We start from the raw sequence: 144,179 nt of genomic DNA, 5'->3' as shown, positions 1-144,179 counted from the left end.
CTACATGGGCTTTTGGGAGTCAGAGGTGAAGACCATATAGGGGTATTTTGACTATGAATGCTATTATACATGCTAGTCATAGGAAAATATTGGATCAAGAGTGGGGTAGTGCTTGGTTTCAGTATTGAATTAATAGGAAGTTTAGTGAGCCTGTTAGGTTTTGGATAGAGATTAGTGCAACTAAGAGTGGGAGGGAACCTATTAGTGTGTAGAATAGGAAGTAGAGGCCTGCGTTCAGGCGTTCTGTTTGGTTGCCTCAGCGGGTGATGATAATTAGTGTTGGAACTAATGTGGCTTCAAATAGGATGTAGAAGGAGATTAGTTCTGTGGCGGTAAAAGTCATGATTAGGAAAGTTTGAAGTATGGTTAGCCTTCCAGCGGGAAAGCAAAGCAACTCGAAATGTAGGTATTGTTGTGTTTTGAACTCCTTCCAATCTCAAAAATGTATTCACCTTTTCCCACCTACACCGTCTGGTTCCAAGGAACCAGGAACTGTCCCAGGGGGACATGAAAAAAAGAGTTGACAAAATGCAGAAACATTTCTTGCCCTCATAGAGCTGATGACTTGATGGGAGAGACCAACAATAATGTCACATGGTGACGCGTGCTACAAAAAAGTGAAATACAGCAGGGCTGGCCCAGGGGCATAGTGGTTAAGTTCAGCACACTCTGCTTTGGCGGCCTAGGCTTGGTTCCCAGGCACAGACCTACACCACTTATCAGCTCCCACAGAGAATGAGAACGGCCTGTGCTTGTCCTCCCCAACTCCAAAGGTGGTTGTCGAGATCCAATGAGCCGCTAAGTGCACAACCACTTTCTAAAGCATAAGCACCAAGCAGTGCGAGGCAGTCACGCTTGTTAGCAGTTGACTGCATACAAAGTACTTCGACATTCACGATCAGTCGAACGCCCCACATCCCTGTGCTGCAGGGTCCTTTGCGCTTGCTGCTGCGCATGTTCCTAAGACAAGGAAACAGCCGAGAGAAGCGGGGCGCCCACCAGCGGGAGGCGGCGAGCATCAACTACGCGTGAGGCTCCGCGTGAGCCAGGTAAAATAAGGGATGTGGTGTCTTCCTGAACACCTGCGCGTGGCCCTCGTCTTCCTGGAGCATCCACCTCCATCTCATCTGATGCATTTCTTCCAGCCTGGGAGGGTTCGACCGCAAAGAGGAAGCTTTCTATGTGCGTCTCCAGATGTCCCTCCACTCAGCGGTGGCCGCGGGGATTATACTTGAGATGAGCTGAGAAGCACACGGAAGTCACGTGATCCTGCCCTCTGACTAATTTGGGCCCCTGAGAGAGGCTGATGGTAGGCTGCCCTCCCCCAGGCGAGGGGAAGCCGAAGAAAGATAGCCAGGTGTAGTCAAGGGGACGAAGGCTCCCAGGAATGGTTTTACCAGGCTGCCCTGAGTTTCTGAAGTGGCCTTGGAAGGACCCATAAGCAGCTTGAGTCACCCGTAGTTCCTGCCAGAGGAGAGTCTGCACCCGGGGGCGAGGCAGCCTGTGTTAGGTGTGGGGAGTGGCTGCCCTCTGGACCAGCTGGGAGTCTCGCCAGGCCTTGAGGGGTCTCGCGCACTGGGATGTGGGCTGAGGCCTGGCAGGCTGAGGCAGCGGGTGACAGACCTCATTCCAAAGACCTCATGGCCAGATGCCCCCAGGGCAAGAGGAGAGAGGCAGTGGAGGGGACAGCCACCTAAGAGGCCAGCATTTTTATCTCAGAGAGGCTGAACGCTGCCCCCACACGGCCTGTCGCAGAGCCTGTCAAAGGTTAAGGTGCATGGAGGTCACCTCGGGATGTTATAAAATGGGGATTCTGATTCAATAGGCCCAGGTAGGGCCTGAGACTTGAAGGCGCTCCCAGTTGAGGCCAGCGTCACTGGGCTCAGACCACACTCTGGGGAGCACAGCTCTACGTCAATGGATCAGATTACCCTTTTCTTTTTTTTAATTATTTTATTAAGGTCATATTGGCTCATAAAACTATGTAAATTTCAGGTGTACGTCATTATATTTCAGTTTCTGTATAGACTGCGTGTTCGCCACCCACAGGCTAGTTTCCATCAGTCGCCGTACACATGTGCCCCTTTACCCGTTTTGCCCTCCACACACCGTCTTCCCCTGTGGTAACCACCAATCTGTTCTGTTTGTCCGTGTGTTTGTTTATCTTCCACATAGGAATGAAGTCATATGGTGTTTGTGCTTCTCAGTCTGGCTTATTTCACTGAGCATAATACCCTCAAGGTCCATCCATGTTGATGCAAATGGGATGGTTTAATCTTTGTTATGGCTGAGTAGTATTCCGTCGTGTATATACCACATCTTCTTTAGCCGCTCGTCAGTCTATGGGCAGTTACCCTGGAACTGAGCTGCAGTCTTAGCTGTTTCTTCTTCTTCTGAATAAGGACTAAAGGGGATTCAGGAGGAGAGCGAGAGCGTCGCAGAACACGCTAACATTTTCTCCAGCGTGTCTGAGCGGCAGAAGGCCCATCTTCACACTGAAAGCCACAGGGGCCCACACATCGCCCCTGCCTCCAGCTGCCTCTACATCACACACCTCAGAGCCCAGCGCAGCCCTCAACTCCGGGTCCTCTCACGGCCAAGTTCATGTGCCTCTCACTCCCCAAGGGTCCCCAGGGGCCCAGATTCCAAAGCCTGGAGGAGTACCCCACTCCAGTCCTTCCAGAAGGACGCGGCCGGAGGGAAGGACCCAGGGAGAAGTTAGACAGGGGGGCGGTGATGGAGGCAGGATTTGACAGCTGGGACCTGCTTCCTCGTGATGATGAAGACCTCAATTCAAAAAGCTTTCCCCAGCCCCTTTCGGGGCAGGCAAAGTCCCTTCAGTGTCATTGACGCCATCGGGAACACAAGGACGACAAAACAGAGTCCCGCCCCAGGGCTTCCTATCTAGCTGGGAGGATGGGCGCACGAGTATTCACGCTAGCAAGGTTCTTCTTTTTTTATTTAATTTAATTAAATTTTACTTTATGTAAAACTTTGGGATAGGAAGGGTCGTGGTTTAGGTAGCATCTAATCAGACGACGTAAGATCGACTGCCTTAGTAGTCACTGCATTTCAACATTTCAGGAAACGTCCCTGCAGCGTCGGTTCGGTCCCGATTGCACTGCTCCTGCCCCATCTAGTGGCCGTTTCCCTGAATTGCAAGGTCAGCGCCTCGCGCCTCTTTGAAATTGAATCTGCAAATCTACGCGACATGAAACGTTGCTCGTTCCTTCGTGTCTCAGAGAATTCTCTGTTCGCTGTTGAACGGAAAACCTTTCCCGCTGTGGAACCCTGGAAACTCGTCACTGGCATCGTGCGCCCAGCTGTTATTGCATTTGTGAAAAATATGGCCTTTTGGCTCCAGAGGTTTTAGTGAGCTGATTTCTAAAGAGCAGAGGAGAATCTTTCAAAAATGTTTTTCAATCTTGTTTTGATGCACGGAAATAGCCAGAGAGAGGGAGACCTAATGAAATGTGAACAATGAAAGAATTATTTCTGAAAGTGCTAAGTCTTAAATAGCACCGAAGTGAAATATATTGCTCATAAGCATGAAAATGTATATGAGACCTCATTTTTTAACCACCATATATTACTATACATTTTCATAATCAAGATAGATTTATTAGGTGCCTTTTGTTTCTGGCGCTAGGCACTGTAAAGTGAGCTAAGCCGATTGTCGTAACACCGAAGGTTCCAAGTAGCCATACTATTATTAAAAGTTACTGCTATTCCAGAAGGGGGAGAGGACACAGAAAAAATCAGGAGTTTGTTTTTCGGCATAAGTAGAGACAACAAAAGTTCAGATGCGGTTGGTGCCAAGAGGCGGGGAAAGGGACCCATGGCCTTCCGTGTCATAATCTTCACCAGCCCATTTCTCCATTATATGATGTGGACATTTGACGTTTTCTGCACAAAAGCAGCTTCCAACCAGATTGCTATTTCTCTGCTATATAGAATTCTATACAGAATAAGCTTCTTCCACATAGAATAACCCCCTAACTCTCTTCCATATAGAATTTGGGGCCACTACCTCTGAACAGCCAGCCTACCGCTTCCACAGGTCAGCCGAAGGTCTCCTGCATCTGGGTTCATTGATGTCATTCTGGTCTCTGCAGAGTGCCGAGGTTTATGGGTCAGTCATCCGGGTGGGGGACTGCAGAACTTTCCAGCAGGTGGCTGTGGGCACCACTCGACAAGGTGCACATCAGCTGGGCGAGTGAACTGGCTAATGCCACCAGTGTGACTCAAGGGCCTGCGGGTCAGGAAACAAAGCAAGCCACTCAACGTGTTTAACCACGTGAGCTGCCAGACTCAACCCCAGGTTAGTTTCCTGCGGCTGAAAATTGCTTGCAATTCAGACGTCTCATTCCCATGACCCTTAAGACTGCAGGCTAAAGCGAGGTCAAAAAGTATTCCAGATTTCAGGTGGGAATGCCCAATTTTCACTTAGAGTGAGACTCAACAAAAAGAAAAGAAGGAAATTATTCAAATGAGGTGGGCTGACTGTAACACCCACAAATGAATTCAGTGGGAAATTCACAATTTAGCAAGAGGCCCCTGAGTACAAGCCCTCAAGACTGGCGAAGATGGGAGGGTTAGAGAAACATGATCCAGAAGGTCACTTCACCACTTAACAGAAAATATGTGTCTCATTGATAGACAATAGATATAAAAGCTAATTCATATGGGCTCGCAGAGAGCTGAGGAGAAAGGAGGCAATGTAGCTCATTCATTCATTCTTTCAGCATTTATTTATTGAGTTTATTTATTGACTTCCTTCTCCGATTTATTTACTTATTCATTCAGTTCAGCTTTTATTTGAGTGCCAGATTCTATGCTCCGGGAGAGTCATCAAGCCAGATAGTCTCTGTGTCTACGGAGCTTACAGCCTAGAGGGGGAGGTAGGCGCATGACTATTAAGTTTCAAGTGGGACAATGGCTACCAGGAGGGGTATACTGTGCCATGAAATATTTTAAAAAGGAACAAACTGGCTCAGAAAGGCTCGTGAGGAGGGACACTTGAGCTGAAAAGGGTTAATTACTAGAGAAGAGGGTAACAGTCTTCCAGGTAGAGTAAACAGCATGTGCAAAGGCCCTGTGGTATGAGGAGCCCAATGAGTACAAAGGACTGTGGAGAGACCAGTGTGGCTGCAGTGCAGGGAGGAGGCAGGTGGTGCAGGCCAGCAGAGGTGGGTAAGAGCTGAGGAATGCAAGGCTCTGGAGGCGATGTTGGGGAGTGGATGGGTAATATGCTATGCTCCCCTGCCCACTTTCAGATGCCTAGAAGACCTCGTGCTCATCCCTCAGGAGAGGAATGTGACAAGGCAGAAAGCAGAAAATAACTGGCAAGACTCTTCCTGCCTTTGGTTTCCATAAAAATGTTGGGGGAATGCAAAGGACTCTGAACTCAGGCAAAATGTTTAGAGAAATATGAGATGAAGAAAATCGCCTTCCCTCAAACTATAAAAAAATTCCCTGGGGCCAAGGAAGGAAGAGAGATGAAGGAAGGCGGCAGGATGATGGGTGCTGAGGATTCTGCCTCGAGGGACTCAGTTTCCCTGCAGAACCCAGGGGTGGGAGCAAGCGAACACCCATGGGATGGGCGGGCAGGTGGGGCCTCGGACCGTCTCGAAGCATGGCCGGGGAGCAGTGGAAAGAGGATGCTGGGCCGGGCAGGCCAGGTGATCCTGCATGGGCAAGATGAGGGACGGCTCAGCCTGGGAGCACCAGTGGCGGGATCGGTGGCCTAGCATCTGTCAGGACCTGTCCTGCACGCACTGTGGGAGTCCCGTGGACTCTAGACCCAGTTCCAGGGAAGGCAGAGTGGGGTGTGGGAAATCTGCAGATTAACTGGCATTCGGTTGCTGCAGATACAAAATAAGATGGAGAGGACAGGAGCGGGGGCGAGGAGAGCTCTACAGTCATGCTTAGGGAATCATAGAAGCCTCTGGAACACCAGGCGAAACTGGTTGGCTGTGGTTGTCTTTGGGGAGAGGACATTCTTCACTTTGTCCTGTTGAATTTTGTGTCATGTGCATCTCTTACCTATTTTAAAACACGTGAATATGTAAAACCCCAGCTCTAGATGGAAATCAATTTGTATATTTTTGTGGGCTACTCTATTTGCTTCACCAGATAAGAAAACTTACAGCCCAGTCTTTTTACCAAAGGGCACCAAGTGGCCTTATTCTGGGGTCTGCTAGTGCAGATTACTTTAGGTCCAATCTGCCCTTTTCTCTCCTTTTGTTTAGTATCTTCTTGTATCTTTGTACTTACGTTGATCCGTAAATTGTCTCACATTCCTTTAGTAGAACATGTAGTACAAAACTGCTATCAAATAAATAATATTATATAAACTTTTTATTTAAAAAGTTCCTTAAGAGTTCTTGAGCCATTCCAGGTAAGTGAAGACATTTATATTCCTGGTAATGATGGGGATATCAGAGGACTTTTTTGGCTCTCGTATAATTCCTACTCCAATTATGGTGGTATTTTCTCATTCTATGCCAGAGTTTGCCTCAAATCCTTGGAAAGTGGTGGAGGATTGTCATTTATATTCATCGTTCTCATTTCTAAATTGAAACCTCCATATCTATGGCATATGCTTTTAAAAAAATATGTATTTATTTACTTTATTTTTATTGTCATTGAAGTATACGGTTTCCAAATTTTCCAGTTAAATTAGAATACACGAAAGCAAATATTGATGGAAAATGCTAGCAAACATCTGTGACATAAGGAGGAGAATTTTGTAGCATTGACCTTTAAAGAAGGTTCTGGAACTTTGGCTGCTTATTCTGGGAGGGACACTTTACCTGCTCTGGAATTAGCAACAGTGATGTTGGAGTGGCTCAATAGATAGTTACTGACTGACTGATGGATGGTGTCTTAGGATGAGATTAGTAGGACTGACTGCCCTTGGGTGGGTCTCAGATGATTTTTTTAGTTGATAGAATGGACCTTTATCTCAGAAGTGACCTCCAGAGTTTAAGTCATTTGCAAGTGACCTGAAAAGCCCGTGATATGTAGCAACATTTAAACCGGCTGAGGCTAGGAATTGGTGTGCTTTACAGCTGGTGGGCAGGAGCAAATCTCTGAGCTAGTGAGCGAGCCTAGTCAACTGCCGGCACCTCCATCTCCTAGGGACCAAACCATTCTCTCTATGTTGCCTCATTTGCCTATTATGGCAAGCCTTGTGCTAGATGATCCCCACTCTCTGCCTTTTTAAAGTATTGGAATAAAAGATAACACACACAATAATACTTCCTTATTATTTTGGAACATGTTTTGAAAATGGAAACTGCTATTGGAACTATTTTACAGAGAGGAAACTGAAATCCAGGGAAGATAATATGTTACAGTAACTGTCCTTTCTCTTCCGTTTTCGGCGAAGATGCAAGCCTGGCTAGAAGGATAAGCTGCAGAAACAATGAAGCAGGAGACCCCGTGAGTGTCCCCCCTCTTTTCTCTTGTATCCTTTGGCAGGTGCTGGCTGACCGGCAGAGGCCATGGAGCTTGAAGGAAGTGGTAAAAGGGAAGTGGCGCCATGTTTCTTTTTAGGAGATTTGACAACAAATCTAATGGAACCAATTCTGATGTGTCTACTGTCCCAGCAGCCTGACAGTCCTAACCCATGTCAAACTCTGCTCATTAAGATATTTAAAGAAAAAGAAAAAAGGCCCCAAGGTGGTTGTGTATTTTTATTAGCATCTTCCTGACGGAGCTCCGGAGCCCTGGAGCCTACCATCCCATCATTCATCAGGAACAGAGGGAAGTCCCGCCCACAGAGGGCAAGTCCTAATAATACCTTCCCTTTGTCAATGTGTCTGCCCATCAGGATCACTTTCTTTACAGATCTCTCTTGAGCTTCACGACCATCCTGAGGCAGGAAGAGAGAAAAGATGTTGTTGTCCTCATTTTACAGATAAGGAAAACAAGAATGGAGAGTTTCAGTGACCTGCCCAAGGTCAAACAGCCTGTAAGTGGTTGAGCAGGAACTGAATCCCAGGTCTTCTGATTCCCAGGCTGAATGGGGAGAACATTCCAGAAAGCTAGTTAATGTTTTAGATCTACAGGTAACTAGTGGTGCAACCCTTGTAAGCCACTTGTCAACTGGAGAGGGAGAGGTTGGGTTACCTGCCGGTTGCCTAAGGTTTGCCATTCTTCATGCTGGTGGGAAGTGGGGCCGTCCACTTTTCTTTTCCACTGATCCCCAATAAATAATTCTCAGGTATGGAAATTAGGAATACAGGATAATACTTTTCAGTGAGATTTCATGTCTTTCCTACAAGTACAGATATGCTGAAAAATTAGTGGGAATTCAGCAAAATCCCTAAGTATCCCCAAACGTCCTTAAGTAATTTGTGCTGCCTTAATCAACAGTTAAGCTCTGGCTTTGTCGTGAGCTGCTGGCAGGCTGCCTGTGTATTTGCAACACGGCAGGAAACTCTGATATGTCTTGCAGAACGACAATTAACTTGACCTGTAATTTTGTCTTAGGATAGCTGTCATTTTACGGTGAGAGCAATGAGAAGGGTTTCAGAGCTTGAATTCTGGATGTTGTGGTTCCTTTGGACTTTGTGTCACAATTCCTTCCATAACCTTCCTGCTGGTGTTTCTGACCCTAAAAACCAATCTTTTTCCTGTCGGTAATGAGATTCAGCTTTCTGAGTATTGTCTTGATTTCTATGCTAACCTCCCCCCTCTCCCAGAAGGGAGACACACAGAAGTATGTTCGCATCCTGTAAGCTCCATCTCAAACACATGTGAGCAAATGGATTTTTTGGGGGGAGGCAGCCCCCACCATCACTCCTGGGATGCCTGGGTCTGCACTTGTGCTCAGCAACACTCCTCTCCTCTCCAGGGGCGATCCTGCTTTTAGCATCTCTCTGTTCTTCCTCGTTTTACCAAGGAGCAGACGTAATTGATGTTGGTGCTCTAGTAAACAGATGAAGCGATGAGCCAGAGCATCTTAGTTAAAAGACCATTCAATTCTATCAGGCTTGTTGAAACACTTTATCCTCTGATTTAATTTTATTCTACTGGGATCCGGGTGGCGGCTCCCGCTTCTCACTCTGTTGTCATTCACACAGGCACACTCTCTAGAAAATAGGCAAGATCGCTCCCTTGCCCTTCTTCCTACTCAGATGAAGGATGTGAGGTGGAGACACAAACAGCATCCATTGAGGGGCCTTGTCTTGTGAGTTCTCTGCTGCCCACAGGCAGATGGGGTGAGCAGCCTTGCTGGCAGGCTACAAGAGAGAAAAGAAATCATTACTGCCTAGTGAAGCTTGAAATGGTGTTGGAAGCTCGGTCTGAGGCTGTGAATGCAAACTTGAGCTTTCTGGGGTTTTCTCTGAAATGCGATCTGAGCCTTTAACCTCTTCCTTTCTGGTCAGACACCTGAATGTAGAATGATAGACACTTATCATATACCAAATACAGTATCCAGACTAAAAAGAAGACGAAGATTACGGTTGGAACAAGTTTTTTTAGAATAGTTTCTTTTAAGTAACACTCAAGGGGAGCGTGTCTCACACCATGGGCCTGGGCCCTCAGGACGCCCTACGTAGACTGTGGCTCTTCAGAGGTCTAGTCGTTTCTGGAAGGCATTGGTTGCTGGCATGGAAGGAGCTGCCTGGTTTGTCCATTTCCTAGGGCTGCCTTAACAAAGTACCACAAACTGGGTGTCTTCAAACAACAGAAATTTGTTGTCTCACCTTTCTGGTGACCAGAAGTCTGAAATCAAGGTGTCGGCAGGGCCGTGCTCCCCTGAGGCTTGTAGCCGAGGACCTTTCCCTGCCTCATCCAGCTTCTGGTGCTTGCTGGCGATCCACGGCAGTCCTTGGCTGGCAGACACATCACTCTAATCTCTCCCTCCATCTTCACAGGCGTGTCACCCTGTGTGTCTATGTCTCTGTGTCTCTCCTCGTATAAGGACACTGGTCATACTGGATTTCGGGTCCACCCTACCCCAGCATCACCTCATCTTAATTTAATTAATTATATCTACGATGACCCTATTTCAAAATAAGGTCACATCCTGAGGTCCTGGAGTTAGACTTCAGCATATCTTTGGGGGGTGGTCGTGCACAATGTAACCCATAACATTAGAGGGTGCAGAATCCAGGGTTTCCCCGACTTAAACACCCAGAGAACTTTTTGATTGAATGGAATACTGCGGAACTCATGACCTGGGGGGCATGTTTGTAAAATGATGCCCTGAGCCCTGCAGGATGCCTGCTCATGGAGGTCTCCAGTTTACCCTGAATGTTACCGTCAATGTCACTTCCATGTCCTTCAGGCTCCGACACCACACTTCTTCCATTTCAGTTTCCCGGAGAAACATGAAACTTGCCGCCACGAGAGGAACAGCTCCTGCATTGGCGTGAGCCTGCACAGCGGGTCTGGCCCTGCCAAGTTCATGTATGGCTCTCCCAAACTGATACTGGACCCTCTCCAAGGGCACGCCTGCCATCTTGTGGTTGGGTCTGCCTCCCCTGGCAGACTTTTATTAAATACGACGAGCGTTTCGCCTCTGTGGAGATTGATCTGCTTCAAAACCCAAACCATCTGAAGCAGCCACTCACTCCAGCTGCTCTCTGCCCTCCTGGGCCAACCCTGGCAGGCTCTGCTCTTGACGCTGGTCTTCGTAAGACTAGACCATGTGGTCTTTTGCCTCTTCTGTCCGTACTGTTTCTCACAGGTGTCTCTGACCCCACTGACGTCTATAGGGCATCACAGCCCCTTGTCCCTTCTGCCCTACTCTTAGTTCCTCCTTAAGTCATCTTTTCTGGTCTTGGGTAGTTCACCCAATTTGTAAATATCAACCCACGAGATCAGTGGCTTTAGAACTTCTTTGACCAAGATCCACAGTAAGAAGTTTGCTTTTAATCTTGAACCAATGCACACATACAAAACCATGTTTAGCTCCATTAAGTATCGTGAAACAGTATTTACTCTTACAGAAAGCCACACACTCAGTTTTCTGTTCCATTTTATTCCATTCAAGCCTAGCTTAGCCTATTTCATTTTAAAATGTGGTTCACAACTATTGAATTGGTTTCACTAGTCACGAATTGGCTCCAACTTGGGTTTTGAGAGGCAGTGACCTACGTTAGGCAAACATCTCTTGAATATTCTCGCTGCTTCTGCAGTCGTGTTCCTCATGACAACGCTGCAGTTGATGAAGGACCGCACGTATGACAGTGGTCCCCTAAGATCAGTACCACAGAGCCTAGGTGTGTGGTAGGCTCTGCCATCTAGCTCTGTGGAAGTACACTCTGTGACGTTCGCACAACGACGAAATCGCCTAACGACGCATTTCTCAGAACATGTCTCCATCATGAAGTGATGCGTGACTGCAGTCTTACTTCTCTCTAATCTACTTGCCACCCAGCAGCAAGAATAATCTTTCACAAACCTAACTTAGACCAGGTCTCTCTAGTACTTAAAACCCTCCAGGGTCTTTTCATTCACTTGGGATAAAACTCAAACTTCTTGTCACCTAAGTTCCAGTGTGGAAAGGCCCATCTCAACTTCATCTCCTCCCACACTCAACCGGGATCAGCCACTCCAGCTGCGTGGGCTTCTTTCTGTTTTGCAAACACCCACTAATCCTGGCCTTTGACTTCTTGGATGTTTTTTGTCTCAGTCCCAGCGTTATCTCCTCGGAGGCCTTTTGTGACCACCTGCCCCTGTCCTGTCACTACATATCAATTTTCTCTCTTTTATGTTCCTCCTAGTACTATCATCTTCTGAAGGTACTGACTGGTTTGCTTGCTGGTCTGCTTTCTGGCTGTCCCACTAGGATATGAGCTCTCGGGAGCGGCACTGTCGTGATTCTGAGGCGGAGGTTACCAAACAGGCCTTTACCAGGGAGCCCTTGGCGTCAACGCTGCGGAAGGGGAGGAGACACGCAGGACTGGGCAGAGGGAGACCTTGGACCTCATGCAATCACGACAGGCAGCTCCGCACACCCGACAGGAAGTTCTGAAGATGGGTGACCCTTCAGAACTAACCAGATTTGGACTGGAGGCCCAGGCCTTTGGATCTCTGGGCTATTGATAATTGGATGTGCGCTGTCCCAGGAAGGAGGCGTGATGTTGGGCAAGACCCACTCAGAGTGACGGCTGGACTGAGTGCTGGCAGCACCCCAGACTCCCAAAGGGGAGCTCGGTACATCGTCCGTGATGGGTGCCATCAGCCTTTTCACTCACGGCCACAGCCCAGCACAGGGGACAGTACGGTGCTTAGTCGTCTGTGTTTGGGTGGCTCTTGTTCTCTGATCCCACTCCTACTAGGTTCCCATTACCAGCCTTAAAGTCACTTTGCTCTGATTACGTGATTGTCTCCTTGAATGTGATCTTCCCTTGAATGTGATCCTGCTCCAGAACTTGTGGGATCAGGAGCAGACCTCCCTCCGCCTTCTTTGGACACATCTCAGCATTCCCTGCCTGGCAGCCCACGTAGAACAACCCTTCTCCACTCGCGACAGTGAGGAGAGGCCGTCGACACCCAGATCCTTGTGTTGCCAGAAGATGTCGTCCTCGATCTAAGGGCAAAATGAATCAGAGCATTTCGATAAAAAGCAAAGTGGCTGATTTGGGATCTGCTCTCATTAACACCTCCTCGCCCGTGGTGTTGAATGATAATACTGTGTCGTGATAATATGATGATGATGATCACAGAATGTTCACAGACTGACTGATATGTTCACAGGCTGGGCAGTCACTTGTGACATTTGCAATACTCAAGGAAAAGCAGCGAGAGGAAGCCTTCCTTTATGGGAACGTCACTATTGAGGTTTTTTGGGGGTGGAGGATATTAAAGATGTCAAAGAACTAGAGAAACAGGCCTTGCTTTCAAGGAGTGTGCAATCTAATCAAGGAGACCTCTTTCTTCTTTTTCTATGTAATAATAGCTATTTTTCATAGGGCCTGCTCTGTGCACTTTACATATATTAATTCAGGTAATCCTCACAACAACCCCAGGTTTGGGGACCATTATTGCCCCCGTTTTGCAGAGGAGGAGACTGAGGCACAAAGAGGTTAAGTGACTTGCTCAAGGTCACACTTCCGGTATATGGCAAATCCAGGACTGGAATCCTGGCAGTCTGACCCGGAGTATGTGTACTGGCCACTAGCTGACACTACTTCTCTTTTAAATCATTCTAGACTCTAGAACATCACTAAAGGAATTCTTACGGATTCAAGAGTGTCTTTTTAACCTTTAAAATTTATAGCAAGGGGCCAGCCCGGTGGTGGCGTAGTGGTTCAGTTCATGTGCTCTGCTTCAGAGGCCCTGGGTTCACGGACCGAGCACTGCTGGTCAAGCCATGCTGTGGCTGCATCCCACATAAGATAGAGAAACACTCGCACAGACGTTAGCTCAGGGCCAATCTTCCTCAAGCAAAAAGAGGAAGATTGGCAACAGATGTTAGCTCAGGGCCAATCTTCTGCACGCGCGCGCGCACACACACACACACACAAATTTATAGCAATATTACACGCTGGTTCTTGAAAATATGGAAAATGTTGAAAATATAAATAAGAACATTAAAAACCAAGTACCAGAGATCATCAGTTTTACTATTCTGATGCATGTCCTAAATTTTTTCTATGCATATTTCTACTATTAACATGCAGTGTACTTTAAAATTTGATATTATGCTATAGCTTCTATTTAAAGTTTTGTAATATAATTTTTTCACTTAATGTTATTTTCAATTTAATGTTATTTTATTTATATATTTTTAATTCATTTCCCCATATTATTAAATATTCTTAAAACATAATTTTAATTTGTTTTTTAATAGTCTATCACAATTTGTTTAATCACTTGTATATCTTTGCTGTTTATTGTTTTCAATTTTCTCTTATAAATAGTAGTGAAATGAACCTTTTTGTACAATTACTTTTGTATTTCAGATTCTTTGGGGTTGATTCTTAAAAGAGAAATTCCTGGTTAGAATCATTCTTCAAAAGATATTTAACGAATATTGGAAATTTTCTTTTTATATGCCTATTTTGCCATTAGATTATATGAATCTTCATGATTTTCTTGTATCAATTTGTACACACTTTTAATATGTAAAGACTATTTTCTCTTGGTCGTATTTATTATAACTGTGTTCGGATTTGATTGTCTTTTAATTTGCTATTTTGATATATAGATGTTTTAAATTTCCATATAATGCATTTTATCAAACTTTCTTCTCTTGATTTCTTCTGTTACTCTTATAAGTAAAAAGAGCTTCTTGGTCCTGGTGCTCCGAGGAGAGGCGTGCCCACAGCGTGATCATGAAGTGGAACACAGCTCCGACTTCCCCCCTCCAGCCCCCTTCAGGCCTGCCCTCAGTGGTACCCTCAGCAGCCTGTGACTGCTGGGGTTCACCCCTGACAGGACAGCTTGTTGATCAGGAGTGAGATAGTGCCAGTCCAGCTACCTTCTGAGGTTTCTACTTGACTCAGAGGAAACCCACTCACCCCGGCAAGTGTAGGCTGCTCCGTGGGTGTCCCCTAGGAGGACAATGTGGCAGGCTGATGAAGATGTGGATCAAAGGAATCTCTTACCAACAAAGACTCTCTTTTTTTGTTTGTTGTGGGGTTGGTTTTTTTTTTTTTTGGTGAGGAAGATTGGCCCTGAGCTAACATCTGTTGCCAATCTTCCTCTTTTTCTTTTCTCCTGAAATCGCCAGTATAGCCTAGTTGTAAGTCATTCTAGTTCTTCTATGTGGGATGCCACCACAGCATGGCTTGACAAGTGGTGCATAGGTCTGTGCCCAGGATCCAGACTAGCAAATCCTGGGCTGCCAAAGTGGAGCATGCGAACTTAACCACTCAGCCATGGGGTTGGCCCCCAAAGACTCTTCTTGCCCATCCTTGAGTCAGGCTCCTCTGAGCCCTCTCTAGACTAGGTCCAGACCTTGAGTTGTGTCCTTAGCCCTCTTAGTCCAGTAAGAATCTTGATGAGTCAGTTTAGCGAAAATCCCCCACCCTTGCTATCTTCTCCAATTCCTGATCAAATTATTTTAGTCCTCAGTAAGTTTCCCTCCGTTGACCTCACCCTTCTCTTTGTTATCAATCCACACTTGTCCCTGTATTCAGAGTTGAGCTTGATCTCTATCCTTTAGTGCAAAACTCCCGTTGCAATGGTCTCTTGAATAAAGTCTTCTTTACCATCTTTAACAAGTGTCAGAATAAGTTTTTCTTTAGCATTGTACTCTACTAATAAGACTCTAGACTGACAAATGCTCTGGAAGCCTGTCTGGCTTTATTTTGTAAAGCTGGGTGTTTGCCTACCCCATGGCCCAGCAATTCCTTTCCTAGGATACTCTTTCTAAGAGGCACCAGGACCGTTGCAGCCACAGTGTGGAACAGGAGGTTGTGCACTGTGCAATTTCAGGAAGGCGCTGTTCACATCACATGTGCCCAGCAGGTACGAACACGGGGACCTGTCTTGGAGACATAGCCATGCGTGCTCTCTTATGTTGCCTAATCTCCCCAAGCCTCAATTTCTTCTATAAAATAAGGATAATAAAAACGTCTACTGTTGGGGTTTGAGTGTAATCACTTATGGCTTCTCTCTGCTGCTTGGAGTTCAGAGATAGATCCAGGAGTTCGATAGACGGGAACAAAAATGTTCGTTTATTACTGGTAAAACTCAGCTGGAGAATGTAGCACCCATGTTCTGATGACCTAGTGGGTATGTTAAGATGTCTCATTCTTAATATCTTGACCAGAGTTTCCAGAGCAAGAATACTAAAGAGTAAGCTCTCTTTGTCCCCCTCCCTTTCTCCCTCTGTCCTTCCTTCCTTCCGTCTTTAGTATGTTGATTTCTAGTTTTAATGAAATCGCCTCTAGTGTTTATCATTAAAAATGTTGTTGATCCAGTTTAAGATAGATTTTTTTGACCATGTTAAAGAAATGTTCTCAAATTGCTGGCTTCTAAAAAAGTTCCTAAAAATTAGGTTGGGTATTAAATAATGTCAGATACTTTTGGGAAATCTTTAAAGATTATGATATAATTTAAAAATTTGACCAAGTATTGTAATATAATGTATTTATAGATTTTTCTCATATTTAATTATCCTTCATCCCTTGGATAAATCTTATTTGAATATAAAAGCTACATTTAAAATATGTTGATAAATTTATTTATTTTTTAATTGCAGTAACATTGGTTTATAACATTATATAAATTTCAGGTGTACATCATTATATTTCAATTCCTGTGTAGATTGCATCATGTTCACCACCCAAAGACTAATTACAAATGTTGATATTACAAATGTTGATAAATTTAAATTGCTAACTCTTTCTGTAAAATTTACAGGTCAGATTTATAAGTGAGATTGATTTTTTTTCTCTGCTATCTTTGTTGAACTTTGTTGATAACATTATACTACTTTTGCTCAATAAGTTGGGCAGTTTTTCATGCTTACGTATATTTTGAAACTTTTTATTTGGCCTAGGTAATATTGTTCTTTGGATGTTTGAAAAGTTCACCATCTGAGCTAGGATAAATTTTTCTTTAAACATAAAATTCTTTGATAATATTTTAGCTTTTTATCAGTCACTGATTGTCACTTTTGGAATCTTGCTTGTTTTTCCCCCAGAAAATTGCCACTGAACTGTGCCTTTAAAGATGGTTAAAATGGTGAATTTCCCATTATGTATATTTTATCACAATAAAGAAAAAAAGAATAGTATGCAATCAGATTTAGGCTTAGTTTAGACTAATTATTTGTTAAAAAAAGTGTATCACAACTCACTTAATATATTAAGGGGTGGATGCTGGGTATTTATCCAAAGAACTTGAAAACATGAATGCGTAAAGATACCTGCACCCCTATGTTCATCGCAGCATTATTCACAATAGCCAAGACTTGGAAGCAACCTAGGTGCCCATCAAGGGATGAATGGATAATGAAGATGTGGTATATATACACAATGGAATACTACTCAGCCATAAGAAATGATGAAATCCGGCCATTTGTGACAACATGGATGGACCTTGAGGGTGTTATGCTAAGTGAAATAAGTCAGAGGGAGAAAGTCAAATACGATCAAATATGATCTCACTCATAGGTAGAAGATAAAAACAACGACAAACAAACACATAGCAACAGAGATTGGATTGGTGGTTACCAGAGGGGAAGGAGGGAGGGAGGAGGGAAAAAGGGGTGATTAGGTACATATGTGTAGTGATGGACTGTAATTAGTCTTTGGGTGTTGAACATGGTGTAATCTACACAGAATTAAAAATGTATTATGAAGTACACCTGAAAGTTAGATAATGTTATAATCCAATGTTACTGCAATAAAAAAAATAGTAATAATAATAAAATTAAAAAGAAAAAAATTTAGAAAATATGTATATATATATTAAGGAGTGGAGTAACAGCCCACGCTGATGCTTAACATGAAGTGTTAGAAAGATTTTAAAGGCCGTCATTTTCTAAACAAACACTGGCTAGCTTCCTTTGTCTACAGAAATACTCTTAATATGTTACTATTTCCAAGGAAATATTTAAAATGGGGAGATTATCCCAGATTATCTGGGTGGGCCCAGTGTAATCAGAGGAGCCTGCTTCCCCTCTCCCAGTGGGTCTCCCAGTGGGTCTCCCAGTGGAAGAGGGAGGCGGAGGTGGAGGTCAGAGTCATGTGATACGAGGAGGACTTGACCAGCTGTTGCTTGTGACCGTAGTCACATCACCAAACTAATCACATTTTAAAATATAAGAAATATTAGAATATATAACCTTTGGACCTCTGGCCTTTCCAGAGTCCAAGGTTGGATCTAGACATACAAAAACTGGGGTCTGGTCTTCTCACATTTGTACTGAGCAATCTAAGTCCCAGCTGGGCAGGCTAGTCATCGACGAGCCTTCATCCCCAGCAGGGAACTGATTCCAAACAAGTCAGCTGAGTGAACACTTTTGTCCTCAAGGAGAGAGAAATGAGTGCAATTTCTTCTGCTCCCCTCGCTTTGCAGTCAGAAAGACTAAAATCCTGGAGACTCTCTATGATTTGATTAATGTCACACGATTAACTTATCCCCATAGGAAATAGGCTGAAGTATCTTTACTTCCGTTTGACCAGGTGTTATGGGTTGAAATGTGTCCCCAGAGAGATGTGTTCATGTCCAACTGGAACCCATGAATGTGACCTTATTTGGAGATAGGGTCTTTACAGATGTAATCATGTTAAGATGAGGTCAAAGTGTCAACGGAAATAACCCATAACCAATCTATAAATGAAAATTGGGGTGAGTTTGTTTTGAGCCAGATCAGAGGACTAGCTTAGCCCAAGGCCTTCCTTCCCCAAGGAAGGAAGGGCACCAAAGAAGTGGGGTGCACAGAGCGGTTATATACCCTCAAAGAGCACGTATCACATATGCTTGGAATGTTCTTTTATGATAGTCACAAGATTGCCCTGTCGGACAGCGATCATTGGACACAGCAGGGTGGCAGGTCTGTTGTCTCCAGCTGGGTCGTCACAGCGTGGGTGCAGCAATCACTTCCTAGCCTAGGGAGAGATGCTTATCCTTAAGGAAATGCCAATGTTGGGGAAGTTACACCTTTATCTTACGGGCCTTTGTTCTCATCTTTGGGACATAGCAAATGCTGAAAGTAGATAGATAATGCATGCTCCACGGCCATGGCAGACCCTTTTGGAAAAACAAGGTCAGGCTAAATTAGGTTTACACTAAATGGCTTCCTCATATACTCCAGTATATCCTATTGCTTGCCATTTGTTTGTCATTAGGATGGGCCCTAATCCAAAATAACCAGTGTCCTCATCAGAAGAGGAGAGAACACAGAGACTGAGACCCACAGAGGGAGGTAAAGTGAAGGGAGAACACGCTGCGCCTGGAGGCAGAGGCTGGAGTGCTGTGTCTACAAGCCAAGGAGCATCCAGGACTGGTGGCATCCACCTGGAGCCAAGAAAAGGGCCTGGAGCAGATGCTCCCTACAGCTGTCAGGGGGAGCATGGCCCTCACAGCACCTTGATTTAGGACCTCCAGCCTCCAGACCTGTAAGACGATACATTTCTCTTGTTTGAAGCCACCCAGTTTGTGGCACTTTCTCACAGCAGCCGCAGGAAACTAGCACCAGGCATCACCTTAAAGGCCAAGCAACCATTGCCTTTCTCAAGAGCGTTCTGTCAAAATTGTGCCTCGTCATTTATTCTTAGAGGAGAAATAAGATTGAGAAACAATCACTAGTTTCGATGATTTTTTTTTATTTTGCAGAAAAGCAATAATGAATCTCTATACGAAGCAAATATAGTATTGGTAAATGCTACATAATATTGCTCTGGAAAATGTCATTTTTCTGTTAAAAATATTTTTGATAATATCACCATAGAGTTTTCATCCTCTTGTCTAGAATGCATGTCATTCTGTTTGTGGCTAAGCTCCTACATATAAAGGCATGGTTTACAAAAGATAACATGATGCAAGGGTTGGAGAATTCTTGTCATTTTTCTCCTGTGGGCCCCAATCCCTGACCTGGCTGTGCCACTTGGATATTGCTTGGGTGAGGAAAATAAACGTTTGGGAAACCGTCAATCTTAGAAGTCCTGTTTTGATAGAGGCAGAGACCGAGACCGTCTCACTTGGCAAATCACATTCCAGAACAATCCCCAGCTTGGTGAGACCCATATTTTCTTTCCAGCTTTTTTCTGGGAGCTCTTTCTAGCCAAGAGCCCTCCAGGGAACCCATCGATGGCCCCACTCAAATGCTCATTGAGTTACATAACACATGAAGCGAAGCCGTGAAATCCCAAACTCTTTCCCCAGGGCAAGCAGGGAGTGAGACAAAATACAGACTGGAGTACGTGATTGGCTTGGAGAAAGGATGTAATTTGCAATGCCCGCTCTACAACCCCCCATGTCTGACCTTCTCACTTCCACCACCTCCAAATTGTATGCAAACATTTCCTCTTCCCCATCCCACAATTTTCTCCCCAGATAAGACTCTGTTAACTCTCACCTGAACTGCCCGATGGTTCTTTGACTGACCTCCCCAGCCGCAGCCTTCATCATTGACACCTGACTCTCTGGCCAGAGGAATCTTCCTTAATATAGTTTTAAAAAGCATCACTTCCATTCTTAAAACTTGGAATTTATATTTACTGGGAGTTTATTACGTGTGAGTTACTGTGCTTTATTGAGACACCATGCAGGAAAGAGTTTCGATGAGCATTTGATACTTACAAGACTTTGCTCTTCTGGATGGAGTAGAGGGTTTCCGCTTGGATCTGAATTTGATTAAATTAGGGAATGTGAGGAGAGAGCCTTCTTCCAGCCCCCTGGTTCTCAAACCTTAGCAAGCACCAGAATCCCCTGGAGAGCTTGTTGAAACACACATTGTGAGGTCCACCCCCACTGTCTCTGATTCACTGGGTCTGGGGTAGGGCCTGAGAATTTCCATTTCTAACCAGTTCCCTGGGGATGCTGGTGGTGGGGATCCACGACCACACTTTGAGGACCCTGTTTTCACTCCTTCACTGTGCCTTAGCCATGGTGTATCAGCTCTTCATTTTCTTTCTTTTCAGGATGGTGGAGTTCGGGGTGTTTTTAATTTAAAAAATTATGGTAAAACACAACATAAAATTCGCTATCTAGCTATTTTTAGGTGTACGGTCCAATGGCATTAAATGCATCCACACTGTAGTGCAACCATCACCACCATCCATCTTCAGAACTCTTTCCATCTTGCAAAACTGAAACTCTGCACCCATTGGACAATAACTCTTCTTCTCCCCCTCCCCTAGCTCCAGTCAACAACCATTCTACTTTCTGTCTTTATGAATTTTGACTACATTAGGTAGCTCATATATGTGGAATTACGCAATGTTTTTCTTTTTGTGACTGGCTTATTTCACTTAGCATAATGTCTTCAAAATTCGTCTATACTGTACCATATGTCAGAATTTCCTTCCCTTTTAAGGCTGAATAATATTCCAGTGTTTGTATATACCACATTTTTTTGTTTATCTATTCATCGGTTCACAGACTTGGGTTGCTTCCATTTCTTGCCTATGATGAAAATGCTGCTATGAACATGGGTGTGCAAATATCTCTTTGAGACCCAGCTTTCAATTCTTTTGTGTACAAACCCAGGAGTGGAATTGATACCAACCCTGATATCAGTTTCCCTATATTAAACCCAGCATATATGGGGTTAAAACCAAAACACTCATTCCCTGCTTACTCCCTCACTTCCTGGCTCCAGAATCCACTGTCCTCTGTGGAAAGAGACACCACCAAGGACAAGCACCTGGATTCATTATCTCCTCCCCACAAAGAGATACAGGCTGGTGGGAAAGCTGCTGACCAGCAAGGTCACAGGCTTCCTCCTCTCTGCAAATAGTCTCAAGGCCAAAGACAGGCTGATAGGAAAGCTCCAACCAGCAAGGCCATATGCTCCCCCACCCCTCCCTAAAACCCCAAATAAAAACCCTTCCTTTTAGCTTTTCGGGGAGTTTGGGATTTCAGCGTGAGCTGCCCTCTCTCCTTCCTCAGCATTGCATAATAATAAAATTCCTGCTTTCTTCCACTACCCCTGGTGTCAAAGATTGGCTTGCTGCGCAACAGGTGAGCGAACTCACTTCAGGCTCGATATCAGAATTGCTGGAGCAGTCAAGTTTCTTATAAAGTGCCTCATCCTGTGGATTAAATGGGGTAACGTAGATAAAGGGTGACACAGTGCTAGCACAGAGTAACATAAATGTCTGCATCATACAGTCCTCTGAGCAACTAAGTATGTAGGTAATAAACACTCTCGGATGGTGTTGACATTGTTACGGAGCACGGACTATGTATAGGTGAGCCAATTAACTTTAAAAACATTTTTGAATCCTTCTTTTTTCCAACTTCCAACTTGAACCGAGCTAAGGTCATGGAGTACACACGGGCACATCCTATCTAAAGCCTTTCACTTGAACACTCGATGTAGCACTTGCTCAATGAGCACTTGATGGAAAGGCTTGATACTGTTTGCTTGTGTGAACCATTAGAACTGTTACCTCACTAGAGGCCCAAGAAGAATCTTTCCTGGAAAGTTCTTCACATCATTTGGCTTCCCTGCCAATACACTGGCGGGATGTTAGGAAATCAGGAAGGAGGTGGGGAGAGGGGTAATCAGATTTAACATCAGCATTGAAAGCTAAAGATCATACCTGTGACTGGGGAAAATGCATTTTCTGGAATAGTGTTGTTCACGGTGTGACCTGCAGACTGGCCAGTCCATCCCACTTGATTACCAGTCTCAAAATGACATATGGAGCATGCACTAGAATATAAATTCAGGTCAATCAACCATGTCACCACCCTAGGTCAGCTGACTATTTTTTGGTAACAAGGCTTTCTAGAGGAAGGGACCAGCACATTGATCCCACTCTGGCACAAGCCCCTTGGGTAGCATGTCACAGAGGATGTTTAGTTTGCAGTGACTCAGCAAAAGCTTTATGTCCTAGTGGAGTCTTGTCCTGTCTCAGACTTAATGGGGGACCCTATGTGCACATCTCATTGCTCTGTTTTGTAATGGTCTTTTAAAAACATCACAAAGTATCTATTTGGTATCTATTTTTTAGTTATAAAAACAGCACACTCTAAGCAGTAAAAAGAAATTCTGATACATGCTAAAACACAGATGAACCTTGAAGACATGATGCTGAGTGAAATTAGCCATCACAAAAGGCAAGCACAGCATGATACCACTTGTATGAGGCATCCAGCAGAGTCAGAACCATAGAGACAGGAAGCAGAATCGAGGTCACCAGGGCGGGGGAGGGGAAGAGGGCAGCTGTGTGTCACAGTTACAGAGTTCCAGCTGGGGAGGATGAAACCGCTGTGCAAATAGTGGTGATGGGTGTACAACATTGTGAATGGACTCGATGCCACTGAACTGTACACTTAAAAAGGGCTAAAATGGTAAATTCTATGTTATATTTTATCACAATGAAAAAATACAAAAAAAATAGTACATGCTCATTGAAAAATATTCAGATAATATAGACTTATATAGGGCAAAAAGTGAGGGACCTGAGATTGTCAATTCTCCCCCAGTCTCCAAATCCACAGGAGAATATCCCAACAGCTCCAAAGGGGCGTGGAGATTGGTTGAGAATGAGCCAATCAGGAGGCCCTGTGATCTCACTTGGGGGAGACAGAGAAGTGGGGAGACTGAGGATGTCTCATGGGAGGCAGCTGGCACGGTGCCTGTCGCCTAAGACTGTGCCCTGCATCAGAATCTAGCAAGAAAGGGGCCCACACCAAGGCCCAGACGCTTCTCCTGGGACATGCCAGGGGTACCGAGGGAAACGAACGGCAAGAGAGAGATTTCTAGTTGTCTCCACTGTAAAATCGAAGGGGTCGCATTGTCTTGGTAGCAAAATTAAGTTTTCTGCCATCAGTGGAAACGAAACGATTAAAATGAACAATGAATCTAAAGCAACACAAAGTTATAAAGATAAATGATGTAGGAGTATCTCCTACCATCCCTGACAGCATCTACCCTCAGCATGCATTTCTCTCTCCTAACTTGCTGAGGAAAGAGTGTTGGGACAACCATTACCCCAGGATGCTTCAGAACTACTCAGAGTAGAGAGGGGTATTTGGGCCCTTCAAAAATCAGCAATATGGCGTCTCTCTGTCCCCACACCACAAGCTCTGTCTTTAAAGTAAAACTGATGAGAAACCATGGCATGATCAGGAGCCTTTACTAGAACGTTTGGTGGCGACCATGAAGAAATTTGCCGTCTTGACTCTATCATGAGAGGGCGGCCTGGCCCTGGAGTTTGTGTTGTTTGGGAAAAACTGTGAAGACCCACTCGGTCAAGCTCAGATGAGTATAGCAGGAATTCACACGGAGTGAAAGGGGGTGGGCTCATGGAAATCTAATAACAAGAGCCCCAGGAAGGCTGCTCTGTGCTGAGACCAGCACCGCAAGGTGCTTTGGGATCGAAGGCCCTTGGGTCCCGAAGCTTGGGAACTGCATCTTCCTCCAGGCATCGCCGTTAACTGACTTGGTTCCTCCCCACTGTTTTCCCCTCTCACTATTGACCTGATAACAACCGCTAATTTCTTTTTCTCGGGGCTGAACAGGTTTTGAATCCTCTGGTCCACATCCCTCCTAAGCTGAGCATGAGCCATGGGAAGATATGTCTTAGCTCAGGCTGCTATAACAAAAACGCCAGGCTGGGTAGCTTAGAAAACAAAATTTGTTTTGTTTCACAGTTCTGGAGGCTGGGAAGTCCAAGATCAAAGTGCTGGTAGATTCAATGTCTGGTGAGAGCCCGACTCCTGGTTCATAGGTGGCCACCTTCACGCGGTGGAGAGAGAGCTAGCTAGCTCTCTGGCCTCTTCTTATAACGGCCCTAATCCCTTTCATGAGGGCTCCACTCTCGTGACCTAAGTACCCCCCAAAGCCCCACCCCCAAATACACATTGGAATCAGAGCTTCAACATATGAATTTGGAGGACACAAACATTCAGTGCATAGCATCCCACCTTCCACTCCCCGATCAAGCCAGTTTGGCTCCAGTGGGATTTGGGCTAATGGTTCCAGCTTGCTATGAAGAAGTAAACGACATGGGGCCACTTTAGGCTGACACTCAGGGGTTATTTCTGGCCTGTTCATATAACACTGACTTGGCATATTACTTAACCTCCATGTGCTTCATTTTCTTCATTTGTAAAATGAGGATAATTATGGATTATTGGGAGATATATACCAGTTAACATGTATCAAGTTCTAAGAAGAAAACCTGGCACCACATGGTAAGCACTCAATAAGTGTAGGCTATACTGACCTGTCATCTGCTCCCCACATTCCATTTAGGGTAAAGAAAACAATTTATTAATGTGACATACAAAGACTAGCTTCACTAGCATTTACTTATCTCTTGGCGTCAGCCAGCTCCCTGCATCCCCTGGATCTGTCCTCCTCCCAAAGCGCAGGCCTTGCCCACACCTTCCCCTCTGCCTCTAAGGGCTTTTCTCCTCTCCCTTCTTTTTTTTTTCTCTCTTCTTCTTCTCTCCAAAGGCCCCCAGTACATAATTGTATATTCTAGTTGTAGGTCCTTCTGGTTGTGCTATATCCTCTCTCTTCTTAACTGACTCCCACTCATAGTTCCAACCTCAGCTCAAGCATTTTTCCCCCTGGGAAACCTCCAATCTCACCGACTAGCTCAAATCATGCTCTATTCTCCCTAACTGTTCTTATGGACCTTGAAATGTGATATTAATTTGTGAGATTTGATCCTGTCTGTCTCCTCCTTTAGCCCAAGGCTCCAGGAGGTCATGTGCCATCTGTTCTGCCCACCATTTTATTTCTAGCACCTAATGCAATGCCTTCCACATTGATCCTCAAAAATATATGTTAAATGAATGAGTGAATGAATGAATGAATGAGGGAACAAATGATCACTTTACTTTTCTTCTCGGCCTTGAGCCAAGCAATTCAGGATAAGAGTCTTTTCTTTTCCCATTGCAAGTTGCCAAATATGATGAAAAGCATCCATCCAGCATGGTGGTCCTTATATTTCTTACCCTCTAGGGTTATTGGTGGTTTCAGAACTCCCCTAAAGACTCATTTTGCTGGACACACGGTCTGAAAACAGGAGATTCAAGCAACACCTTAATCAGCCAACCAACCACTGCACACCATAGGCTATTGGTATTCCATCCCGAGATGGAGGGGCTGCCCACACCCAGTGCCCACCAGTGCACTATAATCCGTTCCCATCCCCTCAGTTCCTCTGGGTTTAATCCCATTCGTGGCACTGACTTGAGTTGGGCTCTGTGTTTACAGGACGGAAGATCACTCTGATCCCTTGAGAATAAGGAGCCACGTGGTCTGACACAGAACCAGACCTGGGACCTCCAGGGACTGCAGCGTTCGCAGCCAATGGCCCCTCGCTCTCTCTTTCCTCATGGCTTTTAAGGTGCTTCCTCCCAGGTCTCGCCTCTCTTGCTACTGAGTGCCTTATTTATTCTGTACTTTGGTGCGATGAAACGATGAGCTGGACATAGCATGAGCTGCTGCCTGAAATATGGACTGCCTGTCTTGGGTCAGGTGTGGAGATGGGTCAAATGGGACCAGACATGGCCACCTCTGATGTCGTTTCAGGGGATGATGAGAGGACGCTTCCCTTAGCAGAACTGTGGGCACGGCAGGCAGTGCCACCACAATTACACTGTCTCCTCCGGACTCCAGTTTTTCCATAATAAACTTTGCCTATGATCTTATACAGTTCTCTGCAGTTAGAACCAGTACGACATACATTAAAACAAATAGTCATCTATCATAAAGAGAAATGTTAAAATATATAATAAAACAAAAACATAAAAAGGATTATTAAAATAAATAACATTTATTTAATTTTTTGAATAGGCAATATATTGGTAATAGTTAAAAATTAAAAAGTTATGGAATGGTATACAGTAAAATTCTTCCTCCCACCTTGTCCCCCGTGTATCCAGTTACCACATGCCCTCCAAATCAAGTAACCACAGTTGTTTTTTAACTTTTTATTTTGAAATAAATACAGACTCACAAGAAGTTGCAAAACTAGTACAGAGAAGTCTCAATATAACCACTGTTTTAAATTTATAGTATAATCTTTCAGGAAATGTTATGAATATAGAAGCACATGTAAATATATGGTCTTTTCCACTCTGTTTTACTCAAATGGTATCATATCATACATAATTTGGTAGCTGGCTGCTATGGACTGGACGTTTGTGTCCCCCCAAATTAAGATACTGATGCCCTAACCCCCAATGTGATGGTGTTAGAAGGTGGGGGCCTCTGGGAGGTGATTAGGTCATGAAGGTGGGGCCCTCATGCGTGAAATTAGGGACCTTGAGAGAGAAATACTCTTTCTCTTTCTCCGCCATGTGAGGACACAGCAATCCTCACCAGGAACGAAATCAGCCAGCACTTTGAACTTGGACTTCCCAGCCTCCAGAACTGTGAGAAATAAATTTCTACTATTTAAGCCACCTAGCCTATGACATTCCTCTTATAGCAGCCCAAACTAAGACATTTGGGGGTAAAAAAAAAAAGTCCTACTTAAGTTTTTATACAATTAATCAAACTGTCATTTTAAGGTATTTTGTATCACTTTTCCTAGATCAAAATTTTTCTCTAATGCAAAATATGATCATTTCTTAATGTGTTGGCTCAGCCTTCATTTTTTTAAAAAATCAAAACCTCAGGGTAGTGTTTCACAAACAAGCTGTTTGAAAATGCAGATTACAGACCTCTTTCCTGGAAATTCTCTTTCAGCAGATCCGAGTTGCTGTCTGGAAATCTGTTCTTTTAAAAACAAGTATTGTCGAAGAATATATTGACTTAGGACATAATTTAAAAAAGTGAATGCACCTGTGCATTACCAGACCCACAACACTCAGCGAACACACATGGCTTTGATCTTTGCTCCTTTGCAAAGTCCTCGCAGAGTGAGAGAGGTACTTTGCTCCCTCCTCCCTGCACACCTCTCTCTTCCTACCTCCCATCCCCCAGCATTCCCCACTCCTGTCTCTGTTTGTTTAAATATCGGGCTGGGAAGTGTGTGTACAGTTCAGGGCAGTCTCATGACCATGTTTCTCCTGACTCCAGTCTTGGCAGCAGTTGTCTGCATTTTGATTGTGTGGCTCTTTAAAAATGCTGGTAGAAGCATCGAGAGAAGAAAGGGGGAGCCTACAGGCAGGGCCGAGGCTCGTCCCTGGATGCATGAAGACTTCAAAGACAGCACTGACCTCTGCCAGGTGGAAGAAGGTAAAGGCACTAGGAATGCTGCATAGCTTCCACCTTTGCGTTTTTATGATGAGTGCAACTTATCGGCGGGGCTTATGGAGAGGAAGAAACATACACAGGTCAGTTTCATCATCAGCCTCTATGGTGCAAGCAAATTGGTGAGTGACAGAGACAGATCGTTTCTCTCCGGTGGTTAGTTTGTCACCCGCTGGCACCAACTTCCCTTTATTCCTGGATACTCTGTAAAAAGCTCTTGAGGGGCTAACGTTTTCTCTGGCTCCAATCCTGTTCTGGCTGCTAAAATCTTTCTGAAGGGGCGCATCACAGGCTGGTGGTGACTGTGGGGTAAGTGGTCAGGTTCTGATCAAGCACTTTGAAATTAAACACTGCCATCTTTCTGGGGACTTGCTGCCTTTCATTGTGCCAGGCCCTATGGGTTAGAGACAGGAGTGGCCACTGTCCTCAAAGCTGAGTGTCCAATTCAGTAGACAAGACAATAAACAGGCAGCCAAAAGAGAGAGCAACAAAGAGACGAACCAAGGGGAACTGATCATAAGGAGTTTTGAGAAGGCATCAGGGCATGGCAGGGCAATTAGGAAAGAACAGACCAGGCCTGGCAGATTAATAGGATAGGAACGGCAAGGGTAGGAGGCATCTCCGGTGAGAGGAGCTGGAAGGGTGTAAGTGCAGAGACAGAACCCGTTGGAAAGATGCTGAGAAGATGGGAGGACTGCACTGACCAGGGAAGGGGTGAAAGGAAATGGGGTACCAATGGTGGGCCAGGTCACAGTAGCCTGGGAAAGCAGAGGTGACAAAGGAGGCAGGCAGGAAGGGCAGGTTCTGGAGGAGCCTTGAGTAATCTGTGTTTGAGGTTTGTCTCAGGTGGGTTTGTGGGGTGGGTTTGATTTGCAAGGAGCTCAGTGATGCTCAGCTGGGCTCGTGACGGCCCACCCTCCAACAGAGGCCGCCTGGAAGTACGTGTGCATGCATGTGGGCATGTATGTGTACGTGTGCGCATATGCTTGTGTGTGCACACGTGTCTGCATGTGTGCATGTGTGTGTGTGTGTGTGTGTTCTGAGTTGTCCTAATCTCAAGACTGAGGGGTTAGATGCACAGCTGGCATTCAGTGCTGGGAGCCAGCAATGCCGAATGTACCACAGAGGAGTCCAGCCCAGGCGGCCTCTGAGCAGAGCTGCCTCTTACTCTCATACGTAGAAGGACATCCCCCCTGAGTGCCCATTATGCCCAGCTGAGAAGCACTTCCCTTGAACACAGAGATATCCATTATGAAGCGGGGTGATGACGTGTTCTGATAAGGGTGGCCTGGGTGGTGGTGGAAGGGGAATGCAGAGGAAGGAGTGAATCAGGGTGAAGTTAAAGATAGAGTAACAGGCTTGGTAATAAATTGGTTATTGGAAGAAGAAGGAGAGGGCAAGATCTGGGGGCTGGAAAAGGCAGAATGGCACTATCATAAATGGGTGAGGGAAGAGGAACCAGTCAAGGGAGAAGATGTTGAGTGTCATGAAGGACATGTTAGATTTGAGAGGATGGTCACACACCCAAGCAGAAAGGGAGAGAAGAGTCTAGGTGAGTGATCCCGGCCACAGAGACTGAGTGGAGAGTTACCAGCATAGGGGTGACACTTAGAACTTGGAAAACTAATGAAGTCACTAAGGGAGTATTACTAGAAAGGCGGCTCAGGAGAGAACTCGGGTGGCACCTCCAGGTCAGAGGAACTGTGGTGGGAGAAATGGACTACAGAAAAGAAGATGTGGGGAAAGGAGCTCCAGGATCATCATAGTAACAAGTCCTTATGTAGCACTTACTGTATGCAGTGTCATGTTTTACATATAGCGAGTCATTTAGTCTTCATAACAATACAGCGAGGTAGCCGCTATAATCATCCCCATGTTACAGATAAGGAAACCGAGGCTGGAATAGGCTAAGTCACCTGCCCTGGCAGGTCATGGTAGAGCCAGGACCCAGGCAGTCTGGCTCCAGAGTCCAGACAGATAGCCCGTTTACTAGGCTGCCTTTCCAGTAGGAGAATGACCTAGAACCGAGGAGGCAGGAGATGGCCAGCAGGATTAAAAATTCCCTGACAGATCAGAGGTAGTGCGCATTGAGGAAAGGCCGTGAATTTGAAGACCCAAGGGGTTGGGGGATATGAGAGGGATTGATGAGGCTGGTGGGGAATCAGAGACCTGGGGACAGGCCTGAAGGCTGGGGAGAGAGGACAAAGCTGTATGGCCCAGTTCTGGTTATCTGCCTGATGGTTCATTTTTCAAAATCCTGTGCGTTCCTCACACAGAGGAATGAATTGAACACACGGTGGCCTCCTCAGCACCCATGAGCACATCTTCCTGAATACAGAGTTCTCGGTCTCCTGTTGGAATTTTTGTGTCTACATAAGCGATACCTGCTGAGGTCACACAGGTGGTAGGTGAGAATCAACCTTTAAACTCAGGGTCCTCTGCCACCCAAGTCCCAGCTCCCAACCCTGGACGGGTGGACATGATCCAAGGCGGATCCGCTGCTGGTACTGCAGGTTCCAAAGGGGGTGTAATTGGAGAAGAAAAAGGATTCCGTTACCAAGGAAACGTGGAGATGGTTTTGATGACAGCAAGTGGATACTGGATTCAAACCGTTTTGCAAATTAACACTAAGAGACAAAACAGTAACATAAGCATTGTAGGCCATTCTAGCATGAGTTAAGGAAACTATGGGTTCCAATCCAGCCTCCTGCAGCTCTGATTCACAAAGAATTCCTACTGCACATTCACAGATCAGGGGATCAGCATGCGTGGGGTCGAGTCGGGGGATGGTGGGGAGCGCAGAGAGGCCATTCTTATCAGATGTCAGACACTGACTTCCTTCCGACCAAACGTGGTGTCCTATTAACATTTTCAGTTCCTTGTCTGCAGCAGAGGTCTAAGGAAGAGAAGTTGCTGGTGTTTACCCCAAAGTGGAAACCTCAGAGTGTCCCCCTAAATGAACCAAAAATCCTGCACAAACATTTTCTAGTCAGGTCCAGATTCACGGAAGCTCATGGAAATGGAAACAGGAGGCAAAGATATAAGGAACACATCTCATCAAGATGAGTCTGTTTCAACGTTGGCAGGAATTTTTCTTCACTTAGCTTCACTGGCCGTCCGACAGCTATTATTCTAACTGAAAGCTTGATTGTCCCGGGTTGTCCAATCCCTGCTAAGAAAGGCCTGTGTTAAAATTTTTATCTAATGTGGGTAATGCTTGAGAATAAAAATGTTCTCAAAAACTTGGGAAAGGACAGATTTTTATGTACCCGTGGTAACAAGCAGCTGTCAGAACTGGTTTCAAATCCATTGTCTAATGGATCAATGACAACTCACCTGAGTAAAAGCTCCTGAAAGCCAACCAATCAGTGGCAGGCTCTTGTTTCTGAAAACCAGCCAATCAGGGAGGGACTCACTCCTGTCCCCGCCCCTCTGAGTGCCAACCGATCAACAACAGTCTCAACCAAGTACCGCTGTGCCTGCAGATGACATCAATCTGCCTGCACCCCTGGAAGTACACCAATCCCTGAGCTCCATGCTTCCCAACCACGTGGTGTGCCAGGGCCAGCCTCTGGGGCCCGGAAGAGCCAACTGTTAAATATTCTGGCATTCCGTGGGCCTTTTTTTCAATCATCAGTAGCTTGAAGTCAGGCCATGATGGAAATTGGCAAGTGCTATTAGCCAGGGCTCTTTTCTTCTGCCTCAGAGAGCTAGTTAGCCAGCACATCATTGCCAAAAACACTACATAAGGTCTGCATTCTATTGTGTTCACAGAGACTGAGCTCAACCAGCACGTGGCTCTCCTTTGCTGTAGGAAGCAATAAATTCTGCTTTGTCTTTTCATTTCATCATCCTTTGACACACTCACCCATTAATTAATAGGTTTGCATGGCTAATTTTATTTGTTTTTAAGATTGCCACCTGAGCTAACATCTGTTGCCAATCTTTGTTTTTCTTCTTCTTCTCCCCAAAGCCCCCCAGTACATAGTTGTGTATTCTAGTTGTATGGCCTTCTGGTTGTGCTGTGTGGGATGCCACCTCAGTAAGGCTGGATGAGTAGGGCTAGGTCTGCGCCCAGAATCCAAACTGGCGAAACCCTGGGCCACCAAAGTGGAGCACACAAACTTAACCACTCAGCCACAGGGCCGACCCCTGCAAGGCTAATTTTAAAAGGTTGGCTTACCAAGACTCTCATAAGACCTTTAGGTTTTAGGTAAGGTCAGAGGAGAGAAGATTAGGAAAGGGAAAAGACGTGGATGGAGACACTGTCCTTGAGAGTGGGTCTGGGCGGATCCTACTAGGAGAGAGTGAAAATCAGCTTGGGGACACTGGGGATGTCACAAGAGATGAAGGGGCTCAGAAACAAGTTCTGTCAACTTCACTCAGGATAGCATTAGTCTATCCAAGTTCTCTGCATCTGGACACCCTCAGATTCTCCAGCCCCCACCCACCTCGGGAGCTGCTAGTGAAACAGTCAATCTATACCAGGGCTAGGAGTTCAATGACTGAGAGGCCCACAGAGAAGTAGAGCCATGGCCGAGGGAGTTGAGAAGGAGGCATTCTCTGGCGGGTGCTGGGCCCTGAAATTGCTCCCGTCCCCACCTTCAGACTCCGTCTACTGCAAGAGCTGCATCCCCCTCAGCCTTATTAATAGTGCTCCTCAAGCCTCTCCCAAAATTGCAGGGAGGGAACAAGGATGACATGACACAAATTGGCCTTTCAGTTTCATAGCTAGAAAATATTTGAAAAGATTTTGAAGTGGAACTGCAAAACACAGAAGCAGTTTATGTAGAGATGCAGCCAGAAAAATACCTTTGTGTTCAACATTAAAGCAAAGATGTGGCCTAGAATTACTTGGCTGTTAAACCTAATTATGGTGCAATTTAAGATTCCTTGGCATTAAAGCAAGGATAAAAGTCAAGTTGTTCTTGGTGTTAATAGCAAACCCCAAGTGTGGCAGCACAATTTTTTTATATATGTGTTACAAAGCAGACCATAGTAGCATGCATTTGTTTTGGAATACATGGGCTTTAGAGCTTGAATGAATTCCCCAAAGTGGCTGGGCTGGTCTAGGGTGGAGACAGGACAACTATGGAGTGCACAGAGGCTGTTCTCTTCCCTCTCGGTGTGGGCCGCATTCCTCCGGGCAGTCAGAAGCTCAAGGGCAAGGCAAGAAGTGGTGCCTTTTGAATTGGTTCACTGCCCTGTGCTTCCCTTGGTGTTTTCTCTCCAAGTCTGGCTCTGCCTACTCCTTTCCCCAAGTAGGATATACACCTTCTGCCCTGGGAAGACTCCAGGATCAGCAGCCCCCAGTGAGCACAGCTCGGAGAGCGCTCAGGACAATCCAGCCCAGCAGAGATTCGGACCATTTGTCTGCCCAGCTCAGAGATAATGGTTTCACTGATAAGGCTCAGGCAGCAGCCCCTCATTCTGCTGGATTAAGAGTGCTTATCCTGGCCTTTAGAAGCTGCAGAGATTGCCAGGTCATGCACCTACGCTGCCTTCGTTTAGGCAAATGCTGAGTGGATCTGAAGAGTTGGTAACTTCCTTTTCAAAAAGTCAAGGAGGCATTTGATGCATTGGCTCATTTACCACGTACTGACTACAGAAGGTGCCAGACTTCTTAACAAACGATGCAGAAAGTATCACTAGAGGTGAAAGTCTTTATTGACACGTTTGATAAAGTTCAGGGTTGATATTGATGACGTCTGGGGTTGGTTCAGAATTGATTGCTAGAAAGGTGAGAGTGTTTGTTGCCTCTCTTACCGAACCACGTTTGTTTTTGCTTGTCTCCCCGAGAGCCAAACACCCAGACGACGAGATTGCAGCAGAGAGGAGGTTTTATCACAAGGCAGCCAAGTGAGGAGACGAGAGAATGAGTCTCAAATCTGCCTCCCCAAAAGTGGGATCTCAGGGATATTTATGGGATGGGGGCAAGGTAGTCTGAAGTGTGGAAATAGATGATTGGAGGTGAGGAGAGGTGAGGTAATGATGATCTGTGCAAGCGTGGTCAGACGCCATGCCTCTTCATAGGACCCATGTTCACAAGATGGTGGCATGAGCATGATCTGAGGGGAGAGTTTTTAGTCTCTTGACATCAAAAGGTTGCTTCTCAGCCATCCACATGGGCCCAGTTGATGAATTGGTGGTTTCAACCAGACTGACCTGGACAAGGGATTCTAATTCCTGAAAAACAGCTCAAACACCCAATACCATGGTGACTCTTTTTTAAGATTTTCTTGTAAGTTTTTATCTTCTTCTTCACACCAAGTTGCCTGTGGAAATGATTCTTTTCTTTCGGTGATTTCCCTACTTCCCAACCAGTCACTCACCGCATTAGCATTGGGGGCAGCCCTTCCTTCCTTCCAAAGGTCGTTTGATTCTCTGTTGTGTAGGCCTGGCTCTGGGCTTTCCTCCCAAATTCTATTCCCCTCACTTCATCAACCAGGGTAACCTAGCTCCTCTTCCAAAGGTTCACTCCTATGCTCTGAAAAACAGGAGCCATCTACTCCAGGAATACGGCCACGCAGAAAAACCATTAAGGGGTTAAAAGTGTGCATCCTCTCTTCTTCCCTCCTCAGTCTTGTGAGGAAAAGTGAGCAATGTGGAGATTTATTTCCCACTGATTTGAATTACTCTACTTTTCTCAGAAGGCAAAAGTATCTATAGACAGTTATATTTTTGCTTTCAAGTTCTCATTCATTGTTTCAACTTGAAATCTTTCTTGAAGGCATTGATATTTTAAATATGAAACAGGAATATTTTAAAAATTGGTTCTGCTATTGTACTTTGAAAAATGGCTCACATGGGAAGAAATCCACTACTTGAAATTTTGCTGCACTGGGGAAGTTCAAGTGTCTTTCTTTTTCAGACATTCTTACCTAACAGCTCTAGTCAGTTGATCTGCTTTTGATTTCTTTGGTAATTAAATTCTATGGTCTTCTCTTTAAAAAAAAAATTGTGAAATGTAATATACTTACTGGAAAAGTGTATGATATACGCCTTCTCCATTAACAAGAGTTTCTTGTGGTTTAAAAGCATCCTTCTCTTCCTGGTGCAGAGAGGGACACTCACGAATGGAGATTTCCTTTATAAAAGTAAATGTCACTAACAAAAGGGTGACTTCTACTCAGGTTTTTAGAGCCTCTCCTGTGTCTGCTGTTTCTTAAAAATAGTGAACTCAAAGTAATCCTCATACTAAAGAGGCGTGTTTTGGGATGGCATATTCTGCTCCCCTTCATAACCAAGAGACATCATTTAATTTGCTGCCTTTCTTATTCTTATTTGGAGATGCTGACGAATCGCAAGAGTCAGAGGAAAACGTTGAACACATCGCGTTCTCTCACACCCGGTACCCTGAGAAGGAAATGGTTAAGAGATCCCAGGAATTTTATGAACTTCTCAACAAGAGACGGTCTATCAGATTCATAAGTAATGAGCAAATCCCGATGGAAGTGATTGATAATGTCATCAGAGCAGCAGGTCTGTAATTGCACACTGGGTCTTGGAGAATGTCAGCTGCAAGTGACGATATTGGAGCAACGTCAAAGTTCAAACACAGTGAATAAAGCCTGGAGTGATAGATTTATCTATAAAGTCTTACCCAGGTGTTCACTGACTGCCAGAAACATAATGATTTCCACTTTCTGCAAACTTCTGACTATTACAAACTTCTTGGGAGCAGATGTAACAACAGTTCAAACTTCTGACATTATTTAATATAATAAATTTTTATTGAAAATAAAAATTTCTGAACATAGTATTACACATTGCAAAAGAAACCTTCTCTTACTTTTGTCTCTCCTTAAAACACATGCATATGCACACATTCACTTACTCGTATTTCTCTTTTTGGAACCAAATTTCTTATACACACCATGGTGCTCTAGTACCATATTCTAATGCACCAGCTAAATTTACCCATATGAATTTGCAAAGTAAACCAAAGCAAGGCAAATCCATTTCAATGCAATGTAGTATCTCCACGGAGAGAAAAAATGAGAATGACAGAAAAACAGGGAGGAGACAGAAGAATGTCGATCAGAGAGTCTCCTCTGATGGGAGTCTTCTTTTTTTTTTAGGAGAATCCAATATCATGTTCTTTTTTTTTTTTTCCTAAAGATTGGCACCTGAGCTAACATCTGCTGCCAATCTTCGTTGGTTTTTTTTTGTTTGTTCTGCTTCCTCTTCTCCCCAAAGCCCCCCAGGACATAGTTGTATATTCTACTTGTAGGTACTTCTAGTTGTGCTGTGTGGGACGCCACCTCAGCATGGCTTGGTGAGCGGTGCCACATCCGCACCCAGGATCCCAACTGGCAAAACCCTGGGCCACTGAAGCAGAGCGCATGAACTTAACCACTTAGCCACGGGGCTGGCCCCTGGAGTCTTATTCCTATATAAGTCACATTTAAGTTCATTTGCAGAAATTATTGCATAACCATTGTGAATCCATTGCCCAAGTTAAAAGGAAGCAAGAATAAAACATTTCCTTTCAGTTAAGAATGCAAATGTAGGGGCCAGCCCAGTGGCATAGTGGTTAACTTCATGTGCTCTGCTTTGGCAGCCCAGGGTTCACGGGTTCAGATCCTGGGCACAAACCTACACACCATTCACCAAGCCATGCTGCGATGGCATCCCACATACAAAATAAAGGAAGATTGGCACAGGTGTTAGCTCAGGGCCAATCTTCCTCACCAAAAAAAAAAAAAAAAAAAGATTACAAATGTGCTAGATTGTCTTTTATCTAACTAATAGCAGTAACTTCTGTGTATATACAGTCATGTGCCCTCTAATGACATTTGGGTCAACAACAGACCGCACATACAGCAATGGTCCCATAAGACCAGCACCACATAGTCTAGGTGTGTAGTAGGCTATACCACCTAGGTTTGTGTAAGTACACTCTATGATGTTCGCACAAAAACAAAATCACCTGACGATGCATTTCTCAGAACATATCCCCATCGTTAAGCGACACGTGACTGTGTCTGTATCTACATGTGTGTGTGCGCATAGGACATTCAGATAAACTTTGCATAATTGAAAACATTAGGGAACAATTTATTTCTCATGTTTAGTGACACTCAAAGAGTCAGCAAACAGTGACATGAATTGGAATCACTCTGTTCAGAAATTTGGTCTATATGTTTAGCTTTTGACTTGAATTTCACAATCCAATTTTGCCTTCTCCACCGTGGGGCGTGGTGGGTGGAAACAAGAAGCCCATCAAGGCTGACAGGCCTGACCGCCGCCCCCCCACCCCCGCAGGTAGAATTCCTGCCATTAAATTACTAGGAGGAAAGCGATGGTTGCTTCTGAAATGTCCCACCAGTGGGTCACTGTGGCCCACTGCTAGGAACAGTGGGCCATCTCTAGGACAGAGGGGTGACACCTGATCAGAAGCTGGCCCAGGCCCTGGATGGAATCTTAAAGGCAATTCAAGATCCTTGGGCACTGTGATGCTCTGGGAAGCACTGTCCCCAGACACTGGGACCCATCCAGGTGTGGGCAGAGGGTTCCCAGAGTCCGCAAGACCGGAAAGACACGCTGTCATGTGGATTGAGCGCCCGGGGCCAAGAGTTCTTGTGCGTCCCCAAGACCACAGCCCCCACCGTGCCACACTCAGAGCTTTGACAGAGGTGCTAAACCATTTATAGTTTAGTTATCTTTTGAGGAGCATTTTAAAAACCATTTCACCATTTAAGTTTTACCATTTTCAATAAGCTTCATGACTTTATCCTTTTGCAAGAATATCAAAACAAAAGATGTTTTGGAGAATTTTGGCTGCCAGAATTTCCCCTCAGTTCTCTCACTGGTCGTGGTAGTTACTTAGGGAGCTTTTCTCCTCCATAATTAAAGAAGCACTGATAAATTCCCGCAGCCCTGGAACTACTGGCCTTGATATCAGTTAGCTGGTTTGGAGACCCCCAAAACTGATGCTGAGGGAAATGGAGTCGACAGCAGCAGGCTTGTCTCCTGCCAAGCCCCTGGTTTGCTGGACGATCTAACTTCATTTGAGCAAGTGCTAGTCATTACATTTATTCTTAATTAACATTCTCACTTTTCCCTGCAGTTTTAATTTCTGATCTTAATTTAATGGATGATAGGAACAGCCCCAAGTGGGGCCCACACAGAGCCCTGGACCTTTGTGGTCGTGAAGGACCCGGACACGAAGCATAAGATTCGGGAGATCATTGAGGGAGAAGAGGAAATAAACTACTTGAAAAGAATGGGCCACCGATGGGTTACAGACCTGAAGAAACTGAGGTACAAAGTTGGTGCAATTAGGGACGTTTGGTTTGGCCTCTTGAAATGAAGTAACTATGACTTCAGTTTCCTGGTTTTGTTTTGGGTGTTAAAAAGTTTGATTCTGCCTCTGGGAGGAATTCTGGAAGTCAAGTCCAGCTTCGCCACATCCGGTGGAGTGGTTGGGAATGCCAGCTAGAATCAGATCTGGCTTCAAACCTTACCTTTGGTTTTTCAATTGTAAGGCCTGAGGCATTTATTTACTCTCTCTAAGCATATTAGTCTGGATTCTCCATAGAAACAGAATCAGTGGAGAGGGAGAGAGAGAGAGAAAAGACATAAAGAGACAGAGAGAAACAGAGATGAGAGATTTTTTTTTTTTTTTTAAACCCCCCCCCTCCCCCCCCCCCCCCCCCCCCCCCCCCGTACACAGCTGTATATCTTAGTTGCAGGTCCTTCTAGTTGTGGGATGTGGGACGCCACCTCAACATGGCCTGACGAGCAGTGCCATGTCTGCGCCCAGGATCTGAACCCTGGGCCGCCACAGTGGGGTGTGCTAACACAATCACTCGGCCACGGAGCCGGCCCCGAGAGATTTATTATAAGTAATTGGTCCACATGATCATGGAGGCTGAGCAGTCCTAAGATCTGCAGTCGGCAAGCGGCAGACCCAGGAGGGTTGATGGTGCAGTTCTAGTCTGACTCTGAAGGCCTGTGAAGCGGGAGAGCCAATGGTGTAAATTCCACTCCCGGGCCAAGACGCAAGGCAGGAGAAGACGGATGTCCCAGCTCGAAGACAGTCAGGCAGAGAGAGAGCACTCCCCTTCCTCCACATTTTTATTCTATTCAGGGCTTCAGCAGACTGGATGAGGCCCGCCCACAGCGAGAAGGGCAACCTGCTTTCCTCAGTCTACCCATTCACACGTTAGTCTGGTCCAGAAGCACCCTCACGGACACACCCAGAATATTGTTTAACCAAATCTACGAGCACCCGGTGGCCCAGTCATGTTGACACATAAAATTAACCATCATGCTAAGCTCCTGTTTTCTACCCAAAATGATATTGTTAAAAGCTTGGTGTCAGGATTAAATAAGATCGAGACTAAGAGTAGGTCCTCCAAAGCTGGACGGCTGTGGCTCAAATGTGAGGTCTACCGCTTACCAGCCTCTCTGTACCTCAGTTTCCCCTTCTGTAAAATGAGAATAAGTCTAGCATCTACTTCATTATGAAAATTAAATGAGTTTTTAAGCGTGTAGAATGATAATGCCACATAGTGAGAACCATAAGGATCTTTGGTAAAGAAATAGACTCTGACCCACATAATTATTAGTAAATAAAACGTCAAGGACTTACTTCCCTTTTCTCCCATCTGGCACGTAAGATTGTGAAATATTTCTCAGGATCTTGAGTGAAGTATATTACAGCTTGCTACAGAGATCGCATCTTCCACGTGATGGCAGAGCAGGCTTTAATTTTAGTACATGTTTAGTAAAAGTACAAGTTTAGTACAAGTGTAAAATCCATTAGGTGTTAGTAACTTTGTGGGCTTCCTTATCTCAAGAAAGAAGTGGATTGGAATTCCGTGTGACTAGTTATACTGTGGTGCCCCAGTGTGTTAGGGGACGTAAATACATGGTTTCATTTTTTCCAGTGGCTACAGCTAGCTATGCCTTGCTGAACCCTCTTTCCCACTGAGAGGCAGTCGCCCTTCCTAACATCTCAGAGAGATTCCAGAACTTCTCAGTCACTTTTATAATCAAAACAGTCCCCTTCCACTTTCTAGACAGCCTTGTCATTTTAGAACTCTAGTCACAGGGTGCTCTTTACAAATACTCACTCCCCACAAAAGCCATTTCCTTTGCCTCCAATCTCTTCTCAAGCTGAGCATGAGGCGGGTTGGGGCAGAGATATTGGTCCTGACCTCTCAGAAGGGAGGCTATCTCGACTCGTTGGCACTTACAGTGCAGAAGGACTCACGCGTCTGGCTGTCAGCTGTGGGCCTTGAGTGGCCAGTTCTGACACAGGCCATCCAACACTCCACTGTGATGCAGGCTAAGAAAGGGCGACTGCGTGGCAATCTTGGAGGGTGGTGTGCGACTTCTCATCGAACAGTCAGGACTGGGGTGAGGAGAAGTCGGCCTCTTGGCCCTGCTGCTCTTTCGTTTATTTGGCCCCAGAGAATAATTTTTTCCTCAGATATTTAAACCCTATCGAAATTGATATCTATGGAGTTATCACAGTGCTCTGGAAGAAGCCCCGGACATTAATAACGAATATCTAAATCTTACTGCATATTCATGGGAAAAAAGTGGGATGAGTAAAAGCAGAATTGAGTTTCTAGCTTTAGAGAGATGTGCTCCGGGAGGCGGCAGTACCGACGAAACACTGCCAGCCTCGTCACTGTCCCCTCCGAAGACAGAATTAATTGCTCTCTCAGCTCTGTGCCCAAAGCACCTAACATACACCTCCCATGCATCAAAAATAGCCATTAGCACATAGTATTTTAATAATTGGTTTCCTTTCCTTTTCGTTTTATAGGCCGTATTCTAGAAACCTTTGTTGTACACCAAGATACTCTTGAGAATCCAATTAAAGCTACAGACTTTCTCTGCAGACAGTATGGACACACGCACATATATATAAACTCTAGGGGTCGAGGGAGCTTCAGTTTAAGAAAGTCTTATACCATCTAGCAGAGTGCTGATGCACTGTGGGTAAATGAATAAATGTTTGTTAAATTGAATTGCAAATGAGCATGTGTCCTGACATCCTGTTTGAGTCAACTCTGAAGCCCACAGCTGTCATTAAAGGCTCAATGATATGGAATCTGGGCCCAATCTACCTGCCAAACTGTGTCTCTTCCTGCTTGAGCCCTCCACCAGGCAGAAGGCGCTACTTGTCCTTGTTTAACAGGCCTTGTGCCACGTTGCTCTCTTTTAGTTAGCTCCACTGTGATGGCATACTAAATTCTTCTAAAACTGAACAAGCCCAAAATGTTAGATACCAGTGTACACCTAGGCAAAATAAATAAGTACAAAAAAATCTGTAAAAATTACTAACTTGCCTTTGAACGTAGGTAAATTAGTTATTCTTCATCTCGTATTTTAGACATATTTTTGTTATTCACTGTAAAATAATATTAGTAATAATCATAACACTAGCTGACACATACACAGCACTATGGACTAGGTACTTTAAGCACTTTTTATATTTGAGCTGATTACACCCTCACAATAATCATATGCGGTGAGTAATGTGGGGCTCCTAATGCACTTGGCTTCTATTTCTTTCATAGCACTTTCCAAGGTTTATTTTGCCAAATTTGGCTTATTGCCCTCTTGATTATAGGATCCATCTTTGCATCTTTCAGCATTTCATGTGCCTTGCCATACTAGGCCCTTATTAATGCATTTATTGAATTGAATGACCCTGGATAGAAAAAGATGAACAAGACACAAACAAACAAATATCCTGCTCCTTTTCAGTTTAAACGCAAGACAAGTAAATGGTTTTATTTTCAACGTAAATACGCTAAGGTAGTACAAAGATAAAAATCATTAAAAGCAAATATTCTCTGGAATATTTTTTTTCCCTTCAGAACCAATTGGATTAAAGAGTACCTGGACACAGCACCTGTTTTGATTCTCATTTTTAAACAAGTGCATGGTTTTGCTGCAAATGGCCAAAGAAAGGTCCATTACTACAGCGAGATCAGTGTTTCCATCGCTTGCGGCATCCTCCTGGCTGCCCTGCAGGTACGTTACCCTCCCACCCTGGCCAAGAGAGAGAAGTGATCCTTGGGGGCCAAATGGTGGCCTTATTCGCAAATCCCAGCTGAGTTTCTAGCTCAGGGACCTGTGGAAATTGTTTATCTAAAGTTAAATTCCTAAGTAAGGTAACTCAGTGAAAAATGACTCTGGAAGCCGGGATTGGTGAGTTTGATGGTTCAACAAGCTGGCACTCTTCCTGAAAATTCACTTACAACGTCATTTCAGGGTCAGAAAAATGGTTGTTGTGTTCTCCTTCACCTGTAACGACATGGAGCTTCAAGGGTTTGGGCCGACACGGGAAAGGGCATCAGAGCTCGAAGTTCCAGGGACTGGTTTCCTAGCTGTGTTTTCTGTTGTTGTCTGAGCCGATGGAATGATTAAAAAGCTCTAAGGAGGACTCTCCTTTCCTGAGAAGTTGAGTTTACATTGCACTAGAAAGATGTCCACGTGCTTAAAAAAATTCCAGCTACACAGTAGCTAGAGCAACGCGAAGCATGAAACGGAGCAGCACTGAGGGACGCCTCTCATGGGGTTCAATTCGTTCCCTCAACAAATATTTCCCCGGGAGGCACCAGGAACGGTGGCTTCATGAACTCGTGGGGACTGGAGTCCTGGGGTGGAGAGTGACAGTAAACAAGTAAAACAAAGATTATAAGAGTGAGTGATCCCACTTTCAAGGGACAATCGATTCCAAAAGCACATGTGCTTCTTCACTAAAAGAAAAATTTGGATGCTGAAAACATCGTACAAAATATAGTCATTGTTACACAAAAGAGGAATGCGTTTTTATAGATTGCTTGAAAAATTGTCTTAAAGGAGCTGGCATCTTATTACCTTCCTAATTCTGTAAGCGGATAAATAAAGGAATCACTGCGCAACATCGAACCACAGGGCGCCCCCATCCATCTTAGGGTCCCTGAGGAAGCTGTTTAGACCTTCAGAGAGCTCAATTCACAAGGTAGCTTCTGCACCTTCAAATCTGCAGCCTTTTTCACTTTAGTGTTGACTTTGCTGCCCTCTAGCTTTCCATAAGGCTGAGTGTAGCCCATTTGTGAGGGAGGAAAGAAATCTTCCTGAAGCCTCCATCGGAACAGACAGCGTGGTGACTGGACCAAATGAGCTTGTGCAAGACTCTCCAAGGCAGCTCCAGAATTTCATTCCAGCTCAGGCTTAGCAGTGACTGCTGATTGGGAAGGCTAGGGGATGGAGAGGGCCGGCTCCGGAAGTGTCTTGAAGCCTCACAAGATTTTCATTAGATGTTTATTAGCCAGAGGGGCTGGGGGAGAGGTTGATGAAGTATTTCCTCCCCCTCCAGCGTATCCCTTGGCACTGGGTTCTCTATCATGGAACGTAAGTATTTTCAGCTGGGAACGATGGTGTGCCACCATTGCTGGTTCTATAATCATAGGACCTCCCATTGTTTGCACCGTTCCCTTGGTGTAAGTAGATTCTCCAAGTTTCTTCCCATGAAATAACCATGTCCGTTTCTTGAGCATCAGTGAAAAACAAGACTAGCATTTTTCTTCTTCGAGAAGCTTCTCATTGGTTAAAAGAATGTGAGGACTGGGGAGGTTGAGGAGAGCAGGTAAGATTCAAGATACCCTAGCCCCAGCTGGCAGCCTCTTTGGTGCCCGACTTCATGGAAATAATGGGACGAGCAGGTCCAATAGGGAGGAGAATGTCCCCAGGCCAGAAGCAGAGCCGTGACTTTGCCTGCTGACTTCAAAACGTATTCTTTTCCTCTCCTGTTTTAGAATGCAGGACTGGTGACTGTCACTACCACTCCTCTCAACTGTGGCCCCCGTCTGAGGGTGCTCCTGGGCCGGCCCACGAATGAAAAGCTGTTGATGCTGCTCCCCGTGGGGTACCCCAGCCAAGAGGCCACGGTGCCCGACCTAAAACGCAAACGTCTGGATCAGATCATGGTGACTGTGTGACCAGCAGGGAGAGGCTAGAAGATGATGCCCCTACTCACTCTCCTGTTCCTCTCGGGTCTGCGGGATGCTCTTTCTCTGCGTGTTAGCTCTCCCTCGCATCCACCTCACAGGGGTGGCCACTGTGTCACGACACCTTTCCCCGTTCTCCATCACTTTGAGTCTGATAGACAGCGTGACGAGGCGAATACATAGAATAACAGGTCAGCAGATACATTCTCTTCGATTTCTCATCCACTTTGGAAATGCATTAAAATTTTTCTAAGAACGTGCCCTGGTTTTTGCGTTTTTAAAATTGTTCCAGAAAAACCACTGGGTGATTTTTTTCTTTGACTTTTTAAAAACTCACATGAAGGAAAATATCGTCAGAAAATTTAACATGGTCCCAAGAATTCAGCAATCTGATGATTCTTGAATTTAAATTTAGACTAATCCAACTGCCTTCTGCCCTCTGATTTCTCGTGGCTTTTAGGCAAAGGATGTGCTTTTGAGACATCCTCTTTTACGGAACTCCATGGATATTCTGCAGATTTTGAATAAGTAACCATCAAAGTAATTAAGACGTCACACTCACAGAATGGAAGAGCTACGCTTGTGTGGGTGGGTCTGACTGGCAGCCGTGTGGACATATAAATGGTTAGCCGCCCTGCCCAGTGGTGTGTTGGAGGTGGCTCTGACCAGCTCGTGGAAGCTGATTGTTAAATATTCAGGAATGTTGCGAGCCAGTTATTAAACCATTTGTAACTTGAAATTGCCAGTAGTGGGATTATTTACACCAGCGCAGTTGGCAGCCACTACAAATGGGGACTTGTTCTCTTTTTCTTAAAGGGAACTGTTCTCCACGCACAGCACTAACCGTGTCTCCCTTCTTTTCTACTCCCTTCTTTTCTACTTCCTCCCATGAAACACATTATCCTTTTTCTCCTGGTGGCAGTCAAGCTGTTTGGAACTGATGGTGTCACAAGGTGCCAGGTTGGGAATGGCAGACCTAGTCTTTCCCCGGGAACCTTCTGTCTTCCCGTCCAGGGGCGCTGGACACACAGCGCACTCATGGCTCACATCATTGGCCACCAGGCAACCCTACTCACCTCTTTATCCCTTCCACTGACTTTTCTCTGCTATTTTATTACTTAGTTCCCTCAAGAAAAATTTCTCTTGCTTCTTTTCATTCCATTTCTAAGTCATACAGCTCAAAAGAAGTCCTTAGTATCATGGATAAGAATCAGAGCTGGTGACGAATCTGCATCAGAGAAAAGGAAGATTTTTTTCCCTTTAAAATACAATTAGACCTTAGAAGAACCCACGCCCTCAACTTCCAAAGGCCTCTGAAGTACCTACAAGTCTTTTTTTAGAGACTCCAAAAATCTTCCATCTGTATTTTCTTATTTCCCTAAACATACTTTTCCCTGTCCACACTTTTTGATAAATACAAACTTTTACATTTTGTTTCTATTCCCTTTTAAAAAAAAAAAAAATCATGAGTATTAGGTCCTGCACTCTTTATTGGAAAAGAGCATTGTTTTAACTACATTGTGGCTTTCTTAGGCTTCTGTGGGCTGGAATGGGAACCCAACCTCTGTACTTCATATTGTTTTTAGTAAGAAAAAGATACCCTGAGTGCAATTGTCAGAATAACACACACACCTTGGCATCACAGTGCAAGGAAATTGGAATTATCTTCCTAAACTTCTCTTCTGTTTCTTATGTTTTGAAACTGTTTGAGCCCGGGGACTACTTTGCTGGTTTTAGTCCACCCTGCTGAGGAGGGCTGAGGTGTGAAGAGAAGCTTGCCTCCTGGGCGTGGGGAGGAGAGGCAATCCGGCCAGGCGGGGGAGGCGGGGGTCTGGGTACAGAGTACAGTCCTTCAGGTATGGAGCCACTTGAGAGCAAAGAGGAAATCCAGACCACTCATGAGTTAGGGGCCCTGGAGCAGGAGATTTCAAAGGCCTGGTCACCCCCCAGGTCACCACACCCAGAAACACAGCCCTGATTTTTCACAGATGCTGAATAAAGGTGCAAAGACATGGATTTGGGAAGTGCTCCAGCCAGCTCTCTCTTTGGGCGATGGAATTGTTAGTAATTCTTAGTCTCAACAGAACAGCATAGACAGGCCCGGATTCGAGTTTCTCTTCTGGTCTCACCAGCTGGGAGGCCGTGGAAAACAGACTGCAAGCCTCATTTTCTTCGTCTGTAGAATGAGGATACATGTAGCACTTCCCTCAGGGCTGTGATGGCGACTGAGTGTGATGGCTCCTGTACAGTTCCTCGCATACGGTGGGAGACAGGGTTAGCTTTCATTGTTGACTCTTAATGTTATTATTATTACCATTATTAATACTATGTGCTGTGCGCATTTGGCCAAAAAAATAAAATGACGCCCTTGAAGAGTCTTCTCCTTCATGGAGTAAAAATCGTGTTAAAATGTAGAAGAAACGCCATCTCACGTGAGCCAGAGCTGTTTTTTGGATTTAGGGATGACTTCAGCTGTGTCTGGTTGGGTTCTGGGAGCCTCTGGATGGGGCCTCTACAGCGATCTACTTAATGAGAAAGAAAAATGCTCCTTGGAAAACCTATTTTCAGGGCAGAGAGAGTGGGGACCTAAAGTCAGACCCATGACAACCGATCAACTTCAGAAAGAGGGGCAAATTGAAATGTGGCCCAGAGTCCGGCCCTCAGATGCCAACCCACAGACTCTCACTAAAGGCTCTGCTGGAGAAGCAGCTGGGAGCGAGCAACGTAGCTGCTCCGTGACGATCTCATGATGCGTACACAGCCCTGCCATTCAATCCAGTTACGTGCAGGACCGTGTTCAAAGAGAGAGCGGCTGGTTTTCCTTCTCCAGTAATCCTGGTAAGCAGTTGATATCTTTACTGCCTTCTTTTGAGAAAGTAGCAAAGGAAGATTACAAAACTTAAACCCTCTTTCTCATCTTATTCTCTTCCTAAATATATGTCTAACCAATGTATGACAGCTGCTCCCAAGGTATAGATTTGTCCTCATTTGTTAAATGTCCCCAAATTTTGTCACCAATTTGCCCTATGCAGGCTCTCTTGTGTCATTTGCTCCTTTCCGCTTTCTGTATTTATTTTTTCTCTCTCACTTTTTACCATTATGAATCCAGCTGGTCTTCCTGGCTTCTTTAGTCCTCACCACACACCCACTCCACCATGCATTATTCTGATCCTGGTAATAAAGGCCTAGGAGTGGCAGGTCAGGGTAGACCTCTCTTAGCAGGTCAGGGAGAGGAGAGGAGACAGTTAAGCCTCATATGGCAATGTCATCTTCAAGGTCATGTCCATGAGATAGTGGTGGTAGGGAAGTATAATGGTTAAACACATAAGCTAAGGAGTCACATAGACTGGGTTTAACTCCCTGCTCTGCCAGAGATCTAAAGGGGTAAATTCTTATTTCCTTGGTGACCTTGAGCTAGTTGCTAAACTGAAGCTCTTATCTGAGGTGTAAAAATGGGGCTAAATTCAAATTTCCACATATTTGTGAATTTTCCAGTTTTCCTCGTGTTACTGGTTTCTGGTTTTATACCATTGTGGTCAAGAAAAGTTGTGTGGCATAACTTCAATCTTCTTAAACTTGATAAGACTTTTTTGGTGACTTATCATGTGATCTACCCTGAAGAATGTGCCATGTGTCCTTGAGAAGAATATTTAATCTGCTGCTGTTGGATGGCGTGTTCTGTAAGCATCTGTTAAGTCCATCAGGTCTAACATGTAGTTTACGTCCAGTGTTTCCTCACTGACTTTCCGTCTATGCATTGTTGAAAGAGGAGTTTTGAAGTTTCCTGCTATTTATTGTGGTGTTGTCTGTTTCTCTCTTCAGATCTGTCAGCATTTACTCACTTTATTTGGGTGCTCCAGTGTTGGGTACATGCATATTTACAATTGTCCTATCCTCCTGATGAATTGACCCCTTTATCATATATAATGACCTTTGCTATGTCTCTTGTTCCAGCTTTTGAGTTAAAGCCTATTCATCTGGTACAAGGATAGCTAGCCCTGCTCTCTTTTGGTTTCCACTTGCATGGAATATCTTTTTTCCATTCTCTCACTTTCAGTCTTTGTCCTTAAAGCTAAAGTGAGTCTCTGGTAGGCAGCATATAGTTGGGCCTTTGCCTGGAGAATTTAATCCATTTACGTTGGGAGTAATTATTGATAGGTAAGGACTTACTAATACCATCGTATTAATTATCTTCCGGCTGTTTTGTAGTTCTCTCGTTCCTTTCTTCCCTTGTAAGTTACAAGCTTCTTTTCTCTTGCTAATTTTAACATTCTCTCTTCATCTTTGATTTTTGATAGTTTTATTATAATGCGTCTTGGAAAAGATCTGTTTAGGTTGAGTTTGTTCGGGGACCTACGAACTTCATGAACTTGGATGTCCAGATCTCTCCCCAGATTTGGGAAGCTCTCAGTCATTATTTCTTTAAATAAGATTTCTGACTCCTTCTCATTCTCTTCTCCTTCTGGGACTACAATAATTCACGGATTATTTCTTTTGATGGTATCCCATAGATCACGTAGGCTTTATTCACTCTTTTTTCTTCTCCTCTGACTGGATAACTTCAAAGGTCTTGTCTTTTTTTTTTTTAATGTATGCTTTTTTGGTGAGGAAGATTGGCCCTGAGCTAACATCTGTGTTGCCAATCTTCCTCTTTTTTTTCCTCCCCAAAGGCCCAGTACATAGTTGCATATCCTAGCTGTAAGTGATCCTAGTTCTTCTATGTGGGATGCTGCCACAGCATGGCTTGATGAGCAGTGCTAGGTCCGCGTCCAGGATCCCAACCAGTGAACCCTGGGCCGCTGAAGTGGAGCAAGTGATCTTAACCACTCAGCCATGGGGACAGCTCCTAAAGGTCTTGTCTTCTAATTCACAAATTCTTTCTCCTGTTTAATTTATTCTGATGTTGGTGTTCTCTATTGCACTTTCTGTTTCGTTCATTGTATTCTTCAGCTCCAGAATTTCTGTTTGAATCTTTTTTACAATTTCTATCTCTTTGTTAAACTTCTCACTTTGTGTATTTTTTTTTCTGATTTGACTGAAATTGTCTTTCTGCGTTTTCTTGTAGCTCATTGAACTTCCTCCAAACCACTATTTTGAATTCCTCACTGGGTAAATTGCAGAGCCCTGTATCTTTGGTGTCTGATACTAGAGAATTATGGTGATCCTTTGGTGGTGTCATGTTTCCTTGATTTTCACATTCTTTGAAGTTTTGCATTGCTGTCTTTGCATTTGAAGTAGCAGTCACCTCCTCCAATTTTTAGTAACTGACCCCTCTGATGCATCCTAACTCATATTTCTTTGCTTCAGTGTTGTGCTGGAACTTCTCTGCTGGACTGCCGAACTTCCACAGTGGTTCTCTCATCTGTGGGTGATTGTCTAAGACAATGTTTTCCAAGGGCTCCTGGACCACAGCTGAGAGGGCCTGGAGCTGGTTCATGGACCATTGAAGGTTCCATAGCTGGGACCAAGGCCTGTATGCTTATTACCTGATGTGTGAGTGGGTGCCTCATGTATGGTGCTGGATCCCACAAAGGCACTTTTGTCCATATATGGATGCAAAATTGTCATTGTTCAGGAGGGGTATGAATGAGAGACAGGTATTCAGCCATCTTGCTGATGTCACTTCCCTCATTGTACTTTTGTTTCAACTTTTCTGTGTGTTTTTCAAAGTAAAAAGCTGAAGGAACAAAAAAATCACTTAGAATCAAATCTGATATAAATAGGTATTTCCTGAAGCAATTTGTCTAAAAATGCTCCCTAAGTTCATCATTAGCCGGCCCTGGTGGTCTCGTGGCCACTCTCGCTGCTGTGGGCTGGGTTCATTTCCCAGTCAGGGAACCACGCCACCCACCTATCAGTTGTCATCCTGTGGCAACTGAGTGTAGCTGTGATGCTCAGAGCTCTGCCACTTGTATTTCAGACACCAGCAGGGTCACCCACAGTGGACAGGTTTCAGCAGAGCTTCCGTAATAAGACAGACTAGGAAAAAGGACCTGGCCACCCACTCCAAAAAAAACTGGCCATGAAAACCCTGTGAACGCAGTGGAGCTTTCTGATAGAGCACCGGAAGGCGAGAGGATGGTGCAAAAAGACTGGCAAGGGTTCCCTCTGCTGTCCACAGGGTTGCTAGGTGTCGGAGTTGACTCCATAGCACTAATGACGGTGTTAGTTCATCGTTAGGTTTAGAGATTTACTGGAGGCACCGGAGAGCTAGTTTATTTCACTGGGTTATCTTGGAATGTCCCCAAGTGGACACATTCAAGACGTGAGGATGGGAACCTCAGGCAAATAAGACCTGAGATTCAACTTACTTGCAGGAGCTTATTGCGTAGTGAAGGAAGGGAAGGGATCTGTGGGAAAGAAATGTGAGAAAACATTTCAGCCCGCCCGCGCCTCGCATGGGCGCCTTCCAGGGAAACCAGGAACATTCAACTCTCCCACTGCCCTGAGCAGACCTCACACTAATCTCTGATGCTGCGTCACGATCGGGGCAGATCAGCCCGGCCCCCACCAGAAGCTGTGCCTGGAAAGGGAAGGATAAGGATAAGTTTCTTTCTTCTCACTGCAGCTTCGAGTTCTTCTTAACTTCCTTTGATGTGTTCATAAAAGTCATGTACCAACTGCATTCAGAGTAGAAAGAGTGGTCCAGCAGGCTTATAGATCCTCTTGCAGTTTTGAGATCCCAAAACAAGGAGGTAATTGAATGACTTCATCACTGTGAGGAAGAATAATTAATTAAGAAACCTGAAAATGATTTTTGGCTCACAGATGGAGCTCCCTTGAAGACTCGTGCTTTGAGGAAAACTGTAATTGAGTGCTGTGTCATCCAGGATGGCTAGAGCAGTGGTCCTCAAATGTCAGTCTGCATCACAGCCACCAGGAGGGGTTGGTCAGGCACTGACTGCTGGATGTCATCTCCAGAGTGTCTGATTCAGCAGGCCTGGTTGGTGTCCAAGCCTCTGCATTTCTAACAGGTTTCCAGGAGAAGTTGATGCTGCCGCTTAGGTACCACACTTTGAGAACCATGAGGCTGGGGCAATCAACAACTCCAACACTTTAATGACTTAAAATTTAAACTTTTTATACTTAAAAATTTGCTAACAGGGTAAATCTTATGTCAAGGGTTCTTATCAATAATAATAACAAAAACCATAAACAAAGAGGGCAAGAGGAAACTTTTGGAGGTGTTAGATATGTCTATGGCATAGACTGTGGTGATGGTTTCATGGGTGTATGCTCATCTCCAAACTTATCAAGTTGTATACATTAAACATGCACATGCTTCTGTTTGTCAATCATACCTTGACAAAGTGGTTTTAAAACAGTAAAAAAAAAAGTGACCACGCTTCTGACAAAAATCACAATTCTAAATTCAGCACGAATGATAAATTTCTTTCAAAGCAAATCCACACAGATAAAGCACTGCCTGGAGGAGAGCCTTCATATAAATGCTTCGATTGGGTGCATTTTTTTCCCAATATATTCTACTTTTTAATAAAAATGTTGCCCTACAGGGGCCGGCCCCATGACTGAGTGGTTAAGTTTGCGCACTCTGCTTTGGCGGCCCAGGGTTTCATCAGTTCACATCCTGGGTGCGGACATGGCACCGCTCATCAAGCCACACTGAGGCGGATTCCACATAGCACAACCAGAAGGACCTACAACTAGAATATAGAACTATGTACTGGGGGGCTTTGGGGAGAAGAAGAAGAAAAAGAAAAGATTAGTAACAGATGTTAGCTCAGGTGCCAATCTTTACCAAAAAAATGTTGCCCTACAAAAACATGTTAATTTTTGATAAAAGTTTATTTCTTAGGCTGGCAAAGTCCCCTGCAGCCCCCAGCAACCTTGTAAGACTGTCGTTCTCCATGGGATGACTCAGCTAGCCTGTGGCTGCACCATCCAGAACACATCTCCTCCTCAGGGGAAGGAATCATTGGAGACACTCACTCCAGCAATGACGTCGCTTGGCCCAGGAGTGACATCCTCACTCTCACAACCCAGAACTGGTCACATGGCCTCACCAGGAGGATGGGGAAATGTCATCCTCCTGTACCTGGAAGGAGAGGAGACCCAGATGTGGGTAGGCATTAGAAGTCTCTTTCCCTAAAAGCAGTAACTTTGAACTTGGGAAATAAAACTGTATATAACAGAAAAAACAGGGAGAGGAAGGAAGGTTGAAGAAATTGGTGAAATTAGAATAGAACGGTGAAAGGCATAAAGATTCTCTTCTAAAAGGTTAACATTAAGATTCGTTGATATTTGTTTGATACCACTTTTAAATATAGCATCGATTTTGGCCAACAAAATCAACACAAATACACACACAAGGGAATTACAATTCCCTTCTTCCTAAACATTCATGCGTTTGCCCACAAAATAGAAATTGCTATCTTAGAAGGACTGAGGGAAAGTCCCTGTTTCCACTTCTTACTCGCTCGTTCTGATGAAAGGAAGAGAGACTTCTCTGGCTGGTGAAATGGAAAAAAAAAGGATTATTGCACCATGTTCAAACCCAACAAAAGGCACTCCATTTTAAGCCAAATGTACAAATTAGGGGTGATTATTCACCTCAGAAAGATGATCCACCAGTGGATTTTTGTATATTGGAGTTTTCAAAGACTATTTGAACTGATATGACACTAAAAAGAAAATGAGTAAACATTTTTTAGGACTATCTATAACCTGAAGAAAAATGTAGTTATCGACGAATATTCTGCCTGAGAGCCATGAGAAATATAACTGTCGCTTTGCCAGGTAGCAGCAGAGTGCTGATAATTTGGTGAAATGGGAACAATTGTAATGTTTCAATTCACAAGAATCTACAAATAACAAAAAGTCTGAAACAAATGTTGTTCTGCTCTGCTGCTGCGACGCCCTCACGCTCACCGGAGAAAGCAGGCCAGACACTCAAACAAGACGCACTTATCTGCCTTTTAGAGAGAGATGAACAAAGAGAACAGGAGGTGGGGATGGGAAGGAGATTCCTCACACTGGAGTGGAGAGATGGGCCAATGCATCTGAGGTTGAGACCAGACCAGCGCCCACTTTGTGCGGGCTCAGCTGATGTACAGGATGTCCAGGGGCTGGCTCGAGGGAGAATGGCGCTCAAAGCAGACATCCAGCTGAGTTAAATACAGTAGTTCTGATGACACGTGAGATGCTATAATCCCATTATGGGAATTTCTAAAAAGTCACAAGGAAGGGAAATGGTTTGTGTTACTATCATGACTTAAGAGTCATGGCGCAGAGCCAAACGTTCAGGATTCAGTTCAACAGCATTAAAATGTCCTTACAGCAACGTGGAAATATGTTAGCAACGCCTGCAGAGGGCCAAGTAAACATAGAAGGCAACGAATTAATAAGAGAAGTTAGCCAGCTTGGGTGGAGGTGGAGCGGCCGACTTCCTTCTACACTAATTATTAAAAATAAAGAATAAAAATAAAATAATTAAAAATAAAGAATTGTAACAAGAGGTAACTGAATGAAGGTTCTAAAATTAACATCCTCTGAAGGGTGTCCCCTGTTGTCATAGTAACTACGGAAAGGGTCAGGGTGCTCACTTCCCTTCTGACTGGCTCCTAAGCAACCTTGGCTTGTCTGCCATGTCCACCATATTGCTGTCATGAGTTCTTGACCCGGGAACTCTGACTCCCTTGAGATAGAAAATCTGTTCCCTTGTTGAGTAAGTGACTTTCCAAGTGTGGGAATGTTTAGAATTAAATATGGAGATGATGAAATAAATCAAACCCATAATACTGATACTTTCATGTTACGTTTAGGAATAATCTTGTCTGTGTTTCTTATTTAAGTGATTTAAATGTTTTCTAAAAACTTACAATTCCAATTTAGAATGTGAAATTGATTTTAGGCTTGTGATTTTTATGTTGAAAGGTGTAAGAAAACTTGACTTAGCTCATTAACACTATTAGAATAAATTCACTATATTTATAAGTTTAATTTATTAGGCTTAGAAGAGATGTTCAAATATATGAGATTTTGTCTTAATTGATTGTAAACCTGCCAGGTCAATTACTTGAAGTCCTAAAACAGAAAATCAACTATGATAAGCCTATATAAGGAGTTTCAAATGTTTAAGAGATTTTGATAAACGACGGGTACCACACTTTGAGGACCGTGGGTCTGTGACAGTCAACAACTCCAACACTTCAGTGGCTTGAAATTTAAATTTTTATACTTAAAAATTAGCTGTAAATGAGACCAATGGTCTAAGGGAATTTAGCTTATTCAACTTGAGTTAATTAAGCATTAATTAAAGCCCCTCTTCCCAAAAGTGATTCGTTTTATTTTATTTAAGTGTACTAGACTTATAAATATAGTCATAAAATGTGTGTATCAGGTTAGAATATTTTTGGCAAAAAGTAACAAATGAACAAAAAAAAATCCCAATTATTGTGGCTTAAATAAATAGGGTTATTTTTTCCTTATAACGACAAGTTGGGATGCAGGTCCATTGGTTCAATGACATCAGTGCCAAGATCTCAGTGGCCTTCTTGGCCTTTCTTCATGACCAGAGGATGCTGCTCTAACTTCACCCATCTCAACCAAGCACAGTGCTTGAAATGTGAGTTGACATTTAAATTCTTTAATGTTCATTCTTTCTCCTTTTGTAAATGTTTAAGAATTTCTCTAGGGTATGTACTCCGGAGTAGAGTGGCTGGGTCAAAGCGCATTCATATTTCCACTTTTCTAGATACTACCAAATTGTTTCCTAAGGTTTTTCTTCTCCCCTGATTTTGAGACTTATTTATTGAGTATCTCCCATGACCAGATTGTAAATTCTAAGAGATCTTATCAGTCATGCTCACTTTTAAATTCCCAATGCCTAGAAGAGTGGCTGCTGCATGAATATTTGTTGAGTGGCTAAAGAACTGGAGGTCCAGCGGGGTGCACTGACTTGTCCAGGGTTGCAAAATCATCTCTGTGACAAAGCTGAGATTTGAACCCAAGCTGCTGAGTCCCTAAAGCATGACTAAGTGGACGTGGTTATTGTGAGTACACTCCCCTGGGCTAAGAGTCCAAAGGTCCTGTCCCAGGAAGACAGTCTGGAATGAGTTGACACTGACTCTCCAGGGGACCTTCCCATGGTGTCTGAGCTGGTGTGGGCCAGACACACACTCCCAGTGGAGGTGGGAGTTGTATTTCCCAAAGATTCTTCAGAAGGTGAGGATCTGAACCCAAGAGTAGAGGAACAGAGCTACTGGGGCAACAGAGGCTGTAGTGGCCGGAGATCCTGGAAGAGGAAAGAGTGTGAGAAGACAGTCCATTGCGCTGGCAGAGGGAATGCTGACCCAGCAGAAGCTCATTGTGGAAGCCCTGAGATCACTTCAATCTTTAAGAGGCAAAGAAGGAATGCCAAGAGACCTTCTTCCCAACTCCCGGGATGTACTTGTGAGGACGACCCTGGAGACTGCTCTGGCCTGAGCTGGAGAGCCCCAGAAGGACAGCTCAGATGGATGCACAGCCTTGGCAGCTGTTAGTCTGACGTCTTTAAGTTTGTGTTTATTTTGGCCTTTCTTTCTAGCCAATTTGTGTTTGGTTTTCATCCCACACAGTCTTGGATCCAGTATGGAATATATGTATCACTCAGGAAGCAAGCTAACAGCAGGGCCACCAAAGGGATGGAAAATAAATCCCCCAAAGTGGGGTTGAGGAAGGGCAAATGGAGAAAGGGGAGGGGGAAGAATGGGCTGGAGCTGGAGAGGAGCTGGGGATATGAGTCACAGAGGCAGTAATAGTGTCTCCTAGTGAGGACCAGCCCGCTAGACTCAGATAGCTGGAGGGAGGGAGAGAAAGAGAGTGAGGGAGAGAGAGCAAGTGCTAGACTGCGCGTGTCTACAGAGTATGTGGAAGAAACCAAGCCCAAGAATCCAGCATCAGGGTGTCTGACCATCGCTCGGGTGGTCTGCTCCCCACCCCATAGGGTCCTGCTTAGTGAAATTGGACCATTTTCTGTGCCCTTCAATTCCCCATGGTTGCCCTCCCTGATCAGACCTAGAATATTTTTCCATGTGACTTCTCTCGGCTTTATCTTCCCATCCTTCAGCGCCCAACCTCCTGTCGCTTTGTTGAAGAAGTCTCCCCAGATTCTCCAATCAGACGTCCACAGGGAGAGACCAAGGCCGGGCTCATCTCTCTCCTGAGCATCCAGTGTCTTTTCCAAGCGCTCTTGCCATCCTCTTCCTTGGGTCAAGCCCCCTACTGGACTCTCAGCTCTCAGAGAGTGGGGACCAAGTCTAGCTCAGCTCGGCGTCTTCTTGGCACCTAGCCCATGGCCTGGCCCATTGCGGGCCCTTGGTAAGTACTGGCTGATAGAATTCACGTGGCAGAGAGTCCCTGCGAGGTGGATGTTATCACTGGATGGTCAGGAGATTTCACCAACACCTTTTCTGCCTTTTTGGTGGGAAACTCTTGGCAAAAAGAATAGCCTGAGTCTCTCAGATTTAGTGGCTAGATAAACCAGCTACAAGAGAGGCCACATCATCACGGGAGGAGTTGGGGGGTGTTTGGAGGGTGAGCTGGCAGGATGGGTTAAGCCAAGTGCGACTTCTGCAGTCTTTGGCACTCTGAGTTTATAACTTAATTTCTAGTCACAAACTGAGAGCGTTGGGCTGATTAAACACCATGTTTCTGCAAAGTTTTGGACTGAAAAAAGAATTGAAAGGCTGTTTCTGGGGCCGGCCCCGTGGCTGAGTGGTTAAGTTCACACGCTCCACTTCCATGGCCCAGAGTTTTGCCAGTTCGGATCCCGGGCACGGACATGGCACCGCTCATTAAGCCATGCCGAGGCAGTGTCCCACAGAGCACAGCCAGAGGCACTCACAACTGGGATATACAACTACGTACCAGGTGGCTTTGGGGATAAGAAGAAAAGAGAAGATTGGCTACAGATGTTAGCTCAGGTGCCAATAAAAAAAAAAGAAAGGCTGTTCCTAAGCCTGTTCTCTGCTCTTGGAAGGGATGGGTGCTGCCCGTCTTGCCACAATCTAAGAAAGGTATTACAGGGCGTATTAGACAGGTCTGGCTAGGTAAACAGATACCATTCTAGGTATTTCCATAAAGGGAATTTAGAAAAAGGAATAGGTTGCACAGGTGATGGGACCCCTGGAAAACCAAAGGAGACGTCAGGCAATGGATGATAAGCCATTCGCCTCCCAACTCCCAGTGCTGGAGAGGTAAGGGGTCGGGGTTGGGGGACCCCCTGGAGGGACCACATGGAGGAAGCTGGGGGCATGGATTACTGCCCAGGAGAAGCTCTTGCCACAGGGCAATGAGGCAACAGCCAGGGACATGGCGTGAGACAGAGATGAGGAGAAATACTCTGACTTTCTCCTTCCTCCCATCCTCCCAGCTCTCACCAGTACTTCCCATTGGCCGAGCCTTCCTTCCTTTCTCCCTCCCTCCTTCTCTTCTTCCTTCCCTATTTGTAAGATAATTTTTTTTCCTAAGAACAGGGAAAACATTTCCAGAGCTTACTGACATATCTAGAAAAGAAAAGAGCACATTTAAAATTAAAAAGTAAAACCCATAGTGCCCTCGGTAGCCCTGAGAACAGCAAGGAGCTGGCGCCCTTCCCTTCCCGACCTCAGTGCCCACATGAACTGCAGGTGGCCGTCCCTGTCTTACTAGGGCAGGCATGGGGCCCGGTGAGCAGGAGCGGGGGTCTGGAGCCAGGCAGCCTGCATCCGAGTTCCAGCTTCACTTCCTAACTGCGTGCTCCCGGGCAAGGGTCGAGCTCTCCATTGAGTGTTCTCATTTTGGAAAGGGGAAAATGATCAGAGCGGTCCCTACCTCGCAGGACCATTGTAAGGATTACGGAGTTGACACACTGAAGGGCCTTTGAACCGTGCCTGGCCAACAATACAGAAGATTCCTAAGTGGTCCCGTGGTCCTCGACTGTTCTCTGACAAAGCTCCAGAAAATAGAAAACCTCCTCCAGCAATCCTCCTTTGGAACTGTCTGGACTTGGAGATCAGACATCATGAATTTTCAGCCCTTAAGCAAACACACTATTTCCCCCCAGTGGGAGTCAAGAGCTGTCTTGGCATCCTGCCAGGTGTCATCTGGGTGGGACCCAATTAAACCAGCAGCAGGAAGGAGGAAAGACAAAATAAGCCCCTCTTTTGTCTCACAATGGCATTTTGAGCCTGCCAAGCTCAGCTGCTGCCCCCGCACAAATCTGGGTTAATGTGCTGCACCTGTGGAATTAGGGCCCTGCGCATCGGCTGGCTTGTGAGACGGCCACCCAGCCCAGGGCCAGAGGGCCTTTGAGTCCCGCCTGCAGGGGCACAACCGAGGGACATGTGGCTTCCTCACTGTTTGCTCAGCAGGTTGAACCTGTTCATCCAGCCTGTGCCTCTGCAAATCGGTTTCTCACATCAGCTGCCCCCTCTAGTTTCTGTACGGGCTTTCTTCTTTCCCTTCTATAGTGTTAATTTCAGAAAGAATCCAAATTGGGCTAGTGATCCCACAAGGCTATATGGCCTTGGACTCAACATTTTAACCACTGAAAACAAAAACGACCATGTCAAACCTATGAGACCCCCCCAAGCATCAATGATTCAGTTCCTAAAACTGAAACGGAGCCTTGCGAAATTTTTAGGACCAACTGTGCACCTAGAAGCTAGTGGACTTCTGATTTTCAATTAGGTGTTTAAATGTAATTAAATTAACACTTTTGCAATTCCCTTAATTGAGGTCTAAGGGAATGAAGTGATTTAACTTATGCCAGTCTGCATCCAGGCATGAATTTTTTCCACGTTGAAAGTAAAACTCAGAGTTTCCTAGCTTAGGGGCAGAAACTAAGCCAGAGCAGGCGTGAACTCGGGCAGTGACCTGCCTGAAAAGGGAAATTGTGGGGGAGAAGCTGGAGAGAAAATAAAGCTTAAAAGAGGCAGATGTCCACTAATTAAAACTCACACGGCGCATGAAAATCAAAGCTAGTAGACGGGAAATTTAATTCTTTAAAAAGACTTCAAATCCAAAACTAGTTTTTGTAGCCAAGTCCACACTTGATGCAATATGAGTGTTTGTTACATGCATGAATCTCTTTTACTTATTTTTTAAATATGTCTTCTTTGTTTTCTATGTGTCACTATTTTATTTCTTTTGTTTTTATTGGGGTAACACTGGTTTGTAACATTATGTAAATTTCAAGTGTACATCATTATATTCAATTTCGGTGTAGATTACATTGTGTTCATCACCCAAAGACTAATTACCATCCATCACCACGCACATGTGCCCAGTCACCCCTTTCGCCCTCCTCCCTCCCCCTTTCCCCTCTGGTAACCACCAATCTAATCTGTATCTATGTTGTTGTTTTGATCTTCTATTTATGAATGAGATCGCACGGTATTTGACTTTCTCTGTCTGACTTATTTCACTTAGCATAATACCCTGAAGGTCCATCCATGGTGTGACAAACGGCAAGATTTCATCTTCTTTATGGCTTCTTTATGGCTTCAAAGAAGATTTCATCTTCTTTATGAGTAGTATTCCATTGTGTACATACACCATATCTTCTTTATCCATTCGTCCCTTGATGGGCACCTAGGTTGCTTCCAAGTCTTGGCTATTGTGAATATTGCTGCAATGAACTCAGAGGTGCATATATCTTCACGCATTTGTGTTTTCATGTTCTTTGGATAAATACTCAGCAGTGGAATACCTGGATCGTATGGTAGCTCTATTCTTAATTTTTTGAGGAATCTCCATACTGTTTTCCATAGTGGCTGCACCTGTTTGCACTCCCACCTTATACCAGTGTATGAGAGTTCCCTTCTCTCCACACCCTCTCCAACACTTGTTATTTCTTGTCCTGTTAATTACAGCCATTCTGATGGGCATGAGATGATATCTCATTGTACTTTTGATTTGCATTTCCCTGACGGTTAATGATGTTGAACATCTTTTTCTGTGCCTGTTGGCCATCTGTATATCTTCTTTGGAAAAATGTCTATTCAGATCTTTTGCCCATTTTTTGATTGGGTTGTTGGTTTTTTTGTTGTTGAGATGTATGAGTTCTTTGTATATTTTGGATATTAACGCTTTATCTGATATATGTTTGCAAAGATCTTCTCCCAATTACCGGGTTGTCTTTTTCATTTTGTTGCTGGTTGCCTTTGCTGTGCGGAAGCTTGTTAGTTTGATATAGTCCCATTTGTTTACTTTTTCTTTTGTTTCCTCTTACCCAGTCAGACATCGTATTTTAAAATATGCTGCTAAGACCGACAGCATCCTGCCTATGTTTTCTTCTAGAAGTTTTATGGTTTCAGGTCTTACTTTCAAGTCTTTAATCCATTTTGAGTTGATTTTTGTGCATGGTGTGAGATAATGGTCTATGTTCATTCTTTTGCATGTGCCTGTCCAATTTTCCCAACACCATCTATTGAAGGGACTTTGCTTTCTCCATTGTACATTCTTGGCTCCCTTGTCGAAAATTAGTTGTCCGTGGATGTTTGGGTTTATTTTTGGGCTCTTGATTCTGTTTTATTGATCTGTGTGTCTGTTTTTGTGCTAGTACCATGCTGTTTGGGTTACTATAGCTTTGTAGTATATTTTGAAATCAAGGAGTGTGATACCTCCAGCTTTGTTCTTTTTTCTCAGGATTCCTTTAGCTATTCGAGGCCTTTTGTTGTTCCATATAAATTTTAGGATTCTTTGTTCTATTTCTATGAAAACTTTGATGGGGATTGCTTTGACTCTGTAGATTGCCCCTCGTACATGCCCTGCCCAGTGAAGGCAGACCCACTCACATGTCTACTTTTAATAAATATTTAAGGCAGGGCCAGTCCTGGGCTGAGTGGCTAAGTTCTCATGCTCCGCTTCAGTGGCCCAGGGTTTCACCGGTTCGGGTCCTGGGCTCGGACATGGCACCACTCACCAAGCCGTGCTGAGGTGGCATCCCACATAGCACAACCATGGGACCTACAACAAATATATACAACTATGTACTGGGGGGCTTTGGAGAGAAGAAGAAAAAAAACCAAAGAAAGAAACATTGGCAACAGATGTTAGCTCAGGTGCCGATCTTTAAAAAAAAAGAAAAGATTTACGGTAGCTGACACTACTGAAACTTATTTAAAAAAAAAAAAAAACAGAAAAAACAGGAGAGTTAAAGATAATAAGAAAGGCAACTTTTAGTGAGATATCTTCCTTCTTCCAGCATTCTTAAGTACAAATATATAGATTTTAAGATGAACATTTATATTGTTATCTCAACATAAGATCTCTTAAAAATAGTCTGAATTTGGAAAGCCTTTTCTAAAGAATACTTCAATGTTTGCCTTCATCATGTAAAACTGCAGACAGTTAATTTTAATATGATGCGTGGCTCATCAGTCATAGAAGGAGCTATAGGTCACAGCCGTGGAGATAAATGGCTCGCTTCAAAATGATGAATTATGTTGAGGTATTAAAACAACTCCAAGCCTTACAGACAAATGGATGTGATTTAAAATGCCATCTTCCTTTTTATAAGCCATATTTCCATGATCAATCATAAAAAGGAAAGCGGAATATGTGCCAGCCAATTACCAGAAGACCTATTCTTTGCAAAGCCAAGGTTAGAAAGGAGAGATTCTGACAGTTAACTGACGTTTCTCTATATGGTAAATTATGTGCCATGTTCACTGTTTCTTATTTGGAATTATTAATTTATAAAATGAAGCCTTATAGTGAGGATTCTTTCTCATAAGTGACAACTAAGAAGCAAATGCAGATTAAAAACTGGTGAGGGGTCAGCTTGGTGGTGTAGTGGTTAAATTCACATACTCTGCTTCAGTGGCCCAGGGTTCACGGGTTCAGACCCCAGGTGCAGACCTGCTCACCACTCATCAAGCCATGCTGTGGTGGCATCCCACATATAAAGTAGACGAAGAAGGGCATGGATGTTAGCTCAGTGGCAATCCTCCTCAAGCAAAAAGAGGAAGATTTGCAACAGATGTTAGCTCAGAGCCAATCTTCCCCAGCAAAAAAAAAAAAAAAAAAAAAAAAAAACCACAAAACTATTGAGCCAACATGGACCAGATAGGATCCTTGGATTACAGAAAACCAGCCATCTCAAGAACAGATGTTGTCAGCTACTCTGACTGGTCAAAAGACTCCTATCCCAGAGTCAGACAACTGCTGGGTTCTTCTTTGGGCCAGTAACACCAGCCATGCCCACTCCTACTGTCCATTGTAAGAATCAAATGAGATCATTTATACTCTGAAGCTTTAAAGCACCATTTATATATTAGTTGTGATAGTCACAATGGGGACAGAGAGATTGGAAATTCAATGCAAACTATTCTTACTCCTAAAAATAATCCAAAATATGTTCCTATAAAATGGAGTCAGTTTATTATTGGTCTCTAGGGTGAAAGATAGCAAGTGAAATGAACAGTTACTCTTAAGTGGAATCAAAATAATTCCATCAACTCTGAAAATCAAAAGACAGCTTTTCCAACGATCTGCAGCCTCAAGACACAATAGATGCAATCATTGGCTTCTTGGAGGAAAATATAAGCAATCATGCAAAATATATTTTAAACATTCAACAAGTACCATTATAATATACCAAAACAGAGTATTTTTCAACAAACAATTTATAATGTCTAGTTCAAATGGCTTAACCACGGGACACAAATTATTAAGTGAATTTGCTCCAAAAAAAAATTACTGGATTAAAATCAAAAGACTGACTTTCACTATCTCCTAAAGTATGGAAATACAAAACAAATTTTTAACATCTTCGCAATGGCTCATGTCTTGGTTTTGATTTTCAAGGCACTATTTCCTGCTGGTCGAGTGGATTATTTCTGGACTATTTCAGCTAAGCAAGCAGGCAATTTCTTCATATACTCTCTAAAGGTAAAAATGAGAAGTGCACAGAGTTTATATCAAATATAGAAATGGCTGACTGCACAGGTGTTTGGATTTATGGAAATTTCAACCCTCTGGTTCATAAGCTCCAACCCAGAGGGGAACATTTTTTTCCTAAGGACCTTAAGTAAATGTCACAAAATCCATCCTACACATCCAGAATAATCCTCCCCAATAAGGGTCTTCAGATCTTCACCAAGAGTCTAATTATTTTACAAACAGACCTCAAGAGCATAGTTCCTTAATTCCCCAGCATATAGTAAATTATATAGGAATCTAGAAGGTGAGAGAAGGTAACAATAACAGAAAGAAGCAACGTTAAGAAAGATGTGGTCATCTACCGAGTAGGCAACTGACAGAAAGATATAAGCCTTGATGCACTATTGATGGCAATCTGGGGACAGTTAATTATCCAGAGTACTTGCAAATTTAGTAGTGTGCAAGGGTGCCACTGTGTTAGAGCATATAAATTTCTGGATGAACATTAAAACATTGGAAATCAAAGGAGGGTATATTAAAATAAATTTTTATTTTTTATCTAGAAAATTTGAAACCTATATGAAAAAAAACTCTCATGAGCCTTTATCTTAGAAATGAATGACTATTAAACATTTGCTTTATTTCCTCCTAGCTCTTTAAACAGGAGCCTCTTGTTGGAGCTCCTGAAAGGAATCCACAGACCCAGAGGGATTCTGGATACTTTCTCTCTCCTAGTGTTGTGAGGTAAATTGGTCTTCTAGAAGAAACTATGAAGAATATTGTAACTATTCTGAAGTGATTTTTTAATTACATTTTTACTGGCTTACGTCAAATCCATTGTGATAAAATGTAAAATCCGCTGACCCGCCTCCTTCAGCTATGTCAAAAAGAACAGTGGCGTCAGCAGTTTCACAAGTGTGAGAACATCCACACATCTGTGGATTTTCTTTTTGCAATATTAATTTGGTAACTTGAAAAGTGTAGGCAATATAAAGAACATAAAAACACACATAAATCCAGCATTTCAAATTCGTGTATATTTACATTTTGCGACTTTGCAGGCTTTTTTTAAAATAAAAGAAACGAATGTAAGACCTTACTTAGTCCCTTCTTGGTCTCAATTTATTCCCTCCTTTCTCCAAGGCAACCACTCCCTTGTGAGTCACTTTGGAAAGAAAGGTATCAATAACCAGCAGAAATCTGTGTACCTTATAGGATGCCAAGCACAGACCCTAGCACATAGAAAAGGCTAGAAAAATATAAGCTATTATCAGGAGAACTTGGAAGATAAAGGAGGATGTATTAGGAAGTGAATTGTTAACTATGCAGGAGGCGTCAATGAATAGCTTTTTTTCCCCTGACCCTGCTTTAACATAGCCAAATAGTGGGGTTTTAGCAGAGACAGGAGGTGTCTTCTGCGTTTGGCAAGGGGTCCCACCAACAAAGCTCTAATCTAGCATTTGAATGCGCGATTCAGTTCAATTGAATTCAACAAACATTTATTGAGTAACTAATACTTACAAGAACAATAAGAATTCAGTCTAATAGTGAGACAAAGCAAACAGGTATTTTATCTGCATAATGGTGCTGCATATGAGAGTGGATCCCATTCTGGAGAGGAAGCTTTCTGTATGATTCGTAAAAATGAATTCGTCAAAGACGAATAAAAATGCCGTTCGGCTTCGTGCTTGACATAAAGCTAAGAGAGATAGTTAGTGAAGTGGAAACAGATTCATGAGTCCAACAGGTTCTAAAAATCTGGAATGATAGGCTAAAATTTAAGCGGTGAGATTTAATATGAATAAATAGGAAGTCCCACAAGCTTTAAAAACCAAATGCCAAAAACAGTAGGGTAACAGCAGGTCATTCAAAAAAGTCCTGGGGATTTTAGCTGATTGGTGCAAACGCAATTTGAGCGAATATATTGTGTTCTTGAAAAGCCATGCAGTCTTAGACTGCATCATTAGAGGATGCACAGTATCATAGTCAAATGATGCTCCCAATGTATTCTTCACTACCCAGAGGAAATTTTGCTCATATTTGAGTGATACATGTTTAGAAGGAGATTGACATAGTTTTATATCTAGAGGAAGGCATCAGAGATGGTAAAGGAATGGAATCCATGATTTTACAGAAAAGGTAAAGGTCTGAAGATAGCTTAATGGAGACAGATATTGGAGAACGGGACGTGGTAGGTGGCTTGATAGCAGTTGAAGATTTTTCACATGGTCTCAAATTTTACAGCTAGTTGTAGGATGACAAACTTGAAACGTAAGGAAAGACATTCTAGAAATTATAAATAAAATGGTAAGCCTTGTGAAGGAAAGAGCTCCTTGTCTTTGGACGAGTTGAAGGAAGTGCTTGCTGTCAGGTACACTGTGGACTGCTTTCCTACATCGGCTGGAGGAATCTCATCTCCGAGAGTTCTGACTCTGTCTCTGATTCTGTGCACGCCCTGGTAGCAGAATATATACGTGAACAAGCTGTGTAATTATTGTCCTCTGGGTTAGGTAAGGTCAAAGTACGTAGTTGACCTTAATATAGAGAGAGGTCTTTTCTATGCTCAAAGATCATCCATTTGTTTCCCAGTGTATATTTGCATTAACACTTGCTTTTAAAAATCAGCCACCCATTAGGATGGCTATAATAATCATAATATTTTTTTTAAACAGAAAATGATGTGTTGATGAGGATATAGGGAAATTAGAACCCTCATAGACTGCTGGTGGGAATGTAAAATGGTGCAGCCACTGCAAGAAACAGCTTGGCAGTTCTTCTGAGAGTTAGACATAGAATTACCATGTGACCCTCAATTCCGCTTCTAGATCTACACCCAAGAGCATTGAAAATATGTGTTTATAGAAAACTTGTACATGAATGTTCCTAACAGGATTATTTATAAAAGCCAAAAACTAGAAACAACCCAAGTGTCCATCAACTACCGAATGTATACATAAAATGTGACATATCCATCCAATGGACTATCAGTTAGCCATAAGGAGGAATAAAGTCCTGTAATTCTCTATAAGATGAATGAGCTTTGACAACACACTAGGTGAAAGAGGTCAGACACCAAAGGCCACATATTGTATAATATCCTTTATACGAAATGTCAGCCTTGGGTTATTTCAAGGATGGCTATGGCGTTTGGGAATTCCTCTTGTCTGCTTTTATTGGCTGCTACTAATACTGTCACTTAATAAAGATAAAAGGTAGATTATTGGTTTCCAGAGGCCAGAGGGGGGGGAACAGTGAATGGCTGCCGTGGGTGCGGGGTTTCTTTGCAGGTATGAAAATGTTTAAATTAGTTTGAAAGGATGATTGCACAAATTCATGAATGATCCAAAAACTGCTCAACTATCCACTTTGGAATGCTTAATTTTATATTATGTGAATTATATCTCAATAAAAATTATCCATAAAAATTAACGTCAACTATTTGGAATAGTTTACTTTCAAAAGTAGAATGTGTTTTAAAAATTCTGCCACATTTCAATTTTTCCCAAGGGTACAGAGGCTTTGGCCCCAGCTTTGCTTTCTTCTGGGCTCAGCTTTTTTACCGTTCTGTACATTCATATGTTTTTATAGATCTACAGGAAACGTGCAATCCTTTCAAAGCAAACTTGTAAGATAAGCTCTGAATGTTCCTTCCCTGAAGATTGTTTTCTGTTTTTCCTCCCTGAGTTTCTTCTGACTCTCTCACTGTGGTTGGTACTGGGCTGCCCAGTTGAGAGTGTAGGTGGCTGAGCAGAGAACTGGGGAAACTGGAGGTCTGGGGACAACCTTAGGTGGGTACTGATGGCCTTCGGAACACTGGACAGGGAGCAGGAGATTCAAGTAAAGAGAGAGGGAAAGGAAGAGAGAGCCAGAAGCTGGTGTGGCTAGGCTTCACATTTAGAGCTAAGATTAGCAGAGATCATCAAAATTTCAGAGCAAGAAATTTGAGTGGTCCATGTCGTCGCTTTGTGAAGAACATCGTCAGCCTTGGGTTATTTCAAGGATGGCTATGGCGTTTGGGAATTCCTCTTGTCTGCTTTTATTGGCTGCTACTAATACTGTCACTACCTCTTAGCACCTTATGAACAGAAGGAAAGAGAAGTCTGTGCTTCCTCTCCTCCGCAGTTAGACTTCTGGAAGGCAGCGACTGGGTCTGCAGAGCCGGTTGGTGTCTTGGGTATACAGCCACGATGCACATTGTGGCACTGAGTGGATGCTTTTAGATGATGAAATCAGGCATTTGTGTGAAGTTCGTGAGCTTTCACTCCCTGATTGGCTCGAGTAATTTGGAAATAGCTGCACATGGAAGCCGTGGAAATACTCTTTCCGTCTCCTTTTATTGTAGTTGATGGGAAATTCAAAGCACTTTACTGAGGCCAACTCCAACTCAAGGCAGTCATTGCAAAACCACTAGATGGCACAGTCACGCTGGATGGAATCAAGACCAGCGTAGACGAAGAAAATGAATCTTACTAGATAATTCCATCGGACACTTAAGGAGCTGGAGTTTACATCCTCCCCACCCGAGAATTTTCCTATGTGTTAGTAATTTATGTCTTCCAGATCATGTAAATACAGATGTGCTAGAGTTAGTCATCTAAATCAGCTGTTCAGGGACTAAAAGGCTGTAAAAATGATTGCTTCCCTTTGTTTTCATTTCAAGTATTTTGACTCTTCCTCTGCCACACATTCCTTTATTTTTCGTACAGTTACATCAATGGCCTGGGTCTCTTATCTTTTGTACACATACTGATGGAGAGGAAAGCTACTGTCTTTCATGTAGTGGAAATTCTCCAGTACAATTTCCTAGCCCTCTTCAAGATGTCGTCCGTTTTATTTTGCACCACGTTAGGGATCTCCAGCTTTTGGAAAGATGTTAGAGAAAAGAAATGTCCCAAGACACAAAGTAAATGATTGCTCTCTCTACTCAGGTTTGTCTTTGTCTTTTGTAAAAAAGAAAAAAAATAGAGGAAATGTTTTATTCATGGTCAGAGGCTGAACCAGCAAGACCAGGCATGTTAGTGAGACCCTGTCCTATGGTCACTTGAGATACACCATCTCCCAGGCTCCCCCCGGCCCCGGCCAGCACCTCCTCTCCAGCCAGACATACTCAGGCTCCCAGAAAAGTTCAGTAGAGCATCATTGGGAGCAAGTCCAGAGCCAACAAAGAAAATAATGGAAGAGACGTAGGGATAAAGAGGAGAAATGAGATTTATTTAGCCTGTGGTCATGTGCCACAAATGTGGCCAGTATGAGGCTCCTCGTGTGGAAGCTTGAACCCAAAACAGCCCACAGGCTTGAAGCCCTGCTGGGATCTAGGCGTTTCACCTTTTGTCTGGGTCTCTGCTGATGTCCCAAGAAATGCTTGAGTTTGGGATCTCATGGAATCTGAAGAAGAGGCCCCGTTGAGGTGGCGGCAGCCCCCGGAGTGGGTGGTGGCAAAGAAAGAGTAGCAGAATCGACCCAAGAAGGTGGACAGTATGGGGTAAGAGTGGACACGTTGCCCATGCTTTCCTCAGTCTCTTTGTGGTACTCATTTTCCACAGGGAGAAGACAAAAAATAACAGAATCTAAATGACAAACAAGGGTGTGATCTAATTTTTTTGTGGGAAAGGGTTGAGAAACAGCCTCAATTGTGCAGACAAGATTTTGGGACTATTTATGGGTATGTTACTGAGGTCTCCAGAGAGGATCTTTATGTCTAAGAGCACATAGTTAAAGATTTTTTTACTGGTCCAATCCTTGAAACATAAAAAGAAACTTTTGGTACTTTGACATTTATTAAGAAGTAGAGTTTTTTAAAATTTTTGACTACATTGGATCGATTTTTATATAGTGTTGCATTTTTCATAACCCTTATTTACTTTTTATTTTTAAACCCCATCTTCCTGTCTGTTCTTTTGACCCAGATGTCATGTAATAAGTTGTGACATTATACATTTGCTCCTTAGAACCAGGTTCTGGTGATTTGCTTCTCTCGTTATCTAAAAAATGGTATGTCCTATGAGAAAACACAAATATTAAAGAAAGTAGACATGAACTCACTTTGTAATAATTAAATTGAATTCTGGGTTGGTAAAGATTTACATATGATTTATGCCTGGAGTTAGTTATGACAAGTAATGTTGGCTGCAGTAACAAAAACCTGGACATTTCAGTGGCTTAACACAATAATGGTTTATTTCATACTCTCATCACAGTTTGACGTGGATCTCTCAGGAGACAAGGAGGGAGCTCTGTTCCACACCTTCATTCAGGGATCCAGGCTCTTTCCACCTGGTGGCTCTGCCCTCTCCCAGTGCCTTGGTTTCCTCTCCTGATGCTATGAATTCTGTCAGTAGGTGAGAGAAGAGAAGAAGAATAGATAAATCATATTCCACTTAGCTACCTCAGTCTGGAGGTGACATCCATCAATTCTGCATACATCGCACTGATGAGAACTAGTCCCAGGAATCCACGGCAGGAAGAAGAGAATCTGGATATCAGTGTAAAATTTTCCAGTATTTATTTTATGTACGTACCGGCAATACAGAGTTTGATAAGATACAAAACTACTTGTTTCAGGGTAAGAAATGTCATGTTCCACTCCTTGGTGTACTTCTCCAACAGACCCAGCCCACACATACCGTACCCAGTCAGGCATAAGAAAATCTGGCCTGGGAAATAGCTTCCTGTTTCTAGCCTTTGTCTAGATTAAAGAATCTTGGTGAAGTTTTGACCAAAGGAGTGTTTCTACAAAACAGCATAATTTTTTTAAAAGTTGATTTAATCTAGTCCTTAAGGGTACAATCTTTAAGTCCTTCGTTAGTGTGACCAGCCTGCTAGGATGGCAGGCCCCCAGTGCTTCCTGCCTCCTGATATTTACACCCTTGTGACGTCTCCTCCCACTTCGAATGGGGCTGACTTGGGTAACCAACAGATACTGTGAAAATGGCAGAATGTGACTTCTGAGGATAGGTTATGAAAGTCATTGCAACTTTCACCTTGTTGTCTCTTGGGGGAAGCCAGCTGCCATGTTGTAAGGACAGTCAAGGAGCCCTCGGGGAGGGTGGCTACTGGGTGTGGAGCCAGGCACTCAAGTTGATGGGTTAAAAAAATCCTTCATAAGGAAGAAAGATCTTAAGCAACATCATGGATTCAGAAGCTCATGAAAAGAGGCCACCAATCCTAACATCTTCAAAACAAGATCTGTCACATCATAGTACAAATGTTGGTGAAACGAAGCATTAAATAAGAAAAGAAGAAGCCCTATGGAGAGATCCACATGGGGAGGAAGTGAGGTCTCCTACCAACAGCCACCAACTTGCCAGCCATGTGAGGGCGCCATCTTGGAATCAAATCTTCCAACTCCAGTGAGGCCTTCAGATGATTGCAGCCCTGGGTGACCTCTTAACCATGACCTCCTGAGAGCCCCCCAGACAGAACCACTCAGCTAAACCACTCCCACTCCTGACCCATAGCAAGTGTGTGAGATAATGAATGGTTATTGTTGCTTTAAGTCACTAAATTCAGAAGTAATTTGTTCTGTAGCAATAGCTAATTAATATAGTATATCTATAAACTCTGTTCCACTGATGTGGGGGGTGCAGGTTGACAGTAGAAAAAGGCAGAAGAGAGGACCTCTTGATTCCATCCATCAGTTAGAGATGGATTTGATTTAAACAAATTCCCTCTCTGCCTCTTTAATCTTCCTAAAAATACTGCCAATCCAACCAGGTTAAGTTTAGTAGCGTATACATAACCTTAACTAGATTGCTTTCCTTTTTGAGAAGAAGAGGTCACTTAGCAGAATATCATGCATTTAAATCTTCACAAGAACTTTACGCTGGAGACTATTGCCATGTTTGCAGGTGACAAAATGAAATCTTGGAGAATTGAAACAGCCTGATCATATTCCAAATGGCAGAGTCAGTATTCAGAACAAGGTTGGTATAATTCTAGGAGCTGGATGTTTCATCCTTGCTGGGTCTTAGGCCTACCTAAAGTCAGCTGTGCTTCTCTACCAAGAGTCGAACCCCAAGAGGAAGGGCATGCTCCATTCTGGAGCCTGGTACCTGCTGGGCAGTGAGGGACTCAGGCTTGAGCTTGAAGTCAGTTCAGTGCAGTTCAACAGCTGCTTACTAAGCACCAACTTGGTAAGTTGCTCCCTTAGGTCCCACTGGCCTGTGGATTCTTGATGGCAATAATTATGGCGACGATGATAGCGTGGTGCTCCCTGCATGCCAGATACTATCCTAATTCATTCACATGTATTGACTCATTTCACCCGCACAAGAATCCCATGGCGGGAACTGTTACTAACTCTATTTGACTAATGACCCAAACCCGGAGAGGCCGACTACAGAGTCTGTGCATCTCACCTGTGCTGTGTACCTTTCCAGGCTGCTTAATTGACAAGCTCAGGCTTGTCTTCTATCTGCTGGCCCAGCAATTCCCGGGTATGGGCTGAATTGTGTCTCCAAAATTCACGTGTTGAAGGCTGAATCCCCAGTCCCTCAGAACGTGACCGTATTTGGAGATAGGGCCTTTAAAGAGGGGATTCAGTTAAAATGCAGCCCTTAGAATGGGCCCTGACCAAATATGATTGGTGTCCTTACAAGAAGAGGAAATTGGACCCACAAAGAGACACGAGGGGCACATGTGCACAGAGGAAAGACCATGTGAGGACACAACAAGAAGATGGGCATCTACAAGCCAAGGAGAGAGGCCTCAGAAAGGACCAAGCATGCTAACACCTTGATCTTGAACTTCCAGCCTCCAGAACTGTGAGGAAATAAACGTCTGCTGTTGGAGCCACCCAGTCTGCGGTATTTTGTATGGCAGTGGCAGCCCTAGCAGACTAAACACCCATAGCTTCTCCCCCCAACCCCCTCCATACCTTCTTGTATCCTACCCTCCACTTCAGCTACGGCTCCAGCCTCCGCCCACTGTTGCTCACCTCGCCTGTACTGCTGCCCTGTGCTCTGCTGTGTGCTGTGCCCACAGGATGGCCTGTGCTGCCTGTGACCTCTGGGAGCCCGTGGAGGGTCTTTGCTCCCCTCTAGAGCCTTATGGGTTCTGGACTGCTTTTTTTCCCAGTCTCCCTCTTATGGACTGAATGTTTGTGTCCCTCCCAAATTCATATGTTGAAATTCTACCCCGCAATGTGATGGTATTAGGAGGTGGGGCCTTTGGGAGGTGCTGTCATGTGCCACATATCTACTTTTCAGTCAGTGAGGGACCACATATATGACAGTGACCCCATAAGATCAGTACCATAGAGCCTGGGTGTGTAGTAGGCTATCCCACCTAAGTTTGTGTAAGGACACTCTGTGATGGTCACACAATGACGAAATCACCTCACGATGCGTTTCTCAGAACGTGTCCCTGTCGTTAAGCTACTCGTGACTGTTATTAGGTTTGAGGAGGTCCTGAGGAGCCCTCATGAATGGGATTAGTGCCCTTATAAGAGTCAGGAGAGAGCTCGCTTCCCTTCTCTGCTCTCCGCCATGTGAGGACGCCATGAGAAGTTGGCCATCTGCAACCCGGAAGAGATACCTCACCAGAACTCGACCATACTGGCGCCCGAATCTCAGACTTCCAGCCTCCAGACCATGACAAATACATTTCTATTCTTCATAGGCTGCCCTGGTTAGGGGCTCTTGTTATGGCAGCCTGAACTGACTGAGGCACTGCCCAGCTTTGATGCAGCCTGGAATCAGTCTTCAGATTCAGGCAAGCAGTCTGTGCTCAACCAGGCCAGTGCAGTTCTCAAGCTACAATGGGTAGACGAACCACTGGGATTGCATGTTTAAAATGTGGATCCCAGGGCCAGCCCCGTGGCAGGGCGGTTAAAGTTCCCCATGCTTCGCTTCGGCAGCCCAGGTTCATGGTTCAGATCCTGCATGCAGACCTGCACCACTCATTAGCCATGCTATGGCAGTGACCCACATAGAAAATAGAGTAAGATTGGCACAGATGTTAGCTCAGGGCGAATCTTCCTCAGCAAAAAAAAAAAAAAGACCCCCCCCACCACCACCACCCCTGGCCTCACCTTCTGAGCCCATAGGCTTGGGGTGAAGCTGGTGAATCTGAGGCAGGAGGACACCCTGGGGCCTTAGAAGAACCCTAAACCAGGGAAATGCCCTCCCTTTCACATGCCCCACCTTCTGAGGGTTGGCTCTCCTTCCCAGAGCACTCACATATTTCAAGTACTTTTCATGTTTTCCATAATTACTGCCTCCTTCTCTCCAGATCAGGTAACCATTTGGTCCACAGTGTGATCCTCACACTCCTTTCTCACTTATGGTCTATTTTCCTCCAGGGCCCAGGCAAATCAGGGTAGATGGCTCAGACCCCACCCCAGAATGCTCAACTCCTCTCGGTGGCCTGGGCCCTGATCCAGCTGGGAGCACCAGGCCAGGCCGTGAGGGAGCCTGGGAGGAGGGAGGCACCAGCCCTCCTGGGAGCACAGATGAAGGGCCTTTTGCTCAACATGCCCAGCATCGGTTTCCTGAAGAAAGCAACATCTGACATGGCTGTAAAGAACTGGTACCAGGCTAGGTCAAGGTTTGGCAAACTACATCCCATGAGCCAAACCCAGATAGCCACTGCCTACAACCCATGGGCTAAGAAAAGTTTTGGCATTTTTAAATGATTGGGGAAATAAATCGAGAGAAGAATAATATTTCATGACATGTGAACATGATATGAAATTCCAATTCTGTGTCTGTAAACCAAGCTTTATTGGAACACGGCCATGTGCATTTGTTTAAGTACTGTCCATGCCTATTTCTGGGAGTTAAATAGCTGCCATAGAGACTGCGTGGCCTGCAAAGCCTCTAATAGGGGCTGGCCCAGTGGTGCATCGGTTAAGTGCGCACGTTCAGCTTCAGCGGCCCAGGGGTTCACAGGTTCGGATCCCGGGTGCAGACATGGCACTGCTTGGCACCCCATGCTGTGGTAGGTGTCCCACACATAAAGTAGAAGATGGGCATGGATGTTAGCTCAGGGCCAGTCTTCCTTAGCAAAAAGAGGATGATTGGCAGCAGTTAGCTCAGGGCTAGTCTTCCTCAAAAGAAAAAAAGCCTCTAATAATTTACTATCTGGCCCTTGACAGCAAGTGTGCTGACCTTCAGTCCAGGTAGAAAGGACAGTCCGGGTAGACGCATGAGATGAGAAAACATGTAGCATGTATGGAGAGCTACCCGCTACGAGCATGTAATGAGAGCAAGGAGGGTGGGAGGGGAGAGGTGGGAGCAGAGGCCAGGCCACATCATCGGGTGGTCAAGGTCCTCGCTTGGACATTGCCCCATGCATCCTGGGGAGCACTGGCAAGCAGGGAGATGCAGCAAGAGCAGCAGTCAGAAGCTAACGCCAAGGCCGAGGTGAAGAGGCAGCCAGTGCAACACTGAGCAGTCTGAGCTGCTGGAGGCCCAGAGGTGGAAGAACACTACAGAAAACACAGAAAAGGAGCCAAGGTGGACGGAGGAAACCCTCCTTCGGCAATCTGGGGAGGAGCAGCAACTGCCCGGGCATGCCTGTCAAGCCATCACCGCTCTTTCAGACACTGAGTTGATATGAATAAAGGTCTAAGCTTCGTTCTTTATTTTCCAGGTCCATAATGAGCATCTCCAGTGGGAAGTGACCCTTCTGCATTTTCTCAGCTTGATGATACGATAATGTACTTAAAGGCACTTGATAATCAGCGGAGTATCATCTAAATGTCAGCTGCCAATTGATCTACTGAGCCAAAATTAGGGCCGGGTCAACGTGGGGCCATTTTGAGGGTTAAATATTGTCTCTTGTTCAATATGAATCACGATTTGCATTCCTCTTAGAGACGCTGACTCTCAATTCATTTTGCGTTGCTCTTTGAGTGACTTTCATCACTTGGTTGTCCCCACGAGTTACTAGTTTTGCAAACAGGTTAACTATCTCTTGCCGCTCGTCTCTGTTTAGGGAGAACTCGCACAATGGTCATCCAATTGACGAACTCTCTAGATGACCATACTCAGCATTTGGGGGGTGGGGGAGGCTAAACATGCTTGACTAACCGTGTTTTTATTTGGTAATTAATCATTCAGACCTTCTTCCAGTAAAAGAGGCGAAGGACAGGAAATGTGCAAGGAAGGACGAAGCACTTCAGAGAATCTTTTCAACCTCAAGTGGACCCGAGGAGCATTGCGCCCGGAGCACTAAAACAAACGAAATGATTAGGAGGCAGTAAGAAGTGCTTTCTCAGTGCAATTTTGTCTTCATTTAGGCTTTTTTGGGGGAATGAAGTCAGAATTATTTTTAAATAAGAAAGATGATAAAAAACCAACCCATTAAAAGGTACAAATTAAATATTGATAAACACAACCCCACATCCTTCACAGGCAAGCTTCCACGAGGAGGTGGGACGCATCCCTCTTATTCAGGGGAGGAGCATCCATCTCCATTGGAGCTGCCCCACTGGAGGCCACCTCTGGTCCCAGCTCCACATCCCACATCTCAAGTCAACTGTCCTTTGAGCCTCAGCACTGCCTGCTATCTTCATATTTCTTCACCTTTTGGATTTTCTTTTTAAACCATTGCCACAGATGCAAACTTGTCAGCTGCTCAGGCCATTTCCCCCCAAAGGAGCAAATTCTCTCGTTTGATTTCCAGGGGAGGGCAGGCAGCAGAGAAGCAAGCTTGGGGCGGTGAACATCAGCCCAAGGGTGCGTTTTGAACTGACTAGGGAATATGATATTTCCACCCATGAAAACAAGTGACATCAGACCAACTGCCATGACCCTTCCCGCCACAATTAAAGGGGTGAAAGTGGATTCTAGAAGCTCAGTCTACTGTGGGAGAGGGTTTCAGTCACCAAAGTAGATGCCAAGAGTTCATGTGAGTTAACCAACAATTAGAGAACAAAGCTACTAAAGCACTATTCAGAACCTCCCTCTTCTTATAATGGCCTGCAAGTGGGACCAGCCACATTACCTGTGGGGCCAGGTACAAACTGAAAAGTGCAGGGCCCCCTCTTCAAAACTTAAGAATCCTGAGGCCCAAGAGCAGAGCTTTAAACCAGGAGCAAGACCTTTGCAGTGCGCGCCATGGGCAACTGTACAGGTCGCACGCCCATGAAAGTTTAAGGCAGCTTTCAAAATGTGTCTCATTTACTTCGAGAGAGTTAATTCACCCAATAAGAATTTGCTTGTAGAGCAAGATTAAACAGTCTTGAAATAATTTTTCTTTAAGCCTGTGAAAGAACAAATTTGCCTATGACGTATATATTGAATGTTTCTAGTGGACTCTTCTCAGTGAGATGCTCATGCTGGAGGAAGAGACGATGAGGGCTCCTTGAGTACCATCCATGTGTCTGCAAATGCCCCCATGTCAGCAAGATTTAACACATTTTGGAACTGTATTACCTTTGGGTGAAAAAAAAGTTGATATATGGGGCCAGCCCAGTGGCACAGCAGTTAAGTTCACGCATTCCACTTTGGCGGCCCAGGGTTCACCAATTTGGATTCCGGGTGCAGACCTATGTACCACTTACGAAGCCACACTGTGGCAGGTGTCCCACATACAAAACAGAGGAGGATGGGCACAGATGTTAGCTCAGGGCTGATCTTCCTCAGCAAAAAAAAAAAAAAAAAAACAAAGGAAGATTGGAGGTGGATGTTAGCTCAGGGCTAATCATCCTCAAAAAAAAAAAATTGATGTATGAGGTTTTGCAAATACACTTACATATTTAGAAATCCTATTTCCTTTAATAGAAATGTATTCACTACAGTCTGCTATTTTACTCAGAAGTTTGGTCTATTTAAGGGTTTTATTGGAAAACTGTCTCATTGAAGTTATCCCACAAGTCAGTATGAGGAGTAATTAGTGCGATTTTAGCTACAAGACAAAGGGTCACTAGAGATGCACATCTTTCAAGTTCTGAAAGCTAACATGGATGTGGGATCAGATTAAAGAAGGAAGCAGCAGACCAGGAAGTGGGGGAGGAACCTGCAGAGGAGTCAGTCCCCAAAAGACAGTAAAACCAGCGCTGCTCTTGGGGGCGGTGGGGGCCGGGCCAGCCGGGAAATGAGCTGGGGTGGGCAGCCAGGCTAGCCACTCCTGCATTCCCACACCCGCCTCTACCCCCAGGCGGGTCACCGAATAGAGTGGTACATCTCCGGGCAGACACAGGTGCTGAGGATGCAGAGAAAGGGCAGATGTAGGTCTTAGGACGTCTTAGGATGGCAAGAGGACAAGCCCACCCCCAGGAGCACCTTTCAGGTGAGTCTCTGATCCAGTTGTGCCTGCTGACATTTCATTGGCCAAAGTAATTCACATGGCCACCCCAAAGTCGGCCACTGGGAAAGTACACTCTCCCCCCGGCTAGTACCCTACACGGTCATGTGGCAAATGGAGTGAAGAGTGGAGAATGATCCAGATCAATGATAGTGCAGCCAGGATGGTGCCTCCGTCCTTAAGGGGGCTTCCCACCAGAGTCCCTGCTTCCCTCCCCAGCTTGTTTTCACGAGCCTGGCCATGAGTGTGCCTAACAAGCCCACTGATGGGAGAAAGCAGAGGAAGGCCTCAGGCGCCATGTGCAGCTCTCTGGGGAGGAAGAGATGGCAGCTGCCTGGGGGGAAGCTGGCAGGGGCAGCTCTGATGGATTTCCATCTCCAGCCAGTCTTCCTTCAGCTGCGGTTAGACCCCTGGATACTGTAAAGACCTGTTTTACTGCTCAGAAGGGTACAGGGCAATCCCAGGGTCTCTTTCCTGGCATGTTGACTGCTGGGAGACCCAGAGGGAGCAGCAGGACCAGCCCACGGGCCAACGTTGAGCCAGGAGGCCATGCTGGAACCAGAATGGAAATGGGCCAAGGAGAGAAAGGGAGGTTTTGGATTCTACGGGAAAGTTTGGCAAAACAGAAGGCACAAGTGGGCTAGAGAGATGGAGCCTGGAAATTTCTCGGGAGTCAAGAACACTGGGGTAGGAAGGTCCTTTTGGAAGTCCTGTGCCAAGGTCAGGGGCGAAGGGGCACCTGGCCCATTGGGACAAGTACTCCATCTTTACCGATGAGAATCACAGGGCTTGTTAAGAGATCAATGAAAGGGCAACTTCTGTAATGCCGTTGGGATTATAGCATCCACTCACTTGAATTATTTCTTAATTAGATGACCAGTTGGGACCCTGATCCTCCCTAATCAATAATGTTTGGATAACAGGGTTTCTGCCGCGTGAATTGAGATTCAGGATGTAGGGTTTTAAATTTTTTTAATGAGCGATGTGGAAATCAATAAGAGAAACCTTAACCAGATTGGAGTTAGGAGGGCCTGTAGGGGGAGCCCTCACCCCCACCACACATCGTCAATTACACCAACCGGAAAGAGACAGAAGCTTGGGTCTCCCTCCGAGGGGAAGTAAAATTCCTTTAGCTGAAGGAAGATTTCTCACCCCACCCAGCAACAGCTCAGCCAATGAGAAGCCAGCGCTGCCCTGAGTTGTCACCTTCCTCTGGTGGACTCTCCTTTAGAACAACCCCCCCTACTCCCCCTTTTTTCTCTATAAAAGCCGCTCCCTTCCTTTGTTTTTTGGATTTGCCTATGGTTTGCCATAGCATGACCATCCCGAACTGCGATTCTTGCGGCTATCCCCAAATAAACTCATTTTGAGGATAAATAATAGGTGAATTTGCTTTCTAAGTTGACAGTGAATGAGCCATTTTGAGGCACAATGTGCCTTTAAACGTTTGCATGAAGCTGTGCAGAATTAGCGGGGATTCCTGCACACCATGACCTTGCGGACATTCTTGCAGGAAGTGGCTGCAGCTACAACAATGACAAGAAGAACCACGGTCGCTCCAGCCTTGCCCTGCTGGCTAGTTGCTGAGCCAGCTGCAAGGGGTGCGGGGCTGGCCCGGCCCTGATTTCTGCCCACATAGGACCCACCAGCACCCTGCGGTGGGGAGATAAACCCACGGGAGAGCCAGGTTATTATTCTACCCCAGCTGCGGTGGGTTGTGTTAATACATACAGGACGTCACGCTGCCTCATTTTTTCTCACCGGCACTCTCTTCTGAGCACAGAAGTGCAAAAGGCTCATTCTTTACATCCTGGACCTTTTTTTCTTACAGTAAAAATGTAGGGGAAAAAAGGAGGGAACTGTACATATATGTTAGGTATGTTCTTTGGGATATATGATCAAGTTCACAATGTTTAAAATGTTTAAAAAGGGAAAGATGAAAGTCACGCATTAGTGATGGGAAATGCTGGCTTGAAACCTCTGGGCGTTTCTCATTTTCCTGCTTGAGGTGCCGTCTTCTGGGGAGGGCAGAGCCGGCGTGGGGCAGGCTGGGCTGAGCTGAGCGTCCTGCTCCAGGTTTGGATTCTCACTGTGGGATGAGGGGCTCGCCTGGATGATTTCTGAGGGGGCTCTGCTCCCCAGCTCTAGCCTTCTATGATTCTATCCTCTTGGCCCCCTTTCCATAATGACATTCTTTTTTTTTTTTTTGGCTTAGTTTTCATTTTTTACTGAATAATGCTTAGGTTTACTGTAAAAGGACCAAATTTTCAAAAGTGAGAAAGACATCTCAGTTTTCTTTAGTTACCTGTGTTCATATAAATGATGTGGGGCAGGTACGTTTGGGGACATGGACACCCCAGGGTGACCTTCGGGTGGTGGTTACTATCCCATGTCTAGCAGCCCTTGTCTTCTAAACCTGTTCATCTCACCAGGGATGGCTGCCTTATCCACAGGAGGGACAGCCCTTCCGAAACCCCTACCCCACCCGGAAGCATTCACACAGTCTTCAGGTCTCCACTTTCCTGTCCTGAACTATACGCACAGCCAGAATTTCCCCTTTCTTCTTTGTCTAGAAGACAAAATCTATAGACTAACTTTATGTTTAGGTGTTATATTCAAGTCAAATTTCCACCTCGAACTAAATTTCGAAAAGAAAGCATTTAAATTCTCTTAAAATGAAATTTGGTTTGTTTACTACAAGAACAATCTAAAAGAATCCATTCCTATTTGACCTTAGGCCCTGTGACAATAAGCATGAAGTGGTTCCAAGTCAAGCTGTACAGCCAGGAAGGGTGACGGACACACAAGCGTTGCTCAGGGAGAGCCACAGCGTTCCGATTTCTGTCTAGTGAGGGATTTATTGTTTAGTTTGGACCCATCCTGGATGAGTTTGAGAGTGCCTTATTCCGTGCTGCAGTAGACGGAACAAGAGGAAGCTGGTTCGAGAAAACAGTTGCTCAGGTCAGAGGAGACAATTGAAGGATTGTTTCCTAGTAAGAGATGCCATCTCCTAGAGGTACTTCTGCTCTGCTTTATAGCAGACCTCCTAGAAAGAATCGTCCAGACTTGATGTTTCCAGTTCTTCATCTCTCATTCTCTTCTCAACCTATTCCAGTCGGATATTCCCCGGCACCTCTCTATAGACACCATCCTTAACAATGTCTTGCACCATTTTTATCTAACCAAGTCCAGTGGACAATTCTCAATCCACATTTACTTGACCTCTTAGTAGCATTGAACTAATTCATCACTTCTTAAACAGTTGACTTCCAGGCCACCACATTTACATTCTTTTTCTCTTATCTTGCTGGTCTCTCCTTCTCAATCTTCGTTGGAGTGCTCCAGGACGCAGTCCTCAGCCTTCCCAAGACAATTCAGCCATTGTCATGGGCTTAAATAGCACTTGTACATTGTTGGTTCCCAAACTTATGTCTCCAGTCTTGACCTCTCCCTTGACTTTCGATAACTGCCAACTTGACTTTGCTTCCTGGATGTCTAAGAGGCCTCTCAAACTGAACATGGCAACACCAGAATTCTTGATTCCTTCCCTCCTGTCGGCCCTTCCCCCAGCTTTCTCCGTGTCCCCCAGTAGCACAGGCATTCCCTTTGAAAAGAATTAAAAGGGATGTGAAAACCTTTCATTGATCTTTGTGTGTAGACATCCTAAAATGTCTATTTCATCATTAGTAAAAGAATCAAAACGTGGCCTAGCCCAGAGAAAGGAGTCATTCCTAATTTTAGGAAATCCTAAGACATAGACACTTAATTGGTATGTACTGAATGAAAGAGTGAGAAGTAGGGGACTTACATAGCCACATAGGTCTTCAGGGCCTTCCTAATCTGGGTAGACATTTACCAAAATATCAGTTTACAGAGATTTAAGAACCTCTGCCAGGGCTGGCCCTGTGGCCCAGTGGTTAAGTTCTCGTGCTCCACTGCGGTGGCCCAGGGTATCGCTCGTTCAAATCCTGGGCGCCGGACATGGCACCCCTCGTCAGCCCATGTTGAGGCGGTGTCCCACATGCCGCAACTAGAAGGACCTGCAGCTAAGATATACAACTATGTACTGGGGGGTATTTGGGGAGATAAAGCAGAAATTAAAAAAAAGGATTGGCAACAGTTGTTAGCTCAGGTGCCAATCTTTAAAAAAAATAAATAAATAAAAGAACCTCTGGGCTGGCTAGACTTCTCACCTGCTGTCTGTGGAAACTTCCCTGCCTGAACGCCTAGCCCTGAACGCACATCAACAATGGGACTGTAAAACTCTCACATGGGATAGCAGCTTAAACTAAAACTAGGCCCAGCCTCCGTCAGTTTTCCCTAAATCAATTCAAAACACATAAAACGGACCACTTGTTCTGTTGCTTTTCACATGGTTTGAAAATGACATCTGATGAATTTTTGGAAAAGAGCATGGATTGCATATTGTCAGTTTCCCCTTCCCCATAAAATTGCATGAAAAAGGAAAGGTCATATGTTGAAAGATCAATTTATGGCATCTCTAAGTAAGCTTAAGGAATAAAATGGACAATATCAATGTAAGATAGATATTCTCTTCTTGCTTTTGAATTCTTCAATTACTTGCATCCTTGATATCATCTTCCTTTTCAGGACAATCCTTTTAAACAACCCAAAACAGATCTAAATATTAAAAATATTGGTGATAAGGAATGAGGCAGAGAAACCAGTAGTGGAGTGGTGTGAAGTCAGTAAGGCATGAAATCATTTATTTGCCTCAAAATAAAAACTCTCACGATATTCTAGGAGCTACGGTTCCTTTCCAAGCTACAAGAAAGGGCTGGTGGCCCAGGAGTCAGGTCCCCTTGACAATATGAGGGGGAAGAAATCAACTGCTCTCTTCACTTGGGCCAACCTGGGACTAATGAGAGGCCAGAGCAGGACTGGATATGATGAGAAAGAGCCAAGGACAAGACATAAGCAGAGGTTTTCTCAAGGCCACTGCACACAGACAGCCAGCTCTAATCTCTACTTTGCCCTTGTAGACACAGGGTGTGTGTGTGTATACATACTTTTATACTTACATACATAGTATCTATATACACATACATACATATATACAGACATACACACATAGTTTTATACTTCATAAATGTTACAAATTAAACAGAGTTTTTGAGGACAGTCTGGGACCAAATTATCATTTATTTCAAGAAATGCCACATACACAGGAGACAATTAATTGTGAAGGCCCTGCCTTATTTACCTACTTGTACTTAATCATAAAGATAAATACGATGCTGTGATTCCTCTGCTCCTGTTCTGTTTGGTTTCCCTGAGAATCCATAGTGAGCTTGGGTTCCTGAACTTGCTTCCTGAACTTGGTAAAAGAGAAGCTTCGAAAGGAAGGGCGGTTGAGGAGGAAAATTAGAGCTAGCCTTGGCAGGTGTAGCCGGCACTGATTGGAAGGTCCAGCTGAATTCGGAAGATTTCATTTTTGAGAACAGCTTGCAAAGCTTTATTGTGTGGTTCTATTTTAGAGATTCTCGCCACACGATGTCTCGGCCACAGGATGCTGCGGTCTGCTCGTACTTCTCTGTCTTACTCTCCTGCGTATTACCTCATTTCTGTCACTAGACATCAAGGCAATGGCCATTTCTGTCTCTACGTATCAGGGAGAAACTAAAGTTACCTTGGTTTGTCTCGCTTCTGACTTTTATCTCAAAACTTGGAATTATATCGAGTCGCATGTCAGGGGTCCCTGGGATGAAAAGAAGCAAAAAGGGAATGAGTGCTATGGCTTTGGGACTGGGGCAGGGAGAAAAGATTACTGAGGCTAACTGAGGCCTTCTCCCCCACTCCACCCCCAAGTAGAGACGTCTTAGGAGAGAAAGAAAAAGAAGAGAGATCTCATTTCCAGGAAAAGAAAGTGCTAGGAATTCCAACACTAATACAACACATCTCAGAATGGCGTCAGAGAAAGAGCAAGGACTGGGTTGTCAAAGCTGGTGATGTGACTTTAAGCATGTCACTTCACCTCCCTGGGCCTCAGTTTCCCCAGAGTAAACTGAATGGGTGCCCATGGCAGACACTGTTGGGTGCCCCACGCAATAACTAGGCCCCTTTCCCCTCGTCTGTGGAGAACCAGTTTTGTTCTGGTGGCCACGTGCTCAGGGAAGGCGGCCCTGCCTTCAGTCCCAGGGCATGAATGTGACTGGTCTGAGCCAAGCAAAGCAGTTCTCCTTTTCTGGTGTTTGGTTTAGGGTTGGGCATTTGTTAAATTGCTTCCCCACAAAAAAAAGATACGTTGGAGTCTTAACCCCCAGCACCTCAGACTGTGACCTTAGTAGACATAAGGACTTTACAGAAGTAATCAAGTTAAAATGAGGTCATTAGGGTGGGTTCTAATCCAGTATGATTAGTGTCCTCATAAAAAGGGGAAATCTGGACAGAGAGACAGACATGCATAGAGGGAAGACAATGTGAAGAGACACAGGGAGAAAATAGCCAGGGACAAGCCAAGGAGAGAGGTCTGGGACGGATTCTCCCTCACTGCCCTCAGAAGGAGCCAGCCCTGTTGACACTTCGATTGCAGATTGCTAGCCTCCAAAACTCTGAGATAGTACATTTCTGTCGCATCAGTGACTCCACTTGTGGACTTGTGTTCCTTTGTTTTGGCAGCCCTGGGACATTCATACAGCATGTTCTGGTCCATGTGCTCAGTAAGGCAACTTCTCCCTAATAAAATGAGAAGACTGTGAGAAGAGGGCCCCCTTCCCTTCTGGCTGCCTTTCACATGATGTGTGAAGCCGTCGGGCTTGGAGTTCTGGCAGCCATCCCACGACGGTGCCAGGCACGTCCCGAGACAAAGGCTTCTCAGGAGGATGGCAGAGGAGACAGAAGGGCCTGGACACTGCTGAAACACTGAACTCCTCTGGAACCATGGACTTCCAGGCTTAGTGTTCATGATATCATTACAGACCGTCATTGTATAAGCCCATCTGAGATACTGGGAAACAGTTATTTAAGTTCCGACACAATAGGATTCTAAGTGTTTACCTTTATATGCCCCCAGAGCTGATCTTTGTACCCCTCTTAGTAAGTGAGGACTGAAAAAAAGAAAGAAAGAAAGAAAGAAATTATTAGTTTCAATAGTATGTTTCTTGCAGATGGAGCTCATTTTTCTTTTTGATGTGATGTAGAAACTACACCTAAAAGGTATTAAAGTCAGAGTGGCATATAATTCACATCCATTCAAATTTCTTAAATGAATCAAACAGGATAGTAAATGTAAGAAATTGAAACTTGCACTTTCCAGTAGCGTTTAAAATGCCGTTGAGCCTAGAAATGGATCATTCGACACGGAAGACAGGTTCCAGTCTTACACTTTTGAGTTTGGATGGAAGGTTCTTGTGCAAAGGGCTACAAAACCTGCATGGAGCGTCGGGGTCTTGCTCAAGGTTCTGACGAAGGGAGCAGCATGCCATCCTCTGAGGGGTCGCACCCAGCGGGGCAGGTCCGGGGGCAGGGAGGGTCAGGAAGCATGAGGAGCACAGATCTGGGGAAGCAGTATGGAGAAACGTGGGAAGCACCCAGGATGACAAACGAAGAGAAGCTGAAGAAGGGAGAAAGGGAAACTGAGTCTGAAATGGCCAGACGAGAATAGTGCAGATGGCAGTGCTGGAACAGGTAGGCTGAGGCCACCAATAGACAGGGCATCACAGTCCCATTTTCAAGTGGTTCTGGCTACCTAGACTGGGGGAAGTGGTGGTGAATTAAAGGGGCCGATGGGATTGGACTCATTCCACAGGGTAGGCTGTTCTGATGCTGCCCCATGAAGGATACCCCTGCTGGCACCACAATTTCTCTTGCCACAATCCAGCACTCTGAGGAGACACCTTCCTCTGTGGTGAGATTTGAGCAGCACTGGGAAAGCTTCCCTTTTCCCTGAAGACATCTCCTGACTCTATCTGTGATCCTGAAATCTGCTCACATCAAGTCTGTTCTTGGATCATGGGTAAATACAATCCCTCGACTTCCGTTTCTGGCAATATGGTGGACTATGTTATTTGGAGCAATTTTTCTGCTGACGACTAGAAGTTCTGGATAAAAAGACTTAAAATATCTTCTTAAAACCATTCAAGCTTTGAGAAGATAGTAAGGAATGATCAGGCCAAAATCTAAGTGAAAGCTGAAACCTGGAGTGATAAAGAGAAGCGTGAGAGTCGTCTTTGCTGTGAGGGCATTTGCCAACCCAGGCAAACTTGAGCTTCTGATTTGACATCCGTGTTGCTGCATATAGCAGACTTTCATTCCTTTTTATTGCTGAGTCGTATTCCAATGTATGGAGGTGCCACAGGTTGATTTGTATATCCGCCAGTTCATGGACATTTGGGTTGTTTCCAGTTTTTGGTGATTACAGATCAAGCCACTGTAGATAATCATGCACAGATTTGTGTGTGAACATAACTTTTCACCTCACTTGGATAAATATGTGGGAGTGGGATTGCTGAGTTGTATGGAAAGTCTATGCTTAACTTTACAAGAAACTGCTAAGAAGCTAGGGTGTCTTGACCAACAATGTCTGAAAGTTCCAGGTGCTCCATGTGCTCAACCAACACTTAATAGTGTCAGTTCTGTTTGTTTTTTTTTGCCATTCTAACATAGCGGTTTCTTGTTGTGGTTTAAGTTTGCATTTCTCTAATGGCTAATGATATTGAGCAGCTTTTCACATACTTATTTATCATCTGTATATCTGCTTTGATGAAATGTCTACTCAGAGACTTTGCTCACTTTTTAAGTGGGTTGTGTGTTTAATATTGAGTCGTGAGAGTTCTTTATATATTCTGGATACGAGTTCTTTATCAGAGCAGGGATTTTGCAAATACTTTTCCCCGTCTGTGGCTTGCTTTTCATTTTTTAACAGTGTCTTTTTAAAGATCAGAACCTTTTCATTTCGATGAAGTCCCATTTATCAATTTGTGGGGCACGCTTTTTGTATTAGATGGAGTCCCTTCTGGATTAGTTTGATGTTTTAGCGGCTGGCAACTCCCAGGCTTTCATGTGGTTTCAGTGCTCCCTTGTCATTTAAAGCACTTTCTCGAGTAAATGAAAAGTAAGACATCTAATAAATCATCCTGAGTGACACAGATGTTTTGTATGTTTGGTGTCCCAGTCCGTCAAAGTCTTCTCCAAGACTTGGGAAGAGGGGAGCAAGAAGCCGCAAAACCACGATAGATACTTTGTAAAGAATAAATCATCTTTTTCTGTTAGTTTGACTGCTTCACCTACTTTAATGTCAGTAATGTACAGTTATAAAAATGAGATAGCATGCACAATTTAGAGGGCAATAGTGAATTGTAACTTAAAGTAAGGAGAGTTAAGAACGGAAGTGCTGGGTAGCCAATATTGTTGCTCGTAAAGAGAAAAATCACCCTGTAATGTGGATCTTTGAAGATTTGCTTTACCACCTCAAACTCCCTCTGTAGCAAGGAGGACATGGATCTTTAAAGACATGAAAACTGATGCAGAGGAAAATTACTAGTAAATTGCTTATCTGAATAACTGCTCATTTTGTTGTCCTTCTACCTTTCAAGTTCAACCGTTAATTTTTGAAGGGTCACAACTTAGTAATAAAATATTTTGTTGTAAAAAATTTAATGACTTTATCACCTAGGATTACATCATTACTCCTACTAGATCATAAAGTGATTTTTAAATTAAAAAGTCCTTAATAATTCATATAGAGCTATTGATTTGTTTTCTAATTAGCTATGATCATTGAAATATGGTCTTGATAGTTTCACAGGTATAAGGCAAAATTCTCGTTATCCTCTTAAAAGATCATCCCAGCGTTTCAATTAAAAATTTTTAGTTTGGGAATATCTTTTATCTCCTTTTCAAATCTGCTAGTAACCCATTACATGCCAAAATAGCACTGGATTTAGAACCGAATAAAAGATTCCATCTAATTTAGAGTCCAGTGAAACACAGATTAATGTATAATCGATATATAACAAGCAGGGTTTATTTCATTCATTAATCATTCCAGAAATATTTCTTGAGCACCGACAGAGGTCAAGTACTATTCTAGTTGCTACAGATGTAATAATGCACAATAACTGATGTTTTCCCTACAATCTGGAGCTTTTGGGCTAGTGTGGATACATTAGCCAATTATCCCACAAGTATTATTAAAGCACTAACCAATAATCTCACAAGTAAATGTATAATCACAAAATGTGATAAGTGCTATGAATGATAGTTAAATCACGAAATGAGAGATCTCATGGGAGTAGGCAAGGCTTTTCTAAGAAAATAATGTTTGGGTTGAGATCTGAATAAGAGTAAAGATTAACAGGGAAGGAGTGGTAGGGCAAGTGAACATTCCAGACAGAAGTAACAGCAGATGCAAAGGCTCTGTGGCATGTTCAAAGAAGGCTCAAGAGACTGGGGCAAAGAAAGTATAGGAGAGAATAAGGTAAAGATGAGGCCTTTTAGGGCATGTGAAATGTTCTGTTTAACAGCAATGGGAGGCGGCCATGTTCCAAGCCAAGAAGGGGATGTTAGTGAGTGGATGTGATCAGATTTTTCACTTTGCAGCGTGAAAAATGCTACTGAAGATGGGTAAGAGTAGATTAAGGAGGACCAGTTAAGAGGCCACTGAAATAATTCTAGTGAGAGGAGAAGGTGGCTTGGATTAAAATGGCGGCTAAAGAGACAAATAGGCATAGAAAGATTTGTGAGCTACATGTAGGTGAGTAGGAAGCGGGGCTGAGGGACAGGGAGCCCTTAGGGTTCCAGCTTGTAGAACTAGACGGAAGAGAGTGTCAGTCAGTCAGGTAAGACCCCCTAAGAGAGGAACAGGCTGGTGCAGAAGATCACGAAGTCATCATTACTGCCGTTTTGGTCACGTTGGGTTTGAAGTCACCCCAATGGCGATCTTGACTAAGCAGTCAGATGCAAAGGTCTGGAGTTAGAAGAGGGGTCTGGGCTGGAGATACAAATTTAGGAGACCCTGGGCTGTTACCACTGAAAACACAGGCAAGCCCGGAATCATCCAGGGGACACATGCACGGTGAGACGAGAGGACCTAGGCAGCGCCCTGAGGGACTCTCAATGTCGATGGCTGGTGAGAGTAGGATAAGCTCACCAAGAAGAGGGTCGGCCAGAGTCTACAGAAAAGCATCGGGAGAGTCACGGCAGCGTGCAGCCCACCGTACTGAATGCTGCCGAGCAGTCAAAGCCTGCAAAGTGTGCACTGGACTCAGGGACGTGGGGGTTACTGTGGCCGGTTTTAATAAGATGATGAGGGAAACAAATGGCCAGATGGAACGGGCTGAGAGGGGAGCAGGAGGTGAGCAAAGGGGCCAGTGACTGAAAGCAGTTCTTGAGAAGTTTGGCTCTGAACGAGAGAAAAAGACGGGCTTGGCTGAAGGGATACCTGTGATCAAGGTTAAAATAATCATTAAATTATATAAATAATGACGAGTGAGGAAATTGAAAGAATATTCTATGTAACACCTGCAATATGTTATGTAAAATAATTCAAGTTCATGCGTTAAAAAAGTGTCCAACTGCACTTCTATTTCGGAGATTTTCAAACGTATTTTTTCTTTTTTTTTAAAAGAGGACTTCATTTTTTTATTTTTTGGCGAGGAAGATTGTCCCTGAACTAACATCTGTTGCCAATCTTCCTCTGTTTGCTTGAGGAAGATTAGCCCTGAGCTAACATCTATCTGTGCAATCTTCCTCTATTTTCTATGTGGGACACTGCCACAGCATGGCTTGATGAGCAGTGTGTAGGTCCACGCCCAGGATCCAAACCAGTGAACCCCGTGCCACCAAAGCAGAACGTGGTTACACTATGCCACTGGGCCAGCCCTGAACCTATTTTTAAAGAAGCTGAACCCTTTTATTAACTAAAGTCCCATTTATAATCCCAATCTGTAGAACAGCCACAAGCAGAAGTGGTCCTTATGGCACCTGCATGAAACACTAGGCTCCTCTCAGTACAAACAGACGTCCCTTGCAGAGGCGTGGGGAGGTGGCACACCTGTTACTAAATGGGTATTCAACAATGACTTACTTTTGAAATATGTTTATTTCAGGCAACTTGCAAAGATCCATCAAATACAAGAGAAGAAAAGAGAGAAAGGAATCAGAGCAGAGCTGGCTGGCAGAATAACGTGCCCAAATCTGTATCAACAGGCGAGAATTCTGTCTCTAAGCTTCTCAGGAGTCAAAGCAAAGAGATATGAGTCCCAGCATCCCAAAGGTAAGGTGCCCAGCTGTTGGGGAAAGTAGCTCTTCAGGATAACGAGGCCAGAGGAAGATGTCTCCTGTGAATTCTCACACGGGAGGTACCAGGATGTAATGAGCAACATCCTCAACAATAGTTTCTTCAGCAGATATAGTGACAAATGTTGTGCATCTGTTTCTTATGTTCCTCAAGAGGCCAATGGGATCACATCAAAGTGCAGTCTAATAAAAGCAATTTTGGGGGGTTAAGGAAGTGTGGCAGAGAGAACAAAGCCATTTCTGAATATCCAACACACAGCCCTTTAACGATGTTGCAAATATTCCCATTTCTCCCCTTTAACACACCTGCTCTAGAAAAAAAGAACAAACCATTTCTCTATGTTATTCATTCTTACAAAGGTAATGCACATTTATTACAAAAATGCAAATAATTCTGAAATATAAAGCACAAAAAGTGTAATTTCCAGTGATCCCATCCCTCAAGGATCAACACTGATTTCAGTTTAAGCATATTCTCCTGAGATTTTTGCATACACATACAGCACTAATGTATGTGCATATTTACAAAATGGGATCGTATCCTAGCTAATGCATAGAAACTCGAGTGACTATGGACTTGCTCATCATGTGACTGTAAAATAATGAATCCCTTATTGATGGGTCTTTGGATGTTTCCAGTGTTCTCACTATAAAAAATAAAACTTCCATAAGCAACTCAAGAGCCTATCAATGGAGGAATGGATAAAGAAGATGTGGTGTATATATACACACACAATGGAATACTACTCAGCCATAAAAAAAGACAAAATTATGCCATTTGGGACAACATGGATGGACCTTGGGGGTACTATGCTAAGTGAAATAAGTCAGATGGAGAAAGGCAATTACCATATGATTTCACTCATGTGGAAAATAAATAAACACATAGAAATGGAGAACAGATTGGTGGTTACCAGAGGGGAAGGGGAAGTGGGAGAGAAAAAGGGGTAATGGGACACATGTGTACCGTGATAGAGGGCAACTAGACTTTTGCTGGTGAACATGACAGTCTATACAGAAGCCGAAATATAATAGTGTACCCCTGAATTTTACACAGTGTTATAAACCGGTGTGACCTCAATAAAATAAATACATAAAGCTTCCATGAATTTTTCATAGGCATAATTTTACAAAATTTTTTCAGGTTTTTCAGAATTCCCTCTTCGAGCCTCCTCGCTCGGGCAGGACCTGCTATGAGCTCATTTGTTTTCCCTCTTTACCTTGAAAGTTACCTTGTGCCTCGTTTCTTCAGGTCTGACCTCTCTCTGGTGACTCGCGGCTGAGAAGGAAACGATCCCCTGCACTGAGTGAACGGCCTTGCGAACCGAGTACACAGAGTGGCACTGAGTGGCACTGAGTACCCACGGCCTTGGAATTCTCTCTCCCAGTTAGCGCGTTGCCATTGCGGGAGTGTCTTCTAGAAACAAAACTTCATCCACAGACATAATGTTTTTGCAAGTTCGAGTCAGGTGAGCAGGGGACGGGGTCTTAGACCAGATTTATCGCATCAGCTGCCTTAGGATGGAGCCAGCTCTGCAAGTGTTTGCAAACACACAGCTGGTCCGTCTGGATGGCTGCCGGGCACAGTGGGGAAGGGAGCCCAGTTGCCTGGGTTTGAATCCTCCCTCTAGCACTAGCTGTGTGTTACCTTGGGCAACTTAGTGAGCCTCTCTCTGCCTCAGTTTCCCTATCTCTAAAACAGATAATTAGGGCATTATGAAGACTAGTGCATTAATAACCATAAAGTACTTAAACGCACAGGCACATGGCAAACTATTTAAATATTTGGAAAATAAATCAAATCTACTCTCAACCTGCGACACATCAATGCCGACACTTTCAAGGCCTCCTAACTTCGTGCTGCTATTTAACGGGGCCCGGCCTGAGGGCCTGCAGCGGTCAAGGCCCAATTTTTCTATAGGTAAGCAACTCACAGGATGCTAAATCAGTTCTTCACCCATTTCCACACTCGCTGCCACACCCAAAGTTTTATTTTGGTCAAAAGCAGCTTCCTAAGTGCCATTGAAAGCACTTTTATTCTGTCACTATGAAAATGACTCTTTCTTTGGACGAATTCATAACACATGAAACATTGGCCTAAGAAATGGTTACTATTGATAAATTTGTATAGATCGAACATTTTCGATGCTAAAGAACAGGGACCTGATTGAATTACATTTTATTAAACTTAATTACTACTACTAGAATTTTTTTTTTAATTTCCAATTTTGTTCCCAAACAGATTTGAAGCGGCTTGACAAATATCACTTAAGGAAAGAAAATACTCCATCCGTGGACCTCTAAGGACAGAGAAATTTTTCAAAGCAGATCCTAACTCTGCGGTGGATTTTACTAGGCTTTTTTCCAAACTAGCCTACTAAATCAGTGTTATTATTTTTTGGTGAAAAAAGGCTCAACAATAACCAGCTTTATGCGCCTACAGAAGCATATTCCAGAAACATCCTTTTGAGTTCTAACAAACAATGATCTGTTTATACTCTGTGTCGTCTCCCACAGAGGCCCGTACCAGGTGCTTCAGGGGGCTAAAAGCACCAAAAATGTTGATAAATAAACACATTTAGCTCATTGATTTCTTCTGGAAACTTCTTCTGGGCCACGGCAGCTGCCTACTTCATAACCTGAAATATGAAGCAGTTTCACCCACATAACCAGTTCTGGTTACAGAATTCCCGTCCAGCAATTGCAATTATGCAAACGAAATGATGATTTTTAGAAATCACGCTCCAGCCTTGTTTCATAAAATACCTTTGCCTGATGTTCAGTTTTGCATCTTTTTTATGGTCTGATATATGGCAATACCGCATTGTCATCTAAAGCTAATATAACTCCATATTGAGACTAAATGACATGTTTACTTGTCTTCTCGGTGTGACAAGAAAAGACACTTCCAGTTCCTTCTTTAGGAGACAGTATTGAAGTTTTTCATTAGTCAGGGAGTTAAATGCATGAACAGACTGTTTAATTTTGTGGGAGTTATTTTGATAGCTAAATCAACTGGTAGGTTAAAAAAAAATTGAATGGAAGACTCAAGCTACCATCTCAAGAGCAATTAGGAAAATTTTCTGAAAATGTTTGTCCGGAGAGATTCCCTAAAGAAGGTGTTTTTTGCTCAACTGAAGTCAGCAGCTGTAACTTTTTTTTATTTCTGTGCTCCCTATCACAACCAGGTCATGACAGGGGCTCGGGAACTGGTGAACGAAATTGACTGTTAACACCTGGTGCTAAGAAAAAAGACATTGGTGAACATTTTGTTTCAGATGCTTAGCATAAAGGTAAGAACACGGACTTTGCAGTCAAGGCTGCCTCAGTTGAAAATATGTCTGTCCTGCTCACTTGCCGTAAGATCAGTCACGCTAATTATCAGATGATCTCCAGTCTTTTTTTTTTTTTTTGAGGCAGATTAACCCTGAGCGAACTACTGCCAATCCTCCTCTTTTTGCTGAGGAAGACTGGCCCTGAGCTAACATCCATGCCCATCTTCCTCTACTTTATGCGTGGGACACCTACCACAGCATGGCTTTTGCCAAGCGGTGCCATGTCCGCACCCAGGATCCGAATCGGCAAACCCCAGGCCGCTGAGAAGTGGAACGTGCAACCTTAACCACTGCACCACCGGGCCGGCCCCAATCTCTGGTCTTCTCATCAACAAAAGGAGACTAAGAAGACCTCTATCTCTGGGCAGCTGGGAAGAACAGTGATGATGGACATTGGGTACCCAGTGCAACAAAAAGTAAGCTACGATTATGGGGATTATGAGAATAAGGTCTTGACCATAAGCATCAAAAAACGAGTTTTTCCCTACAAAGGCCAGTCAATCCCTCTCTCTCTTTCTTTGTCATTCATTCTGTCAGTTGATATTTACTTTCTAAAAACATGGTTTGATTTCCTGCTTTGGGGTAAAATATTGAACCTATGCTCTTTTTCGAGCGTTTAATGAGGGGCTCCAGAATAACTGTTTATTCTAAACAATCAGGTAGGATTAGTGAGTACATGTTAATGTAGAAAGTGCAAGAAACTGGGTAACTGTGTGTTGGACCCAACACATTCTGGAACATGTTTTGTTGTTTGTTCATTTTCTCAAAAGCCATGATACCAGTTTGCTTCCTTTAGATGATCTGGCTCTTTCTTCTAAAAGTAGAGCGCAGAAAATATTTCAAAGGGTGATCTTATTGGTTAGTTCCAGTGAACCTTTTAATGAGAAGAGTAGACATACCAGCTTGACACACACAACTCAGGAATGAGCTGTTGCTTTATAGGGGGCAAGAAAAGGCTTCAACCTGCCCAGTAGAGGAGGCAGAATCTCAGATGAGGGTAGGCTGTGCAAACAGGTGCCACCCACGCAAATCCAAGGATAAGCTCAAGGATGTGAAGTGTGAAAAGAAGTGCTACCCAGCTGCTGGCTTTACCAGTGACGGCTGCACGCACTCGCACGGGACTTCTATGGGGGTGCCTTTGACTGACCAAGGACACTAGCAGAGGGAATCTGCAAACAGCTTCTGCATCCACGGAACTGCATTCGCAGGAGAGGTTCAGAGGCATTCGGGAGAAGATGTCCAGCTCGAGAGAAGTTCGGAAGTTTTCATCACCTTATTACTTTAGGCAGATTTTGTCAAATGTGAATGAGGGCTGTTTGCTCACACAACTGAGTTCCTCATCGTTTGATAGACAGCTGAGCTCCACCTGCACCAGAGAGCTAAGGAAGCGTAACAGCAGGTCCTCGTGCGGCTGCTTAGACTTCGCCTTTGGAACCTTTTTTTTTCCAATTGGGATGTTCGAAATATTCTTGCACAGTGGAACATTAGCCATGTTTTGAAATCAAAGAAAGGAGCTGTTTCTCCAGGTCAGAACCTGATATTTGTTTTAAGGGCACTTCCTGTGATCCTCAATGGCAGGCATGTTGACATCTGGGCCTTTCCTCCTCGTTTTGTTACCATCTCCTGGAAACGACGTGGCCGTGGGGCCTGGTCATCTTCCTACTGAAAGTGTGGTCCTCAGACCTCCAGCTTCAACATCGAGAAGCACCGCTCCAAGTAATGAAGCTAGGGGAGAAAATTCTGAAACCACCATAGAACATTTCTCGGTCTTCACCCAGACAGGCCCTTAAGAAAGGCTGGCCTCCAAGCCACATGCTTGCTTGGTACCTGAGTCACTGAAGGCCCCTCTTTGTGGTCCCATGTTCCTTCCTTTAGGCCATGCTGTGTCCACACCTATGACCAGATGCTGAGACCGGGGCCACGTGTGACCGTGTGGGCTACGGAAAATAAAGTAGCCACCCAGCTTTTTGGATTGTTTCCCAATGTTCATGATTCCTGGCAACTCAGAAGTGCTTCCAGGGACAGGACTTATAGGGGGGCGGAAGAGGGAGGAGAGGAAAGTGAGGTGAACACTGCTGACACCGTGGAAAAGGCCGCCTGGGAGGGACCCTGAATCAGCGGGAGTTCACCTTCCTTCCCGCCCGCTCGCCAGGCTCCAGCGCCGGGGTCAGGAGTTCACGCATAAGAAATCAGGATTCTTTGGAGCAACTCATGCTGCCAAATCCACACTGACAGTCCAGGCCCACCCCACCCCCAGCCCAGCCTTGTATTCGAAGGTCAGCTGCTCTGCGTCAAGCACACTTGATAATTGCTCAAAGGGAAATGAGGGCATTGTCGTGGACAAATGAGTCAACTTGCCTTCGATTAACACAACTCGAAATGAACCTTTCAATGGTAGACAAGTTTGCTGAATGTTACTGTAAAATATATCACATATTATGTACCTCTCGGTTCATGGTTCTACATCAGGCTGGGGGAAGAAATTAATCTGGACATAATATGTAGTCCAGGGCGTTTCAGCAAGATTGGAGGTAACATGTTGAGAACATGTGTTCACACTTCAATTATCCACAAGGAGGAAGGAGAAATAATGAAACTAGTCCAAGATGGTGGGTAACCAGCCCCTACGTCTTCCTTCCTTCCACATCCCAGCCCTTTACATTACCCTCTCTCTCAGGATGGCTGGCCCTCTGGGGAGGCATGTGCAAGTAGACATCCAACACAGGGCGCTGTGGGGGCTGGAAGGAGGCTGAGGGGAGGCTGAGGGGATGGAGAGATGCCCGCAGAACACAGTTGACCTGCACCATGGATAATGGAGAGTTGGCTATGCAGATACCTGGATAAATATTGGAAAAATACATTCAGTTGATACAATGCTTACAGTTGATATGGGCAAAGGGAAGAGACCATGCTGCTGGTGGTGAATAAAGAATCATACGGCACCAGCCCCAAGGGCCTACTGGGTGAAGTTCTGTGGGCTCCACATTGGCAGCTTGGGTTCAGTCCCCAGGCACAGAACCGCACCACTCGTCTGTCAGCGGCCATGCTGCGGTGGCGGCTCACATAAAAAATAAAGAAGATTGGCAACAGATGTTAGCTCAGGGCAAATCTTCCTGAATCAAAACAAAAAACGAGAATCATACATACTGTACATTTAGACGAGCCAGGAATGGGCAAGTCTTTTTCATTTAAGAGAAAATTGGGGTTCCCCCATCATTTCCAACTTATGCTATGAGATACAGTGATGCTGTGGGAGAAAAACTTAATTCACGATGGTGCCAACTGCTCTGTTGGGGGCAGGAGGCAAAGCTAACCTCAGAAACTCTTCACCACTTCTCTGAGCCACGTTAAATAACTCCATTGCTGAAACTGTTGATTGTGAAGAGGGATTTGCCATATTCACTAGGTTCTTAGAAACTTTAGCCATTTGGACATAAATTTTCAGTGAAAGCTATATTAGATGGGTACATATTCAAAAGAAGAAAGAGATCTTTACAATAAGCATCCTACTAATCCCCGGGTCAGGTTTGGTAGGAGGACAGGAAAAATATCTTCAGAGAAGCCCAAAGGGCTCCCAGAGACCCCTGGAGGTTGGCTGTCACAGTCACATGGTGGCCCTTCTGCCTGGCTCGGTGGGGAAACCCACATGCTCTGTCTTGGGGCTACAACCTGATCCAGAAAAGGACTTCCTGCCAGCATCTCCTTGTCCTCCCCCTCCTACCCAGGATGCTCAAGACTTCAGGGGAAAAAGTTATATGATCCTGCATCACAGAGACTGAGGATCCAGGGCACAGACGACACCTCTCCTAGAACACCAGGAGAGAGAGTCAGGGTGAGCGTCCATTTCTCTTGACTTCCAAACCTGTGCTCAACTGTCCAGCCATCCTGCCCAATGCTTCTGCATTGGAAATCGATTCCCTGCATTGTGCTAGATGCCTGCAAGACCGTGTGTCTGTGCAAGCATTTGCATGCATGTGTGTGTTTGCGTGGGGAGGTCTATGTGCGTGTGTGTGTGTGCACACACGTGTATGTTGGGGGAAGTGAAGCGTGCCTTAGAGATGCTGATGAAAGAGATTCCAAGTCCTTGCTGGTGTCACACCGTCGTAAAGAACCAGTCAGATCACTTGGAGGCCAAGACTCAGGACCCCCAGGTAACCTGCGTGGGACCTGGCAGTGCCAGCTATTTGTAGCAGGGGAGAGGAATCTCCTTCTAGAAGAGTGAACTACCGTGGAAATGAGAGGAGAGCAGAGACGCAGGCCTGGCACTCAGAGGGAGCGTGCAGAGAAATTGCTCAGTCTATTCGGGTCGAGAACAAGTCCCAGGCTCATGGATCCTTCCATTAAAACCAAACTCGGAGAAAACTACAGAAATTAGGGATCACGGATCCAAGGAACCAACATAAAAACTAAGAGAAATTCTTGGGCCACCCAAAAGCTGCTGTGTCCAGGGGTGTGTGGGAGGGGGTGGTGGCTGCCTTCCAGGGCACAGCGTGAACAGATTCGTGAGGGGGGAATGGGGCGGGGGCAACCTTTTAAGTGTAGTTCTGTCACCTCCCCCTCACTTCCTTGCTAGGGTCTCAAAAAATCAAAGCAAATGTATAGAAACCTAAACGTTCAGTTATTAACCTTGAGACAAGGAAAGCTCTAAGAGCCAGGGATCCTGCGCTCTACCCTAGGGCAGCCACCCACTGCTGGTCTCCCTTCGCCCCCGACATTACTGCCTCCTCCTCACCTCCACAAACTGAGTTCCAGGCGCGCAGCTGTCTGCCCACCACGTCCCATCACCACGGCCTACACCCGCTGTGCCGACAGTTCTTGCCCTTTATCAGGATCCACAGTCTATAGTCTTGACCCTCTTTGCTAGGCTGCCCCTCCGTCATCCTCCCTTCCTTCTGTCCCCAGCAAAGGTTCCATGCCTTACCATGGTGTTAGGGTATAAGAGCCTCCTTCTTATACCCTAACACCTTTTAAACTCTTCCCCTCCAGCTTACTTACCTGGAAATCAGCCAACCTTGGTTAAGACCAACCCCCCAGCTTCTCTAAGTCTAAGCAGCTGACGTGGCTGGAGAAAATCCAGCAACACTGCCTAGCAGTCTCTCCAAAACATTCATTCTCTGGCTTTCCCAGATGACTTCTTCACACCTTCTCCTTTCTCCCCAGCAATCCAGCATCCCTCCCCTGCCAGCTGGACACGACTGACATAATAGAAACACCCAGAAGGCATCCTTATCTTCCCACTCCCAAATTTACCAATCTGACCAGACAGCCTGCCTTCTCTCCCTTTCATCGGACACCACCGTGCTCCTCACAGAGGTCAGCTCCATCCTCCCGCTTGGGCTCCTCAGAAGCAGATCCCGACATGAAGACTTGGGTCAAGCGATTTGTCAAAATGCTCCCAGGAGAAACCAAGAGTGGAGTAGGGGAAGCAGAACAGAGGAGGGGAAAAGCCAGCTCAGGATGCAATGTCACATGAAATCCCCGCGAGCAAGCTGTGGTTGGAGCCTGCAGACTCCAGAGCGTCCTTACATCTTGCAATCGTCCTACCTGAAGGCCCCGAGCTGGACTCTCCCAGTTTTGCTCTTATCAGCCACCGGCCAACGTCTGTCCACAGGGTCACAAGCTCCTAGGAATTTAGAGCTCTCCCTCTGCTGGTGCAGGCGTGGGGGCTCCGCAGCCTGGGGCAGGCTCAGAAGGACGGAGGTGCAGGCTTTTGGAAACAATAGCATGCCGATATATATAATACGTTTATTATGGGCTCTGCTGGACCATAAGTTATGGAAACAAAGGAGAGTAAAAGACATTGGGGGTGGGAGCGGAGGGCAGGTTTCAGGATCAAAGCTTCAGGATAGAACTCACTGAGAAGACGAGATCTCAGCAAAGACTTGAGTGAGGGGAAGAATTAGGGACGCAGGTGTCTGGGGAGGACCGGCCCATGCGGAGGAATCTGTGCTCAGCATTTTGGCCAGCGCAGCTGGTGAAGCGGCAGAGGGAAAGAGAAGCAGGAGATGGGGCGAGAGAGGTTGTGGAAGCGGGGTCAGGTCAAGGAGGACCTGCCCGGTGCAATATTTAAAGCATTCTGCCCCAGGGTGAAACGCAGAGCCCGGAGGATTTTCAGCAGAGGACTGACTGGATCTGACCTCTTCCTTTCCTTACGCTCCATCTTGTCCTGCTCTATTTATCTGGGTGGCACTTCCCGTGATCCACAATTTCCCAACATGCTTTATACTTGTCTCCTTGCCTGTCTATTTCGGATTTCCTGATTAGGATCCAGGCCCCGTAAGGGCAGGCGCTCTCTCCATTGGGCTCATTGCTCAAGTCACTGCTGAGCGAGTACCTGGCGCGTGGTTGGCCTTTAACGAATACGGGTTAAAGTGCATCAGTGGGTGAACGCCTGTCCCAGTCAGTGAATCAGTAACTGGTACGCTGGAAGCTCTTTTCTCCTTGAGATAGGGAGACAAGGGGACCCCAGGACACCCAGCACACTGGTTCGCCCTCCAAACATACCTGTCTCCGTAGGTTGACTTTTTATGAACAATGTCTTTAAGCGAGAACTCGTCTCTCCCCAGGACAGTGCCCTTGGTGGCCAGATCTGAGCCATCCTCAGCTACGACTGCAGCAGAGATTTGTTCCCAAAGAAACACCAAATTCACAAAAATGGTCAGAAACACTGGGGATGAGGGTCATCCTGGAAGCCCCCAGCAGGAGACAGACTCTTCCAAAAGCATGTGGGAAGAAATATAAAAATTGCAACATCAAACCCAAGTTAAATGTTGAGATACGTTATGTCAGTTGGTCTAAAACTCCGAAAGACTATTTCTTTTCCTGAAATGAACAGAAAATACACTTCTAGCCACATTCCTTCCATCCTTAAACAGCCAAAGCACTAAATATTTGTCAAAGATGCTGCATTTAAGCAGTAACAGTGGTTGAGGACACCCGTCCTACCAAGAGGGCCTTGAGGACAGCATGTTAACCCCGCCTCCCTGTGATGTCACAGGAGATGGAGGAAAACGGGACGACCATGTCAGTCAACCTTACTCCCAATTGTGTCTTAAGTTCTATAGTCAAATTTGCCCACATCCAAGTATTAATCGCTTCCAAATATTAATCTGGCCTAATTGTCTGGTTGCACTATTATTTTTACGTTATTAATTTTTCTGATTTTATAATTAATGTGGACAGACAGTAAACTTTCCTATTTGCTTCCTCTGACCCATTTCCCTTCTCCTGATCACAGCCCCAGGATAGAACTAAGAATGTACTCAGTTCACTGGTATTGATGATGTGGTTTGTAGAAATTCCATCTGCTTTGAGTATATGGCCTTACCTTACACTTAATAAATTCAGGAAATTTGCAAGCTTGTATTATTTTGGGGGCATGAGGGTGGAGCAATAGTATTTTCATGGAGGTTAGCAAAGGATACGTCAGGCATGTCACACCTGACAGCATAGCAAACCAGAATCCCATGAGAAATCCTATGTCGCAAATATCGAAGAGGAGTAATAAATTCTAGTTTAAATTCACAAGTGTATATATAATAAAAACAGCAAGCTCTTAGTGTTAGTGAATGCCAGGCACTGTTCTAAGGGTTTTACACGAACTCATTTTAGCCCACAACAACTCCATGAGGTTGGTACTATTATGATCGCCATTCGATAGATGATAAAATTGAAGCACAGAGAGGGTAAGTAACTCACACCAGGTCACACAGCTCCCAAGTGGCAGAGTTGGAACTCAACCGTGGAGGTCTGGCTTGGGACTCTGAGCTCCTGACACTACAGGCCGTTGACGGTAGTGTCCATTCGCTGTGAGCCAGGCTTTTGACTGCGGTCCTGTTGTCGCTCCCACCATGGGTTGCGTAGCTCACTCTGCTTCTCTGTTCTCGCTTATCTAGTTCACCCTAGAAGTCGGTTCACCGGGCTTCGCTACCGTGATGCAGCAGCGCTGGTTCAGGAAGCCATAAACGCGGGGGAAGTCTGCTGTCCTGGGTAAACGTAGGTTCTCTGGCATCGTTCTGCTTTTTCGTTTGTTTGTTGTTGAAATTCCCCCTCCTTATCTCTGCTCTTCTGGTGGGTGTAGACCAGCCCCGGGTTTTCCTCTGTTTAAAATTCTGGATGTGAAGTTAGTCAACAATTTACGTGAGTGAACATATGTGCCGGAAGTGGAAACAGCTGGCGCTGGGGAGGCTGGTGGCCCTGGGATGTTTTGTATGTGGGGAATCGCTGGAGAAGCTCCCAAACCCGGCCTGGAGCAGCCCTCACCGGCTCCTGGGGCCTCGACTGCCCTCCCCCTTATCCCCCCCCAGGCTCCTCCCCCTTCTCCCTTGGCTCCTTCTCCCCTCCCTCCCCTCCCTCCCCCTCTGCTCCTTTCCCCATCCCCCGCCTCCCTCTCCTTTTCCCCCCTCCCCTCCTTCTCCCCCCTGGTCCCCTCCCCTCCCCAGCTTCTTCCCCCCTATTTTCCCCTCCCTCTCCCTCCACCTCCCCTCTCTGTTCGCTCCTCTCTTCTCTCCATTCCACTCCTTCCCCGGCTTTTGTTTTTAGTGTTGAAAAGCGTAGTCTTCTTCCCAAACTCTCTATCTCTTCTCCCTCCTTCTTTCCTTTGAGGGGTGGCTCTGACCTTTCTTTTCACCTCCAGCCCCACAGGACACACAAGTGGTGAGAAGAAAGGCCGTGGCTCCGCGGCCAGGACAAGGGCTACCTGCAGCCTCGGTCCGTCACTGGGGCGGCCACTGGTCCAGAGCCGGGTCTGGAGGGCGGCCTCTCTGGCGGGGAAGCCCAGCGAGGGACTGAGGCTAGGATGGGGCAGAGGCCATGAGAAGGCCCACCCCCCACCCCCCGTGCAGGGCCCTGTGCTCAGGGGGTTGACTGGAATTATGACAGCAGGGGACCAAATTAAATGATTCCCTTTTCTTGGATAGTAACAGTGACAGTATTAATATGGCAATAGTAGCACTTACACAGGTAAGTACTTAAATTCCAGGTACTTTATGTATATTAACTCTTTTCTTTCTCATAACAGCCCTTTGAAGTAGACATTCTTCTCATCTCTGTTTTACAAAGGAAGAAACGGAGACACAGAGACATTAAGCAACTTGCCCAAGGCCACACAGCCAGTAAATAACTGAGCTGACACTCAAACCCAGGCAGCTGGGCTGGAGTTTGAGCTGCAGAGTTTTAAGATCGCCTGTCTCTTGCCTCACTTAACAGTCCTGGAAACAAACAACCTGACAGACTGGCACATTGGCCCCAGACGAGTGCTTGCGTGTAACACATTCACGGACGCAGTGGTGCCTAATGGGATTTTGACGTTCTCTGACTCTTCTGAGAGTTTCACACAGGACACGTGGCTGGACGTAGGACTGTTAGTGGACACATTTTGTTGACACGTGTGTATCTTCTGGGTGATCTGCTGGTCTCAGAAAGAATACTGGAAAAGCCAGTTACCTATTCATTTATTAATTGTTACGGGGCTGGGTGGTAGGGATATAGAAAGAGAAGCCTCGGTCCAATTGAGAAGATGACCAAGTAAATAGAACGTATCATAAGAGAGTGTGACAAGAGCCGTGCAAAGAGACAAGGATTATATGACAGACGGTGTGGGACCCCCTCTCCCATCTCTCTGGCTGGCCCGCGAGGCCGCAGAGGGGAGCTGTCAGCAGTGTCTTCGGAGAAGATGTGGTGTTCACGCCTCCTCTTGGGGGATGAGCGTGTTGGGCAGGTGTTGAGTTAGTGAACAGAAGGCGTGTTTCTTCTCAGGATGGGGAACCGGGGCCTGCGGTGGTCCTTGCAGGACACATTTGATTAATCGTACGTCCTGTCTTATCATCTGTACCATGGCGGAATCCATACGTTAATTTTTCTCTTGTCTGAGACAAACCCCATGAAGGGACAAGCGAGAAGAGTAGGAGATCCCATCGCGCGTGCTTTTCAAGGTGGGCTAATGAAAAAGTCCTAGTGCCTGCCCGTTACAGGCTGAAATGTGTCCCCGCACAGACTCACATGTTGGAGCCCCAGGACCTCCGAATGTGGCTGTATTCGGAGACGGGTCTTTAAAGAGGTGAGTTAAAATGAGGTCAGGAGGTGGTCCCTGATCTGATACCAGGGGTGTCCCCATAAGAGGATATCAGGACACAGACCCACAGAGTAAAGACCATGTGAAGACCCAGGGAGGAGACAGCCGGGTACAAGCCGACGGGGGCATCGGAATGGGACCAACGCTGCCGACGCCCTGGTCTTGGACTTGTAGCCTCCAGAGCAGTACGGAGGAAACTTCTGCTGTTGGAGCCACCCACTGGGTGATTCTGTGACTGCTGATACGGCGGCCTTCAGAAGCGAATCCACCGCCTTCCCCTCACGAGCCTGTGCTGAATGACAATGCCTTTCACTGGAGCAGCAGCCAGAGGGAAACTCCTGGCTGAAGGCGCCAAGGTTGCTAGACGAGGGGTTCAGAGAAGAGAACGCCAGAGTGGCTTGTCTTACGGAGCTCTGCGGCCTGAAGCTGCACACGGAGAAGGGACACCTCCTGGCAGACCTGGCCTCCGAGCATGAAGCAGCCTCCAGAATCCTACAGGCCAGGCACCCCTCTGAGCCCACACTCGGCCCAAAGTTATAGTAAGAAGAGATCTCACAGATGCATATGGACAGCACACGTGTACTATCAAACTTAGGGTTTCACAGAAGCCTTCAATTTGTAGACACATTAAATTTGATGAGGCTTTTTTTCCCTTTTTTAAATTGTGATGGTCAGGCATTTCTTGGCCAAGCTTTTTCTTTTTTTAGGATTCTTTTAAGGTATGCTTATTTATTTATTTATTTATTTGGTGAGGAAGATTGGCCCTGAGCTAACATCTGTTGCCCATCTTCCTCTTTTTTTTTTCCTCCCCAAAGCTCCAGGACATAGTTGTATATCCTAGTTGTTGTAAATCCTTCCAGTTCTTCTATGTGGGTCGCTGCCACAGCATGGCTTGATGAGTGGTGTGTAGGTCCGCGCCTGGGATCTGAACCCATGAACCCTGGGCCATGAAGCAGAGCACGCGAACTCAACAGCTTGGCCAGAGGGCCGGCCCCTGATGAATTTTAATACCACATTCTATCAAAATATTTTCTTCCAGAGCAGGACTGTAATTTGCTTATAGAGAGCAGATGGATAGACACTTGGCATCTTAGAAGTTTTCTAAAGCAGTGTTTCAAGGTAATCCTTGAGCAAATTGGGCAACTGAGTTGGCTGAGATTTTTTTTTTTTCCTAAAACAGTGAAAGAGAGAATTGTGCAATTTTTTCTAACCCAGCATTATTTAGAAGTTGATTACAAGGCATTCTCCGCAAACACCACCCCCTACACTTATTTCTGGTAATAAAAAATTAGGAGAAGAGACAGGGCTGCTTATTAGCTAGAAATCCCATATAATTACAGTGATAATATAATTTATCTTTCAAACAAGGACATTTTTCAGAGTGAAAGAAGACTCTATTAAAAATTATGCCAGGATAAAGTCAGCATCCAGGGCTGTTCGACGCCAACCTACATCATTATACTAGTCAAACAAATATCTTTGCCCTAGTTACAGCTGTCACTGAGGAATCTTCCAGGGCATTATCTCATTATTCGTTTAGTCTTAAAAATCATAAGCATATTTCTTTTCCTTCAGAGAAAGCTGTTTGGATAAGCTCATGATATGAAGTAATTTTAGTATTTCTCAAAGCTTTGTCACGTGAAGAACTGTCAGTTTGGGGGGCCAGCATCTGAATGCCTCGAGTGAGCTGCCCCTCTGCTGACTCATGCAGCAACGAGAGGAGCTGGGATAGTGGTGGTCTAGGGGTTAAGGGGCCAACATTCTAGTTCCAGCTCTGCCACAACCGGCTGCACGACCACAGACAGTTTTCTTACCTGTAAAACGTGAAGGTTGGACCACATGATTTCTCATCAGCCATGGCTCTAGCATCGGAGGTGATCAGGCTGAAGCAACCTTGTGTGCTACTCTCACATTGAGCGGTAAGGTTCCGCCATCCTTTCCCTTTTTTTAAATTTTTTTTTTTTAAAGATTGACACCTGAGCTAACATCTGTTGCCAATCTCATTTTTTATTTCTTCTTCTCCCCAAAGCGCCCCAGTACATGGTTGTATGTTCTAGTTGTAGGTGCTCTGGTTGTGGCATGTGGGATGCCGCCTCAGCATGGCCTGATGAGAGGGGCCATGTCCACACCCAGGATCTGAACCGACAAAACCGAGGGCCGCCAAAGCAGAGTGCACGAACTTAACCACTGGGCCACAGGGCCAGGCCCCACCATCCTTATATCAACCTAGGATTTGGTAAGAAGGAGCATAGGGACACACAAAAAAAGACAAACATTGACTCCAAGATTGGAATGAACCTGAAAAGTTGAAATTCTTGAGAAAAGTGAAATATTAGGATAATTATTTAAAAATGAAAGCATGAAGAAGCATAAATGATGACTCTCATAACGCCTTCTCATTAGCAACAGCTTCATTTGCAATAACTTTTAGCATATAACTCGGTAATGTGGTCTTCGTTCGTACATACCTCCTGCGTAATCCACAGGAGTTTATCTCAAAAGTTGGAAATTACCCTTTTCACCCACCAGAATGACAAGAAATTAAAGGTGCAATAATAACTAGTGATACAGAGGCTATCAGGAAATGGACACATGTTGTCAGTAGGAGTATGAACTGTTTCAACCGTTTTTAAAAAAATAAACTTTTGGGGGCCAGCCCCATGGCCTAGTGGTTAAGTTTGGCACACTCCACTTCAGTGGCCCGGGTTCAGTTCCCAGGCATGGACATACACCGCTCAATACCAGCCGTGCTGTGGCGGTGACCCACGTGCAGAAAGATTGGCACAGATGTTAGCTCAGGGCAAATCTTCCTCAGCAAATAAATAAATAAACTTTTAAACTGTGGGGCTGGTCTCATGGCAGACTGGTTAAGTTTACGCACTTTGCTTCAGCAGCCCAAGGTTTTGCCGGTTCACATCCTGGGCCCGGACATGGCACCGCTCCTCAAGCCACACTGAGGTAGCATCCCACATTCCACAACTAGAAGGATCCACAACTAAAAATACACAACTATGTACCGGGGGGCTTTGGGGAGAAAAAAGAGAAATAAAATCTTTAAAAAAAAAAATTGAGATATGGTTTACTTACAATAGAATGCACCCATTTTGATAAGCTAAGACTAATATCCCCGTAAGTCACCACCACAATCATATAGAGCATTTCTATCACTCCCAAAATGCCCCATTCTAGTTAACTCTCCCAATCCCCCACCACAGGCAACCATTGGTCCATTTTTTGTCCCCATAGACTAAATTTGTCTTTTCCAGAATTTCATATAAATGGAATCATCTGTATGCATTCTTTTTGCTTCTTTCGCTCATTCTCCCAGTAGAATAGTGTCTTTAAGATTCTCGGATGCTGCTGCACAGATCAGTCTTTTTCGTGAGGAGTAATGGTCCGTTGTGTAGATAAGCCACAATGTGCTTATCCAGTCACCTGCCAGTGGACAATTGGGCTGTTCCCAGTCTTTGGATGTTATGAACAAAGCTGCTATGAACATCTGTGTCCAAGTCTTTGTGTGGATATAAGTTTTCATTTCTCTTAGGTAAACGTGTGAAAGTTATTGGCTTGTGATGGTTTGTTTTATGTGTCAACTTGACTGGCTACAGGTTTCCCAGATTAAACATTATTTCTGGGTGTGTCCATAAGGGTGTTTCCAGACGAGATGAGTCTTTGAATCATGGGCTCAGTGAAACGGACGGCCCTCCCCATGTGGCTGGGCATCATCCAATCCATCGAGGGCCCTCACACAAACACTTGTCCCCTTTATGGGACTTCTCAGCCTCTATAATTTCATGAGCAAATTCCTCATGGTAAATCGCCATATATGTATCCTATTTTCTGTACAACCTTGCCTAATACAACACCTAAGAGCAGAATTTTCTGGGTTGTATGGTAAATGTATGTTTACAAAAAATTGCCAATCTGTTTGCCAATCTGATTACCTCATTTTATATTCACGCCAGCAATTGTTACGATGTGTGTTAGGATCCCATTGTGGTTTGAATGTGCATTTTCCTGATGACTAATGACATTGAGCATCTTTTCATATGCTTCTTAGCCATTCATACATCTTCTTTTGTGAAGCTCAGTTCAGTGCGAGTTCTTGATATATTCTGGATGGAAAATATTTTGGATGATATGTATACTGAGGCTATTTTCTCTCAGTCTGTGACTTGTGTTTTCATTAAAAAATTTTTTGTTTGAGGAACAGAAATTTAAGATTAAATTAATTTAATTTTGATTGCTTGGGTTTGATTTGTGTTTGTGTCCTTTGTTTTCTTTTCTTTTATTGTTTTACCTTTTATATTTAGGATTATGGTCACCTGGAATTTATTTTTGTGTATGGTATGAATTAGGGGTCAAAGTTACTTGTTGTGCCTTAAGGATGTCTAACTAACCCAGACCCATTTATGAAAAGGCCATTCTTTCCCCTCATTGAATGCCAGTGTTTGTTTTCTTATTATTGAGTTATAAAAATTCTTCATATATGCTAGATGTAAATGCTTTGTTAGTTACATGTATTGAAAGCCTTTTCTTCCAGTCTGTCACTTATCTTTTCATTTGCTTAACAATGTCTTTTGAAAAGCAGAAGTTTTTCATTTTGATGAAGTCCAATTTATGCAATTTTTTATTTTATGCTTTGCACTTTTTTGTGTCCTAAGAAATCTTTGCCTAACCCATGATGGTGAAGATTTCCTTCTCTGTTTTTTTTCTAGAACTTTTATAGTTTTTGATTTTGCATTTGTTATATGATCCATTTTGAGTTAATTTTTGTATATGTTGTGAAATAAGAATCAAGGTTTAATTTTTTGTTCTTATATCTTTTTTTATTAATAGACAATTTTTAGAACAGTTTTAGGTTTACAGAAAAATTGAGCAGATAATAGAAAATTCCCATATATCCCACACCCAATTTCCCCTGTTACTAACATTTTACATTAGTATGTTACGTTTGTTACAATTAATGACCCAATATCAATACATTATTATTAACTAAAGGCCACAGTTTATTCAGATATCCTTAGTGTTTACCTAGTGTCCTTTGTCTGTTTCAGGTTCCCCTCTACCCCATTCCATTGATCGATCACGTCTCCTTAGTTTCCTTTTGGCTATGACAGTTTCTCAGACTTTCCTGTTTTTGATGACTTTGGCCTGCAGCTTTTTTATACCCTCTGACCCTGCTCACTGCGGTCCAGAATGCACTGCTCCATCTACTACAGATCACTGCTGGGTCCACCCACCCTTTTGACTTGGTGAGTCTGACAAGACCTGGCTCTTGATGGGCAGCCTTAGGCACACAGGCACTTGATGTCTCCTGGTCAAATGCTCTGTTGAGAAGTAGCAGATGCAGTGGCGTGTCCTTTAATTTGATGCGATGTTCTAGCATACCCCTAACCACTGTACTGGTGTGGCAGGCTCCTGAGTCTTCCTAGAGTTTAATCCCACTTTTATGGAGCGTACCAAGGCCTCCAATTTGCTAGCCACTTCTTGTTCATCTGATGAACACAATATCACCGGAGTAATGGACTCACGTGATATTCAATGGAATGTCCAGATGGTTCAGGTCCCTATGGATATATTACGACAGATGGCAGGAGAGAGAGCATAGCTGTAGGGGAATACTGTAAATATGTACTCTTGTGTGTCCTGTATAAATAATATCTTTTCTGATGCCCCTTTCTAATAGGAGTGGAAAAGAAACCATCACCAAGTCAACGGCTGTATACCATGGACCTCAGACTGTGCTAATCTGCTGTAACAGAGACACCACAACTGGCAGCGCAGCTGCAATTAGAGCATGAAGAGGGGAAGTGAGGCAGAAGACGAGACCAGAAGTGCAGATTGGTGCCAGATTGCAAAGGGCCCTGAAGGGCTCACAATGGGATTGGACCATGGCCTGAATACGTGAGGAGTCCCCACAGGTTGTAGTATGTTCCATCCACTCACTCCTTTAAAACAGAAAACTGCAAGCTTCCGAATGAACTGTCTCACTAGCTGGAGTCCGTGCTCCGTGCCGTGACGGGCTGCCCTGTTCCCGCCTTCAGGATGGAAACGCTCATCCTCCTGGCTATTAAAATGTCACAGCTGTGTCCCAGCCACCCTTAAACTTCCCTTATTTCCGGACTAGAACGTGCTCTTCCAACCTTCCACTCCTCTGCCTTTGCTGTCCTTTCTCTGGGCTATCTCCTCCACTTCCCATGTCTGGAGAAATTCTATTCATTCTGCAAGACTTCCTGGGATGTTTCCTCTCCCTCGTGATAGGATTAACCGCTTCCTTCTGTTTCCAGAGCATTTTGTTCACAATGTGAGCTTAGGACTTGAACAGATTCTGTATGTCACGTTGTGGCTGTCAGTGTCCTTGGCTCCCCTATGAACTGTGTACTCTGCACATCAGTCTGGGCCATGTGTCCTTTATCTTCATGTCACCAGAGGTTTCCATACAGCCTGACACGTAAGGAATGTTAGTGAATTAAATTTGTTATTCAGTTGAATCAGATTCTGGTGTTAAGAAAGGAAAATAAACTCCAGGCTGAGATGCACACATTTTTTCTTTCATAAAACATGCATTTGTTGTCACAAAACAGTGGGCTCAAAGAGGACTTTTTGTGCTAATCGTTTATCATTCTGAATTTGTAAAGTAAAACTGTCAAAAACCTAAGTCCTTTCTTTTTCTTTCCATCTGAATTGGAACTATTTAACCAGAAATGCACGTGACTCTAATACCTTCACAAACTGTTTAATTGTGTGTGTGTTGAGATGTGAGCTTATGTTTAGAAACTCCCAGACACTCTTTGATTCATTCATCTTTTATCTTCAAGCACGATCCACATAATAATTAAACCAATAAAATAGTGCTGAGAACACTGTTTATAGTTTCAGAATTACAACCTGGTTTTTAGTTTAACACAAACCCTAATTCTTTTTAAATTTTTTTTGAGACATAAACTATTTACTGCCGTGAAAGACTACAATTTTGACATGTGTTTACATCTTTCTCAGATGCAAATATTCAGTGGAAGGATTGCCAAACTAACGTTCCCAGCACTTGACTATGTTTTTTAAAATGTGAACCACAGACTGACATACACACCTCAGTGCCTGTGTCTGCATTATGGACCAAGTGTGTGCATTTTAGACAACAAACAAGACATCTAACCAAGCTAGAAAATTGTTCACTATGTTCGTTAGACCTGACTTGCCACTAGCTCTAAGATCTCAAATCACATATAGAGATCCCATCTCTCTCATGCAAAAGTCTAAGTGTAGACAGTTCAGTTCTCTTATGGCAGGTCTAGGATCATCTGAGCCCCAGAAGCCTCTGGATTTCTGTTCCACCAGCCCAAGGGTCTGGTCCTCATTCTCATGGTCCAAGAAGGAGCACTGGCCATCATATCTACATCTCAGTGTTCAATGGGTAACAGGGAGAAGCAGCATCCCCTATCCCCTTTAGGGACCTGTCCTGGAAGTTGTGGATATCATATCCCATTGGCTGGAACTCACTTCTGTGGCTACACACAGCTGCCAGACGAGACTGGGAAATACAGCCTATATTTAGCATGGCCACGTGGCCAGCTAAGTATAGGTGGTCCTATAACTGAAGAAAAAGGGGAAAACATACATTAAGGACCACTGATATCTTTGCCACATGCACACATGCCAAAATGAAAACACAATGCTCAGATGACATTTTGCAAAATACTAAATTGGAGGATTCCAGCTTTGGAGAAGCTCTCTTTGTCTGTCTTCGTTTCTTCCACTTGCCCAAACATACGTCTCCCACTTGCATTTCCTGTTTTCGTGTGTGAGGCCATGTGTTCCTCAGAGCCTCCATGGCTTGGCAGGCTCCCTTCACAGACGGCCTTGGGGCTGCCTTTGGTGATTCAGGAATGTATCTAATTTGCCCTACACGAGCTCAACTCAGCATCAGACTCATTTGGCAACACTAATTTATTTATAAATAATCATTAACCTTTTCTTAAGTGTTTTGTTTTGTTTTGCATTTGGCTTGCCAAAACTAAAACACAGGTTTTCTGAGGGTTTAAAAAAATAACACTGGCAAGATGAGAAAAAGAACTGGGGACATAAGTGGGAGTAGGAAATTGCAGTTAAAAATTACTTAAATGGTTCTCTTGGAGCTGCTTCAGCTGCCAAGGGAGTGGGTTTTTCCATCTCTTTCTCTTTCAACCTGGAATTTTCATCACTCTCATAAACCACATCAATGCCAAAAGGTTTTTTGTGGGGGTCAAGGGACACTGCTATAAGCTTAACATTATCCTTGGTGCTGCGGAAATACAAAAGAAATTTACATCTTGGGCTTCCGGGGGTGGCCTACTGTCACGGGAAGGACAAGTGTATGAATTTAGTCGGGATAAATAAGTTATGCTGCCATAACGAATACATGGTGAAATCTCAGTAGCTTAACACAATAAACATTCATTTTTTTACTTACCTTTCAGTCCAAGGCAGGTCTGGCAGCCACTCCCCATCTCATAGGACTGCCATCTGGAACTCACATCCTTCAAACTTGCCGTGAAAGGAGAAGCAGGACTATGGGACAAAGCAGGATGTTTTGAAGAGCCAGGCCTGGAAGCTTCTCTGTATAGGACAGAATTCAGCCACAGGGCAGGAACCGAATTGCAAGGTCAACTGAGGCTGGAAGCCTAGTCTCCCTGTGAGTCCAAGAATAGGAAATGTGGCAAACGCATGGCAGCATCTCTGCCACACCTGGGCTTAACTCTCAGCTCTTCTGCTTTTTACCTTTATGATCATGGGCAATTTACACAGTTTTTCAGCCTCAGTTGTCTTATATATAAAATATACATATTATCAATTGTTTGGGTAAAAGTTAAGCGTTGGACACCTAGGTAGTCATGAAATACTGACTTTTTCTTTTCTTTAGAGGCACCTACAGTCTTAGAGACAATACTTTACATATATGCAAAAACTAGAAGCATCTCCAAATTTGTCCTGAAGACTGCACCTGGGAGTGATCATTAAGATAAAGGTTTCTCTCCCCTCCAACCCAGACAAAAACTCCAAAAGTACAAATCTCATGGGTGGGCCTATAAACCTTTGTTTTATATTCTCTTCCTAGAGTATTCTCTTTTTTAAAAAGAAAATTGTGGTAAAATATACATAACAGAAAGTTTACCATCTTAGCCTTTTTTCCTTTTTTGAGGAAGATTAGCCCTGAGCTAACTGCTGCCAATCCTCCTCTTTTCGCTGAGGAAGACTGGCCCTGAGCTAATATCTATGCCCATCTTCCTCTACTTTATATGTGGGACACCTGCCACAGCACGACTTGCCAAGCAGTGCCATGTCCACACCCGGGATCCGAACCAGCGAACCCTGGGCTGTTGAAGCGGAACGTGCGCACTTACCTGCTGCGCCACCGGGCCGGCCCACCTTAGCCATGTTTAAGCATATAGTTCAGTAGTGTTAAGTACATTTACATGATCTTGCGATTTCCAGAACTCTTTTCATCTTGCAAATCTAAAACTCTGCACCTGTTAAACAACAACTCCTCATTCTCCCTCCCCGCAGCCCCTGGCAACCACCGTTCTGCTTTCTGGCTGTGAATTTGACTACTCTACATACCATGTGTAAGTGGAATCGTACAGTATTTGTCTTTTTGTGACTGGCTTATTTCACTCAGCATAATGTTCTTACATATTATCCATGTTGTATCACCTGTCAGAATTTCCTTCCTTTTTAAGGCAGAGTAATATTCCATCGTGTGTATGTATTAGCACATTTTGCTTCTCCATTCGTTCATCCACATACACTTGGGTTGTTTTCACCTGTGGCTATTGTGAATTGTGCTACTACGGCCACGGGTGTACAAATACCTCTTTGAGACCCTGCTTTCAATACTTTTGGGTATATACCTGGAAGTGGAATTGCTGAGTCATATGGTCATTTTATTTTTAATTTTTCGAGGAACCAGATGACTCTTCTGGCCATCAAAGTTTGAGAAGCACTGGACTAGTGCTCAAGAAAAGATATAATCAAGTGCCAGTTTTGCCCAATGAGGCAATAAATTTGATGGGAGGTTAGGAAGGAAGAGGAGAGAACAGAAAGGACGAGGTGGGAGGGGAGCATTACAGAGAAAGGATGAGGGTGGGGAGCCACCTTGAAACATGAATTTGAATAAAATGAAATGCAAGGAGAAAGCAGTCTAGGTGGGAAAGCACAGAAGCAAGTCAAGGAGGAGACCGCTAGAGCAGCAGGTGACATGAGAGGAAAATCATGCTGAAGGCCCGTACGAGATGAATTGTCAGGAGAAGAGGAGTTAGATTATTGCAAGCCTTGCAAACTAGGCAGATGGATTCAGATTTAAGGCAACAGACAACAGACAACTCCTGAAGGCTCTTAAAGAGAGGTGTCATATGGTAATTGCCGTGTCATCATCCAGGAAAATTAATATCGTCAACAAAATAGCATTAAAAGTGCATTTCTATGCAAATTCCATTGTAGTGGGAATTTCATTAAAATTATTTAAATTGTTACTGTAATATTATAAAGGAACATAACTATGAATTATTGTTCCCCTCTGTCCACCAGAAGCCTCTAATAGAAAAAGATATAAAGAACAGCTAGAGATATAACTAGCATCTTCCACAATAGCTGGCAAATGCAAAACAAGGAAACCTTTCTGTCTGAATGGAATAAATAATATGAAAACGTGTGTAATAAAAGTGCTGTGTCTTTGGGATTTTATGCCAAAACTAGCCAGAGTTGGGGTATTTGAAACGTTCCTATATTAAAGGTCCACCACATATTACTTGTATGGCGGTGAGCAACTTAACATCTTCATGTTGTAGTGTCTTCATTTCCAAAATGGGGGTAATACTGGGACCTAATTCAGAGTTTTTGTGACGATTTAATGAGTTATTGTATGTAGGGTCTGGTGCTGGATAATGAATAAATACTGTATTAATTTTATTATCTGTACTCTTTAAAGAAATAAATGAAGGTTAATAAAATAATTTCCTGTTCCAACAAGAAATCGTCAAGCATCACAAACTTTCAAACTCTTGCTTTCCCTCAACTGATCTTGAACTTGAAGACATTCTCCACGTGGACTTCCTTACTTGGAGCAAAGCAAACTAAAGGACTGTTTATAAAATACCTTAATTTGAATAGTTCTCAATAGGACCTCAAAGCCTTCACTTTTTTCTTCTCAGTCCAATTCCCATTCATTCATCCTTTTTTCTGAATTTTCTATGGCATCCTTATTAAATGCAAGATTTTAAACAACAAGGACCTGACCAGGAGTGGGAGCAAAAGAAGGATTGGCTGGGCTGGTAAGTCTCGGGTACAGGGACCAAATCTGTTTTGTTCAGTGCTGAATCCTATGCCTCGCCCACACCTGACATGTAGGAAGAGACCAATCAAAGAAGCAATGACTCGGGGCCGGCTCCGTGGCCGAGTGGTTAAGTTTGCGCACTCCGCTGCGGCGGCCCAGGGTTCGGATCCTGGGCGCGGACATGGCGCCGCTCGTCAGGCCATGTTGAGGCGGCATCCCACATCCCACAACTAGAAGGACCTGCAACTAAGATATACACCTGTGTACCGGCAGCAGGGGAAATAAAGCAGAAAAAAAAAAAAAAAAAAAAAAAAAGATTGGCAGCAGTTGTTAGCCCAGGTGCCAATCTTAAAAAAAAAAAACAAAAAAAAGAAGCAATGACTTGTGGCCTCCCAGGTCATCCTTCATCACAACCATCAGTCATGATATTACTAATTCAAAGGAACAGGTAGAGATTTGATGAAAGACAAGAGATCATTGCATATGGCAGCACTGACAGTGAGGACCTCAGGAAAAATGTTTAATGAAAAATCTGAATCAGAAGAATATAATCATGCATCCAATAACTACAGAGTTTAATAATTTGTGAACCAAAGCCGGGCTGGGAAAATAATGCTGAGATAAATAGAAAGGAAGAAAGACAGGAGAGAAAAAAGGAAACATGAAAAACACACCAAAAAAGGATAAACTATATTTTGCCTGGTGAATACCTTCTAGACACACACACGTTTAGAACAGCAGCAAGTTATCAGAGAAAATTACTCACTGGCTACTGATCATAGATGTTTCTTGGAAGCAACCATCATTAGGAAATATTTTGAAAGTTTATAACCACACAGAGACTAGACAAGGTGATCTGTTAATGTGACCAGTGTTCTCAGGACCATACATTCAGTGTTTCAAATCACTGACCCGCTCTGACCCCCACTGAGCTCCTGAAGGTCATCAGGGCATAAGGCCCCAAATATTCAGGACTTTCTGAATCGTGTTCATTAGTGAGTGTTTACGAAAGGGAAGCACTGCAGGGGCACGCGATTATCTTCAGAGCCAATTAATGCTTTTGCACTGTGATTATTGAGGCTCCCATCTGGGTCACTGATAGAAAATTCTTAAGAGCTGTGGATTTGTTTATGAACCAAATCAAACCTCTGAAAAGGTAGTGAGAATAAAATACTAGGAGACCTGCAAATCCTCTGTTAAAAAAGCCGAGAGAAGGAGCCTAGGACTTGGCGGAACCCAGAGTCACCAAGGCAAAGCTAAGCCATGAATAGGCAACATCCCTCATGTCGAATGTCAAGAAGCCAAACATCTTTCCTGACCTTGAAGAGAACCTTGGAATCATAAAAGAGCCCTGCTTTCTCTGATTGTCGAGATTGTCTTTGTATTATCAAACAGAACTATGTGAGTTTGGGGGGTGTCATGGTTAGTTTTATGTGTCAACTTGGCTAGGCCATAGGACCTAGTTATTGAGTCAATCACTAATCTAGGTGTTTCTGCAAAGGCATTTTGTAGATGTGGTTAACACCTACAGCCAGTTAAGTTTAAGAAGAGGAGATTACTCTTCAGAAGATGGTGGGCCTCATCCAATCAAAACTGAGAGTTCCCTGAGGAAGAAGAAATTCTACCTGTGGACTACATCATCCACTCCTGCCTTTGTAAGCCAGTTTCTTGAAATCTAGCTAGGTAGCCATCCACCAATCCATCCATCCATCCATCCATCCATCCATCCTCTACTGGTTCTGTTTCTCTGCATCCATGCATGCATGCATCCATCCATCCTCTACCAGTTCTGTTTCTCTGATAGAACACTGACTGAGACAAGAGGGAGTCATATTGCATAGGGGAAAACTGTTTTAGCAAACAACAACAAAAGTCAATGGACTCATTGCTGTCAACCTTCAAGTCCTAGACCAAGACCGAAAGCTCCAGAACAAAGCCATATGCTCCTGAGATGATTCGCAGAGAGTTCCACTCTGGCCATCTCAATTATAGACCTGCTCTGCCACAGACTGTGTCTTGAGCAAATTTCTAAAACTCACAGGGTCTTAGTCTCCTTATCTATATGATTTTTTTAAAAACTACAGAACTATTAGATGAAATGATCTATTTAAAACACATAGTAAAGAGAGTAGCCTTGACAGGTCTAATAAGTATAAATTCCCTTCTCTTCCCCCTCTGAATTGTTTCTCCCAAAGGAGCAGCTGCAACTGTTTTGTTCTTTTCAAATGACCTCATGTAGAAATTGAGCAATTGAAACAGGCACCTTGGACGTCCATGATACCATTTTGGTTTGCCTGCTTGCTTGTTTGTTTTGAGGTCTTCCTTTGGTATCCAACACTTGAAATTAATAAATCAGGGAAATTCAAAAGACGGACTCACACTCACGCATTTCCTTCCATAATTAACAACAAAATGAGGCCCTCAGTGTTCACAGAAATACACACGTGGGGATCAAAGTCCAGTTGAAGTATACAAATTTTCACTTATCCCGTCTTGTTGGTCTGAACACATTTCCATTGGAACACAGAATTCTTTTTAAGTACACAGTTTCAACACAACGACATAAAAGAAGCAGAAATATTTTTAACCCGTCCGCTCTGCCTGTCTTTCCCTAATCCTCCCATGCTCTGTGGTGAGACCCAGCCCTGCCTTCAGCCCCATCCTACAAATTCCATCTAGCTTTTCCCCATGCAAATTTTCTGCTCTGGTTGGTCCCACCTCCTACCTCGTGAACAAGACTTAGTCCTACCTCCCTCTATATCCCAGGTGGAAAGCTGGTGGCACAAGGCCCATATATGACCCCAACACCTGTTTTGAGTGGTCTTTGTGTCAAGTTCAAGGAGCTCAAAGTACTAAGCTTGGAAGCACTAGTAGCGGCTTGGTCTGCTTCCTACCTGACCTGTCCCACAGGGTTTTGAGCTTCCCACCTCTGCTCTCTACCTGTGTTCAGATTGTTCCATTGGCTTGGTCTACCCTCCTCTCCCATATCTTAAATGTCCTTCCAAACCTTGTTGGGCCCCGCACTTTCCTTGTCAACCCTCTGGGTCTTGGGTACCATTTCAGGTCATCTTTAATGGCAATGGCCTTTATGGCTTAGTCCTGGATTTTTTTTTTTCTCTATTTGTTCTTGTCATCTATCATCCATGGCTTGCAGTAATTCTGGCTCCCTCTCAGGGCCAACCAGTGTTTACAAATTTTAACATGAATAGCTATGCAAATACAAAAAGCTCCTTTTAATTCTTTGAACTAACAAGACGAGTACAAAAGATGCGATTACCAGCCTAAGATCATTATCATTTTTTCTCAACAATGGCGATGGATTGTCTAGGGCAATCTAATAGCTCTATTGACCCAATGACTCAAGCGGAACCCAAAGACACATGCAGATGGCCCTGCCTGTTTCAATCACGTCCTCAACGACACTTTCTTTTGTTCAATGTCAGGAATTTGCTCCAGTTTCTGAAATGGTTGCTCACCTCCTTGACAGAATGCAGAATGATTCCTGTTTCCCTGTTGTTTCCTGACCTAAAATCCCTTTTGTCAATAAGTCTGGAAGGAATCCGTCATCACGTGAGCGCTTTTTCCGGTCCTGCTGGGGTTGTTTGTTGCCTCAAAGGCCACAGCAGGATGTTTCTCTCCCAAGTTCCTCAGGGCTTCTCATCCCTCAGATGTCCTTGAACAACTAAACAGGAATGATGTAATGCTCCAGAGGTCTCCTAACCTACATGGAGGAGACTAAAATACCTCCCTATGCCTGACCACGTAGCTTTGTCTTAGTAAATGGAGAACTATGTATGTGTGTGTCTGTACAGTTGCATGTATATTTATATGTGTTTGTATCCATACATGTGTATCTATAATGTACACATATATGTACATAAATTCATACATGTGCATACACACATGTATGTAAACCTGTGTGTGTGTGTTTAGACTTTATCTATTACTACAGGCCTACACAAACACTGCAACAAAACTATTCAGCTCACTGCTAAGGGCACTTTAACTTTTTTTTATTTAGGTCACATTGTTACCACCCAAGGAGGGGTCATCTGCCTGCAGCAAGACATGCCAATAGTCAAGAGGCAAGGTGGTAGGAGAGAAAGGACTTTTTATTACAGCTTGCTAGCAAGGGGGAAGATGGCTGACTACCATCCAAAAGAACCATCTTACAGAACAAAGACTCCAGGCCAGTTATATAGGGGGCTGGTCTCCAGGTTGGGGAGGCAGCTGGTCTCCGGGCGGGGACAGACATCTGGTCTTAGCTCCCCTTAGTCTTGTGTTTTACTGGATGTGCATCAGAGAAGGGAGCAACACCCTATACCCTGATCTTCCAGTTGTCATTGATGATGGCTATCAGCATTGACTCTCTGCCTGGGGGTCATCACATTCCTAAAGAATGCAAAAGAACAGAGTTATCAACTTATTACAGCTTGGAGGGGCCATAAAATCTACAGAGCATGTCTGGGTTAGTTAATCAGGTCATTCAAAGTCACAATATGGTTTCTTTTCCACAATATGACTTCCCTTATGTCAACCTTGTGTTGAGCCAGTATCAACATTGGTTTATAACATTATGCAAATTTCATGTGTACATCATTATATTTTGGTTTCTGTATAGACTGCATCATGTTCACCACCAAAAGAATGGCTATTATTAAAAAGACAAGAAATAACAAGGGTTGGAGAGGATGTGGAGAAAAGGAAACAGTCGCAAACTGCTGGTGGGAATGCAAACTGGTGCAGCCACTGTGGAAAACAGTATGGCGACTTCTCAAAAATTAAAAATAGAGATATGCTATGATCCAGCTATACCACTTCTGAGTATTTATCCAGAGAACATGAAAACACTAATTCAAACAGATTTATGCACCCCTATGTTCATTGCAGCATTATTCACAATAGCCACAACTTGGGAGCAACCTGATTTCCCATCAACGGATGAGTGGATAAAAAAGATGTGGTATATATACACAATGGAAAACTACTCAGCTGTAAAAAAGATGAAATTTTGCCACTTGCAATAATGTGGATGCACCTTAACATTTTTGAGTGTCTACTATGTACTAAGTAACAGGCCTGTGTCCTATAATTCTGTGTGATGGGTACTGCTTTACAGATGAGTAAACTGAGGTCCAGATCACACAGCTCTGTGCTGAGACATGAACTCAGGTCCATCTGGCTCATGGTCTTTCTCTCCGCTTCCTCTCCTGCTTCTTACTCAAGCTGCTTCTTGTGGAAGGCTCTTCCCCTTCCTCCTGAACCTGCCCATCCTTTAGAAGCTGCTAAGATTCCTTTTCTTCCTGAAATCTTCCTTTCCCCAGTGCGAGGCCTCAGAGTTCTCACCTTCAGTGGGATGCTGGAACAAGTTCACACTGACTCCCAGGGGCTGATTGTTAGCATCTCCTCCGGCTCCGTGTTCTGTGGCATCACACTGAGAGCTTGAAATTGGCCACGGTGGCAATATTTACACTACAGAAATTGTCAAACAATGAAAATTAGGGCTTTCTTTTTGGAAAGCCAGTTATTAAATATTTGCCAGCACAACACCTTCTTCCTCTGCAGTTTAAACTTTTATCCATTTGCCATGTATTTATTCAAGATTATTCTTTACATATGCAGGCCCCATCTCTCAATAATATTACGTGAACTTCCTGAGGGGAAAGATTTCATTCGTCTACCTCTTTATCATCTCAAGAGACTCAGGGCTGTGGAACTGGAAGACACCAGTGAACTCTTGGTTGATAGATGGTGATGCATGACATGTACACTGATTCCCCTTATGACATCATGAGGATCCACTCGGAAAGTCAATCAGTTCAGACCCATCTCTCTGCTACGCCCACTTATGCCTAAAACTTGATGAGTTAAAACCCAGCTTCCCATCCTTTCCAACCCCTCGGAACACCTGCCCCACCCTTAGTGCCCGCAGCAGCACCATTCTCCAGCTCTTCAGTGAGTATTGTCTAGAGTGACTATTGTCTTTGCTTTTCTCTCTCACCATCTGTATTATTTTTTAGGGCTGCTGTAACAAATTACCAAGACCTGGGTGGATTAAAACAACAGAAATTTAGCCCCTCACTGTTCCTGAGGCTAGAGGTCCAAAATCAAGATGTCGGCAAGAGCCACGCTCCCTCTGAAGGCTTAGGGAAGAATTCTTCCTTGCTCCTTCCAGCTCTGATGGTTGTCAGAATCCTTGGTCTTCTCTGGCTGGCAGCTGCGTTGCTCCAGTCTCTGCCTCTGTCATCACATGGCCTTCTTCCCTGTGCCTCTGTGTGTCTCTCCACCTCAGTACCCAGATTTCCCTCTCCTTAGACACCAATCACATTGAATTGAGGGCCCGCTCTAAATCCAACAGGACCTCATTTTAACTTGATTACATCTGCAAAGACCCTATTTCCAAATAAGGTCACATTCACGAGTACCATGGGTCAGCACTTGAACACATCTTCTGGGGGGACACAATTCAAACCACAACACCATCCCAGCCGACAATACAATTTTTTGCTTCCACCGCTGATGATGGCAACGTTTCATCCAGAGGCAGGTAAGACAGCTGGGACAGAGTGAGTTGACTGGGGCCCAGGAGGTTTGGGCTCACACCCTGCTGAATTCAGCTCATTCAATATGCCACTTATAGTAGCTTCTAGCAACTTCTTCTCTCACCACAAAATGGGTAAAACAGTGCTATATTTGTTCCTTATTTCACCAAGACCTCAAAAAGAAACAAAAAGTGATTCAAACTCTGAGATAAAGTCAGTCAAAGGTCTAAAGGTGCTATTTTAAGACCCAGCATAGCCCTCAGAGCAGCACCACGAAGGTGCCCACAAGGAGGATGTGGGGGTTTTATCTGAGTCACTTAGCCTGGTTAGTCATTAACCCACTTTGCCTAGTGAGCTTAAACCATCTCCTTAATAGAAATAAGACAGGCCATGTGTTAGCTCTGAGCAAATGCGAAAGTTTGAACTCTTGCCTGGATGTTTCCTGAACCTTCGAAGACCCCTAATCACATTTGGCCAGGGGCATACGTGATTTTTGAAAAAGTGCTCTATGTGTTTACCCGAGATTATGTCACTAATGGCTTAAGAACAGAAACCTTGGCCTGTCTTTTCAGGGTGTGAAAGTTGTGGACAGAGGGTCACAGCCTCTCTCCCCAGTTTTCAACAGGTGTTCTGGGCACTGGTGCATTTGAGAGGTATAGAGAGCCCAAGACATGAATGTGTGTCCAGTTATGTTTTCACATCAAAGGTCAAACCAAAAAACCACAGGTCAAAAGGAACAAGGAAAAAGAGAAAAAAAAACACATACTTTATCCACAAAATGTATTCTTTTTCTTTTTTCTCTTTCTTTTTTGAGGGAGATTAGCCCTGAGTTGACATCTGCCACCAATCCTCCTCTTTTTGCTGAGGAAGACTGGCCCTGAGCTAACAACCATGCCCATCTTCCTCTACTTTACGTGTGGGATGCCTGCCGAAGCATGGCTTGACAAGCAGTGCGTCGGTCCACACCCAGGATCTGAATCAGTGAACCCTGGGCCACCAAAGCAGAACTTGTGAACTTAACCACTGCACCACCAGGCCAGCCCCCAAAATGTATTTTTAAACATTTGTTTTTCCTGTGCAGCTGTCTGGCCTGATTCTTCCACTGAAGAGCAAAAAGTTAAAAATAATAATAATAATTAAAAATAATTTTTTTCCAACTTGCTTCAGGATTAGCATATGTTAGGATTGGAAAGGACATTATAGTTCATGTAATCAAACTCTTGTTGTATGTAGACGAAGAAATGGCACCAGAAAGGTGACTTGTTGGTTCGCAGTGGGACCCAATTCTGCTGGTACAAGGTGGCCCACTATGAAAATCTCTTATGTGTACGTTTACTGTGTTCTACAAGAAATAATCGACTTGAGAATTTCTAGGTTCTCTGGTAGGTGGGAAAAGTGTTGTCTCTTCCAGCTAACAGAGTATTGGAAACATTACGTGGCTTGCTTCAAATCTCACAGGAAACAGCTTGGCACACCCCTGTTTAACATTTTTCAGTGGTTCTCCATACATGTTGAGATGAAGCGCTTCCCAGTCCGCCCTCTCGCTGGCTCCGCCCTCTCACTGGTCCCTTACATCCTTCTAGGCCCTGTCTCAGCCCTGGCGTGGTTTCCCACCTCACACCCTTCTGCACCTGCCATGCCTCTGATGGCGTGTGCTCCCACACAGAGGCTGCTGAAGCCAATAGCAGGCCAGGGCTTGGATCTGAGCTCCAACACTAGCTGTGCTGGGTGCCCCAAGCGGCCCCCTGAAATCCTGCTTCCTCAGCTGTGCAGGGGAATCCGAGACCAAGCTCACCCCTAGGGCTGTCTCCCAGAAGTCTGGCCTCTGGCTGCGAATCCACAGCGTGGCTCAGCCATGCAGAGTCCAGGCCCCACAGGCTTCTTAGCTCACCTCTCTGACTCCCCTGTCCTCCCTTCTCCTAACAACATGTCAGCTGAAACTGTGAACGGGCTCCTGGGGAAAGCCATCCTCCTGTATCAATCCCTGTAAAGCAGACACCAAGAGATGGGTGTGCACTGTTTAAAGCTTAAGGGCATTTCCTGAAGGTACTTTTCAGTGCAGAAATTTTGTTTCTTTCCTTGGGGATTGTGAATGAATGAATGAAAAATAGAAATGTTTCCTTCAGAGCTCAGTGGAAATGTCACTTTCTCAAGGATGCATTCCCTGATATTCTTAAGTCCCCTGTTATCTGCTGGCGTCATATCTAGTAATTTTCCTTATCATGACTGTAATGAAACAGTAATGTATGCAACCGTTTAACATCCACCTAGCCAACTAGAATATGAATGCCATTGCTCTTTCCATTGTTTCGTGCACTACGCCTCGTACAGTGTGTGACGCAGAGTGGAACCTCAATAAATATTTGTGGAATGACCGAATAGCCCCCCTCATCGTGGCCCTCCAAGTGTGGTTGGTCTGCAGGTCAGCAGCAGCTGGGAACTTTGTAGAAATGCACATTCTAGAGCCTCATCCCAGCCTTACTGTATCAGAATGGGCTGGGGGGTGGGGTGGAGATGGAGCTGGAGCCCAGCAATCTATGTGTTAATAAGTTTTCCAGGTGATTCTGATGCACACTCAAGGGTTGTGGTGCAGTTTGTTAAGGTTTTGCACAAGACTCTATCCCATCAGGGATCTGAACCATAGGTAGGGGAAAGACAGAAAGAAACCTAAACCTGTGGTTTGGGCAAGCAAAACGGAGATGGGAAAGAGGGAGTAAATGTGTGTGTGTGTGCACGCGTTGTGTGGCGACTAGAGCTGCAGCTGCCTGGGCACAAAGGACCGCAACATACTAAATACACATTTGAGGGCCAATTCAAGTCCCCAACGAGCTAACAGTGCTCAGACACGAGACTGTCCCCATGCACACTGAGTGTACACTTACCCCGGGGACAGGTTCCCTGGCCTCTTAAGGTTTGTTTTTCAGGGTAACCAAGCATGGTGGGATCCAGATTTGTGACCTCTTGGTGGGAGAGATTGCTGGCCTGTAAGACCCCCCAAAAAGTATCCCAGAAATTATTCCCTTCAGCCTGGGAAATGTCACTCACTGTTCAATATGGATTGGCTATGGCAGTGGCTGTTAGTAATTTTATAATCTGTTGCTCCTCCCTTAACAGCTGTTGGGTGGCTCCCTGCAAGTCCCCTCTCGTGGTCTGAGAACTCCTGGCTCAAGACTGTCCCACTCAGCTCCATGTTCCCTTTTTCCAGAATTAGTTATCTTAAAAAATTATTTAGAAAGTTTGACTCAGAAATTACACAATTCATAATGCTTAAGATTATTTAAGACGTATGAATACGAAGAGTGAATGGATTGAACATAAGAGAAGAGACACTTGGACTCAGCCACTTGGATGACGGTTCCCAATGGACTGGATTGGCGTCCACCATCTTCCCTTGGACTTCAGGATTTGTCTGCAAGCCCCTCCTGGAGGGTGCCAGCCTTTCTGTCCAGGGAGTGTTCCTTCCTCCCCACTGCCCCCCACCTGCTCCACCAACTCCATCTTCACTTGTTACCCTGAGCACGGTCTCCATCCCCCTGGAACTCCCAGCATGCCGCAAGGTTGAGGCTCTGCCCATTATAACCCTGTCAATGACTAGCTCTTAGTTTAACAAACTACTTTGGAGACCTCCCACTTCATAAAAAATTTGTGTATATATTTTTTTGCTTTTTTCATTAAAAAAAGGTCAATGGCTATGTTAGTTTAGAAAACAGATTCATATTGGATACAGAGATTTTAATGGGAAAGAAAAGAGTCCTAATAAAGACGAGTGGCTGACCATCAGCTGGACCTTGTCTTTCTAGCCTCTTTCATTATCTGAACTGCTCTATTTATTGTTTCAGATTATTTCCAATAGTGAGAATGTTCTTCCCGAAATATTCTTAGTCTATTTCCAGTGAGTAAGAAAAAATGAGAGAAAGAGAAGCCAGAGCCTGAGCTGGCCTGTGGGCTTTTCTAGCCCACTATTATATTAACAATCATGTTTTCATAAGTGTGTATTTATTCCCCATGGGCGTGTCCTGGATTCCATCACAAACATCCTTGATGACCACAGCAGTGTCTTCTGATGACAATCCAACACTTTATCCTAAACGCCCCCACTGACTCGGCTCAGCCCACAGGATGGATCACGCCTGAAACAGATGTCCTGGCTTCCCCGGGCCAAGGAATCTCAGCCCCTCCCAGTAGATGAGACACTTCATCCCTTGGACACCAGAAGCATCTTCCGGATTTCATCAGGCAAGGTGAGATGTTTATCTGGGGGATGAGCCCAACTGTCTTGGCTTAAGCAAACCAACCAACCGTGAGAACTTAGTAAGAGCCCAAACCTGATATGTAAAATGTAGCATAAGACAATTATATTGAACTGAAAATAGCACATTCTTTTTCTGGTAAGCCAGCAACATCCCAAGATGATTTTGTAAAGGGAAGGATAAAATAATCTCACTAAGAAATCCACACGTTCTGGAGAAGGTAACCAAACTAGAGGACGTATAATATTTCCCAATAAGGACTTTAAAATTTAATCAAAGCCTCAAAGCAATGGGAAAGCCCTTACTAAAATACGTGGTCAACATATGTCTTCTGTGTCATCTAACGAGCACTTCTCAAACGTTAACATGCACACGAATCCCCTGGGGGGCTCGTTACCAGGCAGATTCTGATTCAGACGGTCCCAGGCAGGGCCTCAGATTCTGCATTTCTAACCAGTTCCATACGCTGCAGATGCTGCTGGTCTGTGGCCCACACTTTGAGTAGCAAGGATGTACACTATTCTTAAAGCAGTGTTTCTCCAAAGGTGGTCATTGGGTCACTTGTAGGAGAGTCTCCTGGGTAATCTGTTAAAACACAGAGTCCCACGCTCCCCTGCAGCTCCCTAAATCCAGTGTCTAGGTGATACCCAGGAATCTGTATTTAACAAACCGCCCACGTGATTCTTGTCAATGCTAACGCTTGGGAATAAGCACTGTCTAATGGAAAAATGGCGAATTTGGGATAACCAGGAAATGGGTGGGGAAGGCTTTGGCTGTAGCAAGAAGGCTCTTGTGCAATCAATAGGAAGGGAAGGAGCCAAGCAGTTAAGCAGGTGGGACATTCGTAGATTGGCAGGTGCAAGCCGTTCAGGGTATCTAGATAATACGGAAGAAGTTCATATAAGCGCTCATGATGATATGATGCTGTACTAAGTTCTGTTGCTAAAATAAACTTTAATTCTGAATACTGAGCAGATGCTCCTCACTTTAAAAAATAATTATGACTTGGAAAAAGTTGCCGAAAATTGTTTTTATTTTCCTATCTTCTCATTGACTTACGTGATAATTTTAAAGGAGTTTCTCATCATTTATGTGGACTCTTCCCTTGGTGGTGTGCCCTTGTGTTTTAGCTTTTATGTATTTCCAGTCGTCAGTCCCTGTCTTTTTGATGGAGGAGAAAACAATTTATAAACAAATGCTAACTTTGATCAAGTTCATTGCTTCTCAAAAAAGTAAATTGTTAAAGATTGTACTTGTATGGTAATAATAGCTAACATTTCCAATGTGTTTATTATGCACTTAAACTGTGGCAAGTAAATTAAATTTATGACTGCAATTAATACTCAGGAGGAGATATGTGCCATTATTGTCCCCAAGGGCAAGAAAGCTTCAAAGAGTCTAGGAAGCTGAGGGAGCCGGCACTCCTGGCTGGCCCCTGGCCAGTGTTTCACCCTTGAAACTTCCCAGGTTGCCAGGGCCGGGAGTTCCTGCTCCCAAATCGAGACTCACAGGCCCCAGGGGAGTGTGTGTGTTTGGCAGCGCCACCCTGCGCTGCATAGAAGAGTCTGCCTTATAGAAGCCCAATGTGATCCCTTGCTTTTTAAGCTTCTCGCAGAGAATCATCGTCATGTCACCTTGGAAGAGGTGAAATTGGTAGAGGCGACAAATGACACTAGTTGGTGTCACCTTAGAAATAGACAGCCCCATCCTTCCCAAATCAATTCCCATTTATGATGGAGGAGAAATCAGTAGATGAAGAACATTTAAAATGAAATTTTTAAATAGCGCTTACTACCCATCGGAGACTGTTCTAAGTTGTGGGTGGATCCAAATGAGGGTGTGACACCCCTATTCCCAAAGAAACAGTCCTCTCGGGAAGACAGGGGTCACAAATGCCAAACTGTTAGAGAAAGACAGAGGAGGTAGAGGTCAAGAGAGCGAGATTCTCTTTTGTCCGGCATTAGCATAGCCGTGGCTGCTGTCTTTGATATTTCTCATAGCTCTTTTCAGATTTTTAGGTTTAACCTTCCTGTATGTATATATTTTATATGCTGTTGTAAAAAGCATATCGCTGAGGTTTTTTTTTTTTTTAATCCAAGCCAACAGTCTCTGCCTGTTGACTGGCAGGTTTATTGTATTTACGTTCATTGTCGCTGTGGAGATATTTGTTCTGGCAAAACCTTTGGAGTCACCCTTGACTCATCTCTCCCACAGCATGCTGTGAGCCACCAGCAAATCCTGTGGACTTCGCCTTCACAGTATAGCCAGACTCCCCGGCCCTTCTCACCACGTCACCCGTCCAACTTGCAGTCACCTCTCACCTGGATGACTGCAACAGCCACCCAACTAGTCTCTGCTCTTTCCTCTTTTGGTCTGTTTGCATCACAGCGTCTAGAGTGATCCCCCTGAAAAAAATAAATCAGATCATCTCCCTCCTCTCAAAAAGTCCTCCCGGGACTACCCATCTCACCGGGAGCAAAAGCCAAGTGTTCTGAGCAGCCCACAAAGTCCGCCTTGATCCAGTCCTGCCTCACCTCTGACCTCACCTCTTCCTCCTCTTCCGTCTGCCCTATGTGGCCTCCGCAAGCGCATGCTGGCCTCAGGATATTTGCATTTTCTTCGCCTGGAGTGCTTTCCCCCATATGCCCACATGGTTCAATTCCTTACCTCCCTCATATTTTTTGCAATACTATTGAGTGAGCCTGCCCCAACAGGCCTTTTTCCATCCTTAACACACCCATTGCACCTGTTTGTCTTGTGCTTCTCATTCTAAGACGTGCCGCACGGCATTTATTCATTTATCTGGTCTATTATGTTCCCTCCAACTAGGATAGAAGCTTCATGAAGGCAGATGTTTTTCTGTGTTTTGTTTCCTGCCATCTCCCTGATTCCTAAAACAGCGTCTAACTTTCACTGGGTGCTCCATAGTCTAATTGTTGAACAAATGAGTTTGGGTTTTTTTCTGCCTTCTTAAACTTTGTACTTTGTGTGTTTTTTTTCCTCCTTTCTTGCCTTTTTTTGGATTGAGTTTTAGTTTGTTTTAGTTATTCATTTGTTCCCTTCCACTTGTTTGGAAGATGTGTTACTCTCTCTATGTATATTTCTGTTCTTAGAGTGGCTAACTTTTCCATTTTAACTTTTAATTTTACTGTGATTAATTTAACTGAGTCTAATGAGAATCTCACCGTCACAGAACAACATTGTTTTTACCTTTAAGCCACTGATTTCCCCCTGGGTTTCTGGATCATCTAAGTGCTTGTTTTTTATGAGACGTGAATGTTCAACAATAGAACTAGGACTTGCTACTAAAAAAAAAAAAAAGAAAAACACCCATCTCCCCAGATGATTGCATCTGCTGCTGTAGAGCTGCAGCACAATATTCTAACCCTTCCCTTGGACTGGGAGTTTTAACCATAAATTCCACCTTGTCTGATGCAATAACAAGGAAGTGGGAGTGGCAAGTGAATGTTTGGAATATATATTATTCACTGTTTTCGTTTCTCTCTTTCCTTAAACTTTATATGTAGTCTTTATAGACAAACAATTCCTATCTTAGTCTTTTAATAGGAGAATTTATCCCATTTATATTTAATAGACCTACTAATGAACCTAATTGTATCTCTTCCATCTGGCTTTGAGACTTTTATTTGTTTCACTTTTTTTTGTTCTTTCTTCCTTTTCTTCATTTTTTCCCCCCTGATTCAGTCAAGATATTGTTTCTTCCCTACTTCTCCCTATTTTCAGAAGTCGTATTCTGTTTTACTATTGGGCTAAAGGTTGTCCCCTCTGACTATACTCATAACACAACCTTCGTTTTTCTACCATTACAATTAAGCAAATATAGCCAGATAAGGCCAACACCTACCACTTGTTCACATGTAGGCAATAGTAACATGTAGGCCTGAGGAACAGAAATAGGCAAAAGGGACAAAACTGAATCCTTTCTGTATCTTCTAAACTTCTTTGTCAGCTATTTATTATTAATGCTTTTTCATATAAACCTCATTCTTCGATCTGGTTCCATTCTTTATAAAGGTAAGAACTAGAGAGGTGTCCAAAAGTAGGATGCCAGGTAGGAGTGGAATGTTCCAGTGAAAAGTTCACATTGGAGAGAATGACAGAGCAGGCTGGGTAAAAATATGGCAGAATGGAGAACGAGTCTTGCTCCCATCTCCTAGCTTGGTAACTGACCAACCTAGGCTGTGTGAGAAAGAAAACTATCTGATGTTTTACCAGAGAATTCACACTAGATTCCAGTGACTAAAAGGTGCCATCTTTTTGGAGGTCACTTGTACACTCATTATTATTATATTTGTATTTTATGTGGACTAAAATAACACGGGCTCCTTGCAGGAAACTTGGGCAACAGAAAAAGTGATAAGAAGAAAATGGAAATTGTCATGATCCCACTGTCCAGAGGAAACGACTGCTAACTTAGCGGTTTTAAGTTAGTTTAGAATTTTAGTTTAGGTTTAGTTTAGGTGTTTATTCTTTCAGAGTGGGGTTTTTCTTCCTGTGTTCACACGCATTTCGAATTTTGACTCTCTCAGTTACTGTGTAACTTTGATCTAGTGACTTAACGTCTCTGAATCTCCCCTTCTTTTCTGAAAACTGGATGTAAAAATAGCACTAACCTCATAGAGTTGTTGTGAAGGTTAAATAAGGTAAGGCACGTACAGTGTTTAGTACAGACTCTGACACAGAGTAGACACAGTAAATGGTAGCTCTCTCCCCTCCTCCTCTTCTCTTCCTCCTTTTCCTTCTTCTTCCCCCATTGTCGTGATGATAGAATCTTTCTCAGATCGCTAACTTTATAAAGTTGTGAGGATAAAAAGAGATAATGACCATAAATATCATCTTTGTATACAGCAGGCTTCCCAATTTATTTCTAGTATATCAAATGCCACAGATTTCCAACAGAGAAGACCAAATGTTTCCTCTTTCAAAAAATGTTTTGCGATCACCACCATGTCCTCAAAAGTTAGGTAGATTCTAGGGGGAATACAAGAGTATTTAAGACAATCTCCCTCCCCTTGAATTCTAATAACTGGTTTCCTACATTATTTCCTAGGACGACTCCAGATATCAAGTCATACTCTAAAATTAAGAAATTAAACACTGTGTTATTGGCACAGATATAAGAAAATAAATCAGCAGAACATATTAGAGAGTCCAGAAGCAAACACTTGTGCATATGGGAATTTAGTTAATGAAAACCATGGTCTTCCAAATCAGTGGTGAAAGAAATTTCAATAAATAGTGTTGAGAAAATTGGTCATACATTTAGTAAAAGAAATAAAGACCTCTTAACTACTTCACAGCATTCACAAAAGTAAACTTATATAGATGAAAGAGTTAGGAACAAAAAGTCCCAAAACGAAACCTAGTATGAGAAGAAAATGTAGATGATTCAGTTATTTACTGCCTCATAGCGAACTGCCCCCAAACTTAATGCTTTAAAGCTACAATCATTTATTGTACATGTCTGCACGTCTTACATGTACATGTCTCACACATCTGCAGGTCATCTGGGCAGTTCTGCTCATCTGGACCAGATGTGGCTGATCTCAGTTGGACTTGCTCATGAGGCTGTGGTCAGCTGGCAGGTGGACTGGCGGCTGGCTGTCTAGGAATGGCCTTAGCCACATGTCTGCTGGTTGGCTGGATACTGGCCTGGGTGAGGGCAATGAGGCCCCATGTCTCTTCTCTTCCAGTATGCTTCCAGCCTGGATTTCTCACACAGCAGAGGAAGGGTTTCAAGAAGGAGAGCAAATGGTGCATATTGTCACTTCTTCTGCATTCCGTTGGCCAATGCAAGTCACAAGTGGGAAAAGAGGTGCCATCTCTGGATGGATGAAGCAGCAAAGTCGCATTGCGAAGGGTATGGATACAAGGAGTGAAAAACTATGGCCGTTTTTGCAATCTTTCACAACACGAAGTTATTTGTTATTTTTCTGCTTTCAGGATTGATTTCATAAAAATGTAAAACTTAAGCACAGCAAGAGTTTCTATAAACAAAGTTAAAAGAAAAATGTCAAATTGAGAAAAATACATGCAGTGTATATGGTAGACAAAATGTTCCCCATAAACAGTAAAACAGACGATATTCTGATCTAAAAATAAACAAAGGTCCAAAATGCTAAATTCTCTAAAAGAACACAAACGTCCAACAAATGTGGGAAGATACTCGATCTCACTAGGAATCTAGAAAAACCAATTGAAAGGATAAAAAACAAGATAAAGCTCATCATTGAAATGACTGGCAAAGATGAAAATGATTCAAAGTATTCAGTGCTGCAAGCATGCAAAAAAATAGACTTTCATATACTATTGGGAGGTATAAATTTGCAAATCTTTCTGGAGGCCAATTGGCAATATATACAAAAAAATATTTAACGTGAGTCCTCTGTCTCCCAGCAATCTCCCTTCCAGGGATGCTTCTTAAGGGAGTGGTTGGGCAAGTGTCATTAACAACTGAGAACAATGTAAATGTCTAGTAATAGAGAAGGGGATGCCCAAATTACGGCAGCATGTCCACACGATGTAATGATGTATGTCTTAGCCCATTCGAGCTGCTGTAACAAAATACCAGGACTGGGTAGCAAATAAACAACAGAAATTTCTCTCTCACAATTCTGGAGGCTGGAAGTCTGAGATCAGGGTGCAGCGTGGTCAAGTGACGGTTCTCTCCCAGGTGGGAGACTTCTTGCTGTGTCCCCACATGGCAGAAAGGGCTCGGCAACTCTCTGGGGTCTCCTTTATAAGGTTACTAATCCCATTCACGAGGGCTCCACCCTCATGGCCTAATCACCTCCCGAAGGCCCCACTTGCTTGCACCATCACTTTGGGGGTTAGGATTTCAACATGAACTTGGGGGTACACAAACATTTAGACCACAGCAATGTGCAGCCATTAAAAAGAATGAGGCAGACCATTTTTCAAAACACGTGAGAGTCCATCCTGAACAACCTCCAGCTGACACATCTTTCTCTGCCAGGAGAAGTGATAACTTCCTGCTTTGAACTCCCTGTACCAGTATATAATTCTTACAGGGCATTTTTGTGTTTATCCTTCTACTGTCCAATCTATTTCTCCCTCTCTCTCTCTCTCATACACACGCACAGACATACAAACACTCTATAGTTGGCTTTAAAAAAAGAAGAGGAAAAATAAATAGTAAGAAATTTTGTTAGCAAAGAATACTGGGATTAATAATGTTAGACATTTTTGATCAATCTTAAAAGAGACGGGGATGGGTAGGGAATACCTTCAACTTTTGTTGGAGTTTTTTTGTTTGGTTGGCCAGTTGTTTGTTTTGTATTATAAGGAAACACTCCCCTAGGCTAGGACAGAGGGATGTACCTCTCTGCTGAAGGACCAAAAAGCCCTGGGGGACATTTTGCCATGTTAGTCCGCAAGAGGCAGGCCTGCTAGATGCTGCACTGTGGCCTCAAGTCCACTCACCTGCTGTGTAGTTCTGAGACCGTCAGAACATAAGTGGATTTATCTGGCATATGAACTTTATTTCTTTTTACTTATACGAGCTAATCTACTGAACCTTTATTTAAATTCCCATAATTCATAAAAATTAGAAGGCACTTAGAGTTTGAGGGTAAAGGAGTCTCTTTGTTTGAACCATACCCAGAAAGGTGGAATGGGAACACAGTTAAAATTCCATAGGAATAGAAAGAAAAAAGCAAGGATACAGGCCCCAAGAAAATGTGATTTGGAAAGAAGAGATCATTTTTGTGAGATGAGGTCATTTTTGTGTGACAAAAAAAGAAAGGACCACTTAGGGAGAAAATACATATCCCTCGTTATATGTTAAAGTTCAGAATTCCTGGTGCATTGCAATGTACATGCTTGTCGGAATTTTGAGTTTTAAAGTATGTGTACATTTCGTTAAAGTGTAACTGTCTGGTGGTATTCTTTCCATACTGCCCCACCTTGAAATACATTGTGTGTAACAATTAAATTTTAATCATGTATTTCTCTCTTCCCCTACTAGTGCAAACCCAAGAAAATAGACTTCCGGGATTTTTTTTTTAAACTATCATCCTGTAGAGACTTGTGTCAATTTCCAGACATGAGATAATATTTTAAAACCACTTCAAGAGTAATACCCATCCAATATGGCACTGGTTTGGATTTCAATTAGAATAATGACAATATATGGAAACTTGACAGTCTTTACTTGGTGTAAAAATGACAGAAGACTAACAACTAAACCATGCCAGCATTCTTTAACTTTTCTTGAAAGACTGAGATTTCATCTTAATACAGGAATGAACTCTCCCCAAATGAAAGCACTCTGATTTCCCCAAATTGTACACATCAACTTAAATTACTTACAAAACAGGTACATTTTATAGTTAAATGTTAGAGACTAGCTGTTAGTTTACTGCTTGTAAGGGTTTCCTAAGCTTGGACACGGGCTATTTTTTCTTTGCTAAATCCATATTTTCTAAGTATTTCTTCTGAGTGTTCTCCGAGGACTGGACCCCGACTGGAAGGGACAGAAGCTGGAGTTTTGGAAAGAAATGGAACAGACAATGGGACTATCACCTCCTGTTGATCCATAACAAAAGAGGTGCTCTCTTTATTCTTCAAGAGTTGAGAAGTATCATCAAACAGTTTATTTAGAAATTATATTGGGCTTGCCCAGTGGCACAGCGGTTAAGTTCGCATGTTCCGCTTCTTGGTGGCCCAGGGTTGGCCGGTTCAGATCCCGGGTGTGGACATGGCACAACTTGGCAAAAGCCATGCTGTGGTAGGTGTCCCACATATAAAGTAGAGGAAGATGGGCATGGATGTGAGTTCAAGGCCACTCTTCCTCAGCAAAAAAAAAGAGGAGGATTGGCAGTAGTTAGCTCAAGGCTAATCGTCCTCAAAAAAAAAAAGAAATTATATCAACTTATTAAGACTGTCTTTGAGTTGTTTCCGAATGATAAGAAACAATGAAGAGTTCTCACAAAATACAAGTCTAAATATTATCACTTTATTCTTTTTTTTTTAAAGATTGGCACCTGAACTAGCATCTGTTGCCAATCTTCTTTTTTTTTCCTTTCCTTCTTCTTCTCCCCAGAGCCCCCCAGTACATAGTTGTATATTCTAGTTGTGAGTGCTTCTGGTTGTGCTATGTGGGACGCTGCCTCAGCATGGCCTGAAGAGCGGTGCCATGGCCGTGCCCAGGATCCAAACCAGCAAAACCCTGGGCCGCCACAGCGGAGAGCAAGAGCTTAACCACTCAGCCAAGGGGCTGGCTGCCATTTTATTCTTTATATTGATAAACCGCTTGAGAGTCATGGCCACAACTTGAGTTTCTTTCATATCCCTCACATAATAGGTATAGAATCTCAAAAGTTTTAAGTTCTAAAGGATCTCTACAATATACTGACAGCAATATAAATGACATTTGTATAAAGCTATTCATTGTAAAACTAGAAAAGCAAAAGACTGAAAACAACCTAAGTCCCATTAATGGAACATCTACACAATGGAATACTATGCAGCTATAGAAAAGAACGAAGACACCTATATGTTGCAATGGAATGATCTCCACATACATTAAGTTAAAAAGCTAAGTGCAGAACAATATGTTAGTATGCCATCTTTTATCTAAGAAGGGGAAGGAATTTACATGGTTATAAGTATTTGCTTATAGTTTTTTAAAGCAATGGCAGGATAAAATAAAAACTAATGAAAATGTAAACTATCTCAATTTTTTACATTGGTTACATGTTCAAATGCTAACATTTTGCATATACTGAGTTAAATAAAATATATTATTAAATTAATTCCATCCATTGATTTTTTTAACATGGTAACTAGAAAATTTAATTATACAGGTTGCTCTCATATTTCCACTGGACAGCATGACTTAGGTGGCTGTGCCATCATCAACATACACACTGCCTCTCCAACGAGAAGGGTACCCAATCTTAGGTGGGAAAATATCGATCACATGAATTAATAAGAATACTTGAGGGGCCAGCCCCTTGGCCAAGTGGTTAAGTTCACACACTCCGCTCTGGTGGTCTGGGGTTTCGCTGGTTCGGATCCTGGGCACAGACATGGCACCACTCATCAGGCCATGCTGAGGTGGCGTCCCACATGCCACAACTAGAAGGACCCACAACTAAAATATACAACTATGTACCAGGGAGGACTTGGGGAGAAAAATGGAAAAATTAAATAAAAAATAGAAGATCGGCAACAGTTGTTAGCTCAGGTGCCAATCTTTAAAAAGAAAAAAAGAATACTTGGAACAAAAGTCTGACATCCTAATAGATGATCTCACTCTTCTAGATCTACTTGGTCCCGAAATTAGACTTCCAGGGTCACACTTTTTAGAATAGGAATCAGGAAATGAGGAATTGTGAATCAGAAAAATAGGAGCAGTTGATAAAGAGCTGCCTTTTCTTCAGAAGTTAGAATTTATGTGTCATGATATTAGACTTGACTTGACCGCATAGCATTCAACCCACAGAGCAATTTGCATCTGTGAGAAAATGGAAATACCTGCTGACATCTTATGAGGTCATCAGACTGTACGGATTGGTGCAAACTTGTGGCACACTCGTTGTCCATACATTGTGAGCGTCATCTCTAGAAGAACTTACTCTCTGCTCTTAATGTTGGCATCGTGAAAAGTGTAGGAAGTTATTAGTCTCTGCTAATGTCAAAGATTGGGGACATTCACTTAAACACTAGGACTTTCCCTAAGAAGTCATCATTCCTATATGTATCTAAATATTTTTGAAGCTCTTTTTTTTTTTTTTTTTTTTTGGTTAGTTAGGTTTCTTTCTCTTGAATGTAGCTTCTTTTAATTATAAAAATAATGCAAACTCAGCCAAAATTTTTGTAAAATACTAAAAGGTATAAAGAGAAAAGAATATCTGAAATTCCACCAGCCAGAGGTAGCCTCCGTTAACATTTAGAGATAGCTTCTTCTAGGTAATTTTCTCTACATATTGTAATAATTATACATAGAGTCCTATAAATTTTTTTATAAATGTGGTTTGATACATAGTTTTATATCTTGTCCTTATGTTCAACAATATGAGGTGCACACCTTTACATGACATTAAATTTTAATTTTACATCATCTCTTTAACAGTTTGAATGCTATTTCGTGGAACGGGTTACCCTTACTTATTAAAGTCTCTTGTAGAGGAACATTTGGACTAATTCCATTTTTTCCTGCTATGAACAACGCTACAACGAATTTCCTTTTCCATTGCTGCTTTCTTATTCTCTGCACTAAGATTATTCTGTGAAATTCTACTGTTTTAAGACTTTGGATACAATTGCTTTCCAGAAAGTTTTCCACAATTTTACTTATACAGGTAGTATATGCTTATGTTTGTTTTCTAACACTTTTACCAAAATTAGATAGTTTTATACTTTTGATAGACAGAAATATCTGTCTGCTGTGTTATAACATATCAAGAAAATCCTATAAAAGTGCTGCCACTCAACCTTTGCTGACCTATAAACGACCATTTCATACGGATAAATCTACCAGAAATTTCTATAAATACATTTCACTATCTTACTCTTACATATTATGTTTTGTTAACCTAAAGAAAGTAATTCAATATCACGAGGTCTTAGATTAACCTTCATAACAGCCACCACTCAATTCTCTCCTCTCAGCCGCAAAAATCCTGACCCCACACTGTTGCCAGGAAGAGGTACTATAAATAAATCAAGCTGGCCATGTCATTCTCTGATAAAAACCCTGCACTGTCTCCTTGGGATATGGTGGTGCCATCTGCGGAAATGAGAAAAAATGGGGCGTGGCGGGGGGAGCGGATCATGTTTATGGAGGAAGGAGAAAGAAATCACAAGTTCCATTTCGGACATGTCAAGTTTGAGACAGTGTGAAACATCCAAGCGGAGATGTCAAATAGCCAGTTAGATATATGATTCCAGAGTTCAGAAGTCTTAACTGAACATGAAAATTGGGGTAACGTCAGCCTAGGAATGGCATTGATAGCTATAAATATACCTGCTCCTCTCTCCGCAGCGCACTCAGTATGAACGGGTTCCGTGACTTTCTCCTGAGCAAACCTGTGCAGAAGGATGAAAGGCTTTCTCCCCAGCTGTCAACAAGTACAATTCATTAAGGAACATTTACATGCACAGAGGAAAGGGAGCATAAATTCTCCCACCCTGAAGGAGACAGAACAAAAGTCATTGCAAAGATCAGGTCAGAAGTTGGCCAAATTTGCAAGAGAAATCCTGTAAGCAATGGCCCTCTTTTTCAGTCTTTGTCACTAACTTCTACATGCGAAGAGCCCCCATTTGTCATTTAATTTGGTTTGGAAATGACTCCACCTGGATTTAGGAGACGTGAAGCAATGCGATGTTTCAGGAAACAGAAAGATGTCCTAGTCAGAGAGACGACATGAATCCTCCATCAGCCTCTACCGCGTGGCTCTGACCCTTCCCAACTTCTCTACCCCTCCTCACTTGTAAACTCGGGCCGATGACCCCTGCTCTTATGAGATTTAGAGATTAAATATGTTCACAGCATAACACACTCGCCGGCCCACAACAGGCTGTCAGTGAGTGTAGAATGTTGTTTTCGCTGAGAAAGGTATAAAACTCTTTTTAGCACAGACTTTTGCACCAGGAATATGGCAGCACATCTGTGTGACACTAGTGGCTAGTTTATATGTCTGCACCAACTCAGCCCTGCAGGGTGTTGGGGACCAAGGGGAGGCATGGACAGCTCTGTCATACATGAAGGGGATAGAATATTCCATAAAGGGTCTCCACCATGGCTGTACCCACCATTCACACAATTACTGCTTACTCTGCTGTTGAAATTCAAGACATATGTATGGACATTGGAAGTCAACGTGCTACGAGCGCTGTGGGGTGGAATGGGTAAAATGCTCGGCCTTCATCTCATGGTGCTTGGGGTAGTGAGGGAAAAAATGCACATGTGAAAGCTTGTCTTTTTCCCCAGAGTGAGTATCTTAAAATTGTTGAAGTTGGAAAAACTGCCATTTGGGGGCAGGGGTTGCAACTGAGTCTGCATTTTGGGCTGGAGAGCCGAACTGTCTTCCTTCCCTTGGTTCTGGGAAGGAAACCTATGTTTTCTTAGCCATGAGGGTGTTCAGCAAGGGTGGGCTCTGTCCTTGGGAAAGACTCGAACCAGGGAAATCGTCCAAATGCAGGCGTGTCAGACAGCGCGTGTTGACCCATGAGCAGAGGCAGAGTTGAGCAGAGATTAGGAAGATGCTGCCCGACCCCTCGGCCTCCAACTGGAAGGAATCGAGGAGGGGCAGACACTCAGACAGGACAGGGACAAGGAACTCCCACTGCAGAGCCCTCTTTAGAGAAAGACAGCCCGTAGGAGACTCCTGTTTGGGGGGGGGGGGATGGGGGGGTGGCCATGACTCATGGTTTTGGTAGCCATATCTGATTTTGACCTAAATTTTCCTTTTTCACCAGTTCTGCTAACTACACAACCACTAACAGCAGCCATAATGATAAGGGCTAAGACTTTTTAAATGCTGTTCCAAGCACTTTACACAAATAAGTATATGTAAAAGGGGAAAGTACTCTTATCACGCCCACTTTTCAGATGAGGAAACTGAGGCACAGAGAGACCAAGTAACTTCTCAAGGTCACTCAGATAAGATATGTCTTTCCCGCATTATAATCCCCACACACAGTAGAGCCAAGCCTTTGTTAAACTTTTATTGAACTCTTGGGTCTACTGCTAGCTGAGTTGGGCAGGATAGGGGCAGGAGCTATGTCCACGCTTTGGGTAAATCAGCAGAGGGCAAAGAGCAGGAGTAAAGGGGAGGTGATGAAACAGAGAGACAGAATATGGAATATTCCTTTGAGAAACTCAGCTGAGAAGGAAATGGGAGAGATGAGGCTATAGCTAGAGGGAGGCAAAGGCTCAGGGGATATCTTTTTAGGATTGGAGGTACTTGGGCATATTTAGAAGCTCAAAAGAAACAGATAGTAAAATGGGAGAAAGGTTGAAGATAGGAGAGAGAAAGGGGACAATTACAAGACCTTCCCATTGGAAGTGGGAGGAAGTGGGATTAAGAGTGTAGGTGAGGTGGCTGTTGGACAGAAGGTGACATGACTCACCCGGAGTGCCTGGTGGGGTGGAGGGAAGGAGGTGTGCAGCTGATCGTAAGTGGATGTGGTTTGCAGAAAGCTGATATAATCCACGCCGGGTGAAGTTAGTTTTTATGATGAAATAGAACACATCTTTGGCCAAGGGTAAAGACTGGAGTTTGGGTAGGGAATTAGAGAAGTAAAGATTTGAAACAATTGCTGAGTGGTCAGGGGTAAGAGGCCAAGAAAGGACGGGAAAAAGGACTTTTGAAAGGTATTGAGGGTCCAACTGGGGGAGGAGACCAGGAGTAGTGGATCCAGTATATTCTGTGCTGTGATTTGCTTAAGTGACACTCAGCATTAGTGACAGTGTCAGAGTGATCTGGGGGTTTGCTGGGCCGGGCAGGGGCAGGGGAAGGACAAGGGTTGAAAGAGATGAGAATGTGGTTTAGAGGATCAATCCTCTGGCCCAAGTTGGATCAAGAATTTATACAAGGAAACGGCTGCTAGGTTGGGAGAGGTGAAGGCCTATGCAGCAGTTGTAGTCAACAGCAGGGGCAGCAGCGACAAAGCTGAGAGAGATGGGGATATTAACATTTACACTTTCAGAGGGGAAACCATTCTGGGTGATGACCAGGTCTGGGGTGTGAGATACAACTGGGTAACAGAAATGGAAAGGAGGAGAAACCAATGGAGAGAAGGATATCAAGACCCTGACGACATAGCTGTGTGTGTGCTGTCCATGCGGACACTGCAGTGACCCAAGAGGAGTGGCAGGACACGAGGCAGAGAAGAAGGCTACAGTCTTTGCGCTGAAGTCCTCTGGGAAGGTGGGAGGGACCAGGATGTCAACTGAGAGCACTGCTGAGCCCGGTGGCCTGAGCCACCAAGGAAGCAGCCTTAACCATGGGAAAGAGGAGAGGCCAGCAGAAAAGCCTTATGAGTAAGGGCACAGGTTTTGAAGCAAAGCAAACATGGGTTCAAATCCCACTCCTGCCACTTACAAAGTAGTGGGACTGGGGGTAGGTTCAAAACCTTTCGGTCCTTGGTTTCTTCATCCCCAGAAGTAGGGATAATAGCTCCTACTCTCAGTTCTCGCGAGAACTGAGACCAGATGGGATGCGCGGGCAGCCCAGTCCTGACACCTAACGAGCGTCTGACAAAAGGCAGCTTCCCTGTGTCCTTCTTTTTCCTCGTTTACTGAAAATCCTACTTGTCTATCAGGTTTTAGACCAAAGGTCAACTCTTCTCCATGAAGGTTTCTGTATTCCATGAGCTGAAATTGCTCTTTCTCCTCGCTGAGTTCCCACAGCGGTTCCGGTGATCGTCTCCTGCAGTTGTGGTTCTCAGAGTTTTCTGTTGCATGCTTCTTCCCGGACCTGTCTTTACCCAGCTAGATTACAGACTCACGGAGAGGGAGGATAATAGCTCACATTTCTGTATTTCAGCCAAATGACCAATAAATATTTGTTGAATTTTTCCTACTTCCCTCTCAACATTATTCTAATAATTAAATCATGTTATAAAGCCTTATAATTAGAAAAAAATCCAGAAACTTCTTAAATTGCTGACAAAAATCTGGGCGTCAGATATTCTAAACGCAAAGCCTACAGACTTTGAGGGGAAAATGGTGAGATCACACCCACGAATTATAGCACGTGGTAGTTGTGAGATCAAAAGATTTCACGTGAAAGAGTCAAGTCATTTATAACCTTCACTGACAGTAAGAATATGTTCCAAAATCGGTCAGTATATTACAATTCAACACATAGGACTTATTTTAAGCCAGTGCTTTAATTTGTTTTTCATTGTACCTTAAGCCATGTAGAAATCTCCATTCCTTTCAGGCAAAGGAGACATTTGGAGAATTTTATTCTGTCTTACCAGAATACGCAAGAATGCCCTGAAAGACAGAAATAAGAGCTTCATTAGAATCTCCTTAACAGTAAGTACACAGTTGCACAAGGAAACTTCTTTCCCCCCACATACATAAAAAGTCACAGAAAAGGAAGGAACTGCTGATACACATAACATGGCTGATTCTCAAAAACGGTGTGTTGAACAAAGGGAGCCCGTCCCAAGAGGAAATGCTGCGTGGTTGCCTTTATATGAGATTCTAGAAAAGGCAAAACGAATCTACAGTGACAGAAAGCATTGTTATCTGAAGGCTAGAGAATAATTGTGGAGGGGCAAATGGACCATTTTGGGAATGATGGAAATCATTTTCATCTTGATAGGAGTGTGGGTGACCTGGGTATGGGCATTTGTCAAAATTCATAGAGCTGTACATTTAAAATGGGTGCATTTTATTTCAAGTAAGTGATACCTCAATACAGGTGATTTTAAAATAAAATTTTTCAAAAAGCTCTAATAGAGATTGGGTTAATCTGACCAATTCTATGTGACCAGGACCCTCTGAGAGTCCTTGTTATCAGCAATGTTTCTAGATAGTTCCTGGGGTGGAGGAGACTCACAGTGAATTAATTCAAAGTTTGTAAAATGTCTGTCGTAAGTGGTAATAACAACAAAATAGAAGTTTTTTTCCAAGGCTGGAATTCCCCTTTTTCTTCCTGTTAGACCAAAAGAGATGGAGGAAGTCAACAACTGAGGGTGAGGAGAGCTCTCTGCTGACAAGGCCACGTATCCAGGTCCTTCCTGCTCCATGGCAAGCACAGGCTGGATGGAAGGCTTCCGTGGATGCTTTGGGAGCGAAGTTGCCTGGAGAACCCACAAACTCAGGAGCTAGCAACAAATTCCAGGACTTTCTATAACCCATTAAACACACTTGAAAGTGATTATCCTGAGCAGTAATTGAGAACAGCTGAGACTTAGAATGCTGGTTCATAACTTATCTTCGATGGGTGTTTCTCAAAATTTTTCTATATAAGAATCATCCAGCTAAGTATAATAGTTCGAAATCTTATCAAATTGTGTACTTAGTTGCTTTAACAAAGTTGTTTTGGGTTTTTTTCGTTGAAAAAAAATCAGATCTCCGGGCTGGCCCCGTGGCCGAGTGGTTAAGTTCGCGCGCTCCACTGCAGGCGGCCCAGTGTTTCGTTGGTTCGAATCCTGCTCATGGACATGGCACTGCTCATCAAACCACGCTGAGGCGGCGTCCCACATGCCACAACTGAAAGGACCCACAACGAAGAATATACAACTATGTACCCAGGGGCTTTGGGGAGAAAAAGGAAAAAAAAATAAAATCTTTAAAACAAAAAACCAGATCTCATTGGTGGGAAAATTCTCCAGTCCTATGTCTGGAAGGAATGCACCTGTTTGGACCAGGGGTTGCTAACCAGCTGGTATAGCCCACAAAGTCTTACTCAAGAAAAAAGAATCATCAGACACTTAATCTGGCATTTTATAAAATGCTGTTTTCTGTGCTCCCCAAGGGTCTCATTTGTCTTTTATTAGTTTTGTCTCCCAAACTAGGGGGCAAGGATCCTAGTTTATGACTCCCAGAATACTTACCATACTCAAATTTGGCTCCTGGCCCCATAGTCCTCTCTTTTGAATGACTGTTCTATTCATGTTCTCAACTCAGGCCCCTGCCTGAAGCCTGAAGCTTGTCCTCCCTCAGCTGACTCCATCCTTCGCTATGTTGGTTTCTAACATCCTGAGTACACGCTTCTCCTTGACTGACCCAGCCCTAGAAGTCCACAGTTCTGCACCGTCCCCAAGGCCCCCTCATCTCCCCTCCTCTTCCCTACTCCCTGTCAGATGGCCTGAGGCCCCATGCCTTTCCTTGATGCTGCTAAGACCCCCTGTAGGCATTTTCATTCTCCAAAGAGATTTGGCTTTGCTAGACAGTGTGAATAGGGTAAGTGAGTGACTTGTGGCCCAGGGCAGGTGTGTGCTGCTGCCAACACCAGGAGTCCCAGCATACAAACCACACAGATTGAATTTTAAAATATTACCTGAGTGTAATGAGGATCTGTGACCTCCCTAAATCTGACATCCACACCCAAGTGGCTCTGGCGTTGCTTTATGCTCCCAGTCCTCATTGTGAACTGTCAACGTCAGGCAGTCACATTCCAGTTCCCCAGAGGTCACAGGAGATTCCAACGTGGAACAGCACTCAATTCTCCATACGATGCACAGATGCTGTACCTGGATTCTTTTTTTCCTCAAAGGAATTTTTTCCTTTCTAATGGAATTTATCCAGAAAATTGATTCTGATTCTCAGTTCCATACAGGCAGTCATATACTACAAAGCATTTTCCCCCAAAATTCTCATTTCCACTAATTCTGAAAATTTTAAGAGTGAATAAGCATTCTGAGAGAACTCATCTTCTCTGTTGAAAAAAATGTTAAGATGTTTTCTTTCTATAAAAGTTAGAGACCATCAAATATTTTTCCTACCCTATTAAGAATGACAAACAAAATATAGTCATGAAATAGCTGCCATTCGAGAACAGAAAAGACATTCTAGAGTTCTCTGGCTCCCAAATACAGTTGAGAGGCAGGAATAAAATGGGAAAATCTCAAAAAGAGCAGGACTGTTTCCTTATGATGTTTGACAAGGGGCACATGCTTTACGAAGAGAACCGTGCAGAAGAAATTAATCATAAGGGCAGAGACCTTTGCCAAACAATTTGAAACCACAATATTTGGTGGTTATTTCATAGGATGGAAGACTTTAAGTGAGAAGTCACATAATTTGGTTAGCAGACATAAAACAAGAGAGAAAAGTCATAAACAGTCATCGTAACCTGGCACTTCCTCTAGCTGAGGACATCTAATGAACTTTTCATGGGGCTTTTAGAGGCCAATTCGGCCGTTTTCATCCGTTCACTTTATATGGAATTCACCACAAATCAGACGGATGGAAAAGCTGCACAACTGCTTACTAGAGGAGAAAAGAGAAAATATTTCTCTCTTTTGGCAAAAGCGTGGGACCATGTTTTAAAAAAATCATTTTTAGTTGTTTCTGTTTTCTCTCCTATGAAGGAAGCATAAGTATGGGGAATTTAAATAAATGCAGAGCCAAGTAATTCACAATGACTTCAAAGATGTTTTCTGTCTATATTCAAATAAGGGAGTGCCTTGGGTTCCAGTAATTCACATTTCTGGTTACCATCATATTTTCCATACATGCACAGGGCCTTGCTTCATCCAGTCCAGGGCCTGGCATCCGACAAAGGCTGCAAGTTGCACACGAAAGACACAGTCATCATGTCTCAAATGTTAAGACTGTAAACCAAAAGTACCCATTTTCCTTAATAATCCAATATGGCGCTGACATTTTGTACACACCTGTCCTTTCAGCCACCAAATCTGTATCCTAAAGGAGAACTTTCAACCTCTTCTCTTGCAGCCCTGGTTGTGTTTTCTCACCGTTTCCATTCTGTCTTTATCCTCCTAATGTGACCCTCTGGACAATTTCTCTACCCTGTGTCTTGTCTCCTTTCAACAGAGATTCTGATT

At 44.0% G+C, this 144,179-nt stretch overlaps 2 protein-coding genes and 2 long non-coding RNA genes across 6 annotated transcripts; 3 read left to right on the top strand and 1 right to left on the bottom strand.

The window, feature by feature from the left end:
* The first annotated feature begins 27,512 nt into the window (after positions 1-27,512).
* IYD (iodotyrosine deiodinase) lies at positions 27,513-44,033 on the top strand. Of its 2 annotated transcripts, XM_001915482.3 has the most exons (5): positions 27,513-27,796; positions 35,102-35,293; positions 37,918-38,077; positions 41,656-41,812; positions 43,582-44,033. In XM_001915482.3, exons 1-5 carry the CDS (start codon positions 27,613-27,615, stop codon positions 43,762-43,764), a joined length of 876 nt encoding a protein of 291 aa, XP_001915517.2. In that variant the 5' UTR covers positions 27,513-27,612; the 3' UTR covers positions 43,765-44,033. The 2 variants fall into 2 exon arrangements, with proteins under 2 accessions (XP_001915517.2, XP_070112304.1); XM_070256203.1 differs by lacking the exon at positions 27,513-27,796 and having other exon boundaries at positions 35,102-35,225.
* A 38,000-nt stretch (positions 44,034-82,033) lies between these two features.
* LOC138921620 (uncharacterized) lies at positions 82,034-100,749 on the bottom strand. The gene is made up of 7 exons (XM_070256202.1): positions 100,182-100,749; positions 98,988-99,195; positions 98,028-98,190; positions 95,365-95,541; positions 95,149-95,281; positions 83,908-83,957; positions 82,034-83,586 (listed from the first exon to the last, which is right to left on the bottom strand). The coding sequence occupies exons 2-6, from the start codon at positions 99,079-99,081 to the stop codon at positions 83,910-83,912; spliced, it is 615 nt and encodes a 204-aa protein (XP_070112303.1). The 5' UTR covers positions 99,082-99,195; positions 100,182-100,749; the 3' UTR covers positions 82,034-83,586; positions 83,908-83,909.
* Positions 100,311-109,216, top strand: LOC111771407 (uncharacterized). 2 transcript variants are annotated; one of them, XR_011434350.1, is made up of 4 exons: positions 100,311-100,478; positions 101,503-101,596; positions 107,613-107,810; positions 108,245-109,216. It is a non-coding gene; the product is annotated as an uncharacterized lncRNA (long non-coding RNA). The 2 variants fall into 2 exon arrangements; XR_002805228.2 differs by lacking the exon at positions 100,311-100,478 and adding an exon at positions 100,960-101,192.
* Positions 109,217-124,508: 15,292 nt separating this feature from the next.
* On the top strand, positions 124,509-141,560 carry LOC138921623 (uncharacterized). Its single transcript, XR_011434355.1, has 4 exons — positions 124,509-124,649; positions 130,373-130,539; positions 140,597-140,694; positions 141,327-141,560. It is a non-coding gene; the product is annotated as an uncharacterized lncRNA (long non-coding RNA).
* Positions 141,561-144,179: the final 2,619 nt, after the last annotated feature.

This window comes from Equus caballus, chromosome 31 (assembly GCF_041296265.1).
Source record: "Equus caballus isolate H_3958 breed thoroughbred chromosome 31, TB-T2T, whole genome shotgun sequence".
In the NCBI taxonomy this organism is placed as follows: Eukaryota; Metazoa; Chordata; class Mammalia; order Perissodactyla; family Equidae; genus Equus; species Equus caballus.
The sequence above is the reverse complement of the archived record's forward strand: the minus strand, read 5'-3'. Positions and strand labels throughout refer to the sequence as shown.

What these genes read in the sequence shown, in the direction of transcription:
- IYD (XM_001915482.3), top strand. Translation starts at nt 27,613, where the DNA reads ATGACCATGTTTCTCCTGACTCCAGTCTTGGCAGCAGTTGTCTGCATT. An exon ending in CCTCTGCCAGGTGGAAGAAG is followed by an intron (nt 27,797 to 35,101) that starts GTAAAGGCACTA and finishes TCTTATTTGGAG; the next exon opens with ATGCTGACGAATCGCAAGAG. An exon ending in ACAGACCTGAAGAAACTGAG is followed by an intron (nt 38,078 to 41,655) that starts GTACAAAGTTGG and finishes TTTTCCCTTCAG; the next exon opens with AACCAATTGGATTAAAGAGT.
- LOC138921620 (XM_070256202.1), bottom strand. Translation starts at nt 99,081, where the DNA reads ATGGCTCAGATCTGGCCACCAAGGGCACTGTCCTGGGGAGAGACGAGT. An exon ending in AAGTCAACCTACGGAGACAG is followed by an intron (nt 98,191 to 98,987) that starts GTATGTTTGGAG and finishes TGTTTCCAAAAG; the next exon opens with CCTGCACCTCCGTCCTTCTG. An exon ending in TCCCTTTGCCCATATCAACT is followed by an intron (nt 95,282 to 95,364) that starts GTAAGCATTGTA and finishes TCCATGGTGCAG; the next exon opens with GTCAACTGTGTTCTGCGGGC.